Genomic DNA, 144,179 nt, shown 5'->3' on the forward strand with positions numbered 1-144,179 from the left:
AGTGGGCCCAGTAATGTCTCTATTTTGAGACTTGTTGTTACTGTGTTTGGCATATTGAATATATTGAATATGTCACACGTAGCTCGCCAGGCTTTGCTGCACTGGCGAGATACTCTCGGTAGCTTGCCAGGCTCTCCGAGAGGGGCGGAGGAATCAAACCTGACTCAGCCGGGCTGGCTGCACACAAGGCAAACGCCCTACCACTATGGTATCGCCCGAGCCTATATATATATATATAATATTATATATTATATATATATATAATATATAATCATATTATATATTATATATAATATATAATCATACCTCACAGTGATTCACTAGTAAATATATAAATATAAACATATTTATATATTTACTAGTGAATCACTGTGAGGTATGATTATATATAATAAACATATTTATATATATTTACTAGTGAATCACTGTGAGGTATGATTACAGACTTACAAACTTCTGTGCTTGCATTTCAGTCATACAATGATCAAGTGTCCATCCCTCCACCAGTGCTCATTTTCCACCACCAATGGTCCCAGCCTCCCTGCCCACCCCGTTCCCCTTCCCCCACCCTGCCTCTGTGACAGGGCATTGAGGAAAATATATTTTTAAAGATATATATATATGTATATGTTTGTTTGTTTTGAAGGTCGCACCTCGAGATGCACAGGGGTTACTTCTGGATCTGCATTCAGGAGTTACTCCTGGTAGTTTTTGGAGGACAACATGGGATGCTGGGAATCAAACCCAAGTCAGCTGCATGAAAGGCAAACTCCACCCAGATTCCCATTTTTCAATAGCTGTGCAGTTACACCCACGGACTGTCCCCCAGCCCCATGAAATCCCATTGGCGGCCAAGATCCAGAGAGTATAAAATGAAGCTTCCAGAAGCGTGCAGCCGTTAGTTCTCCTTGGAGAACCCAGCTAACTACCATGAGTATCCTGCCCACATGGCAGAGCCTGGAAAGCTCCCGCAGCATATTCAATATGCCAAAAACAGTAACAATGATGTGTCTCATTCCCCTGACCCTGAAAAAGCCTCCACCGTGGCACTGTTGGGAAGGAAGTGTAAGGAGAGGCTGCTAAAATCTCAGGTCTAGGACAAATGAAGATGTTACTGGTGCCCACTCGAGCAAATCAATGAATAACAGAATGACAGTGTTACAGTGATACAGTGATACAGTGATATATATGTATATGTATATGTATATGTATATGTATATGTATATGTTATATGTCACTCTCACGGTCCTCCTGTTGTTCATTGATTTGCTCGAGTGGGCCTAATAATGTCTCCATCGTGAGACTTGTTGTTACTCTGTTTAGCATATTGAATACATCATGGGTAGCTTGCCAGGCTTTGCTGTGCAGATTAGATACTCTAGGTAGCTTGCTGGGCTCTCCAAGAGGGGCGGAGGAATCAAACCTGCCTTGACCATGCTGGCTGAACACAAGGCAAACGCCCTACCGCTGTGTGTGTGTGTGTGTGTGTGTGTGTGTGTGTGTGTGTATAATGTTATTAGTAATTTCTTATAGAAGGGCTTAATGGTCCCTGGGTGAAATATAACACTCTTTACACACTCTTCTCTAAGGAAAGTTTTTTTGAGCCTTTCCAGCGGTTTATTCATAAAAAAAATACAAGATAAATGATTTAGGTTTTGCTTTGGGGCAGCGGTTGAGGCTGAGGATGAAAGAATCCAAAATATGGTGGTGGAAAGGTTTAATAGTGGTGGGATTCATGTTTGAATATTAAATGTAATCAAACATTGTGAACTACTTTATAAAAATAAAATTAAATTTAAAAAGGATTGTACAGCATTCAGGTGTTATTATTGCTGTGTTAATGTAAATATGTAAAAAATAAAATGCAAAATATAAATGGAGCAGTGAAGAACTGGGAGGTTGTTAAATTTGGGCTAATTTGGTAGGTATATGACCCTGTTTGGGTCAACCTGACTGTAATGATGGAATTAGCACCAGGGTAAGGGTTACTTTTGTGGACATTTTAGGTGTTACATTTTTCTGTGTCCAGTCCCAAATACGAAAGTATAGAAATAACATTAAATTTAATTTAATTGGTATATATTAGGAATCAGTAATTTCTGGTATACTACAGATTAGAATTAGGATAAAGATTAGTGATAGGATTATGGTTTAGAATTGATAAGGTTTAAGAGTTAAAAATTGCTGTGTTCCAAGACTAAAAGGGAAGTGAAGCATTGGGTGACTGTGAAGTTTGAGCTAATTCATAGATTTCTGCCTGTGTTTGGGTCAGGCTGAGGTTTGTAAATGATTAGTCTCAGGCTAGGATTACGGGTAAATTGTGGAAGTTTCAGCTGTTTGCTTTTTCTGAGTTTAAACTAAGAAATGAAAGTTAAATATAGAATAAACATCAAATTTTGGAAAATAGGTAGTGTTTGAAATTCATAAAGGTTAGGCTTATTACGAATAAGACTTAGAATAAGGTTTGGGGTAAGGGTTAAATTTAGGAATTGGTAGGAATTAGGTGATAAATATTAATGACTTCCAAGATAAAAACTACCAATTACTAGTTTTAAATAGTAAAACTATTTAAAAACTCAATCAGTTTTATACTACGGATTGAGTCAGTTTGAGTAGAAATTAGCATTGACCTCAGGCTCACGTTAGGGATAAGTTTGTGGAGGTTTCAGGTGGTAGCTAATTCTGTAGTCATTTTCAAAATGAAAGTAAAGTGTAGAAATATCATTGGATTTGGATATTGCTAGTTTTGTTTTCAGGAAATCTCAGGCTAACTATATGCTAGTGTTAGAATAAGGATTAGGATTTATGATTGTGGAGGATTTGGTGTTTCTTGACACTTGTGATACAAGGAAATTTGAGGATAGTTACAAAAAATAATGGAACTGAAGTAATTATTACAGTGGGTAGGGTGCTTGACTTGCATGTGGATAACCCGGGTTCTATTTCTGAGTAGCGTTTGGGCCCTAGTGCACTTCTAGGAGTAATTTCTTAGTGCAGAACCAGGACTCACCTTTGAGTACAGCCAGTGTTTCTCACTTAATCATTTAATCACTTAACTTCCCGTTAATCATCGATTTGCTCAAGCAGGAGCCAGTAACGTCTCCATTTGTCCCTGTCGATTGCTAGTGTAGCCCAATGACGTCTGTTCGCTCTAGGAACATGAAGAGCCTCAAACCGATCGTTCATGATCTTGATTAAGAAGTCTGACCATCTGGTAGGTGGGCGGCCACGCGGTCTTTTGACATCCCGTGGAATCCAGTCAGTAACAGCTCTACTCCAGCAGTCGTCTTTAAATCTCATTACGTGACCAGCCCATCTGATTTTTGACACCTTGGCAAACGAGACAACGTCCCTGATTCTTGATCATCGATGGATGTCAGAACTCCGGATTCTTTCTCTCATTTGAGTGAAACGTGATATTCCAAGCATAGCTCTTTCGATTCTTCTTTGGGAGACCTAAATAGCGTTCTCATCCTGTTTGCGTAGGGCCCAGGTTTCTGAGGCATATGTTAATGCAGGAAGAACAGTGGAATCAAAGAGATGTGCCCAGAGCCAGAGGTTCTTCGTCCTCTTAGCTATTTCTTCGATGCTCTTGAAGGCATTCCAAGCCGCTCTCTTCCTCCTGCGCAGCTCGGGTGCCAGGTCATTTGTCATGTTGACTTCTCGACCTAGGTACACATAGCTGTTGCATTCAGAGATGGTTGTTCCGTTGAAAGCAAATGGGGCGTCAGGAATGAGACTGTTTCTCATAAACATTGTCTTCGTAAGATGCAGCTGTAGTCCTACCTTTCCACACTCATGGTCAAAGTCGGCCAGCATTTGTGCCGCTTGGCTGATGTTTGGTGTTATTAAAACAATGTCATCAGCAAAGCGGAGGTGGTATAGTTGCCGAACATCTATCTTCACTCCCATTCCTTCCCATTCTAGTCATCGCATGATGTTCTCGAGGGTGGCGCTGAAGAGTTTTGGTGAATTGGTATCACCCTGCCGAGCCCCTCTCTTGACATCAACAATCACTTCTTTGTAGAATGGTGAGATCCTTGTAGTGAATCCGCAATACAGCTCACGGAGGATCTTGATGTATTGGGCTTGAATGCCCTGATTGACTAGGGCTTCAATGACCGCTTCCGTCTCAACAGAATCAAAGGCTTTCTTTAAATCAATGAACGTTAGACAGAGCAGCATCTTGAATTCCTGAGAAACCTCAATGAGCTTGGTTATCCTGTGGATATGGTAAATGGTGCTGAATCCTTTGCGGAACCTGGCTTGCTCGCACGATTTACCTTCATGTAGTGTTCTGCCAATCCTATTTAGTATGACTCAAGTGAACAACTTGTAGATTACAGACAATAGGCAGATCGGGCGATAGTTGCCAATGTCATGGATGTCTCCCTTCTTGAACAGTAGTACGGTCCTGCTGGTTTTCCATTGGGACGGAACCTTGCATTCAGACAGGTAGCGTGTGAAGAGCCAAGCCAGTGTATTGATGAGTACTGTTGGCAGGTTCTTCAGGTGTTCAGGTCTGACCTTGTCTGGACCAGGTGCTGTTCGTTTCTTTACTGATGAAATGGCGTGTCGGTTTTCGGAAGGGAGAACATTGGGAACGACATATCCTTCCTGTGGAATTTGGTATGTCGGCAAGTGGACATGGCTATCGAAGAGATTTGAGTAGAAGTCATGGATAATCTTCTCCTTTGCCGTTCTGGAGGGTGTGATCGATCCATCAGGACGTCGGAGGGCAGTCATCTTGGTCTTGTAGTTGGCGAAGGACAGGCAGGCCCTGCGAATACTTTTCCTGGCTTCTGCCGCTTCTACCAGTACTTCTGCTCTTCTCTCTTTGATGTCTTCCTTGATTGCATCTCTGCACTGCTTTGCAAGCTCGGACGTTAGCTTGAGGTTGCCTGAGGCATGAGCCAAACCACGCTGGCAAATAAGCTCAAGAGTTTTCGAAGATAGGCATTCTTTTGTGGCTATCTCTCTCGGTGTTCCTCGCACAATCATGGAGGTCCTGAACCAGTCGATCGTATTCCTGGTCAATGTTGTAAACAATGGCATCTTCCCATGTTGCCACAATAGTGCCAAAGAGTTCCCAGTTGGTGGTCGTTCTGGGAGTTCTCTTTTTAAACTTTACAGCCTTTCCCCCTGCTCTGTGAAGTAGAATTTTGCATGAAGGAGACAGTGGTACGATCCCTTTCGGAATTTTGGGACAACAGCGACATCGGTCAGGCAAAACCGTCGATTGAATATGATGTGGTCTATTTTGTTGTGGAATCATCCGCCAGGAGACTCTCATGTCCAGCGTTTAGATTCTGCCTTCTGGAACTCTGAGTTACCATGGATGGTCTTGGTCGACATGATGAACTCAGACAGTCTCTCACCCTGTTTGTTCCACTCTAGGCCATGGGTCCCGATGTGAAGTTCCTCAGCCGATCTTCTCGGACCTATCTTGGCATTAAAATCACCCACAATGATCTTGTAGAAAGTGTGGTCTTCTTTATAGAACTTCTCCAGCTCCATGTAGAACTTCTCAATTTCTCTTTCATCATAATGAAATGTTGTTGCGTAGACAATGAAGATAGAAACTGCCGGCAGTGAGCCACATCTATTCAAATGTAAACGTCTGATTCTGGTTGTTCGGCATTCAAATGAATCAATGCTCATGGCCAAGTTTGTGTTGACAAGGACACCGACGTCTCCGACACCTCTTTTATTGCATGTTCTCAGGAGCAATTCTTCTCCAGTGTCGAAAACGGCATGGTGAGATTCGTGCCTTCTTGTCTCAGTCAGACCAATAATGTCCAACACTACCTCCACTACCCAGCCACCACCACACTCCAGGACGCTTTCCGGACCCGCGTGGCAGCTCCAGCAGAGACTCACGCACGACCGAAGACCCACAGAACAAGATAAGCGGAACTCTCTGAGACCTTGGACTCCAGGCTCAATGGACCCAGGGACAGAGATTCTCTGCTTGCTCCCACCAACCACAGGTGACAAAGGGATTATAATCAGGAGCCCCACCCTACCCTGCTCTATCTGCTTCTACCAACCACCAGAGACCCAGGGATCAGACTGCGCACAGAAGACACACCCTACCCCTACCGGGACCAGATAAATACCCCACTGGCAGACCTCCACTATGGACTCTACCTCCGCTACCCAGCCGCCGCCATACTCCAGGACGCTTTCTGGACTTCGCGGCTGCATGACACACCATAATACACTAAATGTCCATCTCCCAGAATTGCCGTACCATATTTGATAGGGTTCAAATATGGTAACACCTACCAGGGTGATTAGAGATCACCCCAAAAGCCTCTATCCCTCTCAGAAAGGCTGGCAAGCTACCGAGAGTATTCCTCCCACACGGCAGAGCCTGGCAAGCTATCCATTGTGTACTTGATATGCCAAAACCAGTAATTACAACTGGTCTCATTCACCTGACCCTGAAGGCTTCACTGACATGGCAGCACTGAGGATGAGAAAGGAGAGGCCAATAAAATCTCAAGGCCAAACTAGGCTGCCATAACGAAGGAAGACAAAAATGATCATCTGTACTTTCAATGCACGTAAGCTAGCATCAGATGCATCCATCGAGGACCTGATGGTACAAGCCCAAAATATCAAGTACGACATCATTGGTCTGACTAGTGTGTCTCCAAAATAGAAAAATGTTATTACTGCTGCTATTATTAATAATAATAGATAAATAAATAAATAATAGATAAATAAATAATAATAGATAAATAATACTAGATAAATAAATATGGCAAAATACATATTGGGTGACTGATAAATTTTGGCTAGTTGGTAGATTTATATCTCTGTGGCTCAGGCTGTTTATAATGATAGTATTAGGTCAGATTAGGGTTACTCTTAGGTTTGTGGAGTCTTCAGGTGATAGATTTTTCTGTGTATGCTCTCAAAAATTAAAGTTAAGTAAAGAACAATCATAAAATTTTGGAAAATTAGTAGTTTTTAGCTGAAGTAAAGGTTAGATTTATTGTGGATTAGGATTTGGATAAGGAGTGTAGCCAGAGTTAGGTATAGAAACTGTGAAGGGTTTAGGTATTAGGTATTTTTGTATTCTAAGATAAATGTTAATTATTGGGCAATTGCTGAATTTGGGCTAAATAGTAGCCTATGTTTGTGTCAGTTTAAAAATAATGATGGGAATAGCCTCAGGCTAGAGTTTGGCTTGGGTTTGTTGGTTTCAGGTGTTTGCTTTTTCTGTGTTCATTCTCAACAATAAAAGTGAAGAAAAGACCATTAAAATTTGAAAAATTGGAAGTTTGAACTCAGTAAAGGACAAGTTTACTATGTGTAAGGATTAGCTTGTGGAATAGGGTTAAGGTTAGGGTGAGTTCATGTGTACATTATAAATGTTATTCTTGTTGCATTCTAAGAAAAAAGGGAAGTGTAGTATTGAATGATTATTAAATTTGAGCTAATTCAGTTTTCTGCTTCTACTCTTGGTCAGACTGAGTATATTAGCTTCAGGCATAAGTTAGGTTTAAATTCATGGAGATTTCAGGTGTTAGCTCTGTGTTCATTCTTAACAATTAAATTGAAGTATAGAAAGATCATTCAAATTTGGAAAACTGGTAGTATGGAAGCTCAGTAAAGAGTTTATTTTCTATGAGTTACGATTAGGATGAGGAATAGGTCCTGCGATAGAGTTAGAGAATCTGCAGCATTCAGTATAAATTCTACTGGGTTCTTAGAAAAAAAGAGAAATTAACTATTAGGCTGTTGTTAATTTGTTCTAATTCATAGGAACCTTTCTCTGCTTGGTTCAGACAAATATGTTGACAGGATTAGTCTAAAGCTAGGGTTAGGGTTAGGTTTGTGTTGATTTCAGGTGTTAGCTTTTACTATGAGAAGTCACATAAAGAAAGATGATGACAGGAAAATTGGTAATTTGGGGTCTCACTGAAGGTTAGTCTTATTTATTATTTTTCATAGGAAAAACTTTTATTACACTAGAAAATCAGTGTGCATGAAAATTTTAAAAAAATGCATTTCTCTGCCTTTTAGAAATAGGTAGGTTCTATAGATAAAAGAATAAATAAAATTAATAAGTGATGAAATATTCATTATATTTCAAAAAAATAGAGAGAATTTTGGGCGGTGATTTTCTGGACTTAGTGTGCCATCCAGATTCTAACTATGCTGGTTGTTTCCTGGGGTTGGGGGGTTTCCATGGCATTTGCAAACTCTTGCAGTTTGTAAATGTACCTTGACTATGAAAATGTATGATATTAAGCACTTAATGATGCTGGAAGTCATCCATCAGTTCCTGACTTTCCATCTTGAATATTTTTAATTTGTTTTATTTTATAAGGTAGTTTACAATATTTGATTACATTTAATATTCAATTGCCAATCCCACCACCATTATACTGTCCTACCACCAAATTTGGGATGTTTCATCTCAAGCCCCAATCTCTGTCCCAAAGCACAACCGGAATAATATATTTTGTATTGTGTGTTATGAAAAACCGCTGAAAATTCTATAAAAAAGTATCCATAGAGGAAATAGTGTGAAGATTGTTCTATTTTGGCAGGGGCCATTAAGACCTTCTATAGGATATCACTAACATGTTGTTAAAGGTTGAGTGATGTGAGTTTTTGTATATATATATCTGAAAATATGTGTATATGCATATATATATATATATATATATATATCCCTCTATGATTTGTTGCCTAATATTTTAGCCCCGTCAAATGTGGTGTGGTACTTATGGAGAATGAGTAGGGAGTGCCTTATGATATGTCCAGGAATAGTTTGATAGTTTGACTCGTGAGTAAGGCTTGGCGCGAGCTTGTGGGGAGTGGCCTTGAGCGTGGTAATGGTTGGGTTCTGGAGGTTTTCGGCTGCTGGGGCTTAGTCCCTTGGGGCAGGGAGGGCTCTCACCTCCCCCCTCTGGGGTGCCATGGCTTTGGTGGGCATCATGTTGCCCCCTTCCAGGAGAAAAAGCCATGTAATCTGGATGATGGTCAATGATGAGATTATCTGGCCCCTGCAGGAGGTGGCTTATGGGCTATGGGCGTGACCCCTGGTTTACAGGAGACTGGGGCCAAACAGGCAGAGGATCTCCACTCCTGGTCCCGTTGAGTCCAGTGTCCAAGGTCACAACATTTTGTTTTACCTGTTTTTTTTTTTTCGGACTTGACTCATGCATGAGAAGGTCAGTCTTATTATGAATAAGTTTGTATTATGATTAGATTAGCTGAGGCTAGGATATAGTTTTGGTTTATGGAGATTTCAAGTGTTCGCTTTCCCTTTGTTAATTTCTCAAAAATAAACCATAAGTATAAAGAGAACATGAAAATTTTGAAAATTCATAGTTTGGGGCCTCAGAAAAAAATATCGCAGTCTTATATGGATTAGAATTCAGATGTGTGTTTGGGCTAGGGTTGAGGTAGAGAATGTGCAGATTTTAGGGGTTAAGTCTTGCTGACTCTAAGACAAAAAGGAAAGTGAAGTATTGTGTGATTGTTACATTTGGACTTAATCATATGTTTCTGCTTTGGTAAGGTCAGTGAAATCATAGTAGTGACAGGCTTGTTTTAGAGTTAGGATTGTGGAGTTTTTAGGTATTAGTGGGTTTTTTTTTGTGTGTGTACATTCACAAAAATGAAGGTGCAGTATACAAAGTTCAGGGCAATTTGGAAAACTGGTAGTTTGGGGCCTCAAAAAAGAGCAGGATCACTACAAATTAGGGTTAGGATGAACATTAGGGTTAGGATTCCTGTTAAATCTGTGCAGGGTAATTGTGAAATTGTGAAGCCAATGAGGCCACCACACCCAGTCAAGTCTAAGTTAACCAAAGACAGAAAGGAGTGAGAAAAGATACTTCTGGTTAGCGGAGCAGAACTTTCTCCCTGTGAATCCAGAAGAAAGTTCTTCCAAAGCCACAGCACTCTAGGTTAGGACAACACACAGCTGTGGGGCTACGCAAGGGCAAATCAGATTCCCACCCATGCTTGGCGTTCAGAAATCACTGCTAGGGACATCCAATCCAAAGACTTTCTGACAACTTTGAGGTATGTTTGCCAGGATATGGAGTGGCGTTCTCTTTTGCATCTTTTAGGGGTTCCTTGCAAGCGCATTGGGTAGTGTCCTCTCTAACACTTTTAGGTTCTTGTTATTTACAACAAGTATGCAAAATGAGACTTCAATTTCTAAATACCACCTCCTCATTTAGTGTGGGAGTGAGAGCACAGAGGGTAGGGCATTTACCTTGCATGTGGTCAATACAGCCGACCCGAGTTCGATTCCTCCACCCCTCTCAGAAAGCCCAGCAAGCTACTGAGAATATATCACCTACATGGCAAAGTCTGGCAAGCTCCCCATGATGTGTTTGATATGCCAAACACAGTAACAACAAGTCTCACAATGGGGACATTACTGGGTCTGCTCAAGCAAATCGATGAACAATGGGAAGATAGTGCTACAGTGCTACAGTGCATTTAGTGTGATTGGGAAAACACTCAGAGTCAGAAGTTCAAATATATCAAGCTCTATCTCTGCCCCCTTTTTTTCTCCAGTAGAAATTCTTTAGCTCAGGAAACTTATAGTCTGTTACTGAGTAAGGTACTGATAACAGACTGTAGAAAATATGGGTCATTTTAAAATTTTAGCAGCTGCCAAAAAGAGCCACTTTAGAAGAATGGAGAATTGGAGAAAAAATGTGGGAAATGACTGATAGAACTTTACTTCATTAATTAGTCTGCTTAGTACATGGAAATACATGCTATTACAGAAAAAGCTTTAATTTTTTTAATTAATCAGCTTTGTGACCAGGTATCAACTCTAATCTTGGCTTTAAGAGAACTTTATCTATACATATAAACGACTCATTTTCATAGTAATTTATGTTCATGTTTTAACCCTTAAAAATCTGCTTAGCTTTTTTGTTTTCTGTGCTCATATTTGAAAATAAGTACTGGGAAATCATTACATTTAGAAAAGCTGTTAGCTATTGACATCATTAAAGTTATGGATTACTAGAGTGATAGCACAGCAGGTAGGGAGTTTACCTTGCATGTGGCCGACCCGGGCAACCCGGGTTCGCTTCCTCCGCTCCTCTCAGAGAGCCCGGGCAAGCTTCCGAGATTATCTTGCCCACATGGCAAAGCCTGGCAAGCTACCCATGGCGTATCTGATATGCCAAACACAGTAACAAGTCATGCAACAGAGACATTACTAGACCCGCTGGAGCAAATTGATGAACAACGGGAGGACAGTGACAGTGACAGGGTAATTCTTAGTTACCTCGTTGGGCAAGGGTGAGAGATTTTGTAACATTTAGTTAATCTTTGTGTTCAAAATTTAAAAAGGTAAGTGAAGATTTAGGCTATTGTTAAATTTGAGCTAATGGGTAGGTTTCTGACTATACTTGAGTCAGTTTTAGTAAAGTGATAGAATTAGCATTAGTATAAATCCAGTGTGAGGAGTAGGTTTGTAGAGGTTTTTAGATGTTAGATTTTTTTCTTGTGCTTATATTTAAAAATAAGGATTAAATGTAGAAAGATCACAAAATTTAGGATTTTTATATTTATTTATTTATTTTGCATAAGTAAAGGTCAGGCCTAAAATTTCTTAGGATGAGGATAAGGAAAAGTGAGAGGTTAAAAATATCATAGAGTTAAAGTATTAATTATTGCTGTTTGCAAAGATTAAAAAGAAAAATGATGTGAAGTATCGGGAAATTGTTAAATTTGGGCTAATTGGCATTTATATGTCTTTTCGTGTGTAAAGCTGAGTATCATGATTGGATTAGCCCGGTCAGGCTAGGGTTAGGGTTAGGTTTATCAGTTTCTGGTATTACCATTTTCTGTGTTCATTCTCATTAATAAAAGTTGGGTAAATAAAATTCATAAAAATCTGGAAAATTGGTAATTTCTGACACCTGTAAAGAGCAGGATCATTATGGTTTAGGGTTAGGATGAAAATCAGTGTTAGGGTTAGCTTATGTGTAGGGTTTAGGTGTTCAGACTTAATGTGTTCTAAGAAAAAGTGAAGGGAAGTATTGGTCAGTTGCTCCATTTTGTCTATTTCATAGATTTCTGCTTCTGTTTAGATCAGGCTGAACATCATGATTGGATTAGCCTCAGGCTATGGATAATGTTAAGTTTTTGTGACTTTCAGATATTAGCATTTTCTGAGTTGATTCTCAAAAATTAACCTGAAGTATCATGAGAATTTGGAAAATTGTTCATTTGGGCCCTCCATAAAGGCAGAATTACTGTGGGTTATGGTTAGATGAAGATCAAGTCTTTAGTTAGGATTAAAAAACATGCAGGACGTAGGTGGTAAATCTTACTGTATTCTAAGAAAAAAAGGGAAGTGAAATGTTGGAGGCTTGTTAAATTTGAGATAATTCAGAGGTTTCTGCCTCTGCTTGGGTCAGGCTGAGTATAATGAATGGATTAGCTTCAGGCTAGAGATAGGTTGCAATCTGAAAAAGTTTCACGTGTTAGCTGTCTTTGTGTTCATTCTCATAACTGAAATTGAAGTGTCGAGAGATCCTGAGAATTTGGAATATGGTAATTTGGCACTTCAGAAAAGACAGGATTATTATTAGTTAGCTTTAGGATAAGGGATGCTTTTAAAGGTAGGTTTAAGGTTGCGGAATATGCAGGTTTAGATGGAAAATGTTGCTATGATCAAAGGGGAAAAAAGTGAAATATTGGGAGATAGTCAAATTTTGACCACTACCCTGGATTCTACCACTGCTGGATCAGACCTCATATCATGAGTATATTATTCTTAGTCTAGATGTAGGGTTAAATTTTTGGAGGGTTCAAGTATTAGTTTTCTATATATTCATGCTTAAATTGGAAAGTTATATGTTGAACGATGATTAAAATTTGGCAATTTTTGGAGAGGATGAATGAGCAAACTAACTATGGGTTAGAGTTAGGATGAGATTAGGGCTAGGCTTAAGGTTAGACAATGTGCAAAGTTTAGTTGGAAAATCTTGCTGCAATCAAGGAAAAAAAGCAAAGTGAAATATTGAACAACTGAAATTGCAACCATTACCTAGGTTTCTTCCACTTTGGATATCAGGTCTCATATCATGAATGGAGGTAGATAGAGCCTGAAGGTAGATAGAGAGTTAGTTTTTTGTATTGTTCAGGTTAGCTTTCTTTGTGTTCATAATCAAATTGGAAAGTTATGTGTAGAAAATAACTAAAATTTGATAAATTGATAGATTTGTGTACTTACTGTGGGTTAGGGTTAGGATGAGATTAGGAATAGGGGTAGGGTTAGGCAGTGTTCAGGGTTTAGTTGAAAAATCTTGCTGGGATCTAGTAAAAAAAAAGAAAAAACAAAGTGAAATATTGAGCGATTTGTCACAATCTACCTATTATCCAGGTTTCTGCCACTGCTGGGTCTGGCCTTGTATTGTATCCTGAGTTGATTACTCTCAGGCTAGAACCAGGGTTAGGTTTGTGAAGGGTTTTAGTGTTAGTTTTTTCATTGCTCATTCTCAAAATTGAGAGTTATGTATACGATAAGTATAGTTTGGCAATTTGATAGTTTGGGGCCTTAGAACAGGGTTTTATTTAGGATGAGATTAGGCCTAAAGCTAGGCTTAGATAATGGAGAGGGTTTTAGATAGAAAATCATGCTACATTCTCAGAAAAAACAAAAATGAATTATTGGGCAGTTGGGGTATTTTGGCCATTTCTTTTGTTTCTTCCCTTACTGGATCTTTCTCAGTGTAATGAATGGAACACCTCTATATAGAGGATTATGTGTACGATACTTTCAGTTGTTAGCTTTTCTTGTGTTCATTCTAAAATGAAAGTTTCATATTGGAAGATCATTAACGTTTTGCAAATGGGTAGTTTTGTGTTTGAAGAAATATCAGAATTTTATGGGCTATGGTTAGTCTGAAATTTAGTGCTAGGTTAGTGATCGGTAAGATGCAGGGTTAAGGTACAAAATCTTTCTGTATTAAAACAAAACAAAACAAAAAACAAGGCCAGAGCAATAGGACAGCAGGTAGGGCATTTGCCTTGCATATGGCTGACCTGTGTTCAATTCCAGGTATCACAGATGGTCCCCCAAGCACCACCAGGAGTAATTCCTGAGTATTTTAGAGCCAGGAGTAAACCCTGAGCATCACTGTGTGTGACCCAAAACAGCAAAAATAAATAAAATTTAAAAAATGAAAGAGCAAAATAAAATATTGTACAATTTTGAAATTATAGCCATTTTGCAGGTTTCTGTCACATAATGAATGGATTAGCCTCAGGCAAGACATAAGGTCCCATTATTGGAGTTTCCAGGTGTTAGATTTTACTGTGTTCAATCTCAAAGTTGAAAATTATTATAGACTTATTATTATTATTAGAATTTGTCAATTTGATAGTTTGGGACCTGAAGAATGGGCAAGCTAACTATGTATTTGCACTAGGATTAGGATCAGGGTTAAGGTTTGCTTTGGAAATGGATAGGATTTCAGTGGAAAATCTTGCTGCACTTGCATAAAATAGCAAAGTGAAATATTGGACGATTGTGAAATTCTGGACATTTCCCAGGTTTCTGTCAGTACTGGGTCAGGCCTCAAACAGTGGCTGGATTAGCCTCAGGCTAGAAATAAAATTAGGTTTTTGAGGATTTCAGCTGTTTTCTTTTCCTGTGGTCATTCGTAAAATTGAAACCATATATACAGTGACCATTACATTTCACAAATTGATCATTTTGGGCCTGAAGAATGGGCAAGCTGACTATGGGTTAAGGTTAGTATGATGTTAAGATGAGGTCAAGGGTGAGGGTTTTGCAATCTTCAGGGATTAAATATAAAAATATTTCTGCTATCAAAAAAAAAGTAAAGTGAAATATTGGTTAGTGAAATTTCAACCATTTTCAATATTTCTATTACTACTGGGTTATGCAGAGTATAAGGATTATATTAGCCTCAGGATAGGATGAAATTTTCCAGTGTGAACTTTTCCTTTGTTTACAAAACTGTAAGCAATGTATTGAAAGGTCATTAAAATTTGCTTGATGAATAGTTTTGTGCCTCATAAAATGGTAGGAATAAAGAATAAGATTTTATTTAAACTTAGAATATGTGCTTAGTTTAGGTAAAAAATCTTGTTGCTTTCTAAGAAAAAAACAAAGTGAAATATTAGTAACTATGAAATTGACTCATTTCCAAGGTTTCTGCCACTGCTGGTCAAAGCCTCATATAATGATTGGATTAGGAGTCTGTGAGATATAGGGTTAGGTTTTTGGAGGTTTCAGTGTTAATTTTTTATGTGCTCATTCTCAAAATTGAACATTATGTATAGTAATATCTTTAAAATTTGGCATATTGATAGATGAGTCTTAAGATAGAGCAAGCATACCAAGAATTAGTGATAGTATGAATATTACGGATAGGGTTAGTCTAAGCAATTTGGATGGGTTAGGTGGAAAATTGTGCCACAATCTAAGAAAAAAGCAAAGTGAAATATTGGCTGATTGTGAAATTGGGACTATTTTGTTATTTGTTTTCACCACTACTGAGTCACGTCCATTATAATGAATGGATTAGTCTCAGGCTAGGATAGTTATTTTTGTGGTGCATTCAGGTGGTACCTTTTCCTGTGCTCTTTCTCAAAATGGAAATTTATGTATAGAAAGATTATTAAAATTTTGCGAACTTTTAGTTTTGTGCCTGAAGAATGCCAGGTTTATAGTTGTTTTGTTTTAGGATTAGGATTTTTGACTATGGTGAGTGTTTAGGTAGATAATTCTATTGTAATCTAAGGAAAAAAGCAAAGTGAAATATTGGACGATCATGAAATTTCTGCCATCTTCAATGTTTTATTGCAGCTACTGAATCAGGCTCTGTGTGATGATTGGATGAGCCTCAGGCAAAGAATACGTTTTGGTTAGTGGAGATTTCAGCGATTAGTTTTTCCTATTTTCATCTTCAGAATTGAGAGTTACGTGTAAAACAATTATTAAATTTTGGCAAATTTGTGGTTTGAAGACTGAATTAATGGCAAGTTTTCTATTGGTTAAGTTAGGTTGAGGATTAGATTTAGGGATGTGGAGGATTTAATGAACAATTGTTCTGTGTTCTAAGGGAAAAAAAGTAAAGTGAATTATTAGTCTATTTTGAAAATTCAATCATTTCCCAAGTTTGTGCCACTGTTGCTTCAGTGTCAGTGTAATGACTGTATTAGCTTCAGGCTATTTATAATGTTAGATTTGTGCAGGTTTCAGGTGACAAATTTTTCTGTGCTCATCACAAAATTGGATGTAATGTAGAATGAGATCATTAAAATTTGGCAAATCGGTAGCTTTGGATTTGAAGTAAGGGAAGTGGGTTTGTATTAGGATTAAGTTTAAGGCTAGGGTTAGAGTTAGTAGATGTGCACTGTTTAGGTATAAAATCTTGCTGCCTTCTAAGAACAAAAGAAAGTGAAATATTGGGCAATTGTGAAAGTCTGGCCATTTCCCAGGCTTCTGCAACTGTTGGTTTTAGGTCCAGTGTATTGATTGGGTAACCTCAGGTTTGTTATAAATTTAAGTTTGTGTAGGTTTCATATGCTAGCTTTTTCTGTATTCATGTTCAAAATTGAATGATATATATATATATATATATATATATATATATATATATATATAACTCAGAGACTATAAAATCCAGATCCCGGAACTGCGTGGCCGCATTCGCGGCCGCGCGACATCTTATCAGAACTTTTTTTTATGACATCTTATTGTCTCATTACTACTTTGGACAAACTTGCAGGCTATCGAATGTAGCCTGCCCACAGGGCAGAGTCTGGCAAACTCCCCGTGGCGTACCAAATATGCCAAATACCAGTAACAATGATGGGTCTCACTCTCCTAAATAGCCTTGAATATAATCTCAGGGGTAGGATGAAAGAGACGTTACTGGGGCCTGCTCGAGGCAATCGACGAATATATATATATATATATATATATATATATATATATATATTAAACTTTGTTGTTTCGGGCCTGATGAAATGGCAGGCTTTCTAAGTGTTGGGATTCAGATCAGTATTTGGGCTATGGACCAGGTTAGGGAATGTACAGGTCATGTTGGGGGGCCTCAGGGGTGGCTTATGTGAGGCAAGGAGGAAAGAGATGGTTACTTTCTCCTGATATGCCTCTCCCACCCTGAGGCCCAGCTGGGAACACTTGGACCGATAAAATCTGTGATGAGCCCCTGCCCATCACAGGTGGTCAAGCCCCACCTGATGTCTGCTTGATCTTCTCAGCACGGGATTTGGTCCCCACCACCCAATTTCATGAGGAGCCACAGACTCAGGTTGGAGCAAGGAATTGTTTTCTGCAGTAAAGGAAAGTCAGTCCTAGACCTTACCCAGGGTTATCAGATTCTTGTCTTAACTCACAGAAATGAATTTCAGGAGTAGACTAGCAGTGAAGTAAAACAGATTTTATTTGGAAATCTTTGAAAGTGAGGAGGGAGAGAAAGAGAGAACAGAATAGCATGCTCAAGGGGGAATGCTGGATTCTCCAAGGGTGGAGAGAGCCCCGAATGGGCTCTTGGAATGGCTTTAATATGGATATCTTCTCAGTTTGTCTTGGTTCCGGAATGCTCTGGAGTCTTCTTTGGGCTGAGCCTTCAAGATTAAACAGATTAAGGGAGGGGACAGAGGATTTTTGAGGATTTTTCCTTCACACCCCTTTTCATGGGGGAGTGTCCAGTCTCTCAGTGTCTTATCAGGTCTTGTTTTCTGTATCCACAAGGTGAGTCAACCTTAGGACTTTACTTCCAAGAAATTTCATTGTAAATTCAGGTGGCTTTATTTCCTAGAAGTTTCATTGCTATGGGGCCTTTCCCTGTCTACCTGCCTGCCTGCCTAAGTCAGTACCATACGCATGATCATCCAGATATTTGCTCCTATGGTAATATTAGTCATATATTTATTGCTAGATCATGGACTATCAATGTTGTCCTTCATTACTAGAGATAGAATCATGAGTTCCTTAATGTGGCTATTTACAGAATAAACCTCCTTCAACCTCTGTTCGCTAATGTTTGATAGCAGAGAATGAGAAAAGCAAACACATAAGGAGACCAAAAGACACCCAAGGACTGTATAAGATTTAGGGCTGCCTGGGCAATCCCAAGTGAACTTACAGACTGCCCACTAATTGAGAATAATATTATTTACCCACACTGGCTCCCAATGTGTGAGCAGTTGATCAGTTGACAGAATGACAGAAACTCTAAGGACTGTTAGTGAGAACATTAAATTTCAACAGGTGTAGGAAGAAAAGAGGCTGTTTAGCCAAATATCAGGCACCCTTACATTTATAGAGAGGGTAAAGTCCTGGCAATTTTTTTTTTTTTGCTTTTTTCGGTCACACCCAGTGATGCTCAGGGGTTACTCCTGACTCTGCACTCAGAAAATACTCCTGGCGGTGCTTAGGGGACCATATAGGATGCCAGGGATCGAACCAGGGTCTGCCATGTTCAAGGCAAATGCCCTACCCACTAGTCCTGACAATTTCTCATTCTATTCTTTACTTTGTTGCCCTTTACATTTCAAAGACCCTAAACTGTTTCATTCTTTTCTGGGCACAAATTTTGCTTGTCAAATTATATTCTAAAAGACCTAAACTCTATTTCCTAGGGTACTAAGCCGACCTTGGGTTTTTATGTTTAGGGGGGTGATTTCCCACTGTGCTTTTAGATTTAATTGCATTTTAGTCCATTATAGACTCCACAGAGGGCTGGAGCGATAGCACAGTGAGTAGGGCGTTCACCTTACAAACGGCCAACATGGCCCACCCGAGTTCGATTCCTCTGCCCCTCTCGGAGAGCCCGGCAAGCTACCGAGAGTATTCGATATGCCAAACACAGTAACAACAAAGTCTCCAATGGAGACGTTACTGGGCCCGCTCGAGCAAATCGATGATCAACGGGAGGGCCTTTACCTTTACCTTTACCTATAGACTCCCCAGAGTCCAGTCAGAAGATTCAGCAGTTAAAATCACCAGGTTTTAACTTTCATTCACTTTTTTTTTTTTTTTTTGCTTTTTGGGTCACGTGGAATGTGGAATGTCCGTCCCTCGTCTGGCGTGGCTTAGGCCCGCTCTGGGCTGGAGCGATAGCACAGCGGGTAGGGTGTTCGCCTTACACGCGGCCAACATGGCCGACCCGAGTTCGATTCCTCCGCCCCTCTTGGAGAGCCCGGCAAGCTACCGAGAGTATTCGATATGCCAGACACAGTAACAACAAAGTCTCCAATGGAGACGTTACTGGGCCCGCTCGAGCAAATCGACGATCAACGGGAGGGCCTTTACCTTACCTTTACCTTTGGGTCACACCCAGCGATGCTCAGGGGTTACTCCTAGCTCTGCATATTCTCCTTCTTTGGAAGATTTATTGTTATTAAAGTCTGTTTTGGTCAGCATTTTCCAGACAAACAGAACTAGATGACATCTTGTGAATAGATTGATGATAGAAAATTGGTCAATAAGAAATTGGCCTACCTAATTATGAGGGGCTGGCAAATACAACATTTCAAGTGTAGTTGAACAAACTGAATATCAAGAGAGCCGATAGTACACTTTGGCTCTAAGGACCAGAAGACTGAGGATTAGGAAAGTCAGCAGTGCAAGCAGCTTTAGCCCAAAGGCAGCTGCTGAAGAATATTTCTATGCTCAGAAGAGTCTGCACTTCTTGTTCTAATCAGTTGACTAACTGAGTGGACGAGGCCATTATTGAAGGCAATATGCTTATAAAAAAAAATTTACTTTTTCAAATGGGTAATCTCCAAATCAACTCTCAAAACTGTCACATAAAATTAACATCCTAAATGTAAGAATTTATTTTATGTAACTCACAATCCCTTTATTTCATGTCTTGACCATCAGCATTCTTAGAATTACTCTGACATTCCATGCAATCTTTACTCAAGCAGTTTTCCCCACTAATTTTTATTATATTTCTTTCATCAAATACATTTTTGGACTTTAATGAATGTTTTAACACTGCCGCTCATTTGCAGATATATTTGTCACTCCCCAGTAATATTTTGAATTTCTTTTCAGAAAATGTTATACTATATCAAAAAACCCCCCATATAATCTCAGTCTTTATTGTGACACATTTTCATTTATTTCTTGAAATACTCCTTGCTCTTAGAATTACACAATATGTTTCTTATATAACTTTGGCATGCTTTTATTCCCTGACTCTGTAGCTCTTTTCACTCACTCTTCTATGAGTTTAAACTTGACACTTTATCTTTTTTATTTAACCACATTTAAGTAGGATTGAAGTGAAGGCTGCTCTCTTTAAGCTGCACAGAGGCTGTCAGGAAGCTACTTGTCATTGACTTTAGACCATAGAATATTGTTCTAGTTTTAAAAAATCATTTTTAATTTTAAAAGTGAATGACATAGGGCTGAAGCAATAACACGGTGGATAGGGCATTTTTCTTGCATGCAGCCAACCCAGGTTCAATTCCCAGCATCCCATATGGTCTCCTGAGCACCACCAGGAGTAATTCCTGACTGCAGAGCTAGGAGTAACCCCTGAGCATCGCTGGGTGTGACCCAAAAAGCAAAAAAAAAAAAAAAAAGTGAATGAAAGTTAAAACCTGGTGATTTTTATTACTCAACAATATCTGCTATATATATATATGTTTGTTTAATACAAATATGTCTGCCTCAAATATGAAATTAGGGAAGGTAAATATTTTTAAATCAAATCTTCTGGAAGACAGGAAAACAATAAAATGCAATTGTATATGCACCTGGATATATGTAAGCATAGGTATGTTTGTTTTATTGTTTATGTTACTTATGCTATAAACTTTAGCATATTTATTATCTCTTGTAATTTTTAGCATAAGTATCAAGGACCCTTTTTTACATAGAGGCAGTTTTGGCATTACTATGTGCCTAACTGCTTCAGCCTGGCAGGAAACTTCATGAAAATACCTTTTAAAGGTTTTGCGGAGTTGTGCAGAAGATAGGGTGCTTGCTTTGCATGCAGCCAAACCTGATCAATCCATAGCTGCACATAAGGTACCCCAGCTCTGCCAGGAGTAATCACTGAGTGGAGAGGCAAGAGTAAGCCTTGAACACTGCCGGGTGTGCACTCGCACCTAGCTCTCCCCTCCAGATGCTTTTTAAGTCCTAATCACTTTTCTCTCCATCAACCTGACACAGTGAGCAGGAAACTAAATAAGAACTTTTACATTTTTAACTGTTTCTGTTGGTTCTTCATCTCACTCTATCGACAGGAGGAGCCTAGTCCTACATACTGCTTCCCACCCTGAAAAGGAAAGTCATAAAGGACAGTCATAAAGCCATTTTGAGAAGTTGCCCATGTGATCTGAGAAATCTGTGATCTGAACTTCTCCCATGCTCCACTTAATTCAAAGATATTGAATAATTCCCAAAGTCCAGCGCCGCCACCAATTCTTTTCACTTTACAGAAAAGAAACTATCAACTGGCAGATTTTCTAACTAACAGGTATAAATATATGTGTTGCAAATTATATTACAAAAATTATGCAAATTCTCATTGGAAGGAAGAGTATTTTTTTTCCAAATAAGACCACGACTCATTTTCTGCATATCATATATTTTCAGTTATGGAACTTCTTATATTTAATTAGTGTCATAGTCACAGTCACAGTCCTCCCATTGTTCATAGATTTGCTTGAGCGATCCCAGTAACGTCTCCACTGTGAGACTTGTTGTTACTGTGTTTGGCATATTGACTACGTCATGGGTAGTTGCCAGGATTTGCTGTGTGGGCAAGATACTCTCAGTAGCTTGCCAGGCTCTCTGGAGGGGTGAAAGAATAACCTGGCTCAGCTGAGCCGGCTGCACGTAAGACAAATGCCCGACCGCTGTGCTATTGCTCCCACTCTTTATTAGTGTATGTTATATATACCACAGAGTGTTTTTGTATATATACTATATGGTATATGGTATAGGAAGTACTATTTCTATTCATTAGTAGAATCTCATTGGCATATATTCTTAGGTGGTGCTAATAATTTAAAACTTGATCGCTATATCATTTCATAACCAATCTTTATAAGACTTCATTCTAATTTGAATATTATACTTTTACATGATCATAATTCTTTGGCTCTCATCTATCATTGTAGATAGTTTTCATATGCAATGTCATTTCTCATTGTTTTAGAATTATAAGTCAAAGTAATTTATTAGAAATAATTCTTAGGCCTAAGTGATAGTAAAGTTGATAGGGTGTTTGCCTTGCATGATGCAGACCTGGTTTAATCCCTGGCACAACATATAATATCCTGAATTCCACCAAGAATGATTCTTAAATCCAGAGCAATATCAATTATAGATAACAGGAGGAACAAGTGGAGAAATGGCGAAGAAATTCAAATAAAACTTTCACCAGTCATCATGTTTGAAACCAAGAAATACATTATTATACATTTAGCACTATTTATCTTTATTTATTCCATGTGACATATCTAGATAAAACATCCCCCCAAAAGCATATGAATCCTGAATATTGCCAAAAATAATCTCTGAGCAGAGCCAGGAATAAGCTTGAGCATTGCTGAGTGTGACTCAAGAACCCTGACCCTGTAAAGAAAATAGTTAATCTAAATCCACTTTACAAATGAGCAGCCACTGAGTCAGTGATATGATAAAGTGAGTAGAGTGCTTGTCTGGCATGTGAGTCAACCATGTTTGTTCCCAAGAAGCACATATGATTCCCTGAGCCCCATCAGCGATCCCTGAGTACACTCAGGAGTGATCCCTGATTACTTCCAGGTGTGACCACAAAACAAAACAAAAAAATAATACTGAACATTCTCTTCACATGTGCTCTATTTCTTTTCCTGGACACAGTATTAATATTGACATATTTTAAAATCAACAAGCATTCTTTTGTTTTATATTCTATGTTTTAGTTTTCTAGAAAGTTTCTTCCACTCTCCAAAAGAATTATCTAAATATAGCAGCTCAAGCTTGCATAGCATACCAGTTACACTTTAAATAACATAGTAAAATATATGTTAGATCATTTAGATTATACTACAGCTCTTTGGTATATTAAATTAGCAATGTAATACTGTTTGAGATTTATCTTGGCTTTGGGCAAAGGAGGCCTAGTGGTTCTTAATGAATCATTTAAATTGGAATTAGTCATATACAACCTCCTATTTTATTTATCTTTCATGAGCAAGGGAAACTTACATGATAATGTTTTCTGAGAGGAAAGTGATTGACACTGATTTTTACAAAAGCTGGTAAATTAACTTAAAATTGAGTCACATGGAAATTTCAACATTGTATTATTTTTAATTAAATTAGCAATTAATGATCCCAAACTATATAAAAATTTTATATTTTCAAACAACTTATTGTATCCATTGTTTTCAAATCAAATATTTTTTCAATATTCAACAGCAAAAAAAGCAGTTGTATGACAATTTACATGAATTTTTATAGATAAAGGTAAAGGTAAAGGCCCTCCCGTTGATCGTCGATTTGCTCGAGCGGGCCCAGTAACGTCTCCATTGGAGACTTTGTTGTTACTGTGTCTGGCATATCGAATACTCTCGGTAGCTTGCCGGGCTCTCCGAGAATTTTTATAGATGACTTTCTCAATTCATTTTTGGTTAAAGGCTTTCAACAGAGGGTTGAAAAAATATAATTCCATAGAGAAAAATATACAATGATAGATAGCTCTAGGGCTGGAACTATAGCATAGTGGTAGGACATTTGCCTGCACACAGCCAACATGGCCGACCCGAGTTCGATTCCTCCTCCCTTCTCAGAGAACCTGGCAAGCTACCGAGAGTATACTGCCCACACGGCAAAGCCTGGAAAGCTACTCGTGACATATTGGATATGCCAAACACAGTAACTAGTCTCACAGTGTTACTGAGGCCAGTCGAGCAAATCGATGAACAATGGGATAACAGTGACAGTGACAGTGAAATAACTCTATTTGTAATAACCGATAATAATTCTGAGTTATAATGTAATGGGGTCCAGATACTACAGATAATACAAGTAATCAAATTAAGCATATTTTATTTGGTTACCAAATGCTGTCAGAATGATAACATGCTCTGATTTAATCATCCTGATTTTACCTTGATTTTATTGACATTTCACAATGCGCAGGTCATTATTAAATGTTGTGAATTGTGATTAATCATAAAGGATTTTAATTAATCTAGAAAAGAAAACTTTGTAAAATATAATATGTTTGACAGTATCCAAAAACACTTGGCTCTAACATACCAAGAACCAGAAAAGAATGGGGTTCCTTTTACTTAGTCATCATAATTGTCAAATTTCAGAAATGTCAGAAAAATGACTATAATTTTGCAAGACATCCCTAGTTTTTTCAAGCACTCCCTAATCTAGATGTTTTTTCATCTAAATATCAACATTTATAATTAGTGTCAATCTAAAATTTATCTTTGAGTTAGTATCAATACCTGTTTAGTTATATAATTTAATTATGATGTGTGTATATATACATCTTTGTGTGTGCATGTATGTATTGACAAGGTTGTCAGTCTTTACCCAGCCTTTATAAAGACTTTCAGATCAGATTGACAACTATAAATATCAATTCAAATTTATTTCACTTCTTCACTTTAGTCAGGCTTTTGCCTTTAAAAACTAGATTATTCCAAAAAATAAAATTAAGGGAAGTCTGTTTAATGTACATGGATTGGATAGAAATCATATAATTACTTATGTGGAATAACTTTATTTTAGAACAATCATGAAGATGAAAATTTCTTTTTTTATTTTCTTAATATAATTTTATTTATTTATTTATTTTTTATTTTTATTAGTGAAACACCATGAGGTACAGTTGTAGACTTACAAATTTTTGTTCTTGGGTTTCAGTTATATAATGATTGAGTATCCATCCCTCCACCAGTGCCTATTCCCCACCTCCAATGTTTCCAGCATCCCTCCCACACTCCACAACTCCATTCCACCCCACCTCTGTGGCAGGGCTTTCCCTTTTGTTCTCTCTCTCCTTTCGGGTACTGTGGTTTGCAAAAGAGGTATTGAGTGGCAATCATGTTCAGTCTATAGTCTACTTTCAGTATGCAACTCTCATCCTGGCAAACACAGTAACAACAAGTCTTACAACAGAGACATTACTGAGCAACTCGAGCAAATTGATGAACAACGGGATTACAGTGCTACAGTGCTCATTGTAACAAATAACAGTATCAGTAAATATAATCCAAGTCATGTAAGATATAAAATATTTACTTCTGGGACCAGAGAGATGAGGTCAGCCACTTGTCTTGCATGAAGCTTATCCTTGTTCAATCCCTGATACCACATATGGTTCCCTGAGCATTGCCATGAGTAATTCCTGAACACAGAACCAGAAGTAGGTCCTGAGTACTGCTGAATAGCCCTAAACCCTCTTCTCCTACCAAAAATGGCATCCACTTTGACTTCTCCATTGTTCATTTTGTCATGGTTTCTGAAGATGTGGTGATTCTCAATTTATACACTGTTTTTATTAATAAAAATATTCATTAACTTCTACTTAAATATTCTATTTTTTCTAAAGCATTCATATATTTCTGAATTTTTTTTGCTGTTTTATTTTAATTAATAAAATTTTAATGAAATTTAGAATGCCCATGAGACAGTCAGATTAAAATTATGCTTTTATATTTTGATGTTACTTTGCTGCTTTTAATTATTTAGTTAAATTTATTATATCTTCTATTATAGTATTATAAAATATCATTCAGAAAATAAGTGCATGGAACTGCACCCACTCCTCTGCAAATATTACAACAGGTATATATAAAAAAAGTGATGCTCCATTTTTACTCTTCAGCAATGTTACTCTTTTTTTTAAAAAAAGTCATATGTGCACTGGTGGAAGGATAAGTGTTTGATCATTGTGTGATTGTAAACCAAACATGAAAGCCTGTTTTACAAGCTTTATTGAAAAACAATTTATTGTTTATTGAACTATCTCACAGTTCAATAAAATTGAAAAAGAAAGAAAGACAGGAAGGAAGAAAGGAAGGAAGGAAGGAAGGAAAGAAGGAAGAAAGGAAGACTAATAATCAAACTAAAAAATGTCGTAAGAGATATTATTAATCCTAAATATTGTTATGAAAGGAAGCTTTATTTCTGTACACATTTTATGCGCACTCTTCCTGTTTCATGAAGGGAGTTCTGATTCTTTTGAAGAGAGATATGGTTCCTTTACCTCATTACTATGAGATTACTATCCGATTTGGTTCTGACTTTACCATATTTGTGTATTATTTTACTTATGAGTTTGCATCCTATTCCACCTTATCATATATTATTATTCACTTTCCTCCCCAGTCCCAAAGTTCTAATACAGACAGGCCTTGGGGGTGTCCATATAAATGTAACCTAAATTTGGGCTGGGCTCTCAGCCTTTTGGAGGCAACTTCACTAAGCCACACTCTTTTTGTCTTGTTAGTAGTATCTTCTTCATAAAAACTTTACTATTTTTTATTAACCTAAACAGACAAAATAAATTTCAAAAAACTTACATACTGATATTATGAAAAGATGTTATATTTTATGCTCATCATGAGGGAGTTATAATTGTCTTTTTGGTTAATATTCAATTCAGTTAATACATTTGTTTGACGCTCTACCAGTCACTTATTCTTTAGTGTGTCAGAGAAATTTAGAGAACTATAATAGCATAGTAAGAATTTGTTTTTATAACTGAATAATTTTTAAACACTTTGTAAATAAAAATTATCCAATACTATTTAGTATTAATATTAATTTTGAGGGGCTAGAGCAATAGCACAGCGGGTAGGGCGTTTGCCTTGCACATGGCCAATAAGGCTGACCCTAGCTCGATTCTTACGCCCCTCTCGGAGAGCTACTGAGAGTATCTCGCCCGCACGGCAAAGACTGGCAAGCTACCCGTGGCATATTCGATATGCCAAACACAGTAACAAGTCTCACAATGTTACTGGGCCCATTCGAGCAAATCGATGAACAGGGGAGGACAATGTATGGACCAGTGAGAATAACACTGAAAGGGGATTATACGTGATCTTGGCAGCTATACAAAGAACTCAATGTGGTGAATTTTGATCTCTGAAGATAATACAGAGAGTATGTCCCAAATGTCAACATGTGCTTATTTGATCCAAGGAACAACCTGAAATTTGTTTAAAATAATTCTATTGTATACATGAGATGTTAGACAAAGTTTACTCACAAGTGCATTTTTTTTACCATATTAAGTAAATTAAGTGAATTATTTTAAACAAAAGGGGTCTCCAGTGACCTTTTAAGTCCTTTTGATAATTTTTCCAATGGCAGAAATATCAACTATTACAAACAAGTTGGCACATTTTGCAAATTTTGTATTATATATTGATTTATATATTTTATATTATAATACAAATTATTATTTGACTAATTAATACTAATAAACTATAATTAAAACTAGATAAATCAACTGGATTATCTACACTTTTTTATATTATTTGCTTATGAGATGTTATTATTGGGCTGGAGTGATAGCATAGCAGTAGGGCGTTTGCCTTGCATGCAGCCAACATGGCCAACCCGAGTTCGATTCCTCCGCCCCTCTCGGAGAGCCTGGCAAGCTACCGAGAGTATCTCGCCTGCACGGCAGAGCCTGGCAAGCTCCCCGTGACGTATTCGATATGCCAAACACAGTAACAACAAAGTCTCCAATAGAGACGTTACTGGGCCTGCTCGAGCAAATCGATGATCAACGGGAGGGCCTTTACTTTACTTACTTTACTTATGAAATAGTCATTTAACAATAAGTAAATTGTGTCCCTAAAATATGCAATATTTTAGAATAGGCCTTAATCTGTTGGATATTTACATTGTCAAAAGTTTATTGACCAAAAGTTGTGGTTTTAAGATCATATGTTTATTAAATATCTTTGTAGACAATGCAAAATAAGTGTCTTAAAACAATGCTAAGATGCTGATGCATTTTATAATACTTATTTACCTCCTTATAATTTCTAGATATTTTTTAACTTTTCTCTTTTATAAAAGTCTTTTATCTCCTTCAGTAAGTGTTAAAGGTCTGAAGAAAAAGAAACAAGCAACTTTTACCAGAGCAAACTACTGCATAGATAGATTCACTTTCCCCAGACAGACAGATCCAAATGAGGAGATACCATCACAGCAAGTCATAAATAAAGATATTGCCTCCTGGAAAAATTTATGACATGACACGTATGAGGAAATCAAGGTATTGAGTAGGATGGTATTTGTACTATATAAAGATAAGTTATGATTTAGAAAGTAGTACAATTTTATGGAGTGGATTATGTAGATAGGCTTATTACAGCTTGAAGCATATTCTCAAAAAATATGCTGTTTGTACACTTACATGTAGTCTATAATTATACCTCATATAGTGACTTTGGGAATTAAGGCTATTACATATATAATTTATTTAAAAGGAACTCGTGATGGATTACATAAAATACTTAATCTCATAATGATCTTTTATAGAGGAAAATGACATGAAGACAGATACAAAGGTGACTGCCATGTGAACATAGAGGCAGATATTGCTATTATAAACCTATAATACAAAGAATACCTTGGACTGCAGGAACTACTGCAGGCAAGAAGTCTCCTTCCCTGTGATGTTTGAGGGAATAACATTTTCCAGCACCTAGTTTTTGACTTCTGGCCTTCAGAGCAACTTATTTCTTTCTTACAGCACCCATTTTTTAGTTCTTTTGTTACTAAGCTCTAGGAAATTATTCTCAGTTTGTATGTAGATTCTTATTCAGAGACAGCTCCTTGCACCATATGGTGTTAGTGTAATCAGAATCTTTTCTTTTTTTTCCCCATGGTTCGCCTCAGACAATTTTCAAACTTTTAGTTAAAATCTTCTAACATTGTGAATTGGATGCAACACATGATTTAGTGTCCCAGACTTATGAATCTATTGCCATTAATAACTTTGTACACATTGGGTATATTTTTAACAATCAAATACAATGCTATATTCCAGCATTTGCTTGTTCTGTCTGTGATGTTGCATGTCATTCCATTCATGCAATTTCATCCACTAATCATAGTCAAACATTTAGAAGTTTCATATTTCTCTTCCAACAAGACATGCTACTTTTACCAGAAAATAGACTTTATCAAAACTTATACTTAGAAAATATCCCATTCATTCTCATATACCAAGTTAGTTATGACATTAGCTTGTAAGTATCTAAATTTAGTTTAAGTTTGCAGTATATAAGTTTTGCTTTAATCACCTAGAAAATTGAATAAAACCATATGAACTTTAGCAGTGTCAACTTTAAGATCTCATAAGCAGATTTTATTTATGACCTACCAATACACTGCAATTAATTGTTCTGGACCCAATTAGGTTGATAGTTTGATGACGTAACTGGATGAGTGTCTACTGTTTCACATGACCCTTAAAATTAGCCAAATATTTATAACATCCTACTTTTCATTATATGTGAAACATGACTTCCTCCTTTAAGAATATGTTAGATGGGTAAATGCAAATGTTTTAATGAAAGCAAAATTCATTAAAATTAAATTTAAATTTTTTTTAAAAAATCAGGAATAAGTAACTCACAAAGTATAAAGATTAATACAAATTAAACCACTGGATATCTTCTTCCTTTACCGTTGTTATTGTATTTGGTATTAAAGATCCTTAAAAGCCATTCCTGAATCAAGATGACAACAATAACAATATGCACAAATTATTTCAAATTACATGAACGGTATAGATAGCACTAAAGAGTACTAAAGTGAATGCTCCCATCCCACTTCTCCTAAATCAAATAATTAAAATGGAAATAGCCTCCCTCCCTCCCTGAGATGGGGCATACAGAAAGATAACAGACAGTGTCAAAATTAGCTTTATTCAAAATACATAAAGTTGTAAGCTACTGTCACTGTAGCACTGTCCTCTATTCATTGATTCTCTCAAGAGGGCACCAGTAGCGGCTCCACGGGGAGCTTGCCAGTCTCTGCTGTGCAGGTGGAATACTCTTGGTAGCTTGACTAGCTCTCCAAGAGGGACAGAGAAATCGAAACTGGGCCAGCCACGTGCAAAGCAAATGCCCTACTTGCTGTGCTATTGCTCCAGTCCTATTTGTAAACTACAAATTATTATATATAGTACATTGTAATGCATTATAATATCTCTTGGAAGAAATCTACACAACTGAGAAACCTAAATCATTAGAATTTTGGCTCATGATAAATAAATCTCACCCCTTACGTGAGTGTTTGAGCAAAATAATGCTATTATCTGAGCAACATAATGTCATGCCATGTATTTCCTGTAAAGGCATCTTTGCTTTTTTCTTTTCTTTTCTCTACACTCAATGGGCTTCTTCTTTGAAACGTTTAAATTTTTAGAATGAGTTTGAGTTTGAGTAAGTTATGTTCTTTTTTTGAGATGACAGTGATACAGTGAATAAAGAAAAATTCCTGATAAAGTATTTTACATGATGGGGATATGGTGCCATCAACATGTCAATCTGTACCTGTGAGGCAAGTGCATGAGCAGCCTGATGGTGCCTTCAGACTTCCAGATACCCCAAAATTGCTGCTGTGCCTTTGGCCAGACCCCAAAAACTTGCGGCAAAGTTTATCAAGAAAGTAAACAGCCAAAAGTTAGGTATGTGGGAAACACACCCACAAACCACCTCCGGTTCAGCTATATAATTGGAGGCATGGCCTCTCTGGTTCCTTAATGGCCATGATCCCAGAGACTCAGAAACAAATCTCGAAATCCAGCAGCTTTTGGCAGAAATGCGTTCGGTCCCTGCAGTAGGTTACTGGTGCTGGGCCAACCCAGGTGGGAATAGGTTTTGTGCCTTGGCCTGTTCCCCCTGGCAGCCTAGTGGCTGCCATCCTCCAGAGGCCACTAGACAGTCAGGTTTGGGCCTGTAGTGACAAGGCACGCGGGGCCTCACGGGATGAGGGTGGAGCCAGTCCTGTCCTCCACACCCAAACAAGATCCCAAGTCATCGCCCACAAGTGTCCTTTCTGGCTCCTAATCAAGCTGCTTAATCGCCAAGATCCCAGAGAGTCAGAAACAAATCTTGAAACCCAGCAGCTTTTGGCAGAAATGCGTCCAGACCCCACAGTAGGTTACTGTCGCTGGGCCACTCCAGGGGGGGAAAGGGTGTTGTCCCTCCACCTGCTCCCCGGTGGCTCAGTGACTGTCATCCTCCAGAGGCCATTGGACAGTCAGGCTTTGGCCCTCAGTGACAAACTTGTTGGGCCTCATGGGATGGGTGTGGAGCCAGCCCTGTCCTCCCCACCCCAACAAGACCCCAAGTCATCGCCCACGAATGGCGTCTCTGGCTCCTTATCAAGCTGCTTAACAGCCATGATCCCAGAGACTCAGAAACAAATCTCAAAACTAAGCGGCTTTTGTCTTAAATGCGTCTGGACCACGCAGTAGGTTATTGACGCCGGGCCACCCCAGGGGACAAAGGGTGTTGTCCCTCCTCCTGCTCCCCCTTGGCGGCTCTGAGGCCATCATCCTCCAGAGTCCATTGGACAGTCCGGTTTGGGCCCGCAGTGATGAGACATGTTGGGCCTCACAGGATGGAGGTGGAGCCGGTCCTGTCCTCCCCACCCCAACAAGACCCCAAGTCATCACCCATGAAAGGCCTTTCTGGCTCCTGATCAAGCTGCTTGACGGCCATGATCCCAGAGACTCAGGAGCAAATCTTGGAACCCAGCAGTTATGAGAAATCCCTCCAGATTTAAGTGTTAAAATTTTGAAATTTCAAAATTGCGCAGCCACTACTGCGGCCATGCAACATCATATGTTGTTCATAACCAGCAATAGAAAACAAATTGTCTACTGTTGCCTTTTCAGCAGATCTGAGCATTGGGGTAAAATCTCAAATAATAATGTTGGATCTGGTGGCAAAGTATTGAATGTGATCAAAGTAGAGAGAGAGTAATGTGGAAATCATCTGCCCCACGGGTAGGGGGAGGATCTGGGATGGGGGTATACTGGGGTTGTTGGGGGTGGAGAATGGGCACTGTTGAAGGTACGGGTGTTTCATTGTATGACCAAGACAGACCCGAAAGCTTTGTAACTGCTCTCATGGTGATTCAATAAATAAAATGATAAAAAATGAAAAAAAAAGTAACGTGGTGTTCATGCACAATTCAATCAGCTAATCAGTGGCTGAATAAATAGCAGTACTCCTACATAAAAAAATAAAAAAATAATTAAGTATTTTACATGAATAAAATTTTAGGTAAATAAATACAAATTTATATTCAAAACATTGTTATAATATTTAATTTTTTTATTATAACAGCAATTGTCAAAGTTGTTCCTAAAACAGCTGTTTCAGGCATAACATGTTCCAGCAGCAATTCTACCAGCAGTGTGACTTTCCCTCCACCATGTCTCTAGTCTACTCACCTTCCAGTCTGTCCCCTTAGCAGGCACAAAGCACATTTAATTCCCACTGTTTGCTACAACATAAAGTTGTAGGTAGAATTTTTTGATCATGTTAACTCTACATTTTAATTTACAAAAGACATAATAAGGTATTACAAGTTTTATGTGGCAATAACAATGGAAGAGGGGCCAATGTTTTTGAGATAGCTTTGAGAATGAAACCCTAATAGGCTGTGTGCAAGGCAAGTACACTACAATATTTATAGACTTTACTAATTTTTTTCCAATTTAGATGTCACTTTTATTTCCTTAAAAAGTAGTAAAATGTTTTCAACCCATAGTATTATTACTGCATTATTACTTTTAAATTGTAATAAGAAAATTCTATTTTCTTATGTCCCTAATAAAAATTTCTCCATAAGCGATTTTAGTGTTTTATAAATATATGTATATATGTACATATGTCTACATGAATATACACAGATATATGTATAGAAGAACGAGAAGAAAATGCTGAACAGGGTAGAGGAGAGGAGGAAGATATCTTGTGAGGTTTCAAGCACTAACATACTGCCTTCTCTCTATTATGATTTTTATTATAAAATTTGAGTTTGAATTGAATTTTGAGTTAGAATACCCTGTTTCGCTAGGGCTTTGAAGACCGCTTCAGTCTCAACAGAGTCAAAAGCCTTCTTTAAATCGATGAAATTTAGACAGAGCAGCATCTTGAACTCTCATGAAACCTCAATGAGCTTGGTCACCGTGTGGATATGGTCAATCGTGTTGAATCCTTTTTGGAACCTGCCTTGCTCACATGGTTGTGATTCATGTAGTGTTCTGCTAATCCTATTCAGGATGACTCGAGTGAACAACTAGTAGATGACGGAAAACAGGCAGGTTGGGCAATAATTGCCAATGTCATGGATATCTCCCTTCTTGTACAACAGAATGGTCCTGCTGGTTTTCCATTAGGATGGAACCTTGCATTCAGGCAGGTAGTGTGTGAAGAGCTTAGCCAGTGTATTGAAGAGTACTGGCAGCAGATTCTTCAGGTGTTCGGGTCTGACCTTTTCTGGGCCGGGTGCTGTTCACTTTTTAACAATGAAATGGCATGTCAGATTTCAGAAGGGAGAACACTGGGAACAACATATCCATCCTGCGGAATTTGGTATGTGGGCAAGTGGACGTGGCTATTGAAGAGAAGTAGAAGTTGTGGATAACCTTTTCCATTGCACTCCTGGAAGATGTGTTAGATCCATCAGGACATCGGAGGGCAGTCATCTTGGTCTTGTAGTTGGCGAAGGACAGGCAGGTGTTGTGAATGCTTTTCCCGCTTCTGCCGCACAGGCCAACACTGCAACTTTTCTCTCTTTGAGGTCTTCTTTTATCGCTTCTTTGCACAGCTTTGTGAGCTCAGACATTAGTTTGTGATTCCCTGAGGCTCCTGCCAAAGCATGTTAGCGAATAAGCTTGAGAGTTTATGAACAGGAGTCTTTTTGAGGCTTTCTCTCTCTCAGCATTCCTTACGCAGTCATTAGGTACTGAACCAGTCAATTTTATTCCTTGTCAATGTTATGAACAACAGCATCTTCCCATATTGCCACAAGAGTGCCAAAAGAGCTCCCAGTTGGTGGTCGTTCTGGAAGTTCTCCTCTTAAGCTTTGCAGCCTTTCCTCCCTGCTCCATGAGGTAGAATTTTGCATGAAGGAGACTGTGGTCTGACCCTGTTTGGATTTTTTGACATCAGTCATGCAAAACCATCGATTGAATTTGATGTGATCAATTTCGTTATGGAACTGTCCACCGGGAGACTCCCATGTCCAACATTTAAATTTGGCCTTCTGGAACTGCTAGTTATCATGGATGGTCTGGTTCAACATGATGAGCTCTGACAGTATCTCACCCTGTTTGTTTCATTCTAGGCCATGGATCCTGATGTGGAGGTCTTTGGGTGACCTTTCTCGTCCTATCTTGGCATTCATATCACCGACAATGACGTTGTAGAAGTTATGGTCTTCTTTATAGAACTTCTCCAGCTCCTTGTAGAACTTCTCAATTTTTCTTTGTCCTAGTTGGTTGTTGGTGTGTAGATGATGAAGATAGAAACTTCTGGGAGTGAGCCACATATATTCAAACGTAAGCATCTGATTCAGGTTTTTAGGCATTCAAAAGAATCAATGATCATGGCCAAGTTCATCTTGATGAGGACACTGACACCACGACATCTCTAACCGTTGCATGTTCTGAGGAACAGTTTTTCTCTAGTGTCAAAAAGAGCATGATATGATCGATGCCTTCTCATCTCAGTCAGACAGATCAAGTATGACATCATACTTGATCTTCTGTGGTTGCACAATCAGATTCTCAATGGATGCTTCCAATGCTAGCATACATGCACTTAAAGTGCAGATAGTCATTTTAATCCTTCTTTGTTTGAGCAGCCTAGTTTGGCCCGAGATTTTTGCAGCCTCAGTACATCAGGATCCTTTGTGAGCTGTATTATGGTTTCACCACCATGATCCCACCATTCTACAAGGAAGTGATCATAAAGAGAGGGGTTTGACAGGGTGATACCATTTCACCAAAACTTTTCAGTGCCACCCTCGAGAATGTCATGCAATGGCTGAAATGGGAAGGAATGGGAGTTATGATAGATGGTCGGCAACTACACCACCTCATCTTCCCTAATGACATCATTCTAATAACATGAAACATCAGCCAAGTGGCGTGAACTCTGGTTGACTTTGCACATGAGTGTGGAAAGGTCAGACTGTACCTGCATCTCACAAAAATAATGTTCATGAAAAACAGACCAGTTTCTGGTGTTCCATTTGCTCTCAATGGAACAAACATCTCCAAATGTAGCATTATGTGTACCTACATTGAGAACTCAACATGACGAACAACCTGGCACCTGAGTTGTACAGGAGGAAGAGAGCTGCGTGGAATGCCTTCAAGAGCATTGAAGAAGTTGTTAAAAGGATGAAGAACTTCCAGCTCCAGGCACATCTTTTCAACTCCACTGTTATTCCTGCACTAATATATGCCTCAGTGACCTGGGCCCTACAAAAACAGGAAAAGTATGCTATGTGGGTCTCCCAAAGAGTAATTGAAAGAGCTATGCTTGGAGTATCATGCTTCACTCAAGTGAGAGGAGGAATCCAGAGTTCTGACCTCTAATCAAGTATCAGAGACTGTCTTATTTGCCAAGGAGTCGAAAATCAGATGGACTGGACATGTGATGCGATTTAAAGAAAACTGCTGGATTAGAGCAGTTACCAACTGGATTCCACAGGACATCAAAAGAATGCCTGGCTGCCAACCTACAAGATGGTCAGACTTCTTCATTAAAACCTTGAGCAAACAGTTTGAGGCTCTTCCTAATCCTGGAGCGAGCAGACACCATTGGGCTACACTAGCACACAATAAGGATAAATGGAGATGTTATTTGAGCCCATTTGAGCAAACTGATGAGCAACAGGATGACAAGTGACAAGTGATACAAGAAATTATTGAATTGCCTCCAGTTTAATTTTGATGAAAATATCTTTAAAAAAATCTGATACAAGCACAGGCATTTCTATCACTTCAGATAGGTATGAGTGACTATATTAGACAAAATTCAAATGTATAAAAAGATGAATACCAGACAGAAGGATGCTATTTGTGTAAATAATAATGTGCTTTTATAAAATTACATGATAACCTAAGAGAATTGTAGCACACTTTAAAAATAAATCCATGGCTTCTAGAACATACAAGACTGGTCAAAAATAGTAGAGTATTATTTCTGTGGCAGAGTATCATTTTATTATGATGTTATATGGAAAGGTAGGAAATCTTGATAAACAAATTCATAGAATCAATCACTTTTTTAGAATGGATACAAACTAGTTGAATTTTGGTAAGAAAGTGGTCACAGTCCCAGGATAATGACAGAAAATACTTAACACAAAATAAAGAGTTCCTGTAATGCAAACAATAGCTGGGCTACCTGGTAACAGACATTAAGTGAAGTAAGAGAGACTTTCTAACTAGCCAAGGACTGGAAATCTATGATGATAGGCAGGGTCTGAGAGATGGCACAAAGGATAGGGTGTTTGCCTGATATGTGATATAGCTGAGTTTAGTCCCCAGAACCCTATATTTTACCAGACCCTTGCCAGGTGTGATCCCTGAGTTCAAAGCCAGGGAGATCTGATCATAGCCAGGTATGATGCCACAAAAAATATGGTAGACAGATATGTCAGAAATTAAGGTATGTAAATTAAAATGGGAGTAAATAAACATCTTTTCATTCATTCATTTAATCAAGTGTTATTTGTTGAAAATTTATTTGCAGATTTGATTTCACAGTATGGACAGAAACACAGTTCTCTGTTTTCATGGAAATAACATTCTAGGAAAGTTTCAGACATTAAAAAATATATAAGGAAATGAATATTTTGTTGTAATGATGATGAATATCAGCAACTAAAAGCAAGCATGTAAAACAGAAACAAGTGTCATGGAAGAAACTTAATTTTTAGATCAGATGGCCAGAAAATGTTTCACAGAGAAGGTGATATTTAAGCAACAGAGAATTGAATAAATATGTCATGATAACAGAATTCCTATTAGATAGCAAAGTTAATGCAAACTTTCTGGAAACAATCACAAATGGACAAGAATACCACAGAGGTATTAAAATAATATTTAAAATTGCATCACTGTTTGGAGTATCACTGTATCACTATATCACTGTTATCCCGTTCATCGATTTGCTCGAGGAGGCACCAGTAAAGTCTCCATTAGTCCCAGTCCTGAGATTTAGCAGCCTTTCTTTACTCGTCCTTCCCAATGGTGCCAAATTGGAGGCTTTTTTAGGGTCAGGGGAATGAGACCTGTTATTGTTACTGTTTTTGGCATATTGAATATGCCATGCGGAGCTTGCCAGGCTCTGCCTTGTGGATGGAATACTCTCAGTAGCTTGCTGGGGTCTCTGAGAGGGACGGTGAATATATATAAGAAAATACAAGCAAGTATGTTAAAACCAAACACATGTGTGCTGGTTAATGTACATCAGTAGGCTAGACTATAAGAGGTCATACAGCTGCAAATGCGGCCACACTTCCGGGAGCTTTGTTTTATAGTCTCTGGATCTTGGGCATTGATAGGATTACATGGCACCACCAGGGGCAGTTTGTGGGTGTGACAGCCAAGCTATTGCAAAATGGGGGATCTGGGTGGTGGAGACCCATTCCCTATCTGAACAAGTTTGGAGATCTCAGTTCTGGGATCCGCATTGCCTGGGTTCCTCTGTCAGTTCCTTCATGTGTGAGTCTCGACCAGGCATGTGGAGAGTGGCATTGAAAATGTCTGTGGCTGGGTTCTGGAGGTTTTAGGCTGCTGGGATTCTGCTTGGTGCAGGGAGTGAGACTCAACCCACCCCCCTCCGAGGGGCCCCGGTGAAGACAGCCTGGCACGGGGGCAGGATATTCTGCTTGGAACACAAATATTCTATTTGTAATATAAAGAGATAATTAATATTTTTTTTTTTTGCTTTTTGGGTCACACCTGGCTACGCACAGGGCTCTGCACTCAGGAATCAGCCCTGGCTGTGCTCAGGGGACCATATGGGATGCTGGGAATCGAACCTGGGTTGGCTGCGTGCAAGGCAAATGCCCTACCCACTGTGCTATTGCTCCAGCCCTGATAATTAATATTCTTGAAGGTCATGATGAAGATTTTAAATTTTAGTTTTTCTAGAAATTTAAGTTAACTATTAATGCATTTTGTGACTCAGTACATGTGGTAGCACAGTTGTCACACATGTCAATAAGATCATTTTCAATTAAGAGACATATTATGCTCCAGAAATAAAGAGCAACACTTGTTAGATATAAATATCACTATTAAAAAATAAGTATTTTATATTATTTCTAAATTTTGTTTTGTTTTCCCAACCCACCCTGAGCAGAGCTCCAGCAGCCGGAAGACCTTCAGATCTAGCCACAACCATGCTGAGACCACTCTCCACACACATGAAAGTACTGGCAGAGGAACAAAGGCATGCGGGTCCCGGGGTTGAGATATCCAAGCCTGCTCAGATAGGGGCTGAGCATCTTCCACCCAGAACCTCCATCTTCCAGTAAGCGCCATGTAATCCCATCAACGGCCAAGACCTAGAGACTATAAAACCCAGCTCCTGGAAGCACGCCGCCGTAAATGCGCATTATCTCATTCTTACTTTGGACAACCTGGCAGGCTACCGAATATAATCTGCCTACATGACAGGCATACCCAATATGCCAAATACCAGTAACAATGATGGGTCTCATTCTCCTAACCCTGATAGAGCCTTGAATATGGCACTTTTTAAAATCTCAGGGCTAGGACGAAGGAGACATTACTGGGGCCTGCCCGAGGCAATCAACGAATAACAGGATGATCATGATCATGAAATTTTGTTTTATTTTTATAAAGTTGTTCACAATAATTCATTATATTTAATATTTCAACACCATTCCCACCACCATTTCACCTTTCCACCACCATATGTCAAATGTTTCCATCCCAAATCCAAAATCGTCACTCCCCCCAAATCTTAGTACATTAGTGGGGTAGCGTATGAGAGGTATAGAAATTCTAAAATTTAGAATATGATTATACAGCAGATTCACTCATGGGTGAGGCCTGTGTTGCTCTCTTCTGGGAGCTTTATTTCTGAATCTCCGGATCTTGGCCATTGACGAGATTATGTGGTACCAGGGGTAGTTTGTGGGTGTGACTGACTGCCAAGCTACTGGTAAACTTGGGAGAAGGGAGGGGATGCCCTCCCCAGTGCAAGCGAGTTTGGATTTCAGTCATCAGTCCCATATACCTGGGTTTTTCTGCAAGTTCCGTCTTGAGTAAGGCTCGTTCAAGCCTGTGGAGAGAAACTCTGAGCATGGCAGAGGTTGGTTTCTGGAGGTTTTTGGCTACTGGAGCTCTGTTGGAGCAGAGAGAGAAACTCAATCTGCCCCGCCCCCCCATTAATATTATAGTAACAGCATAGTTTGATGGTAACAGTTACCTAACATCGAGTCTTCCATTTTTTAAATTTCATTGTTCTCTTACAGATGTGATAGAGATATTTACTTAACTGTATACAGAAACAACCTTCTGTGTGTTATATGTCTTTGGGCAAGTACCTGAGTCTCCCTACCTATAAAATAAAGCAACTATTTGGAATGAGAGAGATAGTATAGCAGATAAGGTGTTTTCCTTGCACACAGCCAATTGGATTCAGTCCTCGGCATCTTATATGGTTCCTTGAGCATTCCCAGGAGTAATTCCTGAGTACAGAACCAGGAGGAAGCTCTGAACATTGATGCTCTGGGCCCCAAACAATAAATAAATAAATAAATAAATAAATACAGAATAAAACCAAAATAACATGGACTGTCATGAACATTCATTGTTGATTCAAAGTTCCCTTGTACTTGAAAACAGACTTTCCCATATCTGCTACAGTGTTTTCTTTTATTTTTTTGCCAGCTCCTCTTCCACACATTTATTAATTCAGACAGACTTCCTCTGGTTTTTTGGCCTGTGTGTCTCTTCATGTAAACAGAGCTACAGATGGTTATGACAAGTTCTTGTTTGTGCATATCAGGGCTCTTGCTGTGTGGCAAATTGCACTCTTGTTTCTCTCAAGTAGATTTCAGTGAATTTTCTTTTTTCTTTTTTTTCCTCTATGATACTGCATCATATGGACCATAGTGAACACGTGTAAATCTAAACTAGCATGGGCACAACATAAGATGCTAATAAAACAGCATTTCTATTGTATCTGGCCTTAATAATGCTTGTAATTGGTTTTGGCTGACAAACATATGGACCAGTGAGAATAACACTGAAAGGGGATTATACGTGATCTTGGCAGCTATACAAATAACTCAATGTGGTGAATTTTGATCTCTGAAGATAATACAGAGAGTATGTCCCAAATGTCAACATGTGCTTATTTGATCCAAGGAACAACCTGAAATTCGTTTAAAATAATTCTATTGTATACATGAGATGTTAGACAAAGTTTACTCACAAGTGCATTTTTTTTTACCATAATAAGTAAATTAAATGAATTCAAACAGGTGAACTGAGAAGTAGCCATAGAATTACAGGAAAGGTAAATTCTGTTTTGGAGTCACCAGATTGGTGTTATTAGAAGGGAGATATTTGTTTTTGCTATCAGTAACTTTCACTAACAAACTCAACATCTTCTTTATAAGCATTTATTTTCTTGTTTTATTTATTAAATATATTACACTATAAATGTTTTAAATTGGATCTGACCCAGAAACATTACAATTCTTCTTATGGATTTACATAGTAAAATTGTTATTCCAATAGAATTATATAAAGGGCAAGAGATTGTACACTGGGTAAGTCACTTGTCTTGCATGAGGCTGACACAGATTTGATCCCTGAAGCCCCTTATGCCCCTTAACCTTCCAGGAGTGATCCCTGAATTCAGAACCAGTCCTGAGCACTGCCTGCTGCATATGCTGCCCTCTCCCCTCAAAAAAGTAAGGAGAGCATATAGAATACATCAGTAAAATTGAATAGAATTCTATTTTGTGATTCCACTTCATTTCATCATTGCATTTTAACTTGAATTTTAATTGAAGCTCAGTGCTGTTTATATAGAGATCAATTATCAAATATTATCAATAAAGTAACTACTCAGATTTCTCAGAAATGTTGAGCATCAAATTAATCGTAAGATATCCTCCCTTTTAAGATACAATGTAAAAGAAAACAAAGCCAAAAATGTCAGCAGTAAATAAAAATTGTGCCTTTGTTAACTTTAATTCAATATTGAGTCAACAAATAATTGGCAGCAATATTCACTACATAAAATGGAACAAAATTTGTAATACACTCTACAGACCCATATGTGTAAATACAAATTAAAAAACTTGAAAATAATATATAAACGTATCTTGATTTGTTGTGGTTGTTATTTTCCATAATAAGATCTCCAGCCCTATCAAGTTTGAAGTTTATAACTTTAGCTTTTCCTGAGTAGTGTGGATACAAATAGATGCTGAAGGGTTTTTTATCCAAGATAGAAAATTGACTTCATCCATTTTCATGCAGGCACAATAGTAAACAACAACAACGACAACAACAACAACAAAAGATTTCAGCCAGATGTATTGAAATATTCACTTTAAATCTTAGAAGCAAAGAAGAAAAATTCAACTCAAACCCATTTTTATTAATTTTTACTTAAATTGATATTCAAGTTCTAAATCACTGCCAACTTCAAATTCAATAATCACTATCAAAATGTGTTACATCAGAAATATACCTTTTCAATAATAATCCTAATGAATTTAAATGATAATAATTTTAATGGCAAATGTTAAAAGGAGAAAAAAATAATAGTTTATAATGAAAAAGCAATGAAATTTTGTTCAATATAAAATTTTCATTAAAATAATATTGTCTGACTTCTTTAAACAAAGATCCTACAGTTAAGAGGAAAGTGAATTTTTGGAATTGAATTCATTATTCTAGTAGAGATATATGATGAATAATTACATCATACAACAATTGTTTATAAATTTTTATTTTATTAGTTTAGACCACACTTGATGATGTTTAAAGCTCACCCCTGTCTCTGTGCTCTGGGTCACTCCTATCACTGCTGGAGAGAAGAACAAGCAGTGTTAAAGATCAAACCAGGGTAGGTGACACATTAGTCCAGAGACTGAACCTCTATTCTTATCATTCAAACCCAATCAGTCTTAATTTAATAACTAAAATATTTTTATTTGACTTTCTCTGATTAAACAAAGCTATCACTAAATTGTAGGTCATTTACTCTGGTAGAAATTTTGCTGAGCAAAAGGTATTAGGGAATATGGGTTAAAAATTAAACAAACATATTTACAAATATTAAATGACTAAGTGTTCTTATTCACAGATCTATGAGCAATGAAATTGGAAAGCATGTCAAAGATATTGAAGTTGAGTGTTTCTTAATATAAGTGCTTTTGGCAGAGGTTTTTGCAGAATATGACTATTTCTTTTTTCATGAGTTGGAAAACTAAGTTATTATAAAGATAAAATTAAAGATGTAAAATATAAAATAGTTCCTGGAAAGAAAGATGGCAGCTGCTTGGGAGTTTTGTGGAAAGCCTGGTATGAGCTGGTGATGATGGGGTGACTAAAACCTCATGGAAAGAGGGGCGTTCCCGGCTCGTCCTTCACGCCCTACCAAGGTCACCAGTTGCCCCCCACAAGCGGTTCTCTGGCACGGCCATGGCTCCAGAGAATAGAAAATCAATCTCTTAGTTATCTGACTCTCAGCAGAAATACTTCCAGGGTTAATAAGTAAAATAGCAGAAATCCAAAACCGCGCGGCCATGACATCATTTAATTCTTGAACCCAGCTGTAGAAAGCAAATCATTTCACAATGCTTTTACAGCATGTCTGATTTGGGGGTGTAAACTCTAAATAATAATGGTGCATCTATTATCAAAACAATGAATCTAGTCAAAGTAGATAGAGTGTTAACTAGAATTCATCTGCCTCACAGGCATTGGGAGGGTGGGGGGAGTGGGGGTTTATTGGGATTCTTCGTAGTGAAAAATAAGTATTGGTAAAGGGAAATGTGTTTGATATTTGCATGACCGAGACCTAAACCTGAAAGCTTTGTAACTTTTCCCACAGTGATTCAATAAATAAATAAATTTTAAAAAATAATAAAAATTAAAAAATATAAAATTGTTAATGGGAAAAGCTATCCTGAGCAGCACAAATATTTAGCAACCCTTATCCTATTATCAAGTCTAGGGTATCCCACTACAAACAAAACCAACAAATAGAAAATTAAAAGTGGCCTCCAACATCCAAATGCCACTCTGGCTCTCCACGTTGAAATTCTTGAAACTAATCCAAATCTCTCTTTCTTTGAATAAGAACATTAAGCTCCAAAAAGCTGAAATTTTAAAACTTTTTAACTTCTTTCCATGTTTTAAAACTATATACCCTTATCCTTTAACATTTCAGTTGTTTATAAAACTCTTAGTTTTCAGAATTCTGCTTAACCAGAACAATTTTGAAAATATTTGCCAGAACACAATTAATGAATATTAATCTATAGTGAAAAGAAAATTATTTTTAATTATTTATTATTAATTTTAATATGTATGTCTTAGATGGAATATAGAATGTTGTGAATAATATAATTATGTAGTTTCTGTTTGTGAAGGGATATAATACTTGTCTGTATTGTTGGAAAGAACCTGGGGTTCTAACATGCCTTAAAACATGTACACTAGCCTTCTGTCTAATCTCACAGACCCCAAATTACATGTACTTTTAAGTTTTCGAAGCATTATAAACTAGTTATATACAATAGGCTGAGGAGAATGAGTAGTCATAAAAGCCATTTGGCATCATTTAAAAATCATCATTGGCTTTCAAGACCCCTATGAAAACTGAATAGACTAACAATGCATAAATATTGCTTATAATTATAGAAAAATGATCTAAGCACATAATTAAAAGTATTTTAATGCCTTTTTTCTCTCTTTTTTTATTTCTCAACCCCAAAATTTGAGAACATGTAAACCTAATCAAAAAACTAAACCAATTAAAATTTTAGGGACTGATATTGTAAACTAAAATTTCAGATTTTTAGCATTTATTATCATTTTTGCTTATAATTCTCCATATATTTCAGGTATTAGAAATATTTCATTTGTTTGCTGTTCCTAATGCATAATATTCCAGATTTATGTTTTCTTCTTTTTTAAAAAAATAAAATATACTTTTAATATTTTTATATTTTATTAAAGCACTGGGATTTATAAAGTTATTCATTGTTGAGTTTTAGACACATAGCACTGCAAGACCAATCCCATCACCAGTGTCAACTTCCCTCCACCAATGTTCCCAAGTTCCCTCCCAAATGTCCCAAACCACTCTGGTCTGCCCTCCTGAGATGCACCTTTCTAAACCTAGTTGTTAAAGTTGAAACTCTTGATTTTAGGGTTTTCAACTTTGTGGTTTTGATATTTGCCTCTCTTTCTTAACACTGTACTTGTATCTTAACCTGCCAACCTGGTCCCCAATGTTTCTCATCAGTCTTCTATCTCCCCTCTCCTCCATTCTTTCTTTCCTTCTCCTATACTCTTAGGCCAATGTTGATCTGGACAGCTCCCTCTAAAACACTGCAGTCCCTTATCCACTTATTTTAAATGTCACATTTAAGTGATATCATCCTGTGTTTATCCTTCTTCTGACTTCATTTAATATGATGTCTTCCAGTTCCACACATGTGGCTATAAATTGCATTAATTTTATCATACTTAGAGCTGTGTGGTATTAACACAACTTGATGTATATACCAAAATTCTCAACATAAGTGGATGCACCTATCCTTTTATACCACATCTCCACTAACAGAAATTGTTCTCCATATTTTTGATATATGTCATTCTCACTGGGCTAGAGCAATACCACAGCGGGTAGGGCATTTGCCTTGCACGCAGTCAACATGGCCGGCCCGAGTTCGATTCTTTGCCCCTCTCGGAGAGCCTGGCAAGCTACCGAGAGTATCTCGCCCGCACGGCAAAGCCTGGCAAGCTACCGATGAAGCATTTAATATGCTAAACACAGTAACAACATGTTTCAAAATGAAGACGTTACTGGGCCCGCTCGAGCAAATCGATGAACAATGGGATGACAGTGACAGTGACAGTGATTCTCACTGGTGTGGGATGACATTTTGATTTGGACGTCTTGATTTGGATTTCCTTAATAATAAGTGATGAGCATTTTTTCCATGTGCTTGTGAGCCATCCACTGGTCTCTCTCAGAGAAGTGGCTGATTATTTCATCTCCCAAGTTTTCCATGAATCTTTTAGATTGTTGATCTCAAGCTTTTGTTGTTCTTGATCTCTGTAATTTGTATATCCTGGATATCAACCAAATGGTTGATAGGTTGATTGAAAATATTTTATCCCATTCATTTAGCTATTGCTTAATTTTAGCCTTTTTCCCCCCTGCCTTCCAAAAACTTTTTCTTTTGGTGTAGTCCCATTTGTTTAGTTTTGATTATGTCAATGTCATTGTATTGCTGAGGACTTATTTACAGCCTAGCTCTTGGAGTATTCTTTGATCCACTTTGAGTTGACTTTTGTGAAAGGTGTGAGATATAGATCCAGCTTTAATTTTTGCATGTGGTTATCCAATGATCTTAATGCAACTTGTCGAAAAGACTATTTTTGTTTCATTTTATACTCTCACCTCCTTTGTCAAAAATTAACTGACCATATAGATGGGAGGTTATCTTTGAATATTCTGTTCTGACCTATAACTCAGAAGAGTCTTTCTTTGTTCCAGTACTGCCCCATTTTGATTTTTATGATTTTGTAATATCACGGTCACGGTCCTCCAATTGTTCATCAATTTGCTCGAGCGGGCCCAGTAACGTCTCTTTCGTGAGACTTCTTGTTACTGTGTTTGGCATATTGAATACATCACGGTAGCTTGCCAGGCTTTGCCATGCAGGCGAGATACTCTCAGTAGCTTGCCGGGCTCTCCGAGAGGGGCGGAGGAATCGAACTCGAGTCAGCCATGTTGGCTGCAAGCAAGGCAAACACCCTACCAGCTATGCTATCGCAAGTTACGTAGTGAGACAACTCCTAAGTTCCTATTTTGCAATATGTTTTTGGCTATGCAAGGTCTTTTATAATTGAACATAAACTTTAAGATGACTATTCAAAGTTCTTGAAGAATATTGTCTAAATTTGGATAAGGATTGCATTGAATCTAGATAGTAGTTTAAGTAAGATGCTCATTTTGACAGTATTGATTCTTCCAATTTATGTTCATGGAATGTTTTTCCATTTCCTAAGATTGTCTTCAAATTCTTTTTTGAGAGTTTTAAAGAATCCACGGTATAGATACCTCTAATACTGATACCTTAAGATACCTTAAGCTGATTTCTAGTTACATGATGATTTTGAACATTATTTTATTTTATTATTATTATTTTTAAATATTTTTTACAAAGCTGTTCATGATTGGATTTCAGTCACACAGTATTCCAATACCCATTCCCTCCACCAGTGTACATTTCCCAGCCCCAGTGTCCCCAGGTTCCTTCCCATCACCCTCCTACACCCCCACCCCCTGCCTGCCTCTCTGGCAGGTGCTTTAATTTTCTCTCTCTCTCTCTCTCTCTCTAAATATACATATATATGTACATATATATATCTCCTTTTGGACACTTTGGTTTGCAATATTGTTACTGAAATATTATACAGAATATCCCTTACCTATTTTTAACACTCAGCTCTTGCAGTCATTCTACATCTGTCTCTCTCCTTCTGACTCATTTCATTCAGCATGACACTCTGCATGTCCATCAATTTATAGGCAAATTTCATGACTTAATTTTTCCTGACAGCTGTATATATTCCATTGTGTAGATATGCCATTGTTTCTTTATCCATGGAAAGTATTTTAAAAGAGATAAACTCTGATCTCTTTCTCCTCTGACTTATTTGTATATAGGATTCAACCAATTTATATGTATTGACTTTATAGCTGTCTACTTTGTTGTATTGTTTTATTATTCATCGGAGCTTTTATATAGACTCTTTAGAATCTTCAATGTTTATAACCATGCCATATTAAAATAGAGATAATTTGACTTTCTCTTTTCTAATTTGTATACCTATGATTTCCCTTTCTTCCTGATTGCTGTTGCTAAGAATTCTAAAATGATGTTGAATATGAGTGGGGATAGTGGACATATTTGTCTTCTGCAGATCTCAGTGGGGATGCTTTCAGATTTTCACCATTAAGAATGAAAAGATAACCAGTTTCTTTAACCCGTCATCTGTTCTCGGGCACTCAGGTACATTTACACAATGAAGTACTATGTAGCTGTTAGAAAAGATGAAGTCATGAAATTTACATACAAGTGGTACTACATGGAAAGTATCGTGTTAAGCTAAGTGAATCAGAAAGAGAGGGACAGACATAGAAAGATTGCATTCATCTGGGGAACATAAAGTAACAAAATAGAAGACTAAAACCCAAGAATGGCCAAGATTAGTACCAGGAATTTTGCTCCATGGCTTGGAGGCCAGCCACACAAGCTAGGGGGAAAGGGAGCTGAGGTAGAGAAGGGAACACCATAAAAAGGGTGTTGGGAGGAACCTCCCAGGATGGGAGAAGCATGCTGAAAGTAGACTATAGATCGAACATGATTTCCACCAATGCCTCTTTTGCAAACCACAATACCCAAAAGGAGAGAACAAAAGGGAATGCCCTGCCACAGAGGTAGGGTGGAATAGGGGAGATGGGGGGGTGGGAGGGATACTGGGATCCGTGGTTGTGGAAAATGGGTACTGGTGGAGGGATTGGTATTTGCTCATTGTATAATTGAAACCCAAGCACAAAAAATTGTAGGTCTACAACTGTACATCATGGTGTCTCACTAATAAAAAATTTAAAAAAAAGAATTAAAATAGAAGAACAAACAAAAAGGAATGAAGAGATAAAAGATAAAAAAGATAAAGATAACAAAAACATAAAAATATATCACCTAAATGTACACATTAAATGTTTGGAGATCCAGGGACAAATATAAAGACTAGCAGAAGAGATACAAATATAATAAAAACCAGAGCAGAAATCAACAATATATAAACCAAAATAGCAGTGGAAAGAATCAGTGAGCTGGTTCTTTAAAAGAATGAATAAAATGGACACAACATTTACTGAACTCCTGAGGAAAAAAAATAGAAATTGATCAAATAAATTGAACTAGAAATTAGAGGGGGAAAATTACAACATAACCTCCAGAAGTGCAAGATATGAGAACTGACTATAAAGAAATCTATTCTTTTTTTAAATTTTAATTTTAATTTTTATTAGTGAAACACCATGAGGTACAGTTGTGGACATTAACAAGTTTTTGTGCTTGGGTTTCAGTTATACAATGATCGAGTACCCATCCCTCCACCAGTGCCCATTCTCAACCCCCACTGATCCCAGTATGCCTTCCACCCCTCCCATCCCCTCATCCCATCCCAACTCTGTGGCAGGGCATTCTCTTTTGTTCTTTCTCCTATTGGTTGCTGAGGTCTACAAAAGAGGCATTGGTGGCAATCATGTTTGGTCTACAGTCTACTTTCAGCATGCATCTCCCATCCTGGGAGGATCCTCACAACACCCTTTACTTGGTGAACAACTCTATTCTTTGAGGCTGGAGAACCTAGAAGAAATTGATAGATTCCTAGAAACATGCAAATTTCTAAAACTAAATGAAGAGGAAGCAGAAAGGATGAATTGGCTCATAATTGAAATAGGAATTGAGAATCTCCCGAAGAATAAAATTCCTGGCCCAGATAGATTTTTGGTAAGTTTTAGCAAATCTTCAGAAAAGATGTACTGCCATTAATCCTTAAGCTTATAAAAACTATCAAAGACACAGGAATCCTCCCTAACATCCTCTATGAAGCAAACATTTCAATGATATCCTAAGTGATGGAGATATTTCAACAAATAAAATAAAATTCTTATGAATTTCCTTGATAAACATTGATGTGAAAATCCTCAAAAAAATCTTAGCAAATTAAATTCAAAAGCACATCAAAAATTATATACCATGATGAAGTGAAATTCATCTCAGGGATGCAAGAATATCTCAACATACATAAATCAACATATTATACCACATCAGTAAAAGATAAAAATCATATGATCATATTGACTGATGCAGAGCAAACTTTTGACAAAATCCAATGCCCATTCATAGTAAAATAGATACCCTCAATAATACACAGGGGTGGAAGGAACTTTACTCATGTTAGTAACAAATCTTCCATTTTATCCTTTTAATTTTTCATCCATACACAGAGTTATCTAATATTCCCTGAAATATATAGGCTCCTACCTATTAAGAAAACTTCTCCATGTCATCAATCTGTCTGCTGCAGAGGTTTATAAATATTTCACTTTCCATCTCCTTGGATGGAAAGCAATTGCCAAGATATATTAGTTAATTCATATTAAGTCAATCAATCCCTTTCTTAGGAGGTAATCTGTTTTCGTTGCCATAATGTTCAGATATTGCTTTCTACTACATTCATAAAGGTAAAACTAGCTGTCCCTGACTTTCTTCTAGTACTAATAGTTAATCTACTTTCTTTATTATCATTTCAATTTCTTCTGTGATTACTAATAGTCTACTGTGGCAAATTTCTTTCTTTTACATATTCAATAGTTTAGTCTTTTAGGAAATCATAGTGTATTTTTGTGGATCTTAATTGAGGGTTGATCAAGTTTTACAAAATATTATTTTCACTTGTTAAAACTGATACTATTACCGACACTACAAGATGATATGAACACTTTTATTATTTACATAATAGGATACAGTAAGAATTTCAGCATAGATATCTATTTAGAAATAGGAGACTATCAATTAAGACTTTTTTTGTTGTGGTGGTTAATGAATTAAGATTAACTGACAGTCTACTTGAGTGACCTGAGATTTCTGTGGTTTGAATTTTCAAGCTGTTTCCAAAGAAGGAAGTACAAGTGACTTCTTTATAGATTACCCATGTATAAGGCAGTAAGAGGGAGAGGAAAAAGTTATTTGAAAGCTGTCATAAGTCAAATGCAAAATATTTAGTCATATTGATAATTATAATTCATCCCTGATAAATATTTTGTCAATAACAGAATTGTTCCATGATTCCTATAATGAAATTTCAACTTAGTTATATAAACTACTAAGTATTGTATAAGGTATACAGTCTGAATCTTGAAAGAATAGTAGACGTTGTAATTGTTTTGTTCAAGAGTCAGATACATTTTGAGACATTAGAAAAGAGTGCCTTGAAAATAAAGATAATATGTGACACTTCAAAGAAGGTTAAAAAATACCTCGTATTTATACAGTGGGCTGGAGCGATAGCACAGCGGGTAGGGCATTTGTCTTGAATGTGGCTGACCTAGGTTCAATTCCTCTGTCCCTCTCGGGGAGCACGGCAAGCCACCAAGAGTATCCCGCCTGCACGGCAGAGCCTGGCAAGCTCCCAGTGGCGTATTCGATATTGCCAAAAACAGTAACAACAAGTCTCACAATGGAGACATTACTGGTGCCTGCTGGAGCAAATCAATGAACAGAGGACAGTGCTACAGTGCTACAGTGCTACAGTGCTACATAATTTATTAAACACAGATTTTAGGAACTAAGCCATGAGCACAATCAAGGGGTGGAGAATTATTTTATCTACCACATGCTGATTCAAATCATGACTACCTGTGAAAGGAGAGATACACAAAGTTCTTTAGCTCAATTTAAAAATCCTGGACAAGGAACTGATGATGTCATGGTGTTGGACCACATGCCAGCCCTATAATCATGGTCCAAGAATATGGGTGCAGCTAAGCAAAACTGTTGGTCAAACGAATTTTGGCTGATGTAAATGTTTTCTGTAGTTCAAATATGCCAACCTGAGCTCTTATACTTGATGAAACATATCCCAATTATGGAAAAAAGAAGTTCTCCAGTGGAATTAATCATTGGTTATGGTGGTTAATTTCAGATGTCAACTTGTATGGCTCACAACGTAGCCTGACACATGGTCAAATATATTCTAAAATTTTCTGTGAGAACACTCAATGTGCAACTGTTAGGAACATTATGAAAGCAATGTTATTCTTATAAAAAATGAAGCAATCAAGCTATTAATATAGGATTTTATCTAATCTAACTAGTTTCTTAAAAGAAATTTGCCATAAGGGACTGGAGCAATAGCACAGTGGGTAGGGCATTTGCCTTGCAAACTGCTGACTCGGGTTCGATTCCCAGCATCCTATATGGTCCCCTGAGCACTGACAGGAGTAGTTTCTGAGTGCATGAACCAGAAGTAACCCCTGTGCATCAACAGGTGTGACGCAAAAAAAAATGTGCCATATGTAAATACTTATAAATACATGTTCACAGTAACAAAGCAACCATATGAAAGCCAAGGAGAGAGTTTTAGAAGAAATAAATATGCTGACACCTAGATCTTAAGCTTACTTTTTTGTTTTTATTTTATATTTTTGTTCTGTTTTGATTTTGGTTTGTCACATCCAATTGTGCTCAAGGGTTTCTCCTGGATCTGCTCTTAGGAATCACTTCTGGAGGGATTTGTGTGACCATATAGGTTACTGAATCAACAATCAACTGTATAAGGCACGTATCTTCCTGTTATACTTCTGCAACCTGAATCTTGAATTTCTATTTCCCGGAATTTTGAAGGAAAAAATAGGTCATATTCTGTTGAGTTTTGTTTTTTTTTTAAATGATAGCCTAAGAAGGCTATGTAATATCTTGCAGGAAGAATACTGCAATCCAACATGAAACCATTAAATTTGAAAATACAAGGAATTATAACAGACTTCTTGTCATTTTACAGATGTCCTTATTGAAATCATGAACATCAAGATGGTTCTGTGACCGGCACACAAATAGGTAACACAAAGGTTACCTATTGAATTTATTTAATAAATTTATTAAAATTAATTAAATTTTAATTCTGTCACATACCAATAAAAGGAACTCAATGAATTATTTCATCTTAATAAATGAGGAAACAATAAGAAGAATGAAATGAATGAATTAATAAATAAAGCAGCTAGCACATTACTTTGAATATATTAAGTATCCCATAAATGCTCATTGCTTAAATATAACTAAAGGTACTATTTTTCAAAATAGTTGAATAGAAATTATGTCTCATTGTGCATTTCACTATTCTCATAGAAGGATAAAGGCCCCCTAATTTTTACATAGTAAAGCATTTCTTAAGTCACTTCCCTGCATAGATGGCATGCAGGAACATAAATCTCGTTGAAGGAACATAATTGTCTTCAAAAATAATATGCAAAATACGGTGGATATATGTATATGGCATTTTCAAAGGGGTTTCTGAACCAGAAAATATTAATATTCATCAATTTGAAATATAAAAATCAAGTTAATACCTGAAATTTGAGAAGGCCATTCTTCTGTAGCCTGACAGATAAGCTGTCAGGTTACACTATTTTAATTCTTCACACTATGAAGCACTAGTAAAAGAAGGCAGATTTTAAGCAACTCCAATCTGCTTTAAAAGGGGGGGTTGTTGTATCTGAAGTTCATACAAATAATTACTTTATAATTTGAAAAACAAATTATCATAAATTGTGTTTTGTTGTGTCTATATAAACTCTTAAGACTGTGTAAGTGGTAGCATTTTCATCAATTTACAGATGCAATTTTAGCCAGATGCCTCTTGTTTAAACATTCTGATAACAAAAACAGGATGATTTTATCCTTAATTTACCAAAGTATAACAGGCCTCTTCAGGCTGAAACAATAGTACATTATTTAAACCATTTGCCTTGCATGTAACTGACCTGGGTTCAATCCCTGGCACCAGAAATGGTCCCTTGAGCCCACCAGGAATGATACCTGAATGCAAATCCAGGAGTAAGTTCTGAGCATCCCTGGGTGTCCCCCCCCCCAAAAAAAAAACAAGAAAAACAAAGCAAAACCAAAAGATAAAAGTACAGATATCTCATACTTCTATCAACTGCTCAGTTGGCAAATTTTATGTGCTATGCTACGTGCTTTCAACATTAAAGTTCATTTACTGTGTTTTCAAAAGCACTAATAAATTTGTATTTAGATTTAATTATCAAAGAAGCATTTAAAAATTCTGTGTTCAGTCTCTGAAACTTGAAATTAGCGATGCCAAATATTTAGAAGCACCATAATTTAATTCAAAGAGAATATTTCATCACTCTTACTTTAAAATAAACATACTGAAATTTTTTAAAATATGGAATTTAACATTGTATTCCAAATAAGATTTTTCTTTTTTGAAGTCTAGAGACCACCATATCATAATCACCTAGAAGAATTGCTTTAAAAATAATAATATGAGCTTAATCAAGAAGTAAAAAATTAATCAAGAATAAATTGACATTCTCTTATACACAATTCAATGTAACTATGCATGCTATAGCTCTTTCTGCTTGTCATGCACAGTAACTAAAGAATATCTAGTGCAAATCAGTATTTTGCCAAGAGTTTATCACAATTCTAAGTAATTAGGAGGTAAAATTTATTTTTTAGGATCGAGAAGAACACAAACAGAAGAATCACTAATATTACTGTGTGCATTATTTACTTAATTCAATAATGCAGTGTTACTTAGTTATTAGACATAATATTCTATTTTAAATGTTTGAAACTTTATTTAAACACAATTATTTACAAACGTGTTCATAATACAATCATTCTGGCTATTCAATACTCTTAAACCAATCCCATCACTGGTGTACAGTCTATTAATACTTTTACTATATAGAGGAAATATTCAATAGGTAGAAATTTTGGGATAGACACTAAACAAAGATTTGTGAAAAGATATCCGTCTCTTTCTCAATAGTGGTAAAAGGGTGATGGATTACATGATTGCCTAACACGACAATACTTTTCATTCTCCATCAAAGCTGACCATGAATTGAGATTCTCAGATCTGACTATGACTAGAATGTACATATGCACATGGTGATGTTCAGGGCTTACTCATGGCTCTCTGCTCAGAGATCACTACTGATGGTGATCAAGTAATCACATGCAGTGCTGGGGATCAAACCCATGTCTTTGATATACAAGGCAAGCATCCTGTCCTCCATATTTACTATCACTCCAGCAACAATTTATCCTTTCTCTGTAATAGTTTAAACTGCCAAAAACCACACAGTTCTCACATGGGATATAGAAGTGATTCAACTATATTTTGTTGCTTCCTCAAGTATCTGGTTTGAAAAATATAAAAATTGTTACAAAACCACTGCCTATTATAACTTAAAAAAGTAATACTCTCTAACATACATACTGCAGTATTAAAATTAGTATTGGTTATTATATAGTTATTATATGGCAGACTTCGTGATATTGACATTATTAATTTGGGTTGAATTGAGATAAATTCAACCCAATAAGATAATTAAGTATAACTGTTGCCTCTCTAAATTTAAAGGTAAAAGATACTGAATATGTCATAATTCTTAAAATCATTGCTGTGGTTGATAATATCTGATAAAAATATGAATAATTCTATAAACTATACAGACAAATTCAAAAATTATACTTAGCAGAGTGGGTAGGGCTTTTGCCTTGCACGCGGCTCAACTCAAGTTTCGATTCCTCCGCCCCTCTCAGAGAGCCCTGCAAGTTACCAAGAGTATCCCCCCTTACTGCAAAGCCTGGCAAGCTACCTGTGACATATTCAATATGTCAAAAACTGTAACAACAATTCTCACAATGGAGACATTACTGGTGCCCACTCCAGCAAATTGATGAACAATGGGAGAACAGAGGTACAGTGCATTTGTACTTATTAATTATTCCTCCTAAGTATTCTTTCTGTATCCTAATATCAGTATTCTTAACTTTAATTGTGCTTAGCTTTAATTGTAATAAATGCCTTTGAATACAAAATAATGAAAATTTTTACTAGACACATGTGTTGTTTCTTTAATATTCTAAGTTAAAAATCTATAGAAATAGCTCAATAAACTGAATGCATCCAAAGAACATTTCAAACCAGAAAGCCTAGGTTCAATCCTTGCCACAAAACAGCCTCCTGAGTACCCCTGAGCACAGAGTACTATTCCAGCTATCCAGCACCACCAGGCCTGCACCCAAATAAATGTATATATATATATATATATATATATATATATATGTGTGTGTGTGTGTGTGTGATTTAAATGTATACATAAATGTACATAATTTAAAAATAAAATTGAAGTTTTTACAATAAATTACTGTTAAAAATGTATGAGAATAGCTAAAATAGAATTATTTTAGAGTATTAAGTAATTATCAAGAATACAAACAAAATATAAATATGGTACCATTTTTCACTCAAATACGAGCTTAAAATTACAAATTAAATAGTTAAAAAGAATTGCAAAGAAAACTGTAAATCTAGACTGTTCTTTTAGTGTTAAGAGAAATAAGATCTATTCTCAATTCTGACTTTACATTGGAAAAAGTTTCTCACATAAAAACTTTAAAATTGAATAGTTGTAAATTACTGTACAAAAGCTAACAATGTTATTTACTTGTCAAAAACTGAAAGAAACTAAATGTTTAAAATTAGAAAACTCATTGACAGAAGTAAAGCAGACATACTGTTATTGAATCTTGAACCATTACTGTTGCATTACATAATTCTCCCCTCAATTCTGTCACTTTTTTTTCACATATTTTGTTTCTTTGATATAGATTTTATAAACATTTATTTTATTTAATTTTCCTAATTAAAGTGACTTTATGATTTCTAAATATCTTTTTTTGTGTCTCATCTAAGAATTTTTGAAGTCTATTTGGTTCTATTATAATAGAAGAGATCTAGCCTAGAGTTTCTGTAATATATGTTTTAACTACTGTCTTTGTACCTAATGTGATTCTCATAAACTGCATTTAGTTTCATTTTGTACTTTTCAAATAGACTCTTTTTCTACATTGTTTAGTGTCTCTACATGTTATCTAATTCCTAATAAATAGAATTTTTACTATTCTGTGTTTCTTATGTATAATCAAATTTTCCATTTTTTTAAATTTTGAGTTTTTTTTAAATATTCTAGTATACAACGATTTTTTGGAGGCCATATATTTAAAAAATCTGGTTTCAAGCAAGTGGAAGCAAAGATAAACAAATGGGACTACATTAAACTAAGAAGCTACTGAACCTCAAAAGAAACAGTGACCAAGATACAAAGATTGCCCACAAATTGGGAAAATTATTTACCCAATATCCTCTGAGAAGGGATTAATATCCAAGATATAGAAGGCACTGGTAGAACTTTGCAAGAAAAAATATACATATCGAACCTTACCAATAAATGGGGAGAAGAAATGAAAAGAAACTTTCTCAAAAAAATACAAATGGCCAAAAGGCACATGAGAAGATGTTCTACATCACTAGTCATGAGGGACATGCAAATCAGAAGAACAATGAACTGTTATCTCATACAACAGAGACTGGCACACATCCCAAAGAAACACAACCAGTGTTGGTGTGGATGCAGGGAGAAAGGGACTCTTTTTATTGTCAGTGAGAATGTTGACCCACACAGCCTTTTTGGAAAACAATATGTTCATTTCTCAAAAAGCTAGAAATTGAGCTTCCATATGCCCCAGCAATATCCATTCTAGGAATATGCCCCACGGGACCCCAAAACACACAGCATAAATGGAATCTTCATGTCTATGTTCATTGAAGCACTGTTCACAATAGCCATAATCTAGAAATAACCTGAGTCCTCAAGAACAGATGACTGGTTAAAGAAACTATAGTACATCTGCACTGTGGAATACTACACAGCAGTTCTGGAGCGATAGCACAGCGGGTAGGGCATTCGCCTTACAAGCGGCCAACATGGCCGACCCGAGTTCGATTCCTCCGCCCCTCTCGGAGAGCCCGGCAAGCTACCGAGAGTATTCAATATGCCAGACACAGTAACAACAAAGTCTCCAATGGAGACGTTACTGGGCCCGCTCGAGCAAATCGACGATCAACGGGAGGGCCTTTACCTTTACCTTTTAGAAAAAATAAAGTCATGAAATTCACTTATAAAGGAACGAACATGGAGAGTATCATGTTGAGTGAAATGAGTAAAAAGGAAAAGGACAGACATAGAATAATTGCACTCATTTGAGGGATATTAAAAAAAAAACATAATATGAGACTAATACCCAAGAACAGTAGAAACAAGGACAAGAGGACTGGTCCACAGTTGGAAACCTACTTCAAGTACTGGGGAAGAAGGCAAACGCGGTAGAGAAGGAATCAATATGACAAAGACAGTTGGAAAGATTACTCTGGATCAGAACTGCATGCTGAAAGTAGGTAAAAGAACAAACATGATAACCACCCACTATCTGTATTACAAACCATAATGTTCAAAAGAAGGGAGCAGCTGGCGGGTTGGAGGTGGGGGAGGTGGAGAGGGAAGGAGAAGGAAAGTTTCTGCTTTGAAGACAGGTGGGGGGTTGACTGGAGGAGGAGGGAACCTAGGTACATTGGTGATGGGAAATGTGCACTGATGGAGGAATGAGTGTTGGAACATTGTACGACTGAAACCTGATCATGAACAGCTTTTTAAAAAAAATCTGGTTTCCTACTGGTAGGCTTCAGAGTACAGTAGCATCTAGATGTATTACTTCCAACATACTGTCAACAAAAATGATTCCTTTACTCCAAAAAAGCCATAGTTTCATCAAAATTGTACTAAAATACATATTACATAAGGAATAATTCACTTATTTATGCAATTACATCTTAATTCATTATAAGTACATATCCATAGCTATTTTATAGCTATTTTACAGCTATTTAACATATATTATGGTTAATATGTGGGCTGGAGTGATAACACAGCATAGGTCATTTGCCTTGCGCGACTGGCCCGGCCGAGCCAGGTCCAATTCTTCCGCCCCTCTCAGAGAGCCAAGCAAGCTACCAAGAGTATCTTGCCCACATGGCAAAGCCTGGCAAGCTACCCGTGATATATTCGATATGCCAAACACAGTAACAAGTCTCACAATGGAAAAGTTACTGGTCCCGCTCAAGCAAAATAGATGAACAACAGGAGGAGAGTATGACAGTGTGACAGGTAATGTAAAAATTAAAGTAACTTGATCACTTGATCACTTGACATCCCATTACTCATCGATTTGCTCGAGCGGGTGCCAGTAACATCTCCATTTGTCCCTGTCGCATGCTAGTGTAGCCTAATGACGTCTGCTCTTCCTAAGAACATGAAGAGCCTCAAACCTATCTTTCAGGGTCTTGACGAAGAAGTCTGACCATCTAGTCAGTGGGTGGCCACGCGATCTCTTGACGTCCTTTGGAATCCAGTCGGTAACGGCTCTAGTCCAGTGGTCATCTCCAAATCACATAATGTGGCCAGCCCATCTCATCCGATATTTGATGCCTTGGCAAATGAGACACCGTTCCTGAATCTTGAGCGTTGGTGGAGGTCGGAACTCCGGATTCTTTCTCTCACTTGAGTGAAAAGTAAGACTCCAAGCATAGCTCTTTTGATTCCTCTTGGGGAATAGTGTTCTCATCCTGTTTTCGTAGGGCCCAGGTCTCTGAGGCATATATTAATGGAGGAAGAACAGTAGAATCGAAGAGACGTGCCCAGAGCCGGAGGTTCATCATCCTCTTAGCTATTTCTTCAATACTCTTGAAGGCATTCCAAGCCTCTCTCTTCATTCTGCGCAACTCAGGTGTAAGTTAAAAGAAAATATTTATACTGTCTTGTTTTTACTTTTGCTTTATATATCTATGTACATTTATAGATTTTTTTCATTTTTATGTGATTTTGAGTTTATTTTATACTAATATTCTATAATAATTATTATAGGTAAAGTTTGTTTAAAATATATTCTTTTCATTTTTATTTAACTTGAAATCCATAAAGACTCTTATTTTTGTTGGATATTTTTGCAATGTAACATTATTAAAGATTGTAATTATACTTATTTCCCTACAATTTATCATACAAAATTATCATACAAGATTATCATATGAGAATTATCATACAAGAACCTCCTGGTCTACTTGGTCTCTGATGTTCTATTACTAATTTTGTGGTGGATCTCTGGCCCATCATGAGACACATGGTCTTACATTTTCAGATTATTTTTGATTTTCAATACTTTATATTTTATATATAATTTTTGTGTCTACAGTAGATTGCTAAGAATGCTTTTCTAATCATAGTTCAATAGTCAATTTGAATAGGTAATTTAATAGCACTGTCCTCCCATTATTCATCAATTTGTTCGAGTGGGCCCAGTAACGTCTCCATCATGAGACTTGGTGTTACTGTGTTTGGCACATCAAATATGTCACGGGTAGCTTGCCAGGCTTTGCCATGTGGGTGAGATACTCTCAGTAGCTTGCCGGGCTCTCCTAGAAGGGCAAAGGAATTGAACTCGGGTACCAGATTGGCCGCTTGCAAGGCAAATGCCCTACGCACTGTGCTTCGCTCCAGGTGACTCTGTGGTGCAATGGATAGCGCATTGGACTTCTAGGTAATTTAATAGTTTTAATATAATTTAGACATTTCTAAACATATTTCATATGTTCTTTCAAATATCATGTCTCCTAGTTATTGCACTCATGTTATGTAGTTATTATAGTTCTTAACTGTGTGTTTATGAGTCTCCAATACTAATACTCTATTTAATTTTATTATCTATTTATTTTTGTTGTATCCAAGAGTTAATAATCTATTAAGACACCTTCAGCTTTCTGATTCTTTTATCTATCTGCTCATCAAAGACAGACTTTAAACAGCTATCTTACTTTGTTTTATTTACGGAGTTGAGAGCCATATCAAGTTATGCTCAGAGATTTCTCCTCAGTCTGTGCTTGGGAGGGCCTGGGGAGAGTTTGGGGTGACTAGGAGAAAACCTGACTTGGTCATATGCAAAGCAAGCACCTTACCTACTGTATTATCTCTCTGGATCTGGTCTGCTGTTTTGCTGAACATACTTGTGTTATATATGTTTATACATTTCTGCATATAATTTCTAAAAATTTCTACATCTTTAATGACATGATGACTTCCAAAATATATTCTACTTCTACTGATGGCATTGTATTTATTTTTGTTGCTTTTTAAATTTAATAAATATTGCACTTTACTGAAAACTTTATACCTTGCCATATGAAACACCTCTAGTCTAAGAAAAAAGTAAACGCTTTCATGAATATCTTAAACAAATAAATTTTCTATTCTTTTTTATTTTTATTTTTTTGAGGGACTCTCATGTGTATTGGAGAATTGTTCTCAATTCGCTGTCAGTGAGTTTACAACTGTGTTTACAAGTCTTCATTTCACACTTGCATGGATCCTCAAGATAAGCTAAAAATGAAATATTATTGCCTTCTCAGGTGTTTCCCTTGGTATGTATATACAACTCTGACAGCACGTTTATAGATCAGGAATGGGTTAGAACGTTCTGAACCTCCTACTAACATTTCATTCTGGGTTTTCTTTTTTACGTTCTTCTTCCCAGAGTTAAAGTTGCTTCATCTGCTACAATAATAGCTGAAACAAATATTGTAGTATTATACAGTTGATGCCCCCCCCCCACACATTTCATAATGGCCCACTTTTCACAGAGTGATGTTTGAATCAAGATAAAGAAAGAACTTTTCTATTAAAAGAGAATTCCACTGAAAATTCAGAAAGGTGAAACAATGAGAAATATATGAAGAAGAGAAATTTATTTTATTTGAGCTTCAAAACCACTGTAAACTCCAGGGGCCACCAGGAAACTGTTTTCATAATGATCATGATAACAGATGATAATAAGGCAGGTCAAAATATGATAATCTGAGTGATGGTAGGGTGCTTGCTTTGCACCCAACTGACCTGGGTTTGATATCTGGTGCTATGTAGGATGACATTGCTTTGTCCTTTCTCCCTTTCTCCACAAGGAGCTTAGGTTTATCTGGTTACACCCATTATGGTGCTCCTGAGGCACTTCCATTCCATTGTGTTTATCTGTAAATTCTTACCTATGCTCTCCTCCCCAAACAGTTAATCAGCTTTTTCCCTAATCAGACCCTTTTAACTTGTAGGTTAGATTCCTCAGGAATCTATGATTTTATATGTATGAGTTTAATATTGCCTTTCTCCTCTCCTTATACCTTATGAACAGTTTACTTTAAAGCAATGTCCTTTTCGTATAGATACAGGAAGACAGTTAATATTATGTTTTGTAATTTAGGATTTAATTGGCTTTGAATATTATTCACTCCTGGGCATCTGCTTTCTCAGTTTAAGCTTCAGTTACCCTTAGTTCCTAACACCCCAAAAGCAGGGTCCCGATGAGGGACTGAATGGACCCAGGGCAAGCAGTGAGCTACCCTGGCATCGAAATGGGCCAGGCCAAAGTGCCATGATTCTTAAATATAAGTTAAGAGTTTGATCATAGACAAGTGCTGTCATGACCCAAAAGTAATGACGAGAGTAGGACCCTGGTAGGGGTAGGAAAGACTAGACTATCTGGCCTAAGCACTGTATTCTGAGATCGAGATGGCCCTAGGAGAGCAATTCTATAAGTTTGAGCAATTTCTTACTGTATCCATACAAAATGATTTATATTATATATGCTTATATTTGCTCGAGCGGGCCCAGTAACGTCTCCATTGGAGACTTTGTTGTTACTGTGTTTGGCATATGGAATACGTCACGGGGAGCTGGCCAGGTTCTGCCGTGCGGGCGAGATACTCTCGGTAGCTTGCCGGGCTCTCAGCGGGCCCAGTAACATCTCCATTGGAGATTTTGTTGTTACTGTGTTTGGCATATCGAATACGTCACGGGTGGCTTGCCAGGCTCTGCCGTGCAGGTGAGATACTCTCGGTAGCTTGCAGGGCTCTCCGAGAGGGGCGGAGGAATCGAACTCGGGTCGGCCATGTTGGGTGCATGCAAGGCAAACGCCCTACTGCTGTGCTATCACTCCAGCCCGAAAGGAGAGTACTGGAGAGATAATATAGGCATATGGCCAACCCTAATTCAATACCCAGCACCACATATGACTCGCAGCAGCTATGTGTACCTGGGTTGAGAACTCAACATGAGGAATGACTTGGTGCCAGAACTGTGCAGGAGGAAGAGGGCAGTGTGTAACACCTTCAAGAGCATCGAAGAAGTTGTTAAGCGGATGAAGAACCTCCGGCTCTGGGCACATCTTTTCAACTCCACCATTCTTTCTGCACTAACATACACCTCAGATACCTGGGACCTATGAAAACAGGACGAGAACTCTATTTTGGTATCCCAAAGAGGAATTGAAAGAGCTATGCTTGAAGTATCACTCTTCACTCAAGCGAGAGAAGGAATCCGGAGTTCCGACCTACATTAACGATCGAAGTTCAGGGATGCTACCTTGTTTGCCAGGGTGTCGAAAATCAAATGGATCGGACATGTAATGCGATTTAGAGATGACCTCTGTACTAGAGCTGTTATCAACAGAATTTCATAAGACGGAAAATAGACACGTGGTCACCCACCTATGAGATGGTCAGACTTCTTCATCAAAACCCTAAACAAACGCTCTGAGATTCTTCGTGTTCCTGGAGCGAGCAGATGCCACTGGGCTACACTAGCACGTGACAGGGACGAGCGAAGACTTTACAGGATGACAAGTGATTCAAGTGACTTATTTCTATTACAGGCCATATAATGAAGTAGCAAGATCTTGCCATGGAAAGTTGAAGAGAGCACAGACCATACAACCAAAGAACCTTATTTCAAGCCTTTTACCTTAATTAGGGTTTATACTTTTCATCTGAGCTGCTTAGTCAAGATGATACTCAGGTTTCTTATATTCACAAAGACATGCGATTCAGGATAAATGTGCATTCACATCGACTTTATATCAATAGTTAAAGTTTTTAAGAAATGACTTTTTAATTTCAAAATCAAAATAAGTCTTTGTACTACATGTCCATACTGTCTTATCTTTCTTTTAACAATATTGTAACAGAGACTTTCAACTTGTGTGACTGGACTAAAAGATTGGATTTGGAGTTGGAGAGATAGTACCACTAGTAGAGCACTCACCTTACACGTGACCCATCAGGATTCAATCCTTGCCCCTCATATTATCTCCCAAGCACAATCCGGACAGATCCCTGAGCTCAAAGCCTGGGCTGTTGGGGAAGACCCAAAACAAAAAACAAAAATAAAACAAAAAATATATTGGCAGTTGAAGCTGAGGTTAAGGGGTGAGTTTTGCTCACAGCCAACCCCAATTTGATCTCTAGCATGGTGCATTCCCAGGCACTGATAGAATTTAATCCTTAGCACAGAATTAGAATAAACCTGGAACACTGTACCCTCATTTTGATTTAAAGACTAAGATATGCTAGGTGAAGTTACTTCCAAACTTACTTTTATAGCAATTACACTGGTCTACTGGTGATTATTGCCATGGAATTATGATAGTATTATGGCATCCATCAACCTGGTTGCAAGAAGTCAACAAACATCTTTATTTTCTTACATAATTCTACTCGTGTCTTGTATATCCTGGATATTAATCCCTTATCAGATGGGAATTGGGTTAATATTCTTTCCCATTCTGTGGACTCTCTCTGTATTTTGGTCACTGTTTCTTTTGAAGTATAGAAGCTTCTTAATTTGATGTAGTCCCATTTGTTTATATTTGTTGCTACTTCCTTGTTCAGTGGTGTTTCATCCTTAAAGATGCTTTTAGCTTCAATGTCATGGAGGGTTCGGCCTACCTTTTCCTCTATGGGTCTTATGGATTCATGTCTGATATTGAGGTCTTTAATCCACTTTGATCTGACTTTTTTGCCTGGCACTAGACAGAGATCAGTGTTCATTTTTTTTTTTTTTTGCAGGTAGCTATCCAGTTTTCCCAGCACCACTTGTTGAAGAGAGTTTCCTTGTTCCACTTCACATTTCTTGCTCCTTTGTCAAAGATTAAGTGGTCATATATTTGGGAGTCTGTGACAGAATGATCAACTCTGTTCCATTGGTCTGTGGCTCTTTTTCTAGCCCAATACCATGCTGTTTTAATTACTACTGCTTTGTAGTACAGTTTGAGGTTGGGAGTCAGCCAATGTCTGTAAGAAATTCTCTCCTCTGTTTAAATTGCTTAAATCGTGGGTTGGAGCAATAGCACAGTGGGTAGGTTTTTAGCTTTGCATGGGGCCTACCTGGGTTAGATTCCCAGCATCCTATATGGTCCCCCGAGCACCATGGGGAGTAATTCTTGAGTGCATGAGCCAGGAGTAACCCGTGTGCATCGCCGGGTGTTTCCCAAAAAGCAAAAACAAATTGTTTAAGTTATTTTTGTTTATTTGTTGTTTGTTTTATTTTAAGTCAATAAATACTGAAATGCCATGTTTTTAGTATAATCCACTCCTCACTGCAAATATTCTCCTAGAAATACCTTTCCTATTGAAGATTGGTGATTGATGTGATATTCTGAGGTGGGGAATTTATCACTTTCCTGTCAGCTTGGGACTTATGATTAACCTATGTTTTGTTATAGATTTTGCCGTGATCTCAAGAAGATTTAAATATATATTTTTTCTTTTTAGTTGTCTTGGTTCTAATTCTGCATGTTTTATTTCATTTTATGGTTTTTGTTCATTTGTTTGTTTGTTTGTTTGTTTCCAATGATTGAATATATTATCAGAGGTACAGTGCTCTGGCTTTATTCCAACTTGTTGCTCAGGAATAAATACTGTCAGTGCTTGGGACTGTACTATGCCAGAGATCAAAAGGGGTTTCACTGTGAGCAAGACTAGCCCCTTAACCCCTGCTTCAACTGCCAGTATTATTTTTTTTGCTTATATCAGGGATTTCAGTGATGAATAGGAGTCATTCTATAATCAAAAACTCCCACTCCAACAGCTGATGAATCTCTTGTTGCACCTCTTCTATCCTGCTGATGGTCCACATAGAATGATTAAAACACATATTGAGATATGTAAAATATACTTCACGCAATTTTAAAAAGACATAGATTCATTTATTTCAAAATAATAGCTTAATTTTATTCACTCTGCAAAAACATTGTTGACATTAAAATTGTATATAAATGATTAACATTAAAATGATATATAAAGAGAATCACTATTTAAATGTTCTATGTGCATATATTTTATATCTATATTTTGTATTTGCTAAAATTAATTTTTTACTATGGAAAAAAAAGACTGAAAAACAATAATATATGCTGTGTACTCTCTCTATGTATATATGTGTGTGTGAAAATATTTTGAACTTAAAATATAAAATTTTTTATCTTAGAAACAAGAAATAGTCATGATAGTTTTATCATTAAAACATCTACTGTCAAATTATCCTTGACTATTTTCAGTTCCAGACTGGTTCATTCTAAGAGAAGTATTTCTTAGAACAGCTGGTCACAGATGCTTTTTGCATCTGGCCTTTAAGAAAGTAATCCTTAGAGCCCAGATTTCTAAAACAGCTTGCATATGTATTAGTATTCTAAATCGAGAAAAGTTTTCAATAAAGAAACAATTTTTTAAAATTTTATATGAAAACTTCAAAGTATTTAATCATGTAGTTTTTCTTTAAAGATGGTCATTAAACATCATCATTTACAATATGTAGTGACTCATAGTATCAAGTAATCAGACAGTATGAATTTAATCTCTGATGTTGAAGTGCTTATAGCTGCTAATTGTTTATCCTTTATTTCAGGACTCCTTATGTAGGGACCTTTAAGTACAGACTTTGACAATAGATTTCCACTAAAATATGGGCCAATCATGAAAACACACGATCTTTATTTTAGAACAAGGACAATGTAGTTGTGTGTTCAAATTGTTCATATTTGAAAATGACATTCAGCAGAGGTAACAGTGAAGGTTTAAATATAGATGTGAAAACATACACAGGTAAAATTATTTTAAACATGTCTATTATTTTGATGTGTGGCAGTGGTGGATTTTATAAGTACTGTAGCACTGTCCTCTTGTTGTTCATCACTTTGCTCGAGTGGGCACAAGCAATGTCTCACAACGAATTGTGAGACTTGTTACTGTTTTTGGCATATCAAATACATCAAGATACAGTGAAGAATAATATTGAAAGTTTATTTTCAGAATAGCGTTGTTGGGGATGGAACAGATAAGTCAAAGTGCTGGAGCACGTCCCTAGGATGTGTCAGATCCCAAGTTTGATCCCCAGCTATATGGCCCTCAATAAGTGCTGCAAGTGAAGCCATGCAGGACCTTCCAGCAACAGTATGTCAAAGTAGTACTCTAGGACCTTCCTGAGGTTTGCTTATAGTCATTTTCACTTTCCCCCAAATAAGTTAATTATAATTTCTTTGACAGAGAAATCTACACATAACTTTTGTTTTGTTTTGTTTTGTTTTGTTTTGGGGGAATGTCCTGTGATGTGTAGAGATAACTCCTAGCTTTGAGCTCAAGGGATCAAACTAGGATCAACTATGTGCAAGGCAAGCACACTGCCTGCTGTACACTTGTGCTGGCCCTAAGTACATACAAATATTAAGACAAACAAAAGGTTCTGGAAATAAACATTTTTTCCTGTAAGGAAATTGACTGTGAGTTTAAAAAATGCCAAGGAAGATGGCAGGTAAAGTGAGGCACTAGTTCCTCTACCAATATAGTTAAAGAGAAAAAAGTATAGAAGTAAAGATTTATAGAATGTTTATATGATGTACCAGTGTATGACTGAAACCAAATCAGGAAAACATTGTAACTACAAAAAATAAATAAATATAATTGAACTTAAAAATAGTCCTATAATGATCATAAAAGATAAATACCATTCACATTTAAAATGTGTCAAAGGAAAGAAATATTTATGCTAAAGGAAACTCCATGTGTACATTTCACATTAGTATTATTTTTATAGATTTTTATAATAATTATAAATTAATTTTTATAAGTCATATTTTCTTATTATATAACTATATTATGTGTAAAACATTATAAGTTTTATATCTATGGTAAATCCTGGAAGTTGACTCTTTTTTGTAATTCAAGTACCTAATTTAGGCTTTGGTATTTAGGCAACTTATAAATGACTTAAAATATTCTTGTTGATTTAGGTAAATAATCAGTTAGAACTGACCTGTATTTTTAGTCCTCTTGTTTTTGTTCTAGTTATGTTTTTCCCGTGTCTATTAAATATTTTAATTAGTACTTTTATGATTTTATTTAATCAAATAGAGTACATTCTGAAAAATTTTGACAATCTTGAACCTCCCACCAATAAAAGCAGGGTCCTGAACCATGACTGTATGCTTTCTCTTAGTGCGCAATATTTAATAAAATAACATTAAATAAAAAAGTGGCTGAAAAAAATGTCCAACTCATAGAAAAAAAGGAAACCCTATACATCAGTCTAAGATGAATAAATTTTATCTTGAATTCAATAACATTTCCATTTACATTTCTCATCTCTTAATGTGAAGAAACCACAAGTATGTTTTATTCCATCACTACTCAATATTTCCTAATCCTTTTTCTATAAAGGTAGGTATCATAGTGATATGGTAACTATAAATCACCTGGAATTGGACAATATGTGAGGAAAAATAGTCTATAATGTAAAACATCACAATCTTTTTTTTGTTCAAATTAATGGAGAGAAAAAAGAACTTTTAGAAATTTTTGCCTCAAGCCATAAATAAATTAGCTCATTTAGTGTATACGCTATTTTCTTGCTCCGTTGCTTTGTTTGGTTTGTTCCTCAGAGCTAGAAGGCAGATTACGAAGTTTTTTCACAAGTTTGATATAATAATCAGAGAACCAATTTATATGAAAAATGTCTTTTAGATTCAGTCATTTAATACTGTCCAGCTTCTCTTTTTACACTGTGGTCATCATCTATTCTGCCTCTATGTAACTGAAGAAGTTCATAGGAAGGAGAAAGTTTACATTTTTTCATATGTGCCCCCAAAGATACCTGTATCACCTGTCGTCCCATTATTCATCAATTTGCTCAAGCGGGTGGCAGTAAATGTCTCCATTCGTCCCAGCCCTGAGATTTTAACAGCCTCTTATTACTCATCTTTCCCAACACTGCCCTATTGGAGGCTCTTTCAGGGGCCAGGGGAATGAGGCTTGTTGTTACTGTTTTTGGTATATCAAATACACCACAGGTAGCTTTCCAGGTTCTGTCATGAGAGCGGGATACTCTAGGCAGCTTGCTGGGCTCTCCGAGAGGAAATACTGTGTCACTCTCTTCCAGGAGCTTTATTGTATAGTCTCTGGATTGTGGCCGTTGATGAGATTACATGGCATCACGGGCAGTTTGTGGGTGTGACTATCAAACTACTTGAAAATGGGGGGATCTGGGTGGAGGAAGCCCAGTCCCGATATGGGCAGGCTTGAAGATCTCAGCCATGGGTCCCACATACCTGGGTTCCTTTGCCAGTTCCTTCATGCATGAGGCACGTCCAAGCGTGCGGAGAGTCATCTTGAGTGTGACTGTGGCTGGGTTCTGGAGGTTTTCAGTTGCCAGGGTTCTGCTTGAGGCTGGGAGGAAGAGTCAACCTGCCCCCCTCCAACAGGCCACGGTGAAGACAGCCTGGCATGGGGGTAGGAGATTCTGAGCAGAATCTCCCAAAGATACAATTCAGTAAAATTATTTATTTTTATGAAATGGATTTTAACATAAATTATATTTGCCTAATCATACTTACATGACATTTTTGGAAAATAGAAAGAAAATGAACTGAGGAAAAAGTGTGCTTTGTTTTTCTATGGAAAGTACTCAAAGACTGTTTTCCATTGTGACTGGAATAAAACTTCTTAGCAGCCACACTAATCATTTGAGTTTATCGACTTTGAGAAATATACAGCTTTTAATGAACATCTATACCTAATGAAGTTTCATATTACCAGAATAATATAGATTCAATCTGCATATATTTAAATATATATTATTTTACTACTTGTGACGTAAAAGTTACTTTTTTTTTTACTTCAGGTTGGGGAGTTTAATCCATCCATCAATGCTCAGGGATTATTCCTGGTTCTGTGCTCAAGAATGACTTCTGACAGCGTCCAGGGGTCCATATCCAGTGGGAAGGATTGAACCATGGTCCCATGTAGGTCAAGAGCCTTACCTCCTCTACTATCTCTCCAGCCCATTGTTAAATTGTTTATGTAAAAATAAAGAGCACAAGTACATACATCCCATTAATATGAAGATATCTACCAATGTTATAAATGGTAAAATTATTTCTGTAGCAAAGAATTGCTTTATTTTTTTTATATCAGTATGTTGTTCAGTGCACACCTATTTTATATGCCAGTGTATCTGTAATTATAAAATTTTCTCAGAAAAGATAATTCTGTGACTGGAAAAAGTTTTGGAAGCCCTGATCTATTACATTAATACATTTTAAAAAATATAGGTAATCAATAATTATACTTGGTAACAAAAGCAAATATCTACATGGGACATAACATAATTTCATAATTACACATTATGAACTCATATAAATATGTAAATATATTCACTGAAATTAATGCACCATTCCTTACATTCCATATTTTATACAAATAGATACATTAAAAATACAAGCATTAAAATATATAGGGCAGTGCCATCCCAAGAAAACATGACCTTGACATTTTGTTATTTTCAAGTCAATAATTCATCCATTAGTGTAAGCATTAAGAGCATAGAGGAAAAAGATTCTCTGAAGTCGCACTAAAGTAGACAGATCAATAGATAAAGTAGTGATTTCCTTTGTAGTCAAGCTATAACACTGTAGCCATCTCTAACTCTCATATATTTGCCTCATTGGAATCTCATGGTGGAGAGTATCAATAGTTATATGGAGTTTATCTGCTACAATTGGTCACAGGCAAAGAGAGGAGAGTGATAGGTTACTGATTTTAGAGAATAATAGCAAAAAATATCTTTAGCCATTATAGCATCGTATCTCAGAATCTTTTTATTATATATCATAGTATTTGAAAGCAGAGTTAATAATGGAAAGAAATAAGAAAAATCTCATTCTGGTCTCATAAAATGCCTAAATTTTTTTTAAAAATGTCTCCACATATTATCATTGAAAGCATAAATTCCTTTTTCCTCCATACAGACTACAAAAAAACTTCATGTATGGTAATCTTGTGTGTTTATCAAATGAGCATAATATTCTGTTATGACCAAAATGGCTGAGACATATGAAACTTCTTAAAACATTTTCTTTAAAAGCATGTATAGAAAATAGAAGGAACAGCCCATTTGAGTCTTATTTTTCAAAATAGCTGAACTAATATCATAAGAGAGAAAATCACTTTCTAAAATTTGCATTAAAAAAGTATGGTCATATGCTAGCCTTTGTGATCTCCCCCAAATCTTATTCCATTGATCTCTATTACAATCACAGTAAGTGACCTTGTCCTGGTCTGTGCTTATCTCTATTCCTTATTGAAAATAATAATGTGTTACAATTATGTATATTACATCTTGACATATTTTCTAAGTTATGATTCAGGTATAAAAATGTATTACTGGACCAAAGAAATGTTAAGGTACAGGGGATGGTTTGCATATGGTCAACAATGTTCACTTCTAGGCTCTATGTGATTTCCCTAGTATTGGATAACATTAGTTTGTCCTTGCCTCTCCCTCAGGAAAGCCTAGGTTTATTGAGTTTCTCTCACTAAAGCACTCCCAAGGCACATGCAACTGTCAGGCACTCCTAATCCAATATAACATTTCTCTTACTTTTATGTACTTTGTATAGTTTAGCAATGACCTTTTTCTATAAACACAGGACAATAGTTGATGCTATGCTTTGTAACATGGGAGTGAACTGACTCCTGGGCATCCTCATATTTACTTGATTTAAGCCTCAGTTGCCCTTACTTCCTAACACCTCCAAAAGGAGGGTCTTGGCAAGGGACTTGAATGAATCCAGAGCAAGCTGTAAGCTACCCTGCCATCTATAAGGAACAAGCTCAGCATCCTAAAAAATATGATAAGTTAAGAGCACAGTCATGGAACAAACTCTATCATGACCAAAAATGAAGTAGTGATGGGCCCTGCTGGGGTTAGAAAAGACTAACCTGGTCTGAGGACTGTAGTCTGGGATACATAGCAAGATGTCCCCAGGAAGATACACTCTTTAAGCTTACTATATCTGTTATTGTGTTCATACAAAGTGACTAGAAATATATCATTCAATATGATTGTTTAAATGAATTGCTAGCTAAGGAAAGGAGAAAACAATACACCTTTAGATTGAATCCCCCTCCTTGAGAGGACCTTGTCCTTGAGTTAGTCTCCTAGATGAACTTCCCCTGAGGAAAGGGCTTTACACCTGTTTGTATTATAATAATGTTAAACCCCACCTATATGTACTCCCACTCTTTACGATTTCTATGTAACCATGCTATTAGAGAAGTAGGTGAGAAAGAAATAGTCGCTTATTACCAATCAACCTGTGGTCCTATTCCTTTAGCCCCCTTTCCTTCATCCATCCATAGCCATGGCCAGCTGGAGGAATGGTTCTCAGCCACCAAATGCATGCATCGTGTTTCCACACTTTTTGAACTCACACCCTAGCATGGCTGGTTGGGAGGAGTGCTGAGCACAGAGCTATAAGCAGACCCTACATACTGTTATATGTAATACAAATCCCCACCCAAAAGAAATAAAACTAATAAATAAAAACTACTTATTGTATAAATAAATATTGGTGAGAGTATTGATGATCTGTGCAGGAAATTGGGGACGTAAAGATAAAAATTTCTGCTTCAGCATAATAAATTGTATTTGCCAGACAAAAAAAATAGTTATGTTGAAATTAACTACTCTGCATGCAGTTAAAGATACTTTATTTTCTATTCCATTTTATCTTTATTCTATCTATCTACTAGCTTAGCTCATAAAATTACTTATTTGTACTCTCCTTGTCATCATTCCTTTTGAATGTTGTTTTGTGGATATCTTAAGTATGATTTTTATAGATCAACTACCTGAAAATTTTATTTGCTTCCAATAACAAAATAATGTCTTGTATTGCCGTCTTAAAACTTTTAATAGATTAAAAAAGTAAAGTCTATGCTTCTGGGGCTGTGGCCGTGCTGGAGAGCCGCTTGTGGGGGGCAACTGGTGACCTCGGTAGGGCGTGAAGGGCGGACCGGAACGCCCCCTTCCCATGAGGTTTTAGTTGCCCCCACACCCCCGGCTCATACTTGCTGTCCACAAGGCTCCCATGCGGCCGCCATCTTTCTATCCAGAGAGGAGAGGGTGAATGGGGCAACACCCTTTCCCCTCCGGACAGACATGATGGCCTGGAATAACGCATAGTCCTTTCACTTTTCTGCTCCAAGCTGCTGGTTTCTGCATTAAGTCCTTGCGCTTCTGGGGTGTGGCCGTGCTGGAGAGCCGCTTGTGGGGGGCACCTGGTGACCTCGGTAGGGCGTGAAGGGCAGACCGGAACGCCCCACTTCCCATGAGGTTTTAGTCACCCCCGCACCTCGGCTCATACCTGCTGTCCACAAGGCTCCCATGCAGCCACCATCCTTCTTTCCAGAGAAGAGAGGGCGAATCGGGCAACACCCTTTCCCCTCCGGCAGACTTGATGGCCTGGATGCAGAACCCAGCAGCTTGGAGCAGAAAAGTGAAAGGACTTTGCGTTAATCCAGGCCATCCTGTCTGCCCGGAGGGGAAAGGGTGTTGCTCCTTTCCGCCCTCCTCCCTCTGGAAAGAAAGATGGCGGCCACATGGGAGCCTTGTGGACAGCAGGTATGAGCCGGGGGTGTGGGGGCGACTAAAACCTCATGGGAAGGGGATGTTCTGGTCCGTCCTTCACGCCCTACCAAGGTCACCAGTTGCCCCCCGCGAGCGGCTCTCCAGCACAGCCACGGCCCCAGAAGCACAAGGACTTAATGCAGAACCCGGCAGCTTGGAGCAGAAAAGTGAACGGACTATGCGTTAATGCAGGCCATCGTGTTTGCCCGGAGGGAAAAGGGTGTTGCCCCATTCACCCTCTCCTCTCTGGAAAGAAAGATGGCGGCCACATGGGAGCCTTGTGGACAGCAGGTATGAGCCAGGGGTGTGGGGGCGACTAAAACCTCATGGGAAGGGGGGCGTTTCGGTCCACCCTTCACGCCCTACCGAGGCCGCCAGTTGCCCCCCACGAGTGGCTCTCCAGCACGGCCACGACTCCAGAACACAGAAACCAATTTCTTAACTATCTGACTTTCAGTAGAAATACTTCCAGGGTCAATAGGTAAAATAGCAGAAATCAAAAACCAACATTTAGTTCTTGAACCCAGCTGTAGAAAGCAAATCACTTCACAATGCTTTTTCAGCATGTCTGATTTTGGGGGGTAAACTCTAAATAATAGTGGTTAATCTTCTATTGAAACAATGAATCTAATCAAAGCAGATAGAGTGTTAACTAGAATACATCTGCCCCACAGGGACTGGGAGGGGTGGGGGGTGGGGTTTTATTGGGGTTCTTCATGGTAAAAAATAAGTATTGGTAAAGGGAAATGTGTTTGATATTTGCATGACTGAGACCTAAACCTGAAAGCTTTGTAACCTTTCCCACAGTGATTCAATAAATAAATAATAAAAAAAAGTAAAGTCTATGTGCTACAGAAATTGGAGAGAAGAAACAAGTCAAAAAGTTCCTAAATCATTCTTTAGTCAATGATAAAACACTCATTTAGGACTTTTTGTGTGTGTGTGTGTGTGTTTTTTTTTTTGCAATATATGCTTTATACAAGATAGCCTAGAACTGAACCAGAGACTTGTGAAGCAGATATGGCAATTTGCCTTGCACATGGCCAATATGGGTTCAATATGAGAGGTAGAGGTAGATCATTGATATAAAAATCAAAAAGTAATGAGTAAGAAATTTCATATTCTCTAAAGAAAACATTAGTAAGGTTATTTTCATAGCAATAAGAAAATCAGGACTGGAGCAATAGCACAGTGGGTAGGGCATTTGCCTTGCACACAGCCAACACGGGTTCGATTCACGGCATCCCATATGGTTCCCTGAGCACCACCAGGACTGATTCCTGAGTAGAGAGCCAGGAGTAATCCCTGTGCATTGCCAGGCGTGAACCAAAAAGCAAAAAAAAAAAAAAAATCATATATTGTACTAAACAGATAAAAAGCACAATACAAAATATAATAATAAAACCAGAAAAAATAAAACCTACACAGCAAACAAACAAAAATATTTTTAATTATTTTAAGTTTTAACTTTGGTCATTCTGAAACCATTAAGAAATTAAACCAAATTATCCAATTGAATGGAGCATGCATTCAATAAGCTATATTTCACTGTACGTAAAGCTAAAATTAGGAACTGACAAAACATATCCAAGGCCACCTAAAGAGAGCAAACTAATCAAAGTGTAATTGTCTAATTAAAAGCTTGTATATTCATACATAGACAAAGGCTGAGTGAGGTACTAGGAAAACTACATTAAACAGAAATAAATACAGACTTCTTATTTAAATGAGTAAAGAGTAGAATATACCACAATGCGTGTTCTTAATAAAAATTTTAAGATAACTTTTATAATTGTAAAGTGGCAACAATATAAATTTGAAGATTATTTTGAAAATTCTTATGAATATATGAAAACCTGCATTTATGAGGAAAATAACACAAAAATAGCACACATTGTTACAAAACAGTCAAGCCCTAAGATAATCAATGACAGACACCTTTCTGAGTCATCACTCATGTGTTGTTTGATGGAGATCGAATTCAAAATTTAATTTAATATTCTTCTCTGGAGTAATAGCACAGAGCTATAGCATAATGGGTAGGGTGTTTGCCTTGTACTCGGCCAACCCGGCTTCAATTTCTTCATCCCTCTCTGAGAGCTGGGCAAACTATGAAGAGTACCCTGCCCGCACAACAGAGCCTGCGAAGCTCCTGGTGGCACATTCAATATGCCAAAAATAGTAACAAGTCTCACAATTTTTTGTGAGACATTACTGGTGCCCGCTTGAGCAAATTGATGAACAATGAGAGGACACTGCTACAGTTTTATTTTACTCTGGAGGAGCTAGGTTAGACTAAAAATAATTAGTTGTATTCCTGTTCTTCATGGTGAAAGCCAAATCAACTTGGAATGGCAGTTTTGGGGACCGTTAAAAGTGATACAAAGGTGTCTAAATATTAACCCTAGTGAGTACCCTTCTCCCAAAGACTTATTATTGTCTATTCCCTTATATCCTTCTTTCTTCACCTCTTTTCCTCTAGGTGTCACAACCAGACTATTAAAACTGGAGTGTGAAAAAGGTACATTTTCTTGAAATAGGAAAGCTTTTTATTGTTGCTTTTTATAGAACAGAGGGGGGAAAAAAAGGATATCATAGCCAAGTATACTAGAGCATCAAATAACCCAAAAAACATTTCTATGTAGCCATTTATATTTTCAGTTTCTTCTCCTCTTTTTTTTGGTGGTGTCCTATGCCATCGTGTTGACTCATTATAAAATTGTATTTAATTTTTAATCCATTTTACAATGAATTTACTCTTGTTAAATGACATGGTGGTTGGAGCAAGAATAAAGCATAGAAATCCTTATTTTTTAATATATTATTAATAAATACCACTTACACAAAAGGTTAAGTTAGCCACCTACACATTATTGTCTCATATTCTTAGACTATAGTTATTTATTAAAGTGTGGGTAGTTAACAGCAACTCAAATAAACACAAATGGAAAGTGCAATATCAAAAAAGGTAAAACTTTAGCTGAGATAAAACACCTCACTTAAGATTGTTTTCTAATCCTTTCTCTAAAATATATTATGATAAGATATTTGGATAATAAAGCAATATTAGTGAAGTAAAGAATTCTCTTCACCAATTTAGAATTCTCTTTACCATCTTTAAGAATTCAAGGAGATTAAACTTTGAATATTCTGTAGGCAGAATAAGAAAAGTCAGCAATTCTGTTTAAGAAACTTACTGTATTCCTTAAAATAGTTACAATTGCTATTTGTTATGTTACTTAATCATACTGTATCAACATAAATCTACTAAAGCAAACAAATAGACATTAAAAATAAAAAAACTCAAAGCTAATATTAAACACAGAGAATAAAATAATTACTAGAGCTATTATCCCTATAATCATGAAACATATAAAGTTAAAAGTAAATTGTGTAAATAATCACACTATATCAGTCCTTTGTGCCTCATTACAATATTGTGTTTTACTGAACTTGATTGAACTCATTCACATTCTATAGGGTTGTAGGCTGTAAACTAATCTTGAACAGCCTTGTTTGCAGCAACTGGGGAATCTAGACACTATCCACATGGTTGTCAAGGCAGTGTAATGAAGGACGTATTATCTTGATAGTCACTGTCACTGTCCTTCCATTGTTCATCAATTTTCTCGAGCGGGCCAGTAACTTCTCCATTGTGAGACTTGTTGTTACTGTGTTTGGCATATCAAATACATCATGGGTAGCTTGCCAGACTTGGCTGTGCGGGCGAGATACTCTCGGTAGCTTGCCAGGCTCTCCGAGAGGGGCGGAGAAATTGAACCCAGGTCGGCCCGGTCAGCCACGTGCAAGGCAAACACCCTACTTCCATTTGAGACTAAGATTTAAAATGGAATCAGCACATTATCTCTTCTGCTTCAATGAAATATCCATATAAATCATGCAATTTATCCAAAAAATAAAAACTAGGCAAAATAATGAAAAAGGTTTAGTACACACTGTTCATGTTCACATGAAAAATAGCTTGAATAAAGGATTAAATAACTGGAATCATTCTCCCATATACACTGTGTTTGCACTTTAACAAAGATGGGCTTCAACAGGAAGAGGATTGCATAGTAACCATAAATACTGACCTAGACTGATGGATGTTTTGAAATCTTCAGCATTTCATTTGAATTCACACACATGTGTGCGCACACACCTACACACACTTTTTATGTTCTAAATTGCCACAAACTTAAATGCTGAAATAACATTAAAGGTATTATTTCAAAGTTTTTAGGCCAAAAATTATAGTAGATTGGTTCTCTGCAAACTTACCTGATGATTATAGCAAAAATCCTACTTTCATATTTATTCAGGTTTGGGGTAGTATTCAGTAATAGCAACAATACTGAGGCCCTTGTTTGAAGATTGTCAAACAAAGACTCTCTTAGGTTTTTAATACTCCTCCTTGACATCGAAAAGGAGCTAGGATAAGTTGAATCATTTTCTGATTTTTTACATAGGTTCTGTGTTTCTGCTTTTAAGGGCTCTTAGGACTAAGTGAGATTAAGTCCAATGATCCAGGGTAATCTATTTTAATATGAATACATTCAGTTCCATTGGAAATATTCCGTTTGACATGAAATTTAATATATTCACAGAATTAAATGAATGTGAATGTCTTTGGTATATCAGATCAGAATTAAATGAATGTGAATGTCTTTGATATATCAGATCATTCTGTCTCCCACTGCCAACCTAAACCTCCAAAGTTTTATATCTCTCATGATATAAACTGCATGTATGGATCCTATTCTAAATTCCATTAAAGTATTATCATGTTACAGAAAAACTTAAATACCAATTTTTAAAATCTGGATTCAGTTAGCTAAGATCTACCAGGTTTTATAATTTAAATAATGCAATAAATCTAAACTACTTAAATCCTGAGCATGAAGTTCTTTGGTGTACTCTCTCCCATATAAGCCAGGTTAGTAGCTCTATTTTAATACCTATATTAAAATACAACTACAAAGTCAGTTTTCTTTGCTATATAAAATATTCACAAAATTTATGAGTAAGTATGTGAATATCGTTGGTGTGGAATGATATTAATGAGCTTTCTATGTGCCATAAGACATTTCTGTACATCATTATAAGAAGGTAAATGAGGTCTTTCAGCTCATATTGAGCGATCAGTAAAACAAAAGCATGAAATTCCAACACTTAGGAGAATGCAAATAAAATTTTTGTTTCACAAAGGTGAATGAGATAAATTAAAGCTACTCTCTAAAACATTAAAAGAGACTAAATTTGGATTATAAGCATTTTGTTTCTTTTCATCCTCTGCCTCATAATTGAATGGAAAAGAAAGTTTATCCTAAGTCACTATTACTGCAAAATTATTTGAGTTTGGGCAGAACTAAAGAAAGATGATCTGCATTAACAATTCTATTGGTTATCAAAGGTTACAATTGGTTGTTAAATGGGATCTGAAAGAATGGTTTATATTTGACTATGACTAACCGCATTGTAAATCAATGATATATCTGTGAATTCTGGAATAAGTATGATAAGAAGGCAGAAAATAAAAGGGACGTGTTTTGACTTGTACAGTAAAGGTCAGTAGAATGAGTTTCATTTCTGTTCTTGTAATAGTAGTAATTATTCTGGCTACAGGACTAAAAAGGATCCCTTGAATGATGCCTTTTCTGACAATGCTAATTATATCATTTTGCCCAGCACTAAATGAGGAATTAGAGCAATTGGTTTGGCATGATGAATTCAAAGGATTTCCTGGCCTGATTTTAATTTTCAGAAAATAATTCCAGAGAGATGAAACATTTCTGCAGTGCTGAGGAATTGCACAACACAGCCATACTTTTATGTAATAACTTGCAAAGAATGAACTCATTGAGATTTATTTCTATGTATGTTTTTGGGTATACATCTACATGGAAACCTAAACAACGGAGAAGAGAAGAAATAGTCTCTTAACAAGTGTTCAGAAAACTAAAACTGTCAATCTGCTTTTCAAGTATGTGAGGGAAACCATCTGTACCTTCAAGGAGTGTTTTCTCAAGAGTAATTTAGGTGAGAACCACTAAGCAAAGTGGAAAGTATCTGTCACCTATTCTGTGAACAAGATGACATGTTCATCTGATAACAGGCATGTGCCCTGAGAATGCAAAATTTGGCATAGGAGATGTAAAATTGGTACTAGGCAGAATGAAGATAATCCAGATGGGTTTTGAGTTTTTAAACTCAAAATGAATAACTAATGAGTAGAAAGATGAGATGCAATTAAAATTTGTCAATAAAACAGCTGTTGCAGTAGACACCTTTCTATCACAGTAAACTTCACCATTTCAGTAAGACTCTAAGGAAGACTCTCAAAAAAGGCTACTATATTTAAAATGATAGCCTCTTTATTTGAACCATTAAAGCATACTTCTGGTTTATATGTAATGTCATCAAAAATTTTAGAACAATGTATAAACAACTGGGTGGAAAATCCTCCAGACTAAGTGTACATATATATATATATATATCTGAATTATATATATATAAACACATATACTTATAACAATAAAACAAAAATTAAAATTAATTTTAAAATAATCTTGAGGTGCGAGAGAGAAAGTAAAGCAAATAGGGTGTTTTCCTTGTATGTGGCCAACAAAGATTTTTTTTTTTTGCAGGCCAACATGCTGCCACCACAAGAGGGGGGAACAGGCGGAGGGACAGACACCCTTTCCCTCTCAGGGCAGCATAGAACCATAGTTAAATGCATGGTCCAGATGCATTTCGGTTGGGCATTATATTTTTCTCAGATTTACCACCACCACTATTTTTCAGTGAAAAATGCTAGATCATTTACTTTCCATCGATCACTTTGTATGGGGCCCAGAGAAATCACCAGGAGTTGTGGAGCTCTCCAGCCGGTTTTCTTCACTGTTGTGTGCTGTAAGATGGCACTGGGGGCGGGCTGTGGGCATGACTTCTGGGATCAGAGGTTTCCTGGGAACAGGGGCAGTCCCATTGCGGTTGGAAAATAGTCCTGGTACTACATACCAGAGCCATGTTTGTAGAAGCTCATGGGATTCCATCTGGAGAAGGCAGGGAGACAGCACCTACCCCATCTGGGACCTCCCGGTGATATCGACTCTGTATGGATGTGGCCAACAAAGTTTTTATCCTAGGAATACAGTTCGGTTCTCCCAAGCCCCACCAGGCATGATTTCTGAGAGCAGACCCAGTAATAAGACCTGAGCATTGTTAGGTGTTGTACAAAAACAAAATTAAAACCAAAACAAAATTATAAAAAAACCTTTGAGACAAAACTATCTGATATTCGACAGGCATATTTATTAATTTAATTCTAGAAACAATTCATATGATTATGTTTCTCCTCTAGAATTGCCTGTTAGTTTTCTCTTAATACTAATACAAGTGTCAAGTTCCTAACCTTAATTATACACCCAGTCTTGTTTACTTGAAACTGTGACATAACCTACAAACCAACTATGAATTGAATAGCTAAACCTTTTTTCTTTGGATAGTTTTGTGCCTGGAATACATTTATAAGATTTACATTAAATATTAACAATCTACTCCTATAAATAGATTTTTAATATGAAACTTAATTACTTGCATTCTCTGCTTCTACTACTTCTCATGTGGCTTAACACCTATTTTAAACAAAGCACAAAACAAACAAAAATGAACATTGGCTTTGTGGTAAATAAGGTTATTCTAATCTTAATACATATAAACTTTGTAAACTTAAAATATTTCTTTGCTCCTTCTTTTAAAAGATTGGATTAATGCTTCTATGATAAGAACATTTGGAATATGAAATAAAGTGTATATAGCAAGGTGTGTCCCCAATCTTCTCCAAATAACATTAAATATAAAGTCCACTCCACATGTTACTATATATTCAATACATGTACATTTCTTCAAACTGATAGCACTAAACATACATAAAATTTTATTCTTACCTGTGACCACAAAATAAACTTAAATTCAATTTTAAGCCTATATTTAATGGTATGAAGTCTCAGAGCTCTTATAACTAAAGATATGCTCCATTCTGCTTTGTTCCATTAGTATTTGCATCTATGGTAGAAAATAATGAATTGCTGAAGCATTCATTTCACATAAGTGCCAGGTATTTTTCAGCTATAATTTATGTATATTTTAAACCTAGCACCTTGGAGTTGAAGGAAGAGTCAAATGTGAGTAGCACAAAGAGACTAGTATGCATGCCATTATCTTCAAAGGATAGCTGGGTACCCACTTGTGCACTAGAATCAGTCAAAGGAAAATATTTCTTAGTAATCACTTGGGAATATCCAAGAATAATATTTTATTTCCCTTTATGTGAGCTGCATATTTGGAAAGCTTGCAGATGAAATGTTTTTCTTACATACTACAAAAGATTTTAGAGCAATCTGGCAACTTAAAAGTAAGAATGTAGTATTTCATAAAATATAGTTCAAGAGCATTTTATGAATTAGGATAAGATCTTTTATTAATTTTACTACTATATTTATTAATCAAACCAAATGAAATCCAACAGGAATCTCAATATGAGTAAAAGGTATTTTAGAATGAAGTTGTTGTGAAATAAATTCATAAGGTAGATTTAATAAAAAAGAAAGTTTTCTTTAGTAAGTCTATATATTCAATGCCCCATTTTATTTGTAAGTAATTATAGACATGCACAAAATATGTAATTTTACCAATTCCTACTAATTTTTATTTCAAACCTATTTTGATTATACCATGATGATATTTAAAACAGTGGTTGAAAGGTTTTTTTTAATACATTTTTGGTCATTCTAGAAATATCTCTCAACCTAATCATGTATTTTCATCCTCATGCTTTATTTTCTCTGACTGAAAATTGTGACAGGCAAATTATCTGTCATTTCTTGTATCATAGTACAAATTTGTCACACTTTTACTGTTTCCATTCATCTTAATAAAACTACCATTCCTAAACAAAAAGTGATTATCTCATCAATTACAAATTGTTACAGTCATTGCAGAGTATTTTCATTCCTAGTGAAATTCAATTATATATTTTACTTACTATATAATCTTCTTCCCTTTAATGTGTTGCCTGAAAATTGATGTCTAGTCATCTTTTCCTCATATTTCAATGTCATAAAACACCAAGGATAATTGCAATTAATATTTTTGTGGGGGAGGTTTACACAATATATAGAACTTAAACTTCTGCTTTCAAGACATTAGTGACATCATTCTTACCATTGTTTATGATATAGAACATTTCTAAGAGGAACCTCTGAGCAACACCACTCCCCAAAAGAAGTTTTGAAAAAAGAGGTGGGAGTATGGTGGGTGTAGCAACATACAAACTGTGTTATTGAAGTTAATGAGTAATGAGGGAAATAGTTAAGCAGTGTTTGAGATCACTGAGGTTGAAGACAAGAACAGATGTTCTCTGTGAGTCTTTGAAACAACTTTATATTCTACTTTGAGTGATACCAGGAAGTTATAACTTGAATTTTAAAAAATAAACAAATAAGTTTTGCTATTGTTCATTGATTTTTGGTAGGTAGAATGGCAGAAGATGCAGATATGATTTATTTATTTGTATATCATTGCAATAGCTAAATAAATAACTTGGCTATCTTGGCTGAGATTTTGCTGATATGATAACAAAAGTTAATATATTTAGATGCATTTAAAAGGTAAAGGTAGAAAAGGTATTATTGAAATAGAGAATATAGAGCTTAAGGAAAAAATAGAATTAAACATGTAAATTCTGACTTTGCATTTTCAAATTTAGGCCTAGCAGAACTTAGTGATTACTTCATCATTCAGAAAGAGCCTTTATTACTAACCTGGATTACTTGGCATTTGGATGATTTATAGTTATACTTTATATTTATGCTTTGATTTATATTTATGAAATAAATATGTTTTATTATTAAGATAACCAGAATTCAATGAAATGATAATATATTATTCTAGAAACTTGATACATATAATTTTGTTTATAATTTTTAATCTATGTATACATATGATTGCTTAGAAAATATTTGGTATTTTTCAAAAATATATTAAGTAAATTTTATTTAAAGATCATTAATTATAAAAAAACATTTCACTTTATATTAAGGTATTCATTTTAATTATTTGTATTTTAATACGTATGAAGAGATATTCATAGTAAAACATGTATTTTACCTTTGATATGATTTTTCACAATTATTTGGTCATACAGCTTATGCTTTGGGTTTGAGCAATACCACAGAAGGTAAGGCATTTGCCTTGCATGTAGACAACATGGCTGACCCGAGTTTGATTCCTCTGCCCCTCTTGGAGAGCCCAGAAAGCTACCGAGAATATCTCGTTCACACGGCAAGCCTGGAAAGCTCCCTGTGATGTATTTGATATGCCAAACACAGTAATGTTACTCACAATGTTACTGAGCCCGCTCGAGCAAAATTAATGAACAATGGGAGGACAGTGACAGTGACAGTGACTGCATATGCTTTACATATATTTTGGAGAAATTTTCTTTTCTAATATCTTTCCTGATAACTCTAAAACATGTGAAAAATACTAGTCAAATTTTTAATGAAAAGCATAAAAAATGTCTAGATTTATTCTGGATATAATATATAATTATGTAAATAAGATTTTGTTTAGTGCTTTATTTGGTTTTATAGGACATAGTAAAGGTGGTCTCATTATTGTTTTCTAATTGTAATTCAGAATAGTCACTTATCTTGACAAATATTGCTACATACACAAGTTTTCTATTCCAATTATGTCCTCTTCCCTCATATGTACAAATGAAACTAGTCATACATTCATGCAAACACAACAACAAAAAAAAGGGAGATATTCATAATAGCAGCTAGAGCGTTTGCCTTGCACGTGGTCAACCCAGGTTTGATTCCTCTGTCCCTCTGGGAGAGCTCCTTGGCAAGCTGATGTAGGATGACAATTGATTTGTCTTTCTCCCTTGACACAAAGAGTTTAGGTTTATCAAGTTACACACATCACAGTGCTCCGGAGTTAATCCCATTCCTTTGTTTATCTGTAAACTTTTCCCTATGCTCTCTTCCCCAACCAGTTAATCAGCTTTTTCCTCTAATCAGACTCTGTTAATTTGTAACAGATTCTTCTACGAATTCGTAGATTCTTCTACGAAACTGAACTTGTATTGTAAGTTAATATTGCCTTTCTCCTTATGTCTTTTGAATAGTTTAATTTAAAGCAATGTCCTTTTTGTATAGATGCAGGAAGACCATTAACATTATGCTTTGTAACGTAGGATTTAATTGGCTTTAAATATTATTCACTCCCAGGCATCTGCTTTCTCAACTTAAGCCTCAGTTGCCCTTAGTTCCTAACACCCCAAAAGCAGGGTCCCGACGAGGGACTGAATGGACCCAGGGCAAGCGGTGAGCTACCCTGGCATCAAAATGGGCCAGGCCAAAGTGCCACGATTCTTAACTATAAGTTAAGAATTTGATCATAGACAAATGCTGTCATGATCCAAAAGTAACGACACGAGTAGGACCCTGGTAGGGGTAGGAAAGATTAGACTATCTGGCCTGAGCACTGTAGTCTGAGATCGAGATGGCCCTAGGAGAGCAATTCTATAAGCTTAATGTACTTACTGTATCCATACAAAATGATTAATATTTGCTCGAGCGGGCCCAGTAACGTCTCCATTGGAGACTTTGTTGTTACTGTGTCTGGCATATCCAATACTCTCGGTAGCTTGCCGGGCTCTCCGAGAGGGGCGGAGGAATCGAACTCGGATCGGCCATGTTGGCCGCTTATGTTTTTTGGACAAGGAGAGGAGAAACACTCCCAGGGGATTCCGCTCTAGGGTGGGTCAACCTGCTAAATGAGAATCTGTCCTAGAAGTGGCTTTCCCCGAGGGAAAGAACTCTACCCGTATTGATTGTGACAACACCTATGTGTAATTGTTACCTCAACCCCTCATGTGGGGTGATATAACTAGACTGTAAAAGTGGGCTGGGGGATCTGGTCCAGACATCAGAGCAAGAGGAAAAGGGGACCCAGATCCAGATTCCAGAGCCAGAAGGAGAATGAAGAGGTTTCGAGGAGGAGAATGAAGAAGCATGGGGGAGGCAGCAGAAGGAGAATCAGAGGAGAATCACTTAAGCACTTAATCACTTAATCCCCGTTATTCATCGATTTATTCGAGTGGGTGCCAGTAACGACTCCATTTATCCCGGGTGCATGCTAGCGTAGCCCAATGGTATCTGTTCGTTTTAGGAACATGCAGAGCCTCAAACCGATCATTTAGGGTCTTGACGAAGAAGTCTGACCATCTTATAGGTGGGCGTCCACGTGATCTTTTGATGTCCCGTGGAATCCAATCAGTAATGGCTCTAGTCCAGCGGTTGTCTGTAAACCTCATTACGTGTCCAGCCCATCTGATTTTTGATGTCTTGGCAAATGAGACAGCGTCCCTGATTCCTGAGTGTTGACGAAGATCAGAACTCCAGATTCTATCTCTCATTTGAGTGAATCGTGATATTCCAAGCATAGTTCTTTCGATTCCTCTTTGAGAGACCCGAATAGAGTTCTCATCCTGTTTTCGTAGCGTCCAGGTCTCTGAGGCATATGTTAATGCAGGAAGAACAGTGCAATCAAAGAGATGTGCTTGTAGCTGGAGGTTCTTTGTCCTTTTAGTTATTTCTTCAATGCTCTTGAAGGCATTCCAAGACGCTCTCTTCCTCCTGCGCAACTCAGGTGCCAGGTCATTCATCATGTTGATTTCTCGACCTAGGTATACATAACTGTTGCATTCGGAGATGGTGATTCCATTGAGAGCGAATGGAGCGTCAGGACCAAGGCTGTTTCTCATAAACATTGTCTTCGTAAGATTCAGCTGTAGTCCGACCTTTCCACATTCACGGTCAAAGTCGTTCAGCATTTGTGCCGCTTGGTTGATGTTTGGTGTTATTAGAACGATGTCATCCGCAAAGCGGAGGTGGTGTAGTTGCCGACCATCTATCTTCACTCCCATGTTTTCCCATTCCAGTCGTCGCATGATGTTCTCGAGGGTGGCACTGAAGAGTTTTGGTGAAATGGTATCACCCTGCCGAACCCCTCTCTTGATATGGATGATTACTTCTTTGTAGAATGGTGAGATCTTGGTAGTGAATCCGCAATAGAGTTCACGAAGGATCCTGATGTATTGAGTTTGTACGCCCTGATTGGCTAGGGTTTCCATGACCGCTTCTGATCCATCATGATGGATTTATCACATCTTCCAGAAGGGCAATGGAGAAGATTATTCATGACTTCTACTCAGATCTCTTTAATAGCCACATCCACTTGCCCACATACCACATACCACATGATGGATATGTCATTCCCAATGTTCTCCCTTCCGAAATCCAACATGCCATCTCGTTGGTAAAGAAACAAAGAGCACCTGGCCCAGACAAGATCAGACCTGAACACCTGAAGAACTTACCATCAGTACTCATCAATACATTGGTTCGACTCTTCACACGCTACCTGTCTGAATGCAAGGTTCCATCCCAATGGAAAACCAGCAGGACTGTACTACTATACAAGAAAGTAGACATCCACGACATTGGCAACTATCGCCCAATCTGCCTATTGTCTGTCATCTACAAACTATTCACTCGAGTCATCCTGAATAGGATTAGCAGAACACTAGATGAAGGACAACCATGTGAACAAGCCAGATTCCGAAAAGGATTCAGTACCATCGACCATATCCACACAATAACCAAGCTCATTGAGGTATCTCGGGAGTTCAAGATGCCGCTCTGTCTAATGTTCATTGATTTAAAGAAGGCCTTTGATTCTGTTGAGACAGAGGAGAATAGAGATGGGAATAAAATAAACTGCAAATGACACCAACCAGCCTGGCCCTCGTTTCCTTCCTTCGTCTGCCCATCACCATCAACCTCCCCAGGGGTAGGGGAAGCAACCTGAGACTACCCAATGCAGGCAGCGGGAGAGATAGACTGCTGCTGCGTTTTTGTGTTTAAACAAGCTACTGAGAGTATCCCACCCATATGGCAGAGCCTGGCAAGCTACCGTGATGTATTTGTTATGCCAAAAACAGTTACAACAAGTCTCACAATGGAGCCCGCTTGAACAAATTGATGAACAATGGGAGGACAATGCTACAGTGCTACAGTGCTACCTAAATTTATAAATAAATAAAATTTATTCCTAATAGGATATTTCAGTGAATCAAATTTGTCATGTCTACTGTAAAATTTAAAAGATCAAAAGTCATTAAAAATTGTCTTAAATCCTATTACTTCTTGATAATTGTATTCATATATATTCTCCTTTAGGAATCTTATAATTATTATGAAGAGCACTATCAAGTGGGATTAAAAGACTAATAATAATTACAATAGAAATTTACATGATTTACAACATGACAATTTCACAAAAAATTCTCATTTATGATTTTTAATCTCTCTAATGTTGTGTTAATATTACTCTTTATTATCAAAATTTTGACATTTCCCTTCACCTCTGCATACAAAAATAAATGCTTCTTCAGAAAAGAATTGTAACATACAATTCAAAATCCTCTTAATATTACCTGTTTTCTTCAAAAATGTCTTACACAAAACAATGGCTTTTAACTTCCCTGCAGAAGGCTTTGACACAAAATGAAAGAGAAAATGTATAAAGTAAACATTGGAAATAATTTTCTATTGTGAGACTTAACAGGTTTGAAAAACAATGATCAATTAACATAATATCAATTAAAAAGGAAACACATGAAGCTAGGAATCAAAAAACTTCCATTTATAGTGTCCATTTTCCCACTAATGAGTGTATTCCTTTTATACAAAAATGTTAGAAATAATTAATTACATCAAATAACATAGAAATGCAATTAAGGGTCAAGAGTGCAGAGCTAGACACCTCTGAGCAGTTCCAGGTGTGGCCATGGAACACCAGTATTACTTAGGTTGTCCGGGAATTCCTGGAGCCACAGGATCAAAGCACCATGAAAACCTGGTGCCTTTGCATTAAAATAGTCCAATTATTTGAAAAGAATTACAGGCAGTTTTCTTGAGGAATACGTGAAAGGACCCAAATAAAAAAGAATCCTCTGAACTTTTAAGAAGTCCATATATTGCTTAAAGTACACATCATTAAAGTATACATCAAGAATTTTATTTTAATAATACATCTCTCTTTGACAACTCAAAAACATGGATGATATTTTTAGATAAATTCCAATATGAACAACTTTAGGAATTCCAATTCCAAGATGAACAAAATCTTCCTCTCCACTGCAATTATTTTAAACCAAATGGAAAAACATTATATCCAAAGTTAATGTTAAAAGGGTAGACTTATTAAATGGCATGTAAATGTAAAGATCTAAATGAAAAATCGTATCAGAACATATCACTAGTGAATAATTTACAAAAAAGATAATTTATATGATATGACATCAAAATTCATTTATACAGACAATATCAAAATTTAAAAGGCAAACGTGAGAAATTTTTTTTTTCATGCAGCATGACAGTGAGTTTAGACAAAAGTCCAATCTTAAAAGATATTTGAGAGAACTACCATTCTCTGTCCCAGAGGAAGACATTATCTGTATTGTCCTGTAAAGTAAACAAACCTCACCTGGCCACAGAGGTAGACACAATGTCTATCATTCTCAGTTGTTTGCTATACAAACTTCCTTGAAAATAGTCCAGAAAGAAAAGACATAGTTGTCGCAAGATGTGTTGAAACACAAGTATAAAAGCATGATTGTCTTGCAACCAAAGACACAAGCAAATACTTTAAAAGCAATAAACAAAGAAGATACTTAGCAGCAATGTTTATTTTTCCATGTTCTTTTGGAGACCTATTTTTAACCCAAAGATAGGGAGACTGAATTTGATGAATACTTTGAATAATCTGAATACTTCTTTTTACTTTTAATGTCAAACTCCTTCCTGTCCCCAAATATTATATGCAGTCTTTCCTTTTGCTTTGTCCTACAAACATGTAAAAATTGCTGGCTTTGCTCTTCTCTTTCAATCTCGATAAAAAAAAAATGTCATCAGTCGTCTTTATATCTCTGGATATGTGTGGGTTTTTAGTTGTATAGCTTCTGGGTACACAGATATGAGACAAGGAATATGAGAATGCAGACTTCTTTGCGTAACAACCAGAATCTGACTTTTTAACGGCATCTTCTATGGCAGAAAGATTCAGAACTTTGAATTGTTTGGTTCTATTTCCCTTCACCCAAGTCCTGTTCTCCTGGACTAATTCAAAGGATCTTTTTAAAAAATCAAAGACAGATCTTCAGGAAAAATAAATCTGTTCACACAGATCTCACATGATTAGTAAATTAGAATGCCTACAGCTACTTTAAAAATATAGAGAAACTAACTGAAAAATAAAGAAAAGCAACCAAGAAACTGTGATAAAGAGAAACAAGTGTTGGGTTATTCCATAGTTGGTATTGTACCTCAATAATACAATTAGAAACCTAATCTCTTTCCATCTTTCTACTCCCCTTTTCCTTCTATGTAACCTGTCTGCCTGATGCTTAGCCAATAGTTGTAGGATTTTTACTTCAAAAACATTTAGTTTATGTTCACTCCAAAAGGTGAAAACGTAACAGAGGAAAGGGTACCCTCATCCTCTATGTCCTTCACAAGAATGGTGAAATAAAACCACTGTTTTTAGAGTGATCTTAGTTGTTATGTTTATTTTACATAAAACAAAATCTTCTCAGTAGGCCAAAATGAAAAATACCTATCACATAGTCATCTGAATACAGAATAAAGATTTCCCCGAAGAAATCTTGGGGAATAAATACATGACTACAACTGGTTGCTAACAGAGCCTATTTCAATAATGCTGAGAACTTAAACCAAATGAAAATTAGGACCAGAGCAATAGCAACAGCAGGTAAGGTGCTTACCTTGCATGTGGCTAACCTGAGATCAGTCTCTGGCACTCCATATGTTTCCTCAAGCCCTCCAGAAGCTATACCTGAGACAGAGGCTGAAATAGTCCCTAAGCGCCACTGGATATGGATATGGCCCCAAATCAAACCAAACCAGAACATAGCAAAAGAAAGAAAATTTATCGATCTGACTTTAAGCTATAACAGAATTTTTGTTTGGCCTAGAGCACTCTAATGGGGAAAAAGTGAATTCTCTATGGACCCCTAGAAATCTATCTTCTTTATGTGAACAAACATAAACCACCCATCCTTTTTGCACCCCAGGATACTACTGACCTTTCTAGATCCTGCCATGAACCTCTGAGGGCAATGCAACTACTTTGGAACCAAATGGATTATTTTTTATAATCATATCCAGTTATGTTTGCACTCACATCCTTTATTTTTACGACCCTAAGATGAAATACTTATGTTTCTCTGAAACAAATCTTTTTGCATTTTCACTAAATCCTGTCTAGTCTCATATTTCAATCATTTGTTCTAGTAATTCTTCACTATTCTACAAACACTCTCCTCTGAACTGTTTCTTACAGCAAGAAAATATCTCTTATTTTTCCTATAAAATCAAAGAAGCAAATGAACAAATGACTTTGTTTGAATCCAATTTCCTGTCAGGTACTGGACCAAATGCTTTGTACTCAAAAGAATTGTCAATTCTCATTCTTTGCAATTATGTTTTCTTATTATCTCTTAAACTCGCTTCCATTAGGCATTCATGCTTAAACTCCAGCAGAACTACTATTGTCAATAATACATAAACTGTATTTCAGGTGGCAAACTCCAGTGAATAATTATTAGCTTTATATAGATTTATCATCAGTATTTGATGTAACTGGGCTGGAGCGATAGCACAGCGGGTAGGGCGTTTGCCTTGCACGCAGCCAACTCTGCTGACCCGAGTTCAATTCCTCTATCCCTCTCAGAGAGCTGGCAAGCTACTGAGAGTATCTTGCCCACACGGCAAAGCCTGGCAAGCTACCTGTGACGTGTTCGATATGCCAAACACAGTAACAACAAGTCTCACAATGTAGATATTACTGGGCCCACTTGAGCAAATCGATGAACAATGGGAGGACAGTGCTATACAGTGCTATTTGATGTCACTGCTCTCTCTCTCTCTCTCTCTCTCTCTCTCTCTCTCTCTCTCCATTGTTGGCTTAGCACAATCCTGCTTCTCCTCTCATTTCCTTCACCACTCCATATCATTTTTGTGCATTTTTTTCTTTTACCTGTGCATTGTAATAATGATGTTGCATGTTATTTTATGGGAAAACTTAAGTAAGCACACACTTCTAAGTGCCTAGATATAAAGTTTAGTATCACTCAGACATTTGGCCTATTTTCCATCAATTTTCATAGGCTGATATTTTCCCTTCCTTTCCCCAAAATGGACCAATAAATAAGGGCACACACTAGCATATCTCTTTGCACAGTAATGTGGAAACTGATGTAATTTGTATTTCTGATGGCAGATACTATTATATTTATGCTGATAGCAAATAAAGCCTTTCCCCCTTCTCTTTTCTTCCTTTCCCTTCCCTCTCCTTCCTTACTCCTCCTTTCCCATTCCCCTGTGCCATTCCTTTACATTTTCAGTTTATGAGTCACAACTGCAGTGTTCACTGCTTACTACTAGCTCTGGGCTCAGAGGTCCTTTAGAGCAATGCTCAAAGGACCATATTTGTTGCTGGGGATAAAAGAGGGTGAGCAGTGTGGAAGGCAAACGCCTTAACTCCCATACTATTTCTCTACCCCTTGTCCTTAATTTTCAAATTGACACTTATGCAGAACATGATATCTAGTTCCTAGTATATGATCATTCATTTTGAAAATCTGAGTTCAGGTCTAAATGTCTATTCCACCTTCCAATTTGTTTCAAAAGCGAACTATAAACTTCAGTCATTGAAAATATTTGATCCCTTATAAAATAACAAAATATGAGATTAATACCCAAGAATAGCTGAGATCAACACCAGGAGGATTACCCCATAGCTTAGAGGCCAGCCGGGTATTCTAGGGGAAAGGACGGTTCAGATAGAGAAGGGAGCACCAAATGGAGGGTGTTTGGATGATCCTTCCAGGAGGGTAGATGCAGGTTGAAAGTAGACTGGACTGAACATGTTTGCCACTCAATGCCTCTTTTGCTGATCACAACACCCAAAAGGAGAGAGAAAACAAAAGGGAATGCCCTGCCACAGTGGCAGGGGGAAATGGGGGGAATGGGGGGGAGGGATATTATCCTTGGTGGTGGAAAATGGGCACTGATGGAGGGATGGGTATTTGATCATGGTATGACCTAAATCCAAGCACAAAAATTTGTATCTACAACTGTACCTCATGGTGCTTCACTAATAAAAAATAAATTCAAAAAAAAAATTTGATCCCTGTCAGCTTCTGTACTGTAAGAAAACTTCATTTGTAATACTCATTACTGCTACTAAATGGCTGCCTGCTAGTATTCTCAACTCTAAGCTTTCAGAACAGGACTTTAGATATTGATTCTGAGGAGACTAGCTGTACAGCTTTAAACATTCCCTTAGATGTCATTATTTGTACGAGTACTCCAACGGGCACAAATTCTTTTTCTATCACATCTCCTTTTTCACATTTGAATAAAAGTAATATTTAATTCATTTATTATCATGACAAAATAGGATTTTCTTTAGTTATCTACGTTAATATGTGGTATGTAGAAAAGAGATAAATATATCACCCTTTCTTGCAAAACCTTAAAGCATATGTAATATGTATGAATTGAAGGAATAGATTCAAAATGAAACAAAATAAAAGAACCAAAATTATAAACATAAGTCATCTAGAAATTCCCAAATTTAGAATCCTTGCTAACTTTAAATATGCATTAAATAGTGATATTCCTAATTTAAATCTATACTTTAAATATGTAACACATAGTACTTGAGTATATGATTTGGAAAAAAATTCTTAGCAGAGTAAATTACGTTCATGTGTATGGACTTGATACTAATCTGATTCTTTATCAGATGAAAGTAGGACATCATTACAGAAAAACAGACGTCCATGCAAAGTCACATAGATAATATTATCATGTACAAATCAACATAAGGAATCAACAAACAACCAATGCAGTTGCAAACTTGATTTGAGATTTGTAGTCTACAGATGTGTGATAGATTAAACTCTCCTTGTTTAAGTTATCTGGTCGGTAACATATGGTCATTAAGTTCTAAGGGGGAAAATAAGGATATAATTATTGTCTTAAGAGTAAATAGTAATCAATAGTAGCTGAAGACTTCAACATCAACTTATCACCTCTGGATAGATCAACAAGAACAAAACTCAGGAAGGAAACATTGACTTTGAAAGAAGAAATAGAAGAGAAAGGGCTTATAAACCTATACAGGACTTTACACCCCAAAACAAAAGAATACATATTCTTCTCCAGTGCATATGATAAATTTTTCAAAGTAGACTATGTACTAGGACACAAAACTTACCTCAATAGAATCAGTAAGATAGAAATAGTATCAAAAATCTTTTCAGACCACGATGCACTGAGAATAGAAGTGAATCACTCACAGACAAGAGAACCAAATCAAACACCTGTAAATTAAAAAAAACTCAATGTTGAACAAGGAGTGGGTCAGAAAGGAAGTCAAGGACAAAATCAAAAGATACCTGGAAACAAATGAGAATGAAGACACGAGCTACCAGAACCTATGAAATGCAGCCAAAGCCGTGTTAAGGGGAAAATGTATAGCTCTGCAAGCATATCTCAGGAAGGAAGAAAGGGCCCACATAAACAACTTAACTTCACAGTTCAAGATCTTAGAAAAGGATCAGCAAAAGGAGCCCAAATAAGGCAGAATTAAAGAGATTATAAAACATAGAGCAGAAATCAACGACATGGAAACCAAAAAAAAAAAAAACAGTCAGAAAGATCAATGAAACCAAGAGCTGGTTATTCGAGAAAATAAACAAGATAGATAAACCACTAGCAACACTCACAAAGAAAGAGAGAGAGAGAGAGAACCCTAAAAAACAGAATCAGAAATGAGTAGGGGGATATCACAACAGAAACCAGAGAAATTCAAAAGATCATCAGAGACTACTTTGAAAGTCTGTATGCCACGAAACAAGAGAACATAAAAGAAATGGATAAATTCCTGGATTCCTATAATCTCCCAAGGCTGAATCAAGAAGATATAGAGTACCTGAATAGACCTATTAACATCAAGGAAATTGAAACTGTAGTCAAAAGTCTTCCCCAAAACAAAAATCTAGGTCCACATGGATTCACTAGCGATTTTTTTCAAACATTTAAAGATGACTAATGCCAGTTCTTCTCAAGCTTTTCCAGGAAATTGAAGAAACAGAAATTCTGCCAAACAGTTTCTCTGAAGCCCATATCTCTCTAATACCAAAAAGAAACAAAGACATCGTGAGAAAAGAAAACTACAGGACGATATCCCTGTTGAACACAGATGCAAAGATTCTCAACAAAATACTAGCAAATAGAATTCAACAACTCATCAAAAAGATCATAAACCATGACTAAGTGGGATTCATCCCGGGGTTGCAAGGATAGTTTAACATTCAGAAATCAATCAAAATAATCCGTCATATCAACAAAAGAAAAGATAAAACCATATAATCATATCAATAGAAGCAGAGAAAGCATTTGACAAAATCCAGCACCCGTTTATGATGAAAACCCTCACCAATATGGGTATAGAGGGGACTTTCCTCAATAGAGTTAAAGCCATCTATCACAAGCCTATAGCAAGCATCATCCTCAATGGGGAAAAATGAGAGCCTTTCCCCTAAGATCAGGGATGAGACAAGGATGCCCACTCTCTCCACTGCTGTTCAATATAGTACTGGAATTACTTTCAATAATGAATAGGCAAGAAAAAGATATTAAGGGCATCCAGGTAGGAAAGGAAGAAATCAAGCTCTCACTATTTGCAAATGAAATGATACTATACTTAGAGGACCCTAAAAACTCTACCAAGAAACTCCTAGAAACAATAGACTTGTATAGTTAACTGGCAGGCTATAAAATCAATACAGAAAAGTCCATAGTTTTCCTATACACAAATAGTGAAAGAGAAGAAAGTGACATAAAAAAACAAACCTGTACACAATTGTGCACCAGAAAATCAACTATCTAGGAACTATCTTAATTAATGAAGTAAAGCACATGTACAAAGAAAACTACAAAATGCTACTTCAGGAAATAAAAGAGGAGACGAGGATATGGAAATATATCCCCTGCTCATGGATTGGGAGAATTAAAATTGTCAAAATGGCAATACTTCCGAAACATTATACAGATTCAATGTGATCCCTATAATGATACCGATGATATTCTTCAAAGAAATGGAGCAAACACTCCTGAAATTCATATGGAACAATAAGCCCCCACGAATAGCTAAAGCAATTCTTGGGGAAAAGAAATGGGAGGAATCAACCTCCCTAACTTAAAAATCTACTACAAAGCAGTAGTGATTAAATCAGCATGGTACTGGAACAAAGATAGAGCTGCAGACCAATGGAACAGGGTTGAATATACTGACATCTCCCCCCAAATATATTATAATCTCAAGTGATCAAGAAATGTGAATTGGAACAAGGAAAGCCTCTTTAACAAATTGTGCTGGCAAAACTAGATAGCTACATGCAAAAAAAATGGGCTCAGATCTCTGCCTAATACTATGTACAAAAGTAAAATCAAAGTGGAATAAAGACCTCAACATCAGACAGGAATCCATAAGGTACATTGAAGACAAAGTTGGCAAAACCCTCCATGACATTGAAGCTAATGGTATCTTCAAAGATGTCACGCCACTGGCCAAGCAAGTGAAAACAGAGATAGACAAATAGGACTATCTTAAACTAAGAACCTCTGCACCTCAAAAGAAACAGTGACCAAAATACAAAGACAGTCTACAGAATGGGAAAGGATATTTGCTGAATACACGTCTGACAAGGGGTTGATATCAAAGTTATACAAAGTACTGGTTGAACTCCACAAGGAGAAAACATCCAACCCCATCAAAAAATGGTGTGACAAAATGAACAGAAACTTTCACGAAGAAGAAATCTGAATGGCTAAAAGGCACATGAGAAAATGCTCCACATCACATCCACATCAGGGATATTCAGATCAAAACAACTATGAGATATCATTTCACACTACAGAGACTAGCCTACATCAAAAAGAACAAAAGCAACCAGTGTTGGCATGGATGTGGCGAGAATGGGACCCTCCTTCATTGCTGGTGGGAATGCCAACTGGTTCAGCCCTTTTGGAAAACAGTATGGATGATTCTCAAAAAATTAGAAATTGTGCTCCCATTTGACCCAGCAATACCACTCCTGGGAATATATCCCAGAGAGGCAAATAAGTATAGTCAAAGTGACGTCTGCACTTGTGTGTTCATTGCAGCACTGTTTACAATAGCTAGAATCTGGAAAAAAAATCTGAGTCCCCGAGAACAGATGACTGGTTAAAGAAACTTTAGTACATTTACACAATGGAGTACTATCTAGCTGTTAGAATAAATGAAGTCAAGAAATTTACATACAAGTGGTACTACATGGAAAGTATCATGTTAAGCAAAATGACTCAGAAAGAAAGGGATAGACATAGAAAGATTGCATTCATCTGGGGAACATAAAGTAACAAAATAGGAGACAAACACCCAAGAATGGCCGAGATTAGTACAAGGAATTTTATTCCATGGCTTGGAGGCCAACCACACATGCTAGGGGAAAAGGGAGTTCAGATAGAGAAGGGAACACCAAATAAAGGTGTTGGGAGGATCCTCCCAGGATGGGAGAAGCATGCTGAAAGTAGACTATACACCGAAAAATGATTGCCCCGCAATACCTCTTTTGCAAACCACTACACCCAAAATGAGAGAGAAAACAAAAGGGAATGCCCTCCCACAGAGGCAGCGTAGGATTGCGGGGGAGTGGGGGGTGGGAGGGATACTGGGATCAGTGGTGGTGGAGAATGGCCACTGGTGGAGGGATGGGTAATCGATTATTTTATAACTGAAACCCAAACACAAAAATTTGTAAGTCTACTACTGTACCTCATGGTATTTCGCTAATAAAAATTAAAAAGAAAGTAAATAGTAAACCAAAACAAGTTAAAATACTGAATAAATTTACTTTTATCAATACATTTATTTTATTACCTGAGCCCTGAGCCCTGCCAGGAGCAAATTCTGAACACATAACCACAAGTAATCCCTGAGCACAGTTGGATATGATCAGAGAACAAAACAAAACAGAATTATTATGAGTATGGTATTATCAACAAACCCTCTTTATACTGAGAGGAATGAGAAAAGGTGGAAATCAAGTTTCTTCTAATAGTAGTTTCAGTAACAGAAAAGGATAAAAATAACATCATAAAGAGAAAATATTGACAAAAACAAATTAATTCCCCTTTTAGAATTTTAGGATATTTGAATCAGTAAATTATTTATCTTGGAATATTTCAAATGATTAATGATGACTTTTTTTTCTTTGTCATGAAAGGGCAAATTCATGTTGATGAATACGAATGTACTACTTAAGTCTGAACTTCTGTTTCAAATTAATAAAACTTTTTGAGATGATAATGACATATAAAATTCTATAGCACTGCACTGTCCTCCCATTGTTCATTGATTTGTCATGCGGGCACCAGTAATGTCTCCATTGTGAAACTTGTTGTTACTGTTTTTGGCATATAGAATACGTCACAGGGAGCTTCCCAGGATTTGCCATGTTGGAAGGATACTCTTAGTAGCTTACTCGGTTCTTCGAGAGAGGCGGAGGAATCAAACCTGGGTCGGCTGCGTGCAAGGCAAACACCCTACAGGCTGTGCTATTGCTCCAGCCCATAAAATCCTATATCATTGCAAAATTTTAACTTGTTAAACTGCTGATGAAATTTAAAATTAATTACAAATTAAAGTGAAAATGTTAATAATTCAAGAATGAATTGATACCAGTGGAATATGATAAAATACATAAAAATTTGAATTTAAATAAAAAGATTTGGAAAAAATGAGGATAGATGTACAAATAAGTTTATTTGATATAAAATTTAGTTTTTCTCTCAGGGAACTAAATCATTCGTTCAATCAACAAGTATTTAGTTAGTGAACAAATTTTGTGTGTAATACTTTGGAGTCACACTGCCATATAAGTACCGCGCGCTGGTTCTAAAGGACAATAATACCCATCTGTATGCTCAAGGATCACTCCCACACATACTCTATAGACCATCTGGTGTTGTGAATCATTGTACAAAGATCATATTGCATATAAGAGTGACACATTATCCAAATAATTGTACACGCATATATTAAACTTATAAACATGAAATACCTTATAGGAATGTAATAATTCATATTCAATTGATATAAATTTATATTTTGAATGTTTTTAGACATTGGAGAAATAATATATGATGGGAAGATAGAATAAAATAAAAATACATTCGGTGGGATAATGATAGATTTAGGAAGGAAAGGAAGAACTAATTTAAACAACTTGAAAAGTAAAATAAACTCAGAATAAATTAAATTGAGCAAGACAAGACTTGAAGATTTTTTAAATTGGATTAAAACTGACCACCCCCCCCCTTTAATTGCCTGAGATAGTACAGAGGTAAGGTGATGTCTTGCACGGAGTCTGCTTCGAGTCTCTCTCTGACACAACACATGGTCCCCTGAGCACTGCCAGGAATAATCCACGAGTGGAGAGAGAGGTGTAGGACTTGGGATGTGAAAAAAAAATCTAACAAAACTTAACTGGCTTCTTTTTAAAATGAACATAAAACAATCACTAGCTTCTTTAAAAAATGGCTAACTATAGAAAACTCAATATATGAAAATCTGTGGAAGGTTAAATCATTGACTTACTGCTTAGATGTATCAAAATGGAAACATAAACTTGAACTTTGTATCAAGGTTTAAGCTAGAAAAAAATTCAGTATTTTTCTCAATTTACAGAAGTTAGAAACTATGGAAGAAAAAAATCGTGGAATCAGAAGTAAAATAATTTAATATAGGCCCTCTACCCCCATGCTAAGTTCAACGAAACTTAAAACTTGTCAAAATTCCCTTCTAAAAATTCTTACACTAGAACTATTCTTCACACTGTAATGAAAAAATGGTCAGTATGTTTAGATTATTTAGTATAATAAACTAAAGAATTATCCACTAATAGATGTCAAACTGTTCCAATAAAGCATCAAATGAAAATAAAAGTTGATATTAACGCAGATATTTCAATGATCAATGTTATTTTGTAAGAGCAGTACTCATTGACCATTTCAAAGCAATATCCTTGTATTAGGTAGAATTCTAGATTCTATCTATGCTAATAACAATAGGTGTTGGTGACCTTTTACATTCCAGTGTTCTCCATAAAATATAGTAATTAAGAAAGTTAAATCTTAACTTCGATATTTTAATTTTGGCCTGTCACCAAAACCCATCTAGTTCTACTACCATTTCATGGACTGATCACCCCAGAAAGAGAGCAGTAACAAGCAAAAAGTTTGGAACATGGTGAACTTTTGATACATAGTGAAAAGATATCACTTGTGTTCTTGGTCACAAGAAATATTTATAATAAAAAAAATGGGGGGTGGGTAGATAGCATAGCAGGTAAGGCACTTGCTTTGTTTTCATGCAGTGGAGAGGGTTCAATCTCCAGCACTACATGGAGCTTCCTGTGTCCTTCCAAACCACTAGCAATTTTAATCTGTACCCTAACTCCAGTTCTGCACGGCTGGGAAATCATCCCTGACACCAGATTACTAGGGGAGACCTGGACAGAGGCTGGAGTGTGGGATTGTTCTTCGTGGAAATGAAAGTTTAGTCCTAATTTCTGCACAGTTGTTCCAGGTTCATCACCTTCCTTTAGAGGAAGAAATTTCAGCAGGAGGTGGAATAGAAAAGCACAATAGATTTTATTGAATAAAATTTATGTGGACATGAGAGAAGGGAGAGATTAAAAAGTACAAGTTCAAGACAGAAGAATCTGAGATGGCTTTTTGGAGGAAGTTATATATAATTCTTCCAAATGGGTTTATCCTGGAGTTCTGTGCAAAATGAAATTAATCTGGGCATTTCATAGCAAAGTCTTGCACTGTTGGTGCCCTTTTTCATAATCTCTAGATCCTTCAGTAGCTACTTCTCTGATAGTTGGGTGTGAATTTCTGATCTGGGTGATTTGCAGTTTCTCTGTCTTCAATAAGTTCAAGATTTACATGTCAAAAAGCTGTGTATTTCACACCTTTGGGCAATATCAGAACAAGGCTTAAATTGTCCTATTTCCCAAAAGCTCATAACTAGGTCCCCCTACGTATATACCTGCAATGCCTTGGTTAACAGATATCTTTCCTTGGATGGCCAGCTCTTGTAGAATTAAGTACCTAGTTCTCTACTCATCTTTTCTTTAGTATAAGTCACATTTTTTCCCATTTTGTTTTAGATTAAAGTATTTGAAGTATCCATACTTTAGGAAGTGGATCTGGTAAGATTGAAACTGCTCTGTAGAATCTTCATTTATTATCGATAGACCTAATCTTAATCCTAATGTGCCTGAGAATATTTCTAAAAGAATTAAACAAGGTATCACAGGCTTTCTACTAGTTACATCCACAAAAAAATGAAGACAAATCTTTTACCCAATCTGTGTTAATTAAAATTAAAGAGTTTCTGCTAGAGCATTATGGGAGGAATGGAGAAAGTACTTTTATTATAAAGACTGATAGCACAGCAGGTAGGGTGTTTGCCTTGCACATGGCCAACCCGGTCAGCCTAGGTTAGATTCCTCTGCTCCTCTTAAAGAGCCTGGCAAGCAACTTGTGATGTATTTGATATGCCAAACACGGTAAGGATAAGTCTCACAATGGAGACATTACTGGGCCCGCCCGAGAAAATAGATGAACAAGGGAGGACAGTGCTACAGTGCTAGAAAAACTGATACTCTGATTTAAGAGGAAAAATTGTAGGGTGCGGTGGAGAGATATTATAGTTTCAATCTCTGACTCTGCTTATGGTCACCCAATATAGAACTAGGAATAAACCTCTAGCACAGAAGGGTGTGGCCCCAAGTCTCTCCTTCAAAGAGAGATTTTTAGTCATTTTAAGCCTAGAGCATTTGTTCTTCTATAAGTGATAAAGTATGGGGGGATACTTCCTAGTCTCTTATTTTTATGTTGTTGGAGTACACGGAGCTTAGGTTTATCAGGTTGCACCCATCATAGTGCTCCCGAGTCACTCCCATTACTTTGTCTGTCTGTAACCTCTTCTATGCTCTCTTCCCCAACCAATTTGTAAGGTCTCATGCTGCTTAGACAATGAAGCTGTACTGTAAGTTAATATTGTCTTTCTCCTCTCCTTATGTCTTTTGAGCAGTTTACTTTAATGCAATGTCCTTTTGTATAGATACAGGAAGACAATTAATAAATATTATGCTTTATAACTTAGGATTTAATTGGCTTTGGATATTATTCACTCCTGGGCATCTGCCTTCTCAACTTAAGCCTCAGTTGCCCTCACTTCCTAGCACTTCAAGGGCAGGGTCCCGATGTGGGACTGGATGGAACCAGGGCAAGCCGGTAAGTTATGTGCTACCCTGGCATCGCAATGGGCCAGACCAAGGTGCCACGATTGTTAACTATAAGTTAAGAGGCTGATCATAGGCAAATGATGTCATGATCCAAAAGTAACGACGAGACTAGGGCCCTGCTGTTAGGAATAGGAAAGATATCTGGTCTGAGCACTGCAGTCTGAGATCGAGATGGCCCTAAGAGAGCAATTCTATAAGCTCAAAGTATTTCTTGCTGTATCCATACAAAATGATCAATATTATGTATGCTTATATGTTGGTTGGACAAGGAGAGGAGAAACATGTCCTAGAAGCAGTTTTCCTGTGTGTCCTGACTAGCTTGGATGAGACCGCTTTCTCTCCTTCAAACTGCCTTCAGTAAATGATTTCAGTATATTGAGACAGTTTCCCTTTTCTCACAGAAACCTAGCTGGTCTTGGATATGCAGATCTCAGGTGCTAGCCAGGCCTGATCTTTGGAATGTAGATTTCCAGCTCTGGCCAGGCTGGTCTTTGGGATGCAAATCCAAGTGCTTGTAGCTTGTAAAGGTGAGGCCAGGATTCCTGGCCTGCAGATGTAAAGAAACAATGTATGGTTTGCTGCCTCAATGTTCTTTCTGTAACTCCTTTTGATGACATCACTATATTGCGCCCTTTAGAGGTATATGATCTATATAAGGGAGATTTCAGGGCTCTCTGGGGGACACGTGCATCAGAAAACCTGGGAAGATGGGGCTGAGGACAGAAGCTGAGAGAACAAAGGCGCATGTGCTTGAGGATTCCTGAGGCCTCCATGACATACATCTCTTCCATGTAATAAACGGCTGCTAAGACCAACCAGCTTGGCCTCGTTTCCTTCCTTCGCCTGACCATCGCCATCGACCTCCGTGGAGTGGAGTGGGGAAACAGCCTGATCGCCAGCCTTTTTATTTTTTGTGTGTTTACACATATGTAACCCTGGAAGAATTTAATATGAATACAAAATAATTAAGGCTAGCTTTTATCTGAAATCTTAGCAAGGCAATTAAAGGGAGTCTTTTGTTTTGTTTTGCTTTGGGTTGGGTCCACCTGGCTGCACTTTAAGCTTACTGGGAGTCTGTGGAGTCTAGGATCACTCCAGGTGGTGCTCAGAGGAAAGTATGGTGTGTGTGTGTGTGTGTGTGTGTGTGTGTGTGTGTGTGTGTGTGTGTCTATAAAAAGAGTTTCATGACTCATTTTTGGCCACATTCATGGGTTTCCAGGATAAGAAAATTCTGATTACAAGTTCTTTATTTACAAAACTTACTAACTGAATAATTGAAGATCAGTGATTAAAACTTGAAGTCTTTTAACCTTAGAAATAATAGCACTGTAGCACTATCCTGCTATTGTTCATCAATTTGCTTGAGTGGGCACTAGTAACATTTCCATTGTGAGACTTGTTACTGTTTTTGGCATATTGAATAAGCCACAGGGAGCTTGCCAGGCTCTACCATAGAGGCAGGATACTCTCGGTAGCTTGCCGAGTTCTCTGAGAGGGATGGAGGAATCGAACCTGGTTGGGCTGTGTGCAAGGCAAACACCCTACCTGCTGTGCTATGGCTCCAGTCCTTAGAAATAATATGGATATAATAATGTGGCCTCATTTATGTATCTTCAGTAGCTTAATTTGTGAATGCATATTAACTCTTGGTGTGCTAATCAGTATGTACAAGTGTATGATTCTCAGTAATTATAAATATTGCTGATATTATTGACAAATGTCTAATTTTCCAAATAAAATAATAACTGAGATTCAATTAGTTCTGCTTCTGATCCATACAATTTCATTTCAGGAAGGTGTTGTTGAAGCACTGCTTTTATTTTACAGGTAGAAAATTAAGAATCTTATTTTTGAAAAAAATTAAATTTCAGAAAGCTAATAATGACATTTGGTCATTTGTTTACTGCACAGGCCATTTCTTTGATATTAAAATTATAACAACTTTAGCATTGTTTCCCAACATTGTCCTCTCACAGATGTTCCAATAAAAGGAATTTTGTTTTTCTTTTTTAAATTAGATCAATGTATGGAATAACGCTAGAATAAACTGAAGACAGATACAAATAAACAGATTATATTGCTGATTTTGCCATGTACCAAATATGTGTTATTTCAAGCTGGTTATAATATTATCTCAATGAAACATCAGTTTCTATAACTGACTAAGTCAAAGTATATAAACGATTAAGTACTTTTGTGTGATTATTGGAAGACAGCATTAGAACATTTAAGTTGTATAAAAACCACAAATATGCTGCACAAATATAAAGTAATTATCATATCTATGGCACTATTATTAAACTGGCAGGCCACTGAATGTAACCTGGCCACACGGCAGAGTCTGGCAAACTCCCCGTGGCGTACCCAATATGCCAAATACCAGTAACAATGATGGTTCTCATTCTCCTAATCCTGAAAGAGCCTTGAATATGGCACTTTTTAAAAAAAATCTCAGGGCTAGGACGAAGGAAACATTACTGGGGCCTGCTCGAGGCAATCAATGAACAACAGGATGGTCGTGATCGTGATGGTGATTATTAAGGGAAAAATAAGGATGCATGTTCGTTTGAGGAATGCAGTTAGTATTAGGGCATTTTTTTGGTCAATTTTCACTAGTGTTATGAATGATGAAAAAGACTTAATTATCACTTTTACTAAATAACAGGTCAATTCATAAGGACATCATCTGGATTAGTGTTTGGTAGTCACAGTTGAAAAGTGTGTCTTAAAAATCCTGGGATAATACAATATACATTGAGAAAAATAAAATTATACCTTTAAATGTTTTGCTCCAACACAAAAGCTCCAATTTAGCTACAACTTTTATAACAATAATAATGCCTTTATTCTGAAAATAAATTATTAATATAAAAATTGTGGTTAAATTTCAAAATCAGAAGTCATGTATGTCCTGAAGTTAGTATAATGAGTATGAGTTCTTTACTTTTTATAAAATACTGTAGAATTTCACTTCATTGACAGAAGTGTTGAATAATATGTTTGGGAAGTCACTAAGCATGGTCTTTCATTAAACAACAACAAAATAGAATTCTTGCTCTAATGTCTGAAAAAAAAGATAGCTGTAAAGTATTTTGATGTTTCATCAAAACCTTGTGCCATTTTGTTTATTATATACTACTAAAAGTATTTTTGAATTGTGATCTAATTCAACACTGTAAGAGAGACTGCTTACATTAAATATTGAATGGTGGATCCAGGAATACGCTTTTCATGTGTAAGGTCTTGGGTTTTATCCCATGACCATGTAGCACCTGAGAACAGCAGGGTGTCTCCTAAAACAAGAACATAACGAAAATGAATGTAATGAAAATTTAAGTAAATAAAATTCCCCCTCTAAGAAATAAAATTCTGACAGAAAATATGGAACTACCTGATTTCAACTACTTTTCCAAAGGACAAAAGATTTTCATCTCTAAAACTTTTGGAACAAATGAGAATTTGGAGACAGGCACAACAGATTGATTTTAAAGACCCTTTGAAAATGCACTGATAAATTTTTAAATATTTTTCTGTCTACCTATACATATTTTCTTTTTTCAAAAATAAAATTTTGGTTAATGAGATTAATCTTGATAAAATGTAAATAAAAATTTAAAAAATTCCATATTGAAGCAAGAGGCTGGGAAGAATAGGAATGTGTAATAATGAGAAAACTATTCCATTTCCCTATATATAATAATTATGATGTGTAGTATTATATTCTATTAAAAATTACTTTCCTATGAACAAATTAACTAAAATATCAATCAAATAAAACACTGAGAAATAAAATATAATGCATATATAAATAAATTTTAGGTTATTGTTGATCCCTGATCAAAGGTAAATTAAAGCATATTTATAATAAGCATAATGGCTATATAATTGAATAAAAGTGTAGTAAAAAAATCACTGCCTTTGTTAACTATTATTTCATGCTGGGTGATATCTCAGTTACAAAGACAGAGCAATGGAATCTCTGTTCTTTCCTACACTGCCACACTAAGTGAAAATTCCACATTCACAGTCTATGTTTGTGCTTTAATTATCTAAATTATAGTGAACATAAGAGTGTAATACAGCTGAATTTAGAATGAATTTATAGTTCAACATCATCTGACCTAGGAAGTAGCTTCCTTCATATGTATACTTGTTGTTAGAAAAAGAAATTTTCTTGCTTCCAATATTCTCCCTTGATATTAGTATTCTTCAATATTTTTATATATGTAAGTAAGTAAAGTAAAGGCCCTCCCGTTGATCGTCGATTTGCTCAGGCGGGCCCAGTAAAGTCTCCACTGGAGATTTTGTTGTTACTGTGTTTGGCATATCAAATGCGTCACAGGGAGCTTGCCAGGCTCTGCCGTGAGGGCAAGATACTCTCGGTAGCTTGCCAGGCTCTCAGGGAGGGGCAGAGGAATCGAACTTGGGTCGGCCATGTTGGCTGTGTGCAAGGCAAACGCCCTACCTGCTGTGCTAGACTAGGAAAATATTAGAAACATTTTGAGAACTGGAAAATTGCTAAGATATAAATAAAAACAAATATTTATAGTACATTATTTTAAAATAAGATGATGTAAAATTACATATTTTAGTTTATGCATTATCTGTTGCTGCTCGGCCATTACATATTTGGTGAAAAATGTTAGTGGACAAAGGATAAAGTACAGGGACTGATATAAACTAAAGATTGGTTAACAGTCATGGGAAAGTTCTAGCTTAATATTTTATCCATATATGACTAATGGTTTCCCGCCTTCATTAATGGCTATTAAAAATTTTATTCTCAGTGAAGAAAATTAATTCTTGAACTCTTTGGAAAATTGCTTTAACTAAATTTAAAAAAAATATTGGAGCGGTTGGAGCAATAGCACAGAGGGTAGGCCGTCTGCCTTGCACGCGGTCAACGCGGGTTCAATTCCCAGCATGCCATGTGGTCCCCTGAGCACCACCAGGGGTAATTCCTGAGCACAGAGCCAGGAGTAACCCCTGTGCATTGCCGGGTGTGACCCAAAAAGAAAAAAAAATAATTGGAGAACTGTTCTTTGTGAGTATGCTTTATCAATCATGTTAGGATCATTTCACATATATATGCATAAATATGTTATCACATTTATTTTTAACCATTTGGATTACATATCTGATTGTACTTGCCAACATGTTATGCAAAGCAAGCCACCAAATGCTAGCCTTCTTTGAGAGTGATAATGTATACTCCCATAGCCTAGCATTATTATCCAGAGGCCTTTCTACCTTTCTGTTTCCCTCATTCAAATAAACCAAGCAATAAACAATCCAGAACTAGATAATCAATAGAGAGTTGGTGATAAATAATACTGAGTCTTGTATAAATTATGTCTGAAGACAAATAGTCTTGGGAATTAATATATGTAGTAAGAGGTACCACATAGTCCATTGCTGCACACTGTAAAATTTACTGTAGAAAGCATGTTATAAATTTGCCACAGAACAGTAAGAAATATGAAATAAGCCTGTGGAACTATAGGCTCTATGATTCATTCTGAAAATAAAAAAAAGTCAAAAACTTTTATAACAATCTAAACAAAGTAGGATAAATTTGATGCATTGATATAAAATAAATATTTCCCTGCACAAAATAAAGTTCTAAAATATTTATAAAGTAAGAAAGCAGTCACAGTATCAAAAGATCCTAAAAAGAGGCTTAAGTTTCATAGGGCAATATTTAATTATAATCAGTCTATGCATTTTAATTTTAATTTAATTGTTATAAAAGAGGGACATTATTAAGACATTTTCAAAGTATCATTTTGAAGTATATGCTCAAATTAATATTTTTGCCATGTTTTTGAGTAAAATAAAATGTACAACTGAAATGTTTCTGATGGCTGCTTTGATCGATATCATATAAAAGTCATTATATGTAGAATGTAGACCTAATGTATGGCATTTCTATCCTATGAACACAAGCGTTGTTAAAGTGCCATGAGTGTTATATAGATTGTCCTCTTGACATTCATATAGAGGTAGGATATTTATCAGTGAAACATTTGATATAAATTTTCTATCGCTCCTATAAGAAATAACTCCAAGTTTAAGTGACATAACCCAATGTAAATTTAATACCCTAATGATCAGAACTCAATTTAGTTTTACCAGATTAAGATCTACAGGTCTTTGGAACAGTAATCTTTCTGGAGACTTAAGAGGATTATCTATTTTCTTCTATTTTCCAGTTTCTAGAGCTTTCTGTCATTTGTGGACTCCTTCTTCCATCTTCAAATCTTGTAATAGCAAGTCATTATTTTACTCTAACTTAGTTTTTCTTCTTCACTTTAAAAACACTTGGAATTACAATGGAATTCCTTCAGATAATCGAGGACAATCAGAAAATTGTCTTATTTTATGGTGGGCTGATTAGTTTAATAGTATAACCATTCCAAAATCCTTGAATTCTTTTTGCCATGTCATATATTTTAACATCCTAAATTAGGATGGGATTTATTTGGAAAATCACTGTTTTTCACATCACAAATATATATATACATATATATAAAATCACCTCTCTCTATATATATGTATGTGTGTCAATCACATTGTAATTGTATTGTGACCCACCATTCTCACAAAGCATCTAATTTGCAAAAATAAAAAAAACTCCCAAATTAAAAGGACACAGAATAGGCTTATTTTTATTCTGATTAAAATTTTCTATTTAGGGTCGAATTTACATCCCTGTAACTGAAAATGCAATTGAAAATAAAATGGACGGTTAAAAAAATGGTTTAAAGTGCTGAAGTATGTTTTTGGCATGTGTGAAGCTCTTAGTTTCTCTGGTTAAATACTGAACCATTAAGCATGTACTGTTTCACACTACTGGGGAAAGTTTCTATTAAAGAAAAATATAATAATAATCAATAAAATGGGTGTGGGGAGAATGCTGTTCTAAACATGCAAAGATAAAATTATTTGTGATTAAAACATAAAGAAATGAGGGAAATGCAATTATGCAATATTCTTGAACTGAATAAGTCCATAAAACTTAAGGATTTATGCACCATTTTTCATCCTGGTTCTATTTCAAAATGCACACATTACTATCCCTCTATCGTTTTAAAGCTGCTTCTGTGTTATATGCATCAAGTTGAAGATCAGAGGTCTAGGGCTTAAATAAATACAGAATAAATCAGCTGCCATTCTTAGAGTGCCCTGGAGTCAAGTAAGTTTCAAAGAAATACAATTATAAAATTGCATGCTGAAATGAAGCATTTATAAGGAAAGGCTATTACTTCTCTTCCAGTAATATTGACATGTCTAAATATATCAAGATCTGTTAAGTCATTTTCTCAAACACATTCTCCTTAATCTCTTACTATTTAAAACTGGTAAGAATATTGTGTTTGAGCTGAGAATATAGATTTAGACCATGCATTGCTTAACATACTTCTCTTTGTAAATTTTATATTTAAATAATCATAAAAGGTCATATTCATACCCTAATACTTAGACATAAATATAATTTAAACTAAATATATAGATATATTCATTTGCTAAAAGATTTCATTTCTTCTCATAATCATTTGTAATTTGGCAGAGGATAAAGCAAAATTAGTGTATCAAAATAGGAGTTTTGATTGTTAATCTGTAAAACAGAAGTCAGATTCAGTGACTGGAAGTAAGTATATTAACAAGAAAGGAAAATAAAAATTAATCACTAATACTTAAAAATATATCTATTGATCTACTAAGGTGTATATTCCTTTGCAATTTTTAATTAGTAAATCCAACATCTTTAATATTATTTGAACAAAATAGTACTATTTTCTAGTTATTTTGCACCAAAGATTACGTAAACATTGATGTTTTATGTATGCTAATTGCTTAGTTGGTTGACCATCTTGCTAAATCTCACTACTCATCTCATGATGTGACACAAATACATAGAAAGAAACTGTGCTTTTGTACATTCTACAGATGATAAAATAGTTGTAACAGCTCAAACAATATATAGATGAAATTATAACTTATAGGGTCAGGAGAGATAGTACAGCAAATACGATGCTTTCCTTGCAGAAGGCCAACCTGAATTCAATCCACAATAGCACATATAGTCCCCTAATCTCTGCCCAGGGTGATACCTGAGCACTGAGCCTGGAACTATTCCAGCCATATAAGGTACAACAGATTACAAATCACTGTAACATACAAGTATATTACACATTAATTTTTACATATAATATATGCCACAGTATTATATATGTCACATATAATACATATATATTCTTGAACAAAATCATAGATATGGGACTCTGCACAATTATGGAGAATAACAAGGAAGTCAATGTTACTGGTAAGAATATATAAAGGAAAGATTATTTTGGAAAAAAAGGACATATAACTTTTGTTTTGGAAAATAGCACATATATATTTGAAGCAATAAAATTAATTTTGGAATACAATCAGTGCTCAGAAATACTCTCTTACGTGTTAATTTTATTAAACTTACTAATGAATGGTAATTTATATTTTAAAAGGGAAGGATTAATATTACATTGAAGAATAAAACATAAAAAGACACAGAAATATATTTGAATTAAACTTTCTTAAAACTATATCCTTCATATAGCAAAAGAAGTATATATAAACCATCTTTGCACTATTAATCCAAAAACACTCCATGATACTGAATATTAATATGATTATAAGTAACAATTTTAGGATGAATGTAATTATATCCTTAAAAATATCACCTTTGAATTATCTGTTTGATGATTATAGATGTTTCTATCTTTGTATTTAATACCATTCTTACTTTATGTTTAAGAAGCTAGGGGTATTTTAGTAGTCAAAACTACTACAATTAGTTTAAGATACAAGAAATTAATATTTTTAAAAAGTGACTGTATCATAGAATGTGAAGAAAAATGGGAAGAAAAACATATTAGTATTTTAGTAATATAAATAAAGATTATAAATATTGCTATTAAAATAGAATAAAAAGAAAAATATTACTATTAGATACCAAAGTGATAGTCACTCTACGTTATCATTATCAGTTCTTCATCCTTCCAAATGAGCTCCACCTCTAATACTTTCCTTTCACCTAATAGTACTAAATAATATAACAAAATGTTTTGATTTAGCTGAGATAGTCCTTATGCCTAAATCTCATTCCATCTACAACAACAATCAAATTGAATCAACACTGATGCAATACATTGGATCTCTACCTTTCATTCAACTGCGTGATATCATCTTCCATCTAGATTGCAGGTACATATTTTAATCAACCAACTCTGGGTTTGGAGGTATATCTAGTGGTGCTCAGGGATACTTCTAGATCTATTCTTAGGTATCAGTCTAGGTGGTACTCAGGGGACCCTATGAGGTGCCAGGGATTAAACATGGATCTGCCATGTCCGAGGTAAAAAGCCTTAGAAAAAAGTACGGTTACTCTGGTTTCTGCAGGAACAGATTTGAATAAGTGAAAATATTCTCACAAGAGTGATATCTTTTTAATGCACTGTCAAAAATCATATAACAATTAATGTCTTTCTCCTAAAAGATAAATGCATCTATGTTGTTTCTTTCACAAATGTTCTCGTTGACTACAGAACAGAATACAGAACCCTTTGCAAGGCACTAAATACTCCTTCAGGCTCTAGAATGTGCCTATTATTTTCTGCAATATTACCAGCCATGCCAAAAATCAGCTTTTTATTAATGTACTTTTTGTTCTCACACTTTAATGATATTACATAAAAAGAGAGTCCATTCATTGAAATCTTTTTGGTTCCTTACGTTCTAGGTAAATTCTAACTTCCAAGAGCCCAGTCAGTCATTTTGTTTCCTGAGACAACTGCTCTCTCATTCAGAACTATATATTTTTAAATACAGGATTTTATCACAAATTAGTAATATTATAGCTTACTGTTATATTTTCAAAGCTAATAATATTGCTATGCTTTATACGCTGATGAGTAACTCAGTTTTTGTCAAATTTAATAATATTTGAATGGAAATGATGTGAAAGTCAAAGAACAGGACAAGAAAAAAACAGCAGTATATTGATATTTATGGTTTTGTCTTTTTGAGGGCAGCTTTGCCTTCTTTCCAGTTCTAGTTCTATATTTCAAAATGGCTATCCCAAATGTAAAGTAAAGCTTACACACTGAGTGTGAATATATGCACTGACATTTTAATTTCAACTGACAATAAATTATAGACTTTATAAAGAAAAAAGCAAAACTAGAGTGTTGTTTATTTTTCCAATGTCAAAGTCACCCATTAAAGTCTTATTCAAAAGATTCACAGTAAGTTAGAGCATATCAAATACTCTGATTCAAAGTCGGAGTTACTGCTCTACAAATTTTAACTTCATCACTTTTTCTTCAAGATTGATTATTCAAAATTTATTCAATCTTCGAATAATATCTGTTATATATTTGTGTGTAATATAGATGAATTGCTATATTTGAACTTCAAATTTGAGTTTTAGAAGGCAGAACTGTTTACCTTAGAATTTCTTCTATGGCATTATAGGAAGTTTTAAAGTTTTAACTCTGACTTATTGTACTTTTTTGTTAAGAGAAAATATATTTTTCAAGAAAAATTCAATATTGTCTGCTCAGGCTATCAAAAACTTTCTTTGAAATCAACCTCATTTATTTTAACCTCAAGAAAGCATCATATAACTTTAACAGTTTTAAAGTAAAAAACTAAAATAGTCATCTATTTACCATAATTTTCCTTTTAAAATTATGCTCCTATTGTACATTTTAGAGCTATACCTAGTAGAGTTGGGGGAATCAGGAGGTTCTGGGGATGAACTTGCATTCAGCCATGTAAGACCACCATTAGGGCCACATTTGCTGCTGCCTCCTATTCATTTCTTATCGTTATCAAAATCCTCTCACCATTTCTTTAAACAATATGTTTCTTCTATTATGATCTCCAAAAACATGTTTAACCAATCTTTCTTCTACACATCAGATATATAGCAAGGATCTATAAGAATTAGTGCAGTTAGAATGAATTATCTACTTCCCTCAAAGTATTCTGACTCACACTGCTGACATTTAATCTATATATGCCATGACCTTACAACAAAATGTAACTTTCAGACATCGATAAAGTATTATAAAATGCTTCTTTTCTTGATAAATAAAGATTTAAACAGTCTTTTTTACGTTTGACATTTCTGCATGTCTAGAGATTTTGTAGATTGCTTTCTATATTTTTAGAATTTTACTTAGTCAGTGTTTTGATTATATGTACTTTACTGTGAAGCTTGATTCCTCACAATCTAAAATTATCTTAAATTGTTGACAGTGGTAGATCTTTACTCTTTCCTCTCAAAGATTGTTGCCATAAATTGCTGTCAACATCTCTGCTTTAGCCTATTTGTTGTCAAGCACTTCATTCTATAACTAGTATATTATGCTAAGACAATTTGGTCATTGTCTTATAGTTACTCAAGTGACTGCAATTTTCCTTCTTTGTCAATTGTTATATTCCTTTTATTCTTTATAGGGAATAATTTTCTTACAAGGACATCTAGTCATAAAGACATTGAAGCTGCCAGTATTATTCTGGGACAATTTTCCAGGGGCCCAACACCATACTGCAGAAATGCCATCTGCACTTCTGTCCTCATTATGGGAGTATTCACAATAGCCAGAATCTGGAAACAACCTGAATCTCCAAGCATAGATGACTGCATCAAGAAATTATGGTACATCTATGCAATATAATTCTAGGCAGCTGCCAAGAAAAAGAAAATAATAAAATTTTCTTATAAATGGATGGACATGAAAAATATACTGAGTGAAGTAAGTCAGAAGGGGAGATGGTGAAAGACATAGAATGAGAGTACTCAGTTATGGGAAATTAAAACTGTAGTATGAGACTCTTACACAGGGACATTAGAAATAAGAGTTGGGAGGACTGGCCTACAGTTGAAGTCCTGCCCTAAGTTGGGAGAGAAGGCAATTAGGATAGATAAAAGATCACTGTGACAATAATAGTTGGGAATGATCACTCTGAACAAGAATTGATTGCTGAAAATAGATAAGGGGATGTACATGATAACTTTCAGTGCCTGTACAGCAAACCATATGGACAAAAGGAGAGAAAGAGCGAGTGCAGGAGAGACACAGAGAAAAGCCTCTGCGGTAGAGGTAGACTGGGGGTGGGAGGTGGAAGAAGGGAAACTCTGGACATTAAAGGTAAAGGTAAAGGCCCTCCCGTTGATCGTCGATTTGCTCGAGCGGGCCTAGTAACGTCTCCATTGGAGACTTTGTTGTTACTGTGTCTGGCATATCGAATACTCTCGGTAGCTTGCCGGGCTCTCCGAGAGGGGTGGAGGAATCGAACTCAGGTCGGCCATGTTGGCCGCTTGTAAGGCGAACACCCTACCCGCTGTGCTATCGCTCCAGCCCACTCTGGACATTGGTGATGATAAATATACACTGGTAAAGGGACAGATATTAGAAACTCAACCATGAACAACTTTGTAATTGTATATTTCTCACAGTAATTTAATCAAAATATATGCATTGTTATAATACATGTATACATAACATGTTTATATACATTAATTAACATGTATATAAACATTGTGTTAACAAATAACATACAGTGGAGGTACTAGAAGGTAAATATATTGTGAATTTGTTAAAATGTTACCATCGTGTGTTTTTGTTTATTGAAAATTACATGAATATTTATCAAATATTCTTGCTAAGTGTGCCTATTTTTATCAAGTTTTCCAATATTAAATTTCCCCTATAATATATTTAACTCCAAATTTCAAATTAAGATCCTTTTGTTCATACAAGGAGACTTTTTAGTTTACGAGGTTTATATAATTTCATAAACATGTTTTTAGATGTCTCCAAAGGACTAAGTACACTAATTTCATAAATCACTATATGGAAATTATCTTTTCTGCCTGATGGCACCATCAGACATTCAGATACCCCAAAATTGCTGCTGTGCCTTTGGCCAGATCCCAAAAACTTGGAGCAAAGTTTACCAAGAAAGTAAACGGCCAAAAGTTAAGTATGTGGGAGACACACCCACAAAGCACCTCCAACTCAGCTATATAATTGGACGCATGGCCTCTCTAGTTCCTAATTAAACTGCTTAACGGCCATGAATCTGGGAACCCAAAGGCTTTTGGCAGAAATGTGTCCTGTTCCTGCAGTAGGTTATTGGTGCTGGGCCACCCCAGGTGGGAATAGGTTTCGTGGCGGCCCAGTGACTGCCATCCTCCAGAGGCCACTGGACAGTCAGGTTTGGGCCTGCAGTGAGGAGACACAAAGGGCCTCACCAGATGGGGGTGGAGCGGCCCTTTCCTCCCATCCCAGCAAGACCCTGAGTCACCGCCTACAAACAGCCGCTCTGGCTCCTGATCAAGCTGCTTAACGGCCATGATCCCAGAGACTCAGAAACAAATCTTCAAACCTAGTGGTTTTTGGCAGAAATGCATCTTGACCGCATACAAGGTGGCAGCCGCCTCAGAGCTTATTGGAAAGCCAGGTATGAGCCTTTGTTAAAGGGGCAACTGCAGGCTCATGGGAAGGGGAGCAGTACCGGCTCGCCCTTCTTGCCCTACTGAGGTCACGAGTTGCCCCCTACTGAGGTCACGAGTTGCCCCCCACGAGTGGCTCTCCAGCACAGCCATAACACCAGACATACAGAAACCAATCTTGTAATTATCCGGCTCTTTGCAGAAATCCAAAATCATTATATGATTCTCATAACCAGCTATAGAAAACAAAATATTTCACAATGCCTGGGGGGGTGGATTCTAAACAACAATGGTGCATCTTTTGTTGAGATAATGAATGTTATCAATGTAGAGAAGAGTTAAGTGGAAATCTTCTGCCTCACAGGCATTGGGAGGGGTGGGGGGTATATTGGGTTCTTGGTGGTGAAAAATGAGTACTGCTGAAGGGAGAGGTGTTTGATCATTGTATGACCAAGACTTAAACCTGAAAGCTTAGTAACTTTTCCCACAGTGATTCAATAAATAAATATAAGAAGAAAATAAATAAATAAATAAATTAATTAATTAAACTATGGAAAAAAATAAGTAAGGTGGATTTCATGCCCAAATCAATCAGCTAATCAATGGCTGAATAAATAGTAGTACTCCTACATAAAAAAAAGAAAAAAAAGAAATTATCTTTTCTAATGCCTTGTATATATTTCTTTTTATTTATTAATGAGGGTGGCATTTCAAGTGTTTTTTTAAGGGTCACTTCTGTTTTTGTTTAAGAGATCATATGCAAAGCTGAATATCAAACCATGGTTGCATGCAAACAAAACTAGTGCTTTATTTTTATATTTTTCTGGCACTTGTGTTCAATTTTAATACAGTTACTATCCTTCTTTCTATTATTAAAACACTTAACACAAAGGAAAAAGATATATGCTAGTGTGTTATAAAATACTAGCTTCCTTCCTTCCTTCTTTCCTTCCTTCCTTCCTTCCTTCCTTCCTTCCTTCCTTCCTTCCTATTTAAGCAATGTATAAAAATAAATAAAAGGGTGAACTGGTAATATTTAATTCTAAAATAATCCATTCCTATCCATATTTAACTCTATTATTCATCAAATATTTGGAATATAACATGAACAACAAAAAGTCTAGTATTAAAGCACTAAGAATTTTGCAGTATAGTAGTTATATTGCTCTCCAATGTCTCTCTACAGCAGTCCCTAAATAAAAACAACAGTTACTTGGGCTAATGAATCTTTCTAGAAAAAAAGCTAACAGGGAGTAACTTCGGTCTTAAAGTGATGCAGTCCATTATCTCTCAGCACTGTATAGCAATTACATTTTTATGCATTAAGAGTAGAAGAGGCATGTATCTGCAGTTAAACTTTTATGCATCACTGTTTACAGAAGTGGAATAAATATCCATCAATGACATCATGTATACAAGAACATCCATCAAGGACTAGAAGGAAGGGAATATCTGTGATTAATTGTTTTTTCTTCAATTTATCAAGCAGTTAAATAAATATGCTTCAGCTTAACTGCTGACACATTGAGAGTAAAGAGTGAGATATTTGTTGGTTCAAATTGTGTATGTTACTAATTTCAGGAGCAAAATAAAAATCCATCAATGACATTCCAAGTAATTGGAAATACTTTGCCGGATTTGTCCAGAGATTTTATTTTCCCAAATTGCCTTCTTGGAGCTTGTTGCCATATAAAAAGAGAAAAAGAGTTGCTTTGATTTGTTGATACATTTAGTACTGTAGAGAACTAGTTATGGATCAAAGACTTGTACCACTGTTTACGTGACATAGGACAACAAACCTACTGCAGGCCAAATGCTATCTTGTTATCTATAAATAATTATACTAGAAACTCTATTACATGAAAACATAGGTAATAAATGTTAGGAAAAGATTGTGAATGAGATTAATTAAAAGGCAAAATATAATTTAGCTTTGTCTAGAGACCACTTATATCATACAATCTCATTAGGCAATTTTGACAGTTTTTCCTCTCCGTCACTGTACTGTCTTCCCATTGTTCATCGATTTGCTCGAGCAGGCTCAGTAACGTCTCCATCGTGAGACTTGTTACATGCTTGGCATATTAAATGTGTCACGGGGAGCTTGGCAGGCTTTGCCTTTGAGGGGAGATACTTTCGGTAGCTTGCCGGGCTCTCCGAGAGGGGTGGAAGAATCGAACTCGGGTAGGCCATGTTGGCTGCTTGCAAGGCAAACACCTTACCACTGTGCTATCACTCCAGCCCTATTCCTCTCTGAATCATATAATTATGTATGACAAATATTACATTTTAAAAAAGATATATTTTCTAAAAAAAATCAATAGTACAACTCTGTATTTAAATCCTACAATGCCTATTGTCATGTGCTGTTAAATCAAAACTTAATTTTGATCAATACATGATCAATGCTGCATAAAATGGACATCTTTGAAATTCAAGTTACCGAGGATTGAGAATAGAATAAAACATAAACATTGACAAATTGCCTACTTAGGTATAACTAAAAATATTAAATAAGAATGAGACTATTATTATTCATATAGGACTAAGAATAAGAAAATTTGGTGCCCAAATTTCCATATCAGAACTTTTAATTAATTAAAAATAATTAATAATTAATTTGGATAAGTTCTTTTTTTATGTAGGAGTACTGCTATTTATTCAGCGACTGATTAGCTGATTGAATTGTGCATGAACTCCACCTTACTTTTTTTCATTTTTTATAATTTTATTTATTGAATCATTGTGAGAGCAGTTACAAAGCTTTCGAGTCTAAGTCTCGGTCATACAAAAAACACCCGTACCTTTACCAGTGCTCATTCTTCACCACCAGGAACCCCAGTATACCCTCATCCCACACCCTCCCCCTACCAGTGGGGCAGATGATTTCCACATTACTCTCTCTCTACTTTGATCACATTCAATATTTCGACACCAGACCCTCCATTGTTATTTGAGATTTTACCCCAACACTCAGATCTGCTGAAAAGGCAACAGTAGACAATTTGTATTCTATTGCTGGTTATGAATAACATGTGATGTCATGTGGCTGCAGTAGGACCATGTGATTTTGAAATTCCATTTTTTAAAAAAATTTTTATTAGGTACAGCCCGCCCCCAAGGGCCTGGGTTCCTCTCTGGCCACGCGCAGCTAGAAACAGACCCGAGACAGCCGGTTTTCAACCCCTGAGCCGCGTGGGACGGGCACAGAGGCCCAGCTCTGGGCAACAAAGCTGAACGGCTCCAATTCCAACAGGTACAGCCCGCCCCCAAGGGCCTGGGTTCCTCTCTGGGCACGCGCAGCTAGAAACAGACCCGAGACAGCCGGTTTTCAACCCCTGAGCCGCGTGGGACGGGCACAGAGGCCCAGCTCTGGGCAACAAAGCTGAACGGCTCCAATTCCAACAGGTACAGCCCGCCCCCAAGGGCCTGGGTTCCTCTCTGGGCACGCGCAGCTAGAAACAGCCCCGAGACAGCCGGTTTTCAACCCCTGAGCCGCGTGGAACGGGCACAGAGGCCCAGCTCTGGGCAACAAAGCTGAACGGCTCCAATTCCAACAGGTACAGCCCGCCCCCAAGGGCCTGGGTTCCTCTCTGGCCACGCGCAGCTAGAAACAGACCCGAGACAGCCGGTTTTCAACCCCTGAGCCGCGTGGGACGGGCACAGAGGCCCAGCTCTGGGCAACAAAGCTGAACGGCTCCAATTCCAACAGGTACAGCCCGCCCCCAAGGGCCTGGGTTCCTCTCTGGGCACGCGCAGCTAGAAACAGCCCCGAGACAGCCGGTTTTCTACCCCTGAGCCGCGTGGGACGGGCACAGAGGCCCAGCTCTGGGCAACAAAGCTGAACGGCTCCAATTCCAACAGGTACAGCCCGCCCCCAAGGGCCTGGGTTCCTCTCTGGGCACGCGCAGCTAGAAACAGACCCGAGACAGCCGGTTTTCAACCCCTGAGCCGCGTGGGACGGGCACAGAGGCCCAGCTCTGGGCAACAAAGCTGAACGGCTCCAATTCCAACAGGTACAGCCCGCCCCCAAGGGCCTGGGTTCCTCTCTGGGCACGCGCAGCTAGAAACAGACCCGAGACAGCCGGTTTTCAACCCCTGAGCCGCGTGGGACGGGCACAGAGGCCCAGCTCTGGGCAACAAAGCTGAACGGCTCCAATTCCAACAGGTACAGCCCGCCCCCAAGGGCCTGGGTTCCTCTCTGGGCACGCGCAGCTAGAAACAGACCCGAGACAGCCGGTTTTCAACCCCTGAGCCGCGTGGGACGGGCACAGAGGCCCAGCTCTGGGCAACAAAGCTGAACGGCTCCAATTCCAACAGGTACAGCCCGCCCCCAAGGGCCTGGGTTCCTCTCTGGGCACGCGCAGCTAGAAACAGACCCAAGACAGCCGGTTTTCAACCCCTGAGCCGCGTGGGACGGGCACAGAGGCCCAGCTCTGGGCAACAAAGCTGAACGTCTCCAATTCCAAACAGGAGACATTCCCAACTCCTCGCCCAGTGCCAGGGACTCTTTCCGGAGCCGCGGCCGCTAATGCGGCCGCGAAATATTTTCCCACTACATATGCCATAGGAACCATAAGCTAACTTCTTAGATGGAAACTTCTCTATTTTAGCTCAGCCACTAGAAATACAGTTGCCAATAACTCATAAGCCTATCTTAACTCACACTGCATATCAAGCAGAATAGTAACACTGAACGTGAAGGACTAAACCACACCTCTCACAATGGTAAAGCAACGCAAAAGCCCACCAAACATTCATATTGAAGATTCTAGCCCAGATGACACCAAAAGTACTGTAGTGTTAGACAACCTCTCTGACAAGGAATTCAGAAGGGAGCTACTTAGGATGCTTAGGGAATTAAAAGAAACAATGGAAAGCAATGCCAATAGAAGACAAGAGGATCTGAAGGCAGAAATGAGGAAAATGCAATCAGAAATGTCAGACCTGAAAAATCTCGTAGGCGAATTGAAAAGCTCAGTGGAAGGTCTCAGCAGCAGAGTAACAGCGGCTGAGAACAGAATCAGTGAGCTCGAAGATGAAGTTCAGAGACTCTCCCGAAAAGAGCAGAAAATGGAAAAGAGACTCACAATTCGGGAACAGATGGCAAGAGAAGATCGTGATGAAGCCAAGAGGGGTAACATAAGAATTATTGGAGTCCCAGAGGGACAGGAAGAAAACCTCGATGAAGAAGAAACTGTCAAAGACATCATTGCTACAACATTTCCAGAGCTGAAGAAAACCTGTGACCACATTCAGGAGGCCCGAAGGGTACCAGCTAGAAGAAATCCGAATAAAAATACCCCAAGACACATTCTGATCAAAATGACCAAAACCTTAGACAGAGACAAAATTCTGAAAGCAGCAAGATCGAAGAAAGAAATCTCTTACAAAGGAGCATCCTTAAAATTCACAGCTGATTTTTCTGATGAAACCCTCATGGCCCGAAAACAGTGGTGGGACATAGTAAAAAAACTCAATGAAATAAATGCCTCCCCCAAAATACTTTTCCCAGCAAGACTCTCATTCATAATAGAAGGAACAACACACAGTTTCACAGACAAACAACAGCTCAGGAACTTCATAGACTCAAAACCATGGTTACAAGAACAACTAAATGGGCTACTTTAAGGCAAGAAAGGCTCCTCAAATACACCCAATTTTAACATAACAATGGGACAAAATCCCATAACAATAATCTCTCTCAATGTCAATGGGCTAAACGCACCAATTAAAAGACATAGAGTGGCAGGATGGATTAGAAAATTGAACCCAACATTCTGCTGCCTGCAAGAAACGCATCTCAATAGTCAAAGCAAACACAGACTCAGAGTCAAAGGCTGGAAAACAATCCTACAGGCAAACAGCTCCCATAAAAAAGCTGGGGTAGCCATCCTTATATCAGACCACATTGATTTCAGAGTGAGGAAGGTCATAAGAGACAGTGAAGGCCATTACTTATTGATCAGAGGATCTGTACAACAGGAAGAACTTACAATAATAAATGTATATGCACCTAATGAGAGACCAGCAAAGTACTTAAAACAACTACTCATAGATTTGGAAAAAGACATCAATAGCAACACAATACTAGTGGGAGACTTCAACACTGCTTTGTCACCTCTTGATAGATCAACCAGACTCAAGCTTAGCAAGGACATACTTCATTTGAGGGAAACAATGGAAGAAAGGGACTTAGTAGATATATACAGGACACTTCATCCACGAAAAGCTGAATACACATTCTTCTCAAGCGTACATGGAACATTCTCCAAGATAGACCACATGCTGAGCCACAAAACATGCCTCCATAAAATTAAGAAGGTAGAGATTGTATCAATAATCTTCTCAGACCATAATGCGCTGAAATTAGAAGTAAATCACACACAAAAACAGAAAACTAAATCAAACACCTGGAAATTAAACAGTGCACTATTGAACAACGAGTGGATTAGACAGGAAATCAAAGAGGAAATCAAAAGATTCCTAGAAACGAATGAAAATGAGAACACGAGTTACCAAAACTTATGGGACACAGCAAAGGCTGTGTTAAGAGGAAAGTTTATAGCTCTACAAGCATTCCTCAGGAAGGAGGAGCGAGCACACATAAGTAACCTAACCTCACAGCTTAAGAGCTTGGAGGAGGACCAAAAAAAGGAGCACAACCCGAACAGGAGAAAGGAAATAATAAAACTCAGAGCAGAGATTAACGAGATGGAAACCCAAAAAACAATCCGAAAGATCAATGAAACCAAGAGCTGGTTCTTTGAGAAAATTAACAAGATCGATAAGCCTCTAGCAAAACTCACAAAGAAAGGGAGAGAGAAAACCCTAATAAACCGAATCAGAAATGAAAAGGGGGTCATTACAACAGAAACCACAGAAATTCAGAGGATCCTCAGGGAGTACTTTGAGAAGCTTTATGCCACGGAACATCAAAACCTCGAGGAAATGGATAAATTCCTAGACTCCTACAGACTCCCAAGGCTGAACCAAGAAGACCTGGAATACCTGAACAGACCTATCACCATCAAGGAAATTGAAATGGTAATAAAAAGTCTCCCCAAGCACAAAAGTCCTGGCCCGGATGGATTCACTAGTGAATTCTTCCAAATCTTTAAAGAGGACTTACTCCCAATACTCTTTAAGCTTTTCCACGAAATTGAAATATCAAAAACACTTCCAAACAGTTTCTACGAAGCAAATATCACACTGATACCAAAAGCAGACAGAGATACCACAAAGAAAGAGAATTACAGGCCGATATCCCTGATGAACACAGATGCAAAGATCCTCAACAAACTACTAGCAAATAGAATCCAACTACTCATCAAAAAGATCATACACCATGACCAAGTAGGATTCATCCCAGGGATGCAAGGATGGTTCAACATTCGGAAATCAATCAACATAATCCACCATATCAACAAAAGAAAAGATAAAAAGCATATGATCATATCAATAGATGCAGAGAAAGCATTTGATAAGATCCAGCACCCCTTTATGATGAAAACCCTAGCCAAAATGGGTATAGAGGGGACCTTCCTCAACATAATTAAAGCCATCTACCACAAGCCTACAGCAAGCATCATCCTCAATGGGGAAAAACTGAGAGCCTTCCCTCTAAGATCAGGGACGAGACAGGGATGCCCACTCTCTCCACTGCTGTTCAATATAGTACTGGAAGTACTTGCAATAGCGATTAGGCAGGAAAAAGATATTAAGGGCATTCAGGTAGGAAAGGAAGAAATCAAGCTCTCACTATTCGCAGATGATATGATACTCTACTTAGAGAACCCAATAACTTCCACCAAAAAACTCTTAGAAACAATAGACTCGTATAGTAAAGTTGCAGGTTATAAAATCAATACGCAAAAGTCCATGGCTTTCCTATACGCAAACAGTGAGAGAGAAGAAAGCAACATGAAAAAAACAATCCCATTCACAATTGGGCCCCAGAAAATCAAGTACCTAGGAATCAGCTTAACTAAGGAAGTAAAGGACCTGTACAAAGAAAACTACAAAACGCTACTTCAGGAAATAAAAGAGGACATGAGGAAATGGAAAGATATCCCCTGCTCATGGGTCGGGAGACTTAACATTGTCAAAATGGCAATACTACCGAAAGCATTGTATAAATTCAATGCAATCCCTATAAGGATACCCATGACATTCTTCAAAGAAATGGAGCAAACACTCTTGAAATTTATATGGAACAATAAGCCCCCACGAATAGCTAAAGCAATTCTTGGGAAAAAGAAAATGGGAGGAATCAACCTCCCGAACTTCAAACTGTACTACAAAGCAGTAATAATTAAAACAGCATGGTACTGGAACAAAGGCAGAACTGCAGACCAATGGAACAGGGTTGAATACACTGACATCTCTCCTCAATCATATGCTCATCTAATCTTTGATAAAGGTGCAAGTAATGTGAAGTGGAGTAAGGAAAGCCTCTTTAATAAATTGTGTTGGCATCACTGGACGGCTACATGCAAAAAAATAGGCTCAGAACTCTGCCTAACACCATGTACAAAAGTAAGATCAAAATGGATTAAAGACCTCAACATCAGACCAGAAACCATAAGGTACATTGAAGATAAAGCTGGCAAAACCCTCCATGACATTGAAGCTAATGGTATCTTCAAAGATGCCACGCCACTGGCCGAGCAAGTGAAAACAGAGATAGATAAATGGGACTATCTTAAACTAAGAAGCTTCTGCACCTCCAAAGAAACAGTGTCCAAAATACAAAGACAGTCTACAGAATGGGAAAGGATATTCACCGAATACACATCTGACAAGGGGTTGATATCCAGGATATACAAAATACTGGTTAAACTCCACAAGAAGAAAACATCCAACCCCATCCAAAAATGGGGCAATGAAATGAACAGAAACTTTCTCAAAGAAGAAATCCGAATGGCAAAAAAGCACATGAGAAAATGCTCTACATCATTAATCATCAGGGAGATGCAGATCAAAACCACAATGAGATACCATCTCACACCTCAGAGACTGGCCCACATTCAAAAGAACAAAAGCAACCGATTCTGGCGTGGATGTGGCGAGAAAGGGACACTCCTTCACTGTTGGTGGGAATGTCCACTGGTTCAGCCCTTCTGGAAAACAGTATGGACGATTCTCAAAAAATTAGAAATTGAGCTCCCATTTGACCCAGCAATACCACTCCTGGGAATATATCCCAGAGAGGCAAAAATGTATAGTCGAAGTGACATCTGCACTTGTTTGTTCATTGCAGCCCTCTTTACAATAGCCAGAAACTGGAAGAAACCTGAATGCCCAAGAACAGATGACTGGTTAAAGAAACTTTGGTACATCTACACAATGGAGTACTATGTAGCTCTTAGAAAAGATGAAGTCATGAAATTTACATACAAGTGGTACAATATGGAAAGTATCATGCTAAGCGAAATGAGTCAGAAAGAGAGGGATAGACATAGAAAGATTGCATTCATCTGGGGGATATAAAGTAACAAAGTATGAGATTAATACCCAAGAATAGCTGAGATCAGCACCAGGAGCATTACTCCATAACTTAGAGGCCAGCCGGGTATCCTAGAGGAAAGGGCTATTCAGATAGAGAAGGGAGCACCAAATAAAGGATGTTTGGAGGATCCTCCCAGGAGGGGAGATGCATGTCGAAAGTAGACTATGGACTGAACATGTTTGCCACTCAATGCCTCTTTTGCAGACCACAACACCCAAAAGGAGAGAGAGAACACAGGGGATTGCCCTGCCACAGAGACGGGGGGATGGGGGGATGGGGGTGGGAGGGATACTATCCATGGTGGTGGAAAATGGGCACTGGTGGAGGGATGGGTATCTGATCATTGTATAATTGAAACCAAAGCACAAAAAATTGTAAATCTACAACTTTAAAAAAAATAAAATAAAATAAAGGGAAAAAAAAAAAATTTTTTATTAGTGACACACCATGAGGTACAGTTTTGACTTACAAATTTTTGTGCTTGGGTTTCACTTATACAATGATCAAATACCCATCCCTCCACCAGTGCCCATTTCCTACCACCACGGATTCCAGTATCCCTCCCACCCCCATCCCCCCATTCCACCCTGCCTCTGTGGAAGAGCATTCCCTTTTGTTTTCTCTCTCCTATTGGGTGTTGTGGTTTGCAAAAGAGGCAATGGGTGGCAATCATGTTTGGTCTATAGTCTACTTTCAGCATGCTTCTCCCATCCTGGGAGGATCCTCCCAACACCATTTATTTGGTGCTCCCTTCTCTATCTGAGCTCGCTTTTCCCCTAGCATGTGTGGTTGGCCTCCAAGCCATGGAGCAAAATTCCTGGTACTAATCTCAGCCATTCTTGGGTGTTAGTCTCCTATTCTGTTACTTTATGTTCCCCAGATGAATGCAATCTTTCTATTTCTATCCCTTTCTTTCTGAGTCATTTCGCTTAACGTGATACTTTCCATGTAGTACCACTTGTATGTAAATTTCGTGACTTCGTCTTTTCTAACAGCTACATAATACTCCACTGTGTAAATGTACCAAAGTTTCTTTAACCGGTCATCTGTTCTCGGGCACAAATTCCAAAATTTTAACACTTAAATCTGGAGGGATTCCTTCCAAAAGCCATTGTGTTTCGAGATTTGCTCCTGAGTCTCTGGGATCATGGCCATTGAACAACTTGATCAAGAACCAGAGAGGCTGTTCGTGGGCGATGACTGGGGGTCTTATTGGGACGGGGAGACCAGGACTGGCTCCACCCCCATCCTGTGAGGCCCAACAAGTTTCGTCACTGCGCGCCCAGACCTGACTGTCCAATGGCCTCTGGAGGATGACAGCCACCAAGTCGCCAAGGGGGAGCAGGTGGAGGGACAACACCCTTTTCCTCCCATGGGGTGGCCCGGCGACAGTAACCTGCTGAGGGGTCCAGAGGCATTTCTGCCAAAAGCCACTGGGTTTTGAGATTTGTTTCTGATTCTCTGGGATCTGTTAAGCAGCTTGATCAGGAGCCAGAGAGGCCGTTCGTGGGCAATTACTTGGGGTCTCGTTAGGATGGGGAGGACAGGACTGACTCCACTTCATCCCATGAGGCCCTGCATGTCTCGTCGCTGGGGGCCCAAACCTGACTGTCCAGTGACCTCTGAAGGATGGCGGCCACTGGGCCACAAGGGGAAACAGGCCAAGGCACAAAACCTATTCCCACCTGGGTTGGCCCAGCACCGGTAACCTACTGCAGGGACTGAACGCATTTCTGCCAAAAGCTTCTGGGTTTCGAGATTTGTTTCTGGGATCATGGTCATTAAGCAGTTCAATCAGGAACCAGAGATGCCATGCCTCCAATTATATAGCTGAGCCGGATGTGGTTTGTGCGTATGTTTCCCACATACCGAACTTTTGGCCGTTTACTTTCTTGGTAAACTTTGCCCCACGTTTTTGGGGTCTGGCCAAAGGAACAGCAGCAATTTTGGGGTATCTGGAAGTCTGAAGGCGCCATCAGGCTGCTGATGCACTCGCCTCACAAGTACAGACTGACCTGCTGGCGTCACCATACCCACAAATGATAAGTTCTTAAAATATTCATTTATACTGAGCAGTAATGTGAACTGTATCTCTTTACTTCTCTTAAAATTAGAAACAAGCAGTAATTTTTTTCACTTTGATATACAAAATAAAATATTAGTTTTCTTCACAATTCCTTTTATAATTTTAACATTATTTAAATTAATTTGTTTATCTTAATATTTTTAATTGATTCACTGTGAGACAGACCACTGTGAGATAGAGCCTTATAAAGCTGTTTATTATTAAGATTCAGTCATATGGTATTCCAACACTCATCCATCCACCAGTGTACATTTTCCAACACCAGTTTCCCCAGTTTCTCTCCCATCATTGCCCAACTTCAGCCTGCCTCTATAGCAGGCAGTTTTCTTCTCTCTTTCTCTCTCACTCTGTCTCTGTCTCTCTCTCTCTCTACTTTTTTTTTAAATTTTTCTTTTTTTATTAGTGAAACACCATGAGGTACAGTTGTAGATTTACAATTTTTTGTGCTTGGGTTTGATTATACAATGATCAAATACCCATCCCTCCACAAGTGCCCATTTTCCACCACCATGGATAATATCCCCCCCACCCCCATCCCCCAATCCCCTCCTGCCTCTGTGGCAGGGCAATACCCTGTGTTCTCTCTCTGCTTTTGGGTGTTGTGGTCTGCAAAAGAGGCATTGAGTGGCAAACATGTTTAGTCCATAGTCTACTTTCAACACGCATTTCCCCTCCTGGGAGGATCCTCCAAACACCCTTTATTTGGTGCTCCCTTCTCTATCTGAGCTGCCCTTTCCTCTAGAATGCCCGACTGGCCACTAAGCTATGGAGTAATCCTCCTGGTGCTGATCTCAGCTATTCTTGAGTATTAATCTCATATTTTGTTACTTTATATCCCCCAGATGAATGCAATCTTCCTATGTCTATCCCTCTCTTTCTGACTCATTTCACTTAACGTGATACTTTCCATGTTGTACCATTTGTATGTAAATTTCATGACTTCATCTTTTCTAACAGCTACATAGTACTCCATTGTGTAGATGTACCAAAGTTTCTTTAACCAGTCATCTGTTCTTGGGCATTCAGGTTTCTTCCAGTTTATGGCTATTGTAAAGAGTGCTGCAACGGACAAACAAGTGCAGATGTCACTTCGACTATACATTTTTGCCTCTCTGGGATATATTCCCAGGAGTGGTATAGCTGGGTCAAATGGGAGCTCAATTTCTAATTTTTTGAGAATCGTCCATACTGTTTTCCAGAAGGGCTGAACCAGTCGACATTCCCACCAACAGTGAAGGAGTGTCCCTTTCTCACCACATCCGCGCCAGCATCGGTTGCTTTTGTTCTTTTGAATGTGGGCCAGTCTCTGAGGTGTGAGATGGTATCTCATTGTGGTTTTGATCTGCATCTCCCTGATGATTAATAATGTAGAGCATTTTCTCATGTGCTTTTTTGCCATTCGGATTTCTTCTTTGAGAAAGTTTCTGTTCATTTCATTGACCCATTTTTGGATGGGGTTGGATGTTTTCTTCTTGTGGAGTTTAACCAGTATTTTGTATATCCTGGATATCAACCCCTTGTCAGATGTGTATTCGGCAAATATCCTTTCCCATTCTGTAGACTGTCTTTGTATTTTGGTCACTGTTTCTTTGGAGGTGCAGAAGCTTCTTAGTTTAAGATAGTCCCATTTATCTATCTCTGTTTTCACTTGCTCAGTCAGTGGCATGGCATCTTTGAAGATACCATTAGCTTCAATGTCATGGAGGGTTTTGCCAACTTTGTCTTCAATGTACCTTATGGTTTCTGGTTTGATGTTGAGGTCTTTAATCCATTTTGATCTTACTTTTGTACATGGTGTTAGGCAGAGTTCTGAGCCCATTTTTTGCATGTAGCCGTCCAGTGATGCCAGCACAATTTGTTAAAGAGGCTTTCCTTACTTCACTTCACATTACTTGCACCTTTATCAAAGATTAGACAGTCACATGATTGAGGGGAGATGTCAGTGTATTTAACCCTGTTCCATTGGTCTGCAGTTCCGCCTTTGTTCCAGTACCATGCTATTTTAATTATTACTGCTTTGTAGTACAGTTTGAAGTTCAGGAGGTTGATTGCTCCCATTTTCTTTTTCCCAAGAATTGCTTTAGCTATTCGTGGGGGCTTTTTGTTCCATATAAATTTCAGGAATGTTTGCTCCATTTCTTTGAAGAATGTCATGGGTATCCTTATAGGGATTGCATTGAATTGATACAATGCTTTTGGCAGTATTGCCATTTTGACAATGTTAAGTCTCCCGACCCATGAGCAGGGGATATCTTTCCATTTCCTCATGTCCCTTTTTATTTCCTGAAGTAGCGTTTTGTAGTTTTCTTTGTACAGGTCCGTTACTTCCTTAGTTAAGCTGATTCCTAAGTACTTGATTTTCTGGGGCACAATTGTGAACGGGATTGTTTTTTTCATGTTGCTTTCTTCTCTCTTACTGTTTGCATATAGGAAAGTCATGGACTTCTGGGTATTGATTTTATAGCCTGCAACTTTACTATACGAGTCTATTGTTTCTAGGAGTTTTTTGGTGGAGGTTATTGGGTTCTCTAAGTAGAGTATCATATCATCTGCGAATAGTGAGAGCTTGATTTCTTCCTTTCCTACCTGAATGCCCTTAATATCTTTTTCTTGCTTAATCGCTATTGCAAGTACTTCCAGTACTATATTGAACAGCAGTGGAGATAGTGGGCATCCTTGTCTCGTCCCTGATCTTAGAGGGAAGGCTCTCAGTTTTTCCCCATTGAGGATGATGCTTGCTGTAGGCTTGTGGTAGATGGCTTTAATTATGTTGAGGAAGGTCCCCTCTATACCCATTTTGGCTAGGGTTTTCATCATAAAGGGGTGCTGGATCTTGTCAAATGCTTTCTCTGCATCTATTGTTATAATCATATGCTTTTTATCTTTTCTTTTGTTGATATGATGGATTATGTTGATTGATTTCCGAATGTTGAACCACCCTTGCATCCCTATAATGAATCCTACTTGGTCATGGTGTATGATCTTTTTGATGAGTAGTTGGATTCTATTTGCTAGTAGTTTGTTGAGGATCTTTGCATCTGTGTTCATCAGGGATATCGGTCTGTAATTCTCTTTCTTTGTGGTATCTCTGTCTGCTTTTGGTATCAGTGTGATATTTGCTTCGTAGAAACTGTTCGGAAGTGTTTTTGATATTTCAATTTCGTGGAAAAACTTAAAGAGGATTGGGAGTAAGTCCTCTTTAAAGATTTAGAAGAATTCACTAGTGAATCCATCCGGGCCAGGACTTTTGTGCTTGGGGAGACTACTTATTACCATTTCAATTTCCTTGATGGTGATAGGTCTGTTCAGGTATTCCAGGTCTTCTTGGTTCAGCCTTGGGAGTCTGTAGGAGTCTAGGAATTTATCCATTTCCTCGAGATTTTGATGTTCCGTGGCATAAAGTTTCTCAAGGTACTCCCTGAGGATCCTTTGAATTTCTGTAGTTTCTGTTGTAATGACCCCCTTTTCATTTCTGATTCGGTTTATTAGGGTTTTCTCTCTTCCTTTCTTTGTGAGTTTTGCTAGAGGCTTATCAATCTTGTTAATTTTCTCCAAGAAGCAGCTCTTGGTTTCATTGATCTTTCGGATTGTTTTTTGGGTTTCCATCTCATTAATCTCTGCTCTGAGCTTTATTATTTCCTTTCTCCTGTTCGGGTTGTGCTCCTTTTTTTGGTCCTTCTCCAAGCTCTTAAGCTGAGAGGTTAGGTTACTTATGTGTGCTCGCTCCTCCTTCCTGAGGAATGCTTGTAGAGCTATAAACTTTCCTCTTAACGCAGCTTTTGCTGTGTCCCATAAGTTTTGGTAACTCGTGTCCTCATTTTCATTCGTTTCTAGTAATCTTTTGATTTCCTCTTTGATTTCCTGTCTAAGCCACTCGTTGTTCAATAGAGCACTGTTTAATTTCCAGGTGTTTGATTTAGTTTTCTGTTTTTGTGTGTGATTTACTTCTAATTTCAGCGCATTATGGTCTGAGAAGATTGTTGATAAAATCTCTACCTTCTTAATTTTATGGAGGCATGTTTTGTGGCTCAGCATGTGGTCTATCTTGGAGAATGTTCCATGTACGCTTGAGAAGAATGTGTATTCAGCTTTTTGTGGATGAAGTGTCCTGTATATATCTACTAAGTCCCTTTCTTCCATTGTTTCCCTCAGATGAAGTATGTCCTTGCTAAGCTTGAGTCTGGTTGATCTATCAAGAGGTGACAAAGCAGTGTTGAAGTCTCCCACTAGTATTGTGTTGCTATTGATGTCTCTTTCCAAATCTATGAGTCTCTCTCTACTTTTGGGTATTGTGGTTTGCAATACCGATACTGAAAGGTTGTTGTCTATATCCCTTTACTTACTTTTGATACTCAGGTCTTGTACAGGATGATCATTTCCAACTATTAATATCATAAGGGTCTCTTCTCTATCTTACCTATCTCCACGCCACACACACTTGTGGTAGATTCCAACCACTGACCAGCCCTCCTAGCCCCTGTTTTCCCTGGCCTTCCATACTATTTTCTAATATATACTTTATGTAACACAAATAAATGCAGTCATTCTGTCTCTGTCCCTCTCCTGATTCATTCACTCAGCATGATACTCTCCACATTCATCCATTTGTAGGCAAGTTTCATAACTTCACTTTTCCTTACATCTATGTAGTATTCCATCGTGTAGATGTGCCATAGTTTCTTTGTCCATTCATCTAGGGCACTCAGGTTTCCAGATTCTAGCTATAGTGAATAGTGCTGAAATGAACATAAGAGTGCAGATGGTGTTTCTGTATTGCTTTTTGGGTCCCTAGAGTATATTCCCAAAAGTGGCATTACAGAGTCAAACAGGAGCTCAATTTCTAGGTTTTTGAGAAATCTCCATATTTTTTTACGAAAAGGCTGAATAGTCAGGATTCCCACCAACAGTGAAGGAGAATCCCTTACTTCCTGCATCAGTGCTAGTGTTAGTTGCTCTTGTTCTTTTGGATAGGTGCCAGTCTCTGTGTTGTGAGATGATATCGAACTGTTTTGATTTGCATCTCCCTGATGATGAGTTATGAAGAGCATTTTTCAAGTGTCTTTTAGCCATTCAGATTTCTCTTTTGAGAAAGTTTCTGTTTATTTCTTCTCTCCAGTTTTTGATGGAGTTGGATATTTCTTTCTTGTGAAATTCTACCAGTACCTTCTTCACAATTTCTTAACAAGTTATTACTAGTACCAGTTTATTTAACTTAGGTGAGTGATTCTTTCGGACTAATTTGCAGAAATTATTTGAGCACTTTTTTCATGAAGTAAAAATGTCCATTTTCTTGTTTGTAGAGAAATGAAATAAAATTCATTGATGAAGTTGGGGAAAGTGATGCCTCTGGTCTTCTTTCTAAAACGGAGTGCTTTGGCTATTGGAGGTGAGGGGTGTTAGTTACAGTTTTATAGAAATATCAGGACTGCTAATCCTATTGATTTGAAAAATACCACCGATATACTTAAAGGACTACCTTAAATATGTATAATGGTTTAAGGAATATTGACATTTTGATCATTTTAATCCTCCTAATCTTTGAGCAGGGGATGTGTTCCCATTTTCTCATGCCCTCTTTTACTTCTTTAAGTAGTGTTTTATAGTTTTATTTGTTTAGGTCTTTTTAAAATTTAATTTTTATAAAGTTGTTCACAATTATTTATAAATTTAATATCCCAACACCAATCCTACCACCACTACACCTTTCCAATATTCCCACCCGCCAAGCATGCCCCAATAACAGGCCCTAAATAATTTATTTTGTATTGCTTGTTAAGAAATATTTGCTAAAAATTATCGAAAAAGATGTCCTTAGAAGAAAGTGTGTGAAAACTGTTATATCTCACACTGGAGCCATTGAGCCCGTGTATAAGAGATTACTAACATGTTGTTACAGGTTGAGCTTTATGTGCTAATATTTTCTTATTCGAGTTTGGTTACCTTCTACTTTACATCTCATTCAATGTGATGTACTGCTCCTGGTTTATTAGTGGTGTAGAATATGAGATGTTACTCCAAGAATTCTACAATTATAAATGGGGTGATGCAGCTGGAGTTAAATTTTTAACTGGATGGTGACTCTGGGTTCTGGAGGCATCTCTGCAGCTTGTTGAACTCATCTGAGATTTATTTATGAGTCTCTAGATCATGGCTAAGTTATGTGGGTTTTCTGCTACAGCTCTGTTTGGGCGGGTGGTGATCTCACCTGACCTGCTATAAGTCTTGTACCTCCTTTGCTCCTCAAATTCATGGTTAATTGATTTTTCTGAGGTAAATGGGATTTTTAAAATTTATCACATTTCCATTTTATTTTTTGCCTGTAGGAAAACCATGGAGCAATGTGTCTTAATTTTGTAGTTTTCCACTTTACTATGGGCTGGAGCGATAGCACAGTGGTAGGGCGTTTGCCTTACAAGCGGCCAACATGGGCGACCCGAGTTCGATTCCTCCACCCCTCTCGGAGAGCCTGGCAAGCTAGCCAGAGTATCTCGCCCGCTCGGCAGAGCCTGGCAAGCTACCTGTGATGTATTCGATGCCAAACACACTAACAACAAGTCTCATGATGGAGACGTTACTGGGCCCGCTCGAGCAAATCGATGAACAATGGGAGGACCGTGATCTAACCGTGATCCACTTTACTATACAAATCTATTATTTCTATCAGCTTTTTATAGAGTCTTTAGGATTTTTGAGATTTTGTATCAAGTCATCTGCAAATGGTGATGGGTTAACTTTTTCTTTTCTATCTGGATGATCTTAAATTAGGGAAGGAAACACTTGAACAATCATCAAAAGGAAATGAGCCTGTCACAGAGGTAGGTTGGGAGTCAGAGGAAAGCAGGATATTGGTGGATGTTAGTGGACATTGGTGAAGGGATTGGTTTTGGAACATTGCATGCCTAAAACTCAAATTGAAAATCCTTTAACTTTGTGATTCATGGTGAGTCATTAAGAAATAAATATATTAAAAAAATCGTTGATGAGTTTTTTTAAAATTGCACCTGTTTTTAATTTCTTAGAAGCAAGCAAGATACCATCTTTAAACAATTTAGGATTGTAATAAGAGAACACAATATGCACATATAATATATAGTAAAAATACATACATGTGTAAATCTATATGTAAGATATACATATATTTACATATATATTTACCTATTAAGTTATAGTATTAAAATCCTAAATAGCTATAAAGTATTTTGATACATATGCATCACATATAATCTTGATATGCATACACACATATAGATAGATCCACACAAAGCAAGCAAAGGCATTGTAATAAATAGTCTTATCTTTTCATTTGGCACCAGATTTAAAAGAAATAATTATCATAGCACACAAGATAATTCAGTTAAGATTCAATATTTGACTATTCACACTATAGTTAACAGATCTTGGTGTTACTTGAACTTTGGTCAGAAATAGATCGAGATTTTTAATTTTAATCTAACAAAAATTTAATCTAATTTGAGAAGCTTCCTCCCAAGTAAAATCCAGATGAGTTTAAAGTTAACAACAACAACAAAACCTCCCGCCCAAAGAATTGTTAATAAAAATGCAGCACATATTTATTATTTTCATTTTAGAAAAAATAAACACAGACTCACATGTACTTATGTGTCTTGTCCATATTCAAAGTTATTTCAAGGCATCCTATGAATGTGGAATGCTCAAATTTTTTACTGGAGTTATCGATGGACTTTAAAATGACTATATATTTGTCTAAATACGATATGGTGATTTAAATATAGGTATACTTACACAAATCTCTAGTTCAGAAAATAATGCTCATTTTCCCTGATTCTGTAAAGTTGCTATCTTCAACAGAGAGCATGAGGTTAAATAATTTTGCAGATGTTTATTTTATAAAAACAAAGAGGAGATAGGAAATATTCCCAAATTGTGCCAAAAGAAAACAACAGGAAGTTAAGTGGTTAGTTTTTCTATTTTTAGTACGTAGCCAAATGTAACTGTACTGACATACAGTTTCCATGTGTAGTATTTATTTCACAAAAGAAACAATTCCTTTATAAAATAATATGAAGTCTCTGTTAATAACTCACTGTTCATAAGTCACTAACATTGCTATTTCATGTCCAATAATTTTGATTAAGTTAAACCAGGTCATTAGTGACTAAGAAAGATGCTGTCATTCTCATTTAATCATCATCACATTCATATTTCAATACTTTATTAAAACATTTAGTGTTGAGAGGAAAACTGACAATGCAAATGTGTTCCAAAAATATTTCATCAGAAACTATTATTTCAATTTTTTTGTTTTATGTAAAGAAATAAATAGCTGGATTCTCATTAAAGCCTAATCCACACTTTCAGCAAGAGACTTAATTATTTTTTTAAAGATAATTTTAGTACACCTGCTGAAGACAGTTCAATGATTATCTATTTTCTAAAGACTGAAATATTTTCATTGTGAAAGGAAATAAGAGTTTATATTATATCATGAAGCAGCCAAAATATTTTTTTTTTGCAATCTTAAAGGAAGACATCAAAATCAGATAACATCACTCTATGGTAATAGACCTAGTTTCACAAAGCTGTTCGGGTATAAATTTATGTGACATGGATGTGTCACCACTGTAATTGCATATCAGGATGAACAGATGTCAAATAATACTTGGTGATTATGTCAGTGCAAAGTATCTTGATTTAGAACAATTTAAGATAGTTTATCCTCTATTTTGATTTGTAGACTTAATAGATCAACATATCTAAGCTATATATAAAGTGAACACATAGTTGATTTCAGGAGAGCACTTCATTTAATTGATTTAGTATTAAAGGTTTAGTCTACCTATATCTATAATGATCCCTCAACTACACCTTGCAAAAAAAAAGGTGATCATAATGAAACTAAAGTGAGATTAAATTTTTTACTATCCAGGTTAATCTTCAGAAGAGAAAATTATTCAAAATGTAACTTCAAGTATGTAACTATGGGCTGGAGCAATAGCACAGTGGGTGTGGCTTATGCAACTCTGGGCTGGAGAGATAGCACAGAGGGTAGGGTGTTTGCTCTGCACGTGACCAATTTGGGTTTGATTCCCAGCATCCCATATGGGCCTTGAGCACTGCCAGGAGTAATTTCTGAGTTCAGAGACAGGAGTATCACCCTGTGCATTGCTGGGTGTGCCCCCCCTCCAAAAAAAATTCTTAATCAAGTATGTAACTTTCTGAAGTCTATGTGTAAGATAAAGTCACATTCTCTAACCATACTTTTAACCATGGAAACCAGCAACAGGTAACACATATTAAGAAGATCTGCCTGGCTATAATTTTAAGAAAACTTATGAGTTCTCTTCCTTTTCAATTATTTCCTCCTCCTCCTCCTCCTTTTACACCTCCTCCTCCTCCTCCTCCTTTTACACCTCCTCCTCCTCCTCCTCCTCCTCCTCCTTTTTTTCCTCCTCCTCCTCCTTCTCCTCCTCCTTCTTTTCCTCCTCCTCCTCCTCCTCCTCCTCCTCCTCCTCCTCCTCCATCTCTCCTTCTCCTTCTCCTTCTCCTTCTCCTTCTCCTTCTCCTTCTCCTTCTCCTTCTCCTTCTCCTTCTCCTTCTCCTTCTCCTTCTCCTTTCTTCTTCATGAACCAGGACCAGAAAAGCAGCAGCAAAGATGTTAAGGTACTTACCTTGTGCACTAGTCTATTGTGAATCCCTAGTAAGGCAATTTATCCATTGACTATCTTCAAGACATTAGGACATTCAGGACATCCTTTGAGAACAGATACAGGAGTACAATCTGAGCAACACTGGGTGTACATACCCCCGAAATTCACAGTTAATATATTTTACCACACAGGCTGCATTTTAGTTTACGTACTATATATATTTATATTCACATTTTTCTTCTTCCCCTCTTGGAGAGCCCAATAAGCTAACGAGAGTATCTCGTCCACACAGCAAAGCCTGGCAAGCTACCTATGACATATTCGATATGCCAAACAGTAACAAGTGTCACAATGGAGAAGTTATTGGGCCTGCTCGAGCAAGTTGATGAACAACGGGAAGACAGTGACAGTTATTAAAATGGATTTTGTATATATTATATATTTAATACAATTATATAAAATTATGTAACATTTTGGCAGAAAATTCTTCTCAAGCTTGTACAAAACTTTCAATATGAGCTGGAGAGATAGCACAGTGTGTAGGGCTTTCGCCTTGCACGCAGCCAACCGGGTTTGATTCTTCCGTCCCTCTCGGGGAGCCTGGCAAACTACCTAGAGTATCCTGCCCACAAGCTCCCTGTGGCGTATTCGATATGCCAAAAACAGTAACAATAAGTCTCACGATGGAGACATTAAGGTGCCCCCTGGAACAAATCTATAAACAACGGGAGGACCGGTGTTACAGTGGACAGTGCTAGTACTAAAATTACCAACTGCTTGCTCAAGACTAAATACATCTGATTTTATTGCACGTTCAAACTAAAAGAGTTTACTATCACAAAAGTCAACAACAGTCTCTCTATATTTAGGAGAAGCAGGACATAAAGTATAACCCTGATTTTATTGGCGGTTGAAAAATAAAATGAGCTCTTCTTGAAAAAGTATATGACTTGCATCTCATATCCTATATTCTTAGGGAAATTAAAGTTTTTCCTGGATAAAATAATAAAGCAGTAAGGCTTGTATATATATGACAGGTAGATGGAGCAATAGTACTAACATTTTTTTTCTCCCTTGCTGAGAGGAAGACTGGCAATCATTCATAGGACTTTCAAATAATTTCAATTTAGAACTGAAATTGAACATGACTTTATCCACAGTTCAAAATAGTGAAAGATCTTAAAAAGAGTCTGCATTTGAGAAAACTTATTTCTTCAGAACGTTCTTAATTTCTTTTTATTTTTGCTGTCACTGATGATTTTCTAGTGCATCACACTCAACGGTTAATATTATGGTGTGTCATTCTACTTAACAGCCTTATGGAATATTTTTATTTCACTTAGAAAAATATTTTTGTAGGTAAAATGACTGCTTATATATTATTAAACCAATATGCAGCAGCTTCTTCCACTGATATTAAGTTATTATTACTTCCCTGTCTGTATTCCATTATCTACCATTCTGCTTTATCTAGTGTCATGGAAATTCTTATTCCTGGCTCATATACATACAAATATACAAATGATATGGATTGAATTTGTTTCTTTCTCAATAATTTATTAACTATTATTCCTGTTTTATCTTATAGGCTTTCAGGAATTTGACTTGCACAGTCTGATGTAAAAAATGAAGGGTAGGGGCTAGAGCATGAGCACAGTAAAAGGTAAAGGTAAAGGCCCTCCTGTTGATCGTCGATTTGCTTGAGCGGGCCCAGTAACGTCTCCATTGGAGACCTTGTTGTTACTGTGTTTGGCATATCGAATACTCTCCATAGCTTGCCAGGGTCTCCGAGAGGGGCAGAGGAATCGAACTCGGGTCGGCCATGTTGGCTGCATGCAAGGCAAATGCCCTACCGCTGTGCTATCGCCCCAGCCCTATAGCACAGTAGGTAGGGCATTTGCCTTGCATGTGGCTGACCCAGGTTCGATTCCCACCATCCCATATGGTCCCCCAAGCACCGCCTGGAGTGATTCCTGAGTGCAGAGCCAGGAGTAACCCCTGAGCATCACCGGGTGTGACCCAAAAAGGAAAAAAAAAATGAAGGGTATATATAAGTTGACTTTTTAAAAAATATACTTTAAAGGAAGGGGTGTGGGATCCTTGGTGAATAGAGGTAAGAAGAGCTGCTTATCGTGTGGTGTTGGAATTATGTGCACGTGATACCACCAAAAATAGTAGTTATTCCCACAGAAAAAAATAGCATTTATCCCTTGAAATAACTAGAGATTTTTCCACAGTATAAGACATTCAATTGTTTTAAAATTCTAGTCTCCAACTCTGTAGATCATTGACATGTTAAGTAAGCATACTTTTCTGAAAAAAAAGTACATATTTATATTTTAATTTGGGCTGGCATATAATAATATATGAATCTAACTTTAATTTCACTCAGAAAGGCGCAGTCTGTTCTAAAAAATAATAGCGCAAAAACATTTATTGAAAATTTACCATTTATCCAGCATTTTGATAAGTAGTTAGCAGAAAATAAGAGGTAAATGCACTATTCATTCAAATTTAGAGTCTAGTATGTTATGTTACAAAATGCATATAAGAAGGTATATTAAAAATGCATGTAACTGAGCTCCCTTTTCCCCTAGCATGTGTGGTTGGCCTCCAAGCCATGGAGTAAAAATCCTGGTACTAATCTTGGACATTCTTGGATGTTAGTCTCCTATTTTGTTACTTTATGTTCCCCAGATGAATGCAGGCAGGATGGGATGGGGGGATGGGGGGTGGGAGGGATACTGGGATCCGTGGTGGTGGGAAATGGGCACTGGTGGAGAGGTGGGTATTTGATCATTGTATAATTGAAACCCAAGCACAACAATTTTTAAGTCTGCAACTGTATCTCATGATGTCTCACTAATAAAAATTAAAAAAAAAATTGATGTAAGGCAACATGAGTTATTTTTTATTTCTACTTTCCCATGGATTTACTTATCAATTATATGCAACTGTTTTCAGTTCTTTAATTATGCCATTATCTCCCAGGTGTCAATTTCCCCCAATATTTTTCTATTTTTTGGAACCTTAAATTTGTTATACTCTTATAAAACTATAGTCATTGTTCAAGATGACTTTCAAAATTAATCTTCAGTATAAAACTTCTTTATTCCCCATCTTTGTGCTCCTTTCCATATGCTTTATGGCATTTTTGTGCTGGTCTCGTAAATGTCTGTTTAATTTATATTCACTCCTCAACAGTGATGAACACTTCATCTTTCTTGTCTTTTTATTCAAATATTTAGTATCTTTCAGAAGTGTATCAAGCTTCCTATTTGTGTGCAAAAATAAATTGCATCTATTAATTTTATGCTTCAGAATAGAAACCAGTTAAATATAATACAAATGTGAAGTAATAATTAGGAAATAATAGCAACCTAATTAATATCCAGACGTTAGTATGTTTCTATTGATATGGGTTATGTTTGAAAATCATGGGTAGAAGAAGTATCAGTATCACGATGATAACTGCTAACCTAAAAACATAGGAAAAAGAATCTTCCTGGAAAACTGAAAGGTGATAACTTAAGACATATAAAAATAATATTGAATATGACACCTTTTACTTTTTAAACCTTTTTATCCATTGATGGATATTTAATTATTGTATATTAGTCCCCATCATTACCTGTCCAATCATTATTGTTGATGGAATTATATCGACCAGGATTTGCACACATTCCTTGTTGTGCTGCCTATACATTTTTATTTGGGGTGCCCACCGAGATTCATGTATCAGGTTGCAATAATTACACATGAGGCAATAATTGCTCATATGATATGATTACCAAAGTTTGCACTTTTTAGTTATGATACTCACAACCATGACCATATTAACAGTATTCCAGGATCATACTCTTAATTGAAACACACAAATTACAGTTGTGGTGCTAACCAAGAATTGCAGTGGAGTTCACTCATGCTTACCACAAATCCTAATTCTTAGTCATGGTGCTTGCACATCTTTTCGTTGTGGTGTTTATTAAGAGTCATTTCGCATTTTGCTGTGCTTACACACATTTGTATTCTGTATAAAGACAAGATGCTTGAAGTATTTGAAATTACACACAGAAGAGTTACCAGGTTTATTTTTTTTAATTTTTATTAGTGAGACATCATGAGGTACAGTTGTAGACTGACACATTTTTGTGCTTGGGTTTCAATTATACAATGATCTAATACCCATCCCTCCATCAGTGCCCATTTCCCACCACCACGGATTCCAGTATCCCTCCCACTCCCCAACCCCCCATCCCACTCTGCCTCTGTGGCAGGGCATTCCCTTTTGTTCTCTCTCTCTGTTATTGGGTGTTGTGGTTTGAAAAAGAGGCAATGGGTGACAATCATGTTTGGTCTATAGTCTACTTTCAGCATGCTTCTCCCATCCTGGGAGGATCCTCCCAACACCCTTTATTTGGTGTTCCCTTCTCTATCTGAGCTCGCTTTTTCCCTAGCATGTGTGGTTGGCCTCCAAGCCATGGAGTAAAATTCCTGGTATTAATCTCGGCCATTCTTGGGTGTTAATCTCCTATTTTGTTACTTTGTGTTCCCCAGATGAATGCAATCTTTCTATGTCAATCCCTTTCTTTTTGAGTCATTTTGCTTAACGTGATACTTTTCATGTAGTACTACTTGTATGTAAATTTCATGACTTCGTCTTTTCTAATAGCTGCATAGTACTCCACAGTGTAAATGTACCAAAGTTTCTTTAACCAGTCATCTATTCTCGGGCACTCAGGTTTTTTTCAGATTCTGGCTATTGTAAAGAGTACTGCAATGAACAAACAATTGCAGATGTCCCTTTGACTATACTTTTTTGTCTCTCTGGGATATATTCCCAGGAGTGGTATTGCTGGGTCAAATGGGAGCACAATTTCTAATTTTTTGAGAATCATCCATACTGTTTTCCAAAAGGGCTGAACCAGTCGGCATTCCCACCATCAGTGGAGTGTCCCTTTCTTGCCACATCCACGCCAGCACCGGTTGCTTTTGTTCTTGTGGATATAGGCTAGTCTCTGTTGTGTGAAATGATATCTCATTGTGATTTTGATCTGCATCTCCCTGATGATTAATGAAGCGGAGCATTTTCTCTTGTCCCTTTTAGCAATTCGGATTTCTTCTTTGTGAAAGTTTATATTCATTTCATATTCCCATATTTTGATGGGGTTGGATGTTTTCTTTTTCTGGAATTCAACCAGTACTTTGTATATCCTTAACATCAACCCCTTATTGGATGTGTATTTGGCGAGTATCCTTTCCCATTCTGTAGACTGTCTTTGTATTTTGATCACTGTTTCTTTTGAGGTGCAGAAGCTTCTTAGTTTAAGATAGTCTCATTTGTTTATCTCTGTTTTCACTTGCTTGGCCAGCAGTGTGACATCTTTGAAGATACCATTAGCTTCTATGTCATGGAGGGTTTTGCCAACTTTTTCCTCAATGTACCTTATGGATTCCGGTCTGATGTGGAGGTCTTTAATCCACTTTGATCTTACTTTTGTACATGGCGTTAGGCAGAGATCTGAGCTCCCTTTTTTGCATGTAGCCGTCTAGTTTTTCCAGCACAATTTGTTAAAGTGGCTTTCCCTGCTCCACTTCACTTTTCTTGCCCCCATATCGAAGATTAGATGATCATATGCTTGGGGGGAGATTTCAGTATATTCAACCCTGTTCCATTGGTCTACAGCTCTCCCTTTGTTCCAGTACCATGCTGTTTTAACTATTACTGCTTTGTAGTAGAGTTTGAAGTTACAGGGGTTTATTCCTCCCACTTTCTTTTTCCCAAGAATTGTTTTAGATATTTGTGTGGGTTTATTGTTCCATATAAATTTCAGGAGTGTTTGCTCCTTTTCTTTGAAGAATGTCATGGGTATCCTAATAGGGATAGCATTGAATTTATACAGTGCTTTGGGAATTTTGCCATTTTGAAAATGTTAATTCTCCCAATCTATGAACAGGGGATATTTTTCCATTTCCTTGTATCCTCTTTTATTTCCTGAAGTAGCGTTCTGTAGTTTTCTTTGTACAGGTCCTTTACTTCCTTAGTTAAGCTGATTCCTAGGTACTTGATTTTCTGGGACACAATTGTAAATGGGATTGTTTTCTTCATGTCACTTTCTTCTCTTTCACTATTTGTATATAGGAAAGCCATGGGCTTTTGGGTATTGATTTTATAGTCTGCAACTTTACTATACAAGTCTATTCTTTCTAGGAGTTTCTTGGAAGAGGTTTTAGGGTTCTCTAAGTATAGTATCATATCATCTGCGAAGAGTGAGAGCTTGATTTCTTCCTTTCCTTCCTGGATGCCTTTAATATCTTTTTCTTGCCTATTCGTTATTGCAAGCACAGTTACGATATTGAACAGCAGTGGAGAGAGTGAGCATCCTTGTCTCATCCCTGATCTTAGGGGAAAGGCTCTCAGATTTTCCCCATTGAGGATGATGCTTGCTGTAGGCTTGTAGTAGATGGCTTTCACTATATTGAGGAAAGTCCCCTCTACCCCATTTTGACTAGGGTTTTCATCATAAACGGGTGCTGGATCTTGTCAAATGCTTTCTCTGCATTTATTGATATGATCATATAATTTTTACCTTTTCTTTTGTTGATATGATGGATTATGTTGATTGATTTCCGAGTGTTAAACCAGCCTTGCATCCCCGGGATGAATCCTACTTGGTCATGGCATATGATATTTTTGATGAGTAGTTGAACTCTATTTGCTGGTATTTTGTTGAGAATCTTCGCATCCGTGTTCATTAGGGATATTGGCATCTAGTTTTCTTTTCTTGTGGGGTCTTTGTTTCCTTTTGGTATTAGAGAGATATGGGCTTCATAGAAACTGTTTGGGAGAGTTTCCGTTTTTTCAATTTCCTGGAAAAGATTGAGGACTGGCAGTAGGTCCTCTTTAAATGTTTGGAAAAATTTGTTATTGAATCCATCTGGACCTGTGCTTTTGTTTTGGGGAAGACTTTTGATTACGGTTTCAATTTTCTTGATGCTAATAGGTCTATTCAGATACTCTAGATATTCTTGATTCAGCTTTGGGAGATTATAAGAGTCCAGGAATTTATCAATTTCTTCTAGATTCTCTTGTTTCATGGCATATTGACCTTCAAAGTAGTCTCTGATGATCTTTTGGATTTCTTTGGTTTCTGTTATGATATCCCCTTTTTCATTTCTGATTCAGTTTATTACGGTTCTCTCTCTCTGTGTTTCTTTGTGAGTGTTGCTAGTGGTTTATCTATCTTGTTTATTTTATCGAAGACCCAGCTCTTGGTTTCATTGATCTTTCGGATTGTTTCTTTGCTTTCCATGTCATTGATTTCTGCTCTAAGTTTTAAGATCTCTTTCCTTCTGCCTCATTTAGGCTCTTTCTGTTGATCCTTTTCTAAGGTCTTGAGCTGTGAGTTCAAATTGTTTATGTGCATTCTTTCTACAGACTTAAGATATGCTTGCAGAGCTACAAATTTTCCCCTTAACATGGCTTTGGCTGCATTCCATAGGTTCTGGTAGCTTGTGCCTTCATTCTCATTTGTTTCCAGGTATCTTTTGATTTTGTCCTTGACTTCTTTCCTGACCCACTCGTTGTTTAGCATTGAGTTTTTTAATTTCCAGGTGTTTGATTTGGTTCTCCGTGTCTGTGTGTGATTCTCTTCTATCCTCAGTGCATCATGGTCTGAAAAGATGGTTGATACTATTTGTATCTTCCTGATTCTGTTGAGGTATGTTTTGAGACCTAGCACATGGTCTCTTGAGTTACCAGGTTTAATAGTAAAACCTCCAGAATCACTCCTTGCGTTACACCAAGGATTTTGACTTGCAACCACATGCTTACAAAGCTGGCTCTTTAAGCCTCTATTATTTTTGTTGGGGTACCATGTCTGCTAAAAGTTATAGAAAGTTAATTTTTCTCACTTGTTGGAAAATTATTGAAAATGTAGAAGAAATAAATTGTGATCTTGTTTAAAGGATATTAACACAAAATATGAAAATATATT

This window comes from Sorex fumeus, unplaced genomic scaffold (assembly GCF_029834395.1).
Source record: "Sorex fumeus unplaced genomic scaffold, SorFum_2.1 ptg000081l, whole genome shotgun sequence".
Lineage (NCBI taxonomy): Eukaryota > Metazoa > Chordata > Mammalia > Eulipotyphla > Soricidae > Sorex > Sorex fumeus.